The 143,881-nt window shown below is 44.8% G+C and overlaps 6 protein-coding genes and 2 non-coding genes across 14 annotated transcripts in view; 4 read left to right on the forward strand and 4 right to left on the reverse strand.

Annotated features, from left to right (window-relative positions):
- Window positions 1-29,923, reverse strand: part of LOC144610978 (tight junction protein 1-like) — an 86,847-nt gene extending 56,924 nt beyond the window's left edge. For 2 of the 4 annotated variants that reach the window (XM_078430033.1, XM_078430029.1), the window contains exon 1: window positions 29,579-29,923. In XM_078430033.1, the coding sequence (XP_078286159.1) occupies window positions 29,579-29,611 (33 nt within the window). In that variant the 5' untranslated portion in view covers window positions 29,612-29,923. Of the gene's footprint in view, window positions 1-29,064; window positions 29,182-29,578 lie in introns of those variants that run through there. The other 2 variants (XM_078430031.1, XM_078430032.1) reach the window with 2 other exon arrangements.
- A 21,151-nt stretch (window positions 29,924-51,074) lies between these two features.
- Window positions 51,075-67,611, forward strand: LOC144610802 (threonine--tRNA ligase 1, cytoplasmic-like). The gene is made up of 12 exons (XM_078429708.1): window positions 51,075-51,317; window positions 57,053-57,199; window positions 58,084-58,182; window positions 59,195-59,361; window positions 60,674-60,836; window positions 61,461-61,598; window positions 61,963-62,040; window positions 62,125-62,225; window positions 62,624-62,728; window positions 65,993-66,062; window positions 66,138-66,252; window positions 67,266-67,611. Exons 1-12 carry the CDS (start codon window positions 51,078-51,080, stop codon window positions 67,448-67,450), a joined length of 1,608 nt encoding a protein of 535 aa, XP_078285834.1. The 5' UTR covers window positions 51,075-51,077; the 3' UTR covers window positions 67,451-67,611.
- A 1,398-nt stretch (window positions 67,612-69,009) lies between these two features.
- Window positions 69,010-77,219, forward strand: tm2d3 (TM2 domain containing 3). Its single transcript, XM_078430007.1, has 6 exons — window positions 69,010-69,136; window positions 69,410-69,517; window positions 69,607-69,764; window positions 71,871-72,045; window positions 73,041-73,116; window positions 75,936-77,219. The coding sequence occupies exons 1-6, from the start codon at window positions 69,037-69,039 to the stop codon at window positions 76,099-76,101; spliced, it is 783 nt and encodes a 260-aa protein (XP_078286133.1). The 5' UTR covers window positions 69,010-69,036; the 3' UTR covers window positions 76,102-77,219.
- Window positions 77,220-78,637: 1,418 nt separating this feature from the next.
- Window positions 78,638-83,165, reverse strand: larp6a (La ribonucleoprotein 6, translational regulator a). Of its 2 annotated transcripts, none has more exons than XM_078430005.1 (3): window positions 82,759-83,165; window positions 82,446-82,641; window positions 78,638-80,109 (listed from the first exon to the last, which is right to left on the reverse strand). In XM_078430005.1, exons 1-3 carry the CDS (start codon window positions 83,130-83,132, stop codon window positions 79,021-79,023), a joined length of 1,659 nt encoding a protein of 552 aa, XP_078286131.1. In that variant the 5' UTR covers window positions 83,133-83,165; the 3' UTR covers window positions 78,638-79,020. The 2 variants fall into 2 exon arrangements, with proteins under 2 accessions (XP_078286131.1, XP_078286132.1); XM_078430006.1 differs by lacking the exon at window positions 82,759-83,165 and adding an exon at window positions 81,388-81,479 and having other exon boundaries at window positions 82,446-82,579.
- A 1,754-nt stretch (window positions 83,166-84,919) lies between these two features.
- lrrc49 (leucine rich repeat containing 49) lies at window positions 84,920-118,195 on the forward strand. Of its 2 annotated transcripts, XM_078430002.1 has the most exons (18): window positions 84,920-85,041; window positions 87,958-88,029; window positions 88,676-88,760; window positions 89,480-89,647; window positions 90,746-90,851; window positions 93,827-94,030; window positions 95,926-95,992; window positions 98,280-98,423; window positions 104,997-105,058; window positions 107,154-107,301; window positions 108,386-108,469; window positions 109,336-109,511; window positions 110,593-110,682; window positions 111,655-111,892; window positions 112,073-112,258; window positions 112,814-112,923; window positions 113,603-113,753; window positions 116,227-118,195. In XM_078430002.1, the coding sequence occupies exons 1-18, from the start codon at window positions 85,000-85,002 to the stop codon at window positions 116,419-116,421; spliced, it is 2,328 nt and encodes a 775-aa protein (XP_078286128.1). In that variant the 5' UTR covers window positions 84,920-84,999; the 3' UTR covers window positions 116,422-118,195. The 2 variants fall into 2 exon arrangements, with proteins under 2 accessions (XP_078286128.1, XP_078286129.1); XM_078430003.1 differs by lacking the exon at window positions 87,958-88,029 and having other exon boundaries at window positions 84,969-85,041.
- Window positions 118,196-121,411: 3,216 nt separating this feature from the next.
- LOC144611011 (small nucleolar RNA U3) lies at window positions 121,412-121,629 on the reverse strand. Its single transcript, XR_013549471.1, has one exon. It is a non-coding gene; the product is annotated as a small nucleolar RNA U3 (small nucleolar RNA).
- Window positions 121,630-125,024: 3,395 nt separating this feature from the next.
- On the reverse strand, window positions 125,025-125,096 carry trnah-gug (transfer RNA histidin (anticodon GUG)). The gene has a single exon. It is a non-coding gene; the product is annotated as a tRNA-His (tRNA).
- Window positions 125,097-133,009: 7,913 nt separating this feature from the next.
- adpgk (ADP-dependent glucokinase) overlaps window positions 133,010-143,881 on the forward strand; it is a 15,667-nt gene continuing 4,795 nt past the window's right edge. For both annotated transcript variants that reach the window (XM_078429877.1, XM_078429878.1), the window contains exons 1-5: window positions 133,010-133,269; window positions 135,598-135,823; window positions 140,145-140,207; window positions 140,564-140,684; window positions 142,839-143,035. In XM_078429877.1, the coding sequence (XP_078286003.1) occupies window positions 133,055-133,269; window positions 135,598-135,823; window positions 140,145-140,207; window positions 140,564-140,684; window positions 142,839-143,035 (822 nt within the window). In that variant the 5' untranslated portion in view covers window positions 133,010-133,054. The remainder of the gene's footprint in view (window positions 133,270-135,597; window positions 135,824-140,144; window positions 140,208-140,563; window positions 140,685-142,838; window positions 143,036-143,881) is intronic.

Below are 143,881 nucleotides of genomic sequence, written 5' to 3' on the forward strand. Positions count from 1 at the left end.
TTCCTTCCTACACGTGAGAATCTAACTAACTCTTCCTTAAAAAGGTTTGTTAATTCAATAGTTTCGATGTGTTCAATGGTTATTTAAATATAGAAAATAAGTGCAGGAGGCCATTTAGCCCTTCGAGCAGCACCGCCATTCAATGTGATCATGGCTGATCGTCCACAATCAGTAACCCGTGCCTGCCTTCTCCCCATGTCCCTTGATTCCGCTAGCCCCAAGAGCTCTATCTAACTCAATTTATATTTCACCAAATGACAAAGAACAATTTACTGAGATGGTTTTTGTAAATAAATCTGGTAATTACTGGAATCCAAGCACTCCCATTCTACAATAAGATTTTTCATCTTGCACAAGTTACATTACGCAAGCATTCGCTTGGTGTGGACAAGCATCTTGCAGAGAATTCATTTAGGTAATAGACAAAAAAATCAACATTTTCCTTTAATTGAAGATCGATTGTTTTCCACAACAACAAAAACATTTTTTGGCTGAAAACGCATGCACTCAATGACTTACAGCACGTGAAGCAGATTTTGTAATCACAAACACATTCCAATACAGCTGGTACAAAGAAAACACCTGGATACTTTTAACAATGAAATGAAATTTGTTTTGTTGGTCTCCTATACCCTAAAATCCCATTTACTGGCCCTCGTACAAATGCCAATTATACCAATCGAGATAATACTTATCTTGGTTAATTCAATACAGATTAGTTATTGTAACTTCACACATTCCAGCCACAGTCATGTGACTAAGATGAAACTCAATGGGTGCAGCAGGAATGGAGTAACTAGTTTCACTGCAAAGCAACTGTTCCCCAGGTCAGCTCCACCCTGTGACCAGGATGGAACCTTTGATATTTCACATCCACATTACTGCCTTTTAAGGTGAAAAGCAAAAAGAGTGGCAAAGGGAAAAGCAACTAGAAGCACTATCTGCATAATAGACTTCAAACTGAGATCTGCCGAGGGTAAATTATGACTGATTAACTTTTGTTTCATTTATATTGCACAAATGGAACAAGAATTCGATGGAATGCAAAGCCTCCACTGGGTGTGAACCATGGTATTCAATCTGTTAGCCTGTGGTGATTGATGCAGTCAGAATGGCATGCAAAGGAACACATCAGGAGGTTTATAAATCCCACTGGAGAGTAAAAAAAAAAGCATTATACTCCTTCCAACTTGAACAATACAAGTACTTGGTTTACATCTATTCAATTGCAATTTTATGAAAACTGAAGTCAATTTCCAGCTACCCCATTTTATTAGATAGTAAATTCAAGTCAACCGAACATTCTAACCTGCATGTTCCAATGCATAAATTTTACACATGTTAATATTGTAATATGGTTACTGATGTTTAATTTTAAAAATCCTTAACCTAAAATAAATTCTATTGTTACAACGGGTCTAGCCTTTTAATATGTTTAGAACCATTAATTGTAGTGAAATCCTCATTAGGTTAAAATCCCAGTTTACTGTTGCGAATTACAACTAATTACATGCGTTTCACAATTTTCATGCAAGCCTCAGCGCATCACATCTTTTTCCTCCCACAAGCATAACGGGTGATAGACCACAGCCATGATGCTTACCCTCTGCTGCACAGTCCTATGTTCTCCCAACAAATCTCAAGATTAGGAAAGAATTCAAAAAACAGGCGTCATACTTTAAAAATTAAAATAATTAAAATGATCAAAGTACGTGTGTTGGGAACATTTTCAAATAACCAAGGATCGAAAAAGCAGTCTGAACAACCTCAGTTGCCAATCTTCCCTGAACCCAATTTAACAAGACCAAAGGAGGATGACACAAAGGAACAGCAAGAGACAGGGCTTTGAGAGAGAGGGAGATTAATTACACTCCAATAAACTAGTGTCACTCAATACAGTGCTGATAGTTAAACATGAACAGTACACACTTGCAATACGAACCACAGTGGATGTTTCGAGGCAATGAAAGTGATGCAATTTACTTGGAGCTGCTAACTGCATGGGTATAAAATGTAACCTTACAAGGAACACAGTAGGTTTCAGCAACTTTTGGCAAATTGTGATAAACAATGATAAAGCACAGAAACAGGATGAAGTTTTTTTTTAAAGCCAATAACAAGAAAAATACAGAATACATTAACATGAGACATCAGTAAAATAATTGTATTTCCCTGGGGTATTAAGCTGCCAGGTATAAAGTTATCCTGTAACAATACAGATGAATGCTCACTGGGTCCATGCCAGCTCCCAGCAGAGCAATCCAATTGATCCCATTCCCCACACCACTTCAACCTATTCACTGCCAGACTCTGAACTCTCACCAAAGCCCTACATAATTCCATTAAGACCCCTTCACTCCTGTTCTGCTAACCTGGCATACCGTCTGCATGTAGATTCATGCCCCCATATTACCCATTACATGCATCTTTAATTTCCTGACATTGTGTAGCCTATAATAATTTTCCAAAGTTTTCTGCCCTATGCGTTCCACCCAAACTGATCCATGTTAGAGGCAATTTCCCCTCACCGTATTGATCTCATCCCTTGTTAACAATGCTAACCCATCTCCTTTCATTGCTCCTGAATGTCAAATGGCCCAAATCGTTCAGCTCCCACTTCTGGTGGTGTTTCTGGTCATGCCAATTAGATCACACCCATTTCCTTCTATTTCTACCACTCATTCCTGTACTTTGTAACAACTCCTTCCTGCATTTAGCTACAGTACCTTTAACTTGCCCTCAACAGTTTTACATACTTTAACCTTTTCTCCTGAATGCTTTGTTGCCTCTATTTATTTTGCTTAGCATGCTTCTAACTTCCACTTCCTACATCCTGTATAAATGACAAAGATACTAAGGGGTAAGGCATGAAAAAACACAAAAGTGTGAACAAGAATAAAGACATATTTAAGCAACATTTCACAATCAATGAAGTACTTGCAAAATGCAGACTATTTTTAACATGGGAAAATGCCATTGCCAATATGAATACAGCAACACCCCACATCAGAAGGAAGACTACAATCATTTTTAAGATTTTGGATGAGATATGCACAGAATCTTAGAACAAAATGGAAGTTTTCCTGTGTATGGCCTGATTCATAGTAATTAATAGTAATTTATTCAGGATCCTACATTACATGCATTAACAATGGAGTATAAAACACAAACATGTGAGATAGATCTGCCCCAGCAAAGCAAAGAGCAAATGAGACTCTCACCCTATTGCACTAAAACCTCGGTGCTGTGGACAAAGTGATTTCTTTTACACGGCTTTCTGCATGGGAAGTCCTCGTACGATTCCTGACTCTCACGGGGCCCCAGTCCTCGTATGACCTGACACTCGCATGGCCCCAGTCCACGCATGACCCCCGACGCTCACCGGGCCCCAGTCCTTGGCTGACCGCCGGTGCTCATTTGTGCATTTTGGAAAGTGTAACCAGGGCAGGATATACTGTGAATGGCAGCGCCCTCAAGAGTGCTGTTGAATGGAAAGGTCTTGGGGTACAAGGACATAGCTCCCTGAAAATAGCAACACAAGTAGACAGGGTGGTAAGGAAGCATGCCTGCCTTCACTGGCCAAGACGCTGAGTACTGTACACAAGTTTGGACATCATGTTACAGCTGTGTGAAGCATTGCTTAGGACATAGTGATTGCACAAGGCTCTGGTAACACAAACATTCTAGAAGGAAGCCAAGTGGTGGTATTATAAAGATGTATAAATAATAACAGGCATAAATAGGGAAGAGAGACAAAGTCACATAGTGGCACTATCTAGAACTAGGAGCCATTAGTTAGTTTAATCAGAGGGTAAACTTTTCACAAGGAGTAATTGGTTTCTGGAATAAGTTGTCAGAGGAGGTGGTGAAAGCAGTAACAGTAACAACATTTAAAAGGCATCTAGACAGGTACTTGAATGGGCAAGGCAAGAGGGATATGGACTCAATGTGGACAAAAGGGTTTGGATATATAGGCATGTTGGTCAGCACAGATGAGGTGTGGCTGAAGGGCCCATTTCAATGCTGAACAACCCAGGACTACTTGCACATCCAGGTGAAGCACATAAATGCCTTTTCATTGGACAAAAGGAGCTGCGTTAGATTTCAAATTCACATTAAATACACAGTGCTAACCAACATCTTTAATGTCAGGTTTTAGTCCTTGGGTAATGAATTAGGCCATACACAGGAACATCTGGAAGACCTAAAGCTGCTGTCCCCAGTCTTGGTGTAGAAAGGCGTGGGCTGGTATGGATACATGTTCCATGCCCCAGGGGTTTGAAAAGAGCTTCTTCAAAACGATAAATGAAAATAAATTACTGCATTAGCAGCAAATAAAAATTACTACTGAAATGAAAAATGTTGTAAGTCCACTAGGTCAAGTCACATTACTGGAGAAATAATCTTAATATTTGAGATCAATGACATTTAAGGTCACATGGTCATAAGTAAAAGGAGCTGAAGTAGGCCAATTGGCGTATCAAGTCTTCTCCGCCATTCAATCATGGCTGATCTATCTTCCTTCCTAACCCCGTTCTCCTGCCTTCTCCCCATAACCCCGGCATCAGTCATCTGAACAATAAGGGCAACGTCCTCATGGGAAAGCCACCAACTGAAAGTTCCTGCAAATCTCATACCATGCTGACTTTCAACAATATATCACCATTGATCCAAGATGGCACCCAACCCAGACGACTATTTGTGCGTTTGTCACAGAAGTGGATCTGCAGTCACACATTACAATTGCTCCACACTTTTAAATCTACTCCTACAGCAACATTTATTTCTTTAATAACTATGATATCTGTACATGTTGAATGGCACGATTGTAATCATGTATTTTTCCGCTGATTAGTTAGCACACAAAAGCTTTTCACTCTGTACCTCAGTATACAAGACAATAAACTAAACTCAAACTCAATACATTAAACTCTTCACTTGGTTAGAGGGCCCTTCAGTCCATATATAACAGCATTGGCAAGGCATCATGATACAGGAGCCCAGCAACTGCACAGACACCAAGAAACATGAACTTAAGGAATGTCTTAATGGAGGGGAGGTTCAGGAGGGAATTCCACAGCACAGCTGGCAATAATTGAGCAATGGATGACCAAGGATGGAATTGGAGTGGGAGGTGGAGATCTCAGAACTGGTCACAGAGATGTGCAGGGGTGCAGGGTTTGGACGAGGTGTCGGGTGGATGGCCACAGGGGTTAGAAGCAGGGATGACATTTTCCATAGCGTGGTTGGGGGGGGGGGGTGAATATTCTAAAACTAGAGCACAGGAAGTGGTTTAAATGGGAATTTCTTTTTTCATATAGGTGGTTGCAATCGAAGATACAAAGTGTGAAGTGGTGGAGGAAGATTTGATCACCACATTTAAGAGGCATCTAGACAGGCACTTGAATTGCCATGGCATAGAAAGTTGCAGACCAAAAGTGGGGAAATTAGGTTGAAGGTCGACATGGACCAAGAGGTCTATTTCTGTGCAGTGTGCCACAAAATGTGGCTGCTCAAATCATTTTTGAAGGTGGCCACAGCTGAACATTAAGCACCTAGCTGTACCATTGTCACCCTTATACAGACAAGTACTGAAATAAAACTACATGACCAAAACATCACACAATGCTCCAACTAATACAAAATGCACTAATTACAGAAAACAAACCGTTCATTTATTTGTCAGTATCATCAGCTTTGGCCAATGAACTGGCATTGGCTCCTGACTGGATGGTTTGCAGGGACTATTGGAGGGTAGCTGCTGGTCTGAGGTTTGAAAAACAAAAGATACGTATAGACTATTTCCTTTTCTGAAGTATTATCAGTAAACCAAGTGAATTTTGCAACAATTTGGTCATTTCGTTGTTATTATTACACATATCATTCTTTTAATATCAGATGTCAAATTCTTTAGCTCCTTTCGTAGAATTTAAGATTCTGATTTCAAGACCTCCAGTGACATTTATTCAGTAACCACAATGGCGTCATACATCTGTTATGCTTTCCAAAGATGAACTGTACAAATCTTCAGTTGGACAAGGCTACACAAATTTGATAGAAATACGAAGTTAGACACAAAAAGCTGGGGTAACTCAGTGAAACAGGCAGCATCTCTGGAGAGAAGGAATGGGTGATGTTTCTGGACGAGGCCCTTCTTCAGACCTGATAGGAATGCTTTGTATTGTAGATATCAAGAAAACTTAAAAGCAATAAATCTCAAAATAAACACACCACATTATGTCCACTGAACCGTTCCTGCTCAGCATTCTGATTTCAAACAGCCAATGGATCGGGATGTAGACTCCCAAAGCTGGGGTGGGCTTCCCTCCCAACAATTTGGCTAATTGCTCTCACGACTCTTGTTGGAATATACCCTGAAGGTGGAACCTACAAGCTTATGCTATTCAGGGATTCATCAATAGATCAATGAAAAATCTCACCTAAAATTATGTGAACAGGTACCTTTTATAAGCCCAGACATCCCAACTAATGTATGACATTCAGGAAAATATTTAAACTAGCTTGCTCCTTAGAAGGCTTAGGAAGTTTGGGATTTCCCCAACAAGTCTTACAAAATTCTACAGATGTGCCGTAGAAAACATTTTATCGGGATGCATCACAGCATGGCTTGGGAACAACTCCATCCAAGAGCGCAAGAAATCGCAGAGAATTTCAGACGCAGCCCAGACCATCGCACAAACCAACCGCTCTTCCATTGGCTCCATCTACACCTCACGCTGCCTCGACAAGGCCAGCAGTATAATCAAGGACGAGTCTCACCCTGGCCACTGCCTCTTCTCCCCTCTCCCATCAAGTAAAAGGTGCAGAAGTGTGCAAATGTATACCTCGAGAATCAGGGACAGTTTTTTTTCCGAGCTGTTATCGGGCAACTGAACCGTCCTCTCACCAACTAGAGAGTGGACCTGAACTACTATCTACCTCATTGGAGGTCTTCGGAATATGCACATATTTCATTATAGTGCTCACTACACCTTCTTAAAATTTATTTCACTTTCACCATTAATCTTATCAGATACCTTCTCAAAATGCTGATAAATTTACTGTCTAATCACTGCGTATGTTAAAAAAAAAGCTCGCTCTAACTCTCCACATGTACAGTTGCTACTTATAGCAATATTCCATCATGACAAATAGGGTTTTCCAATACTCAACATGCAACTCATGCGCCTACAGCCCTACCCAAGTTTAACATGGAATATTAATCAGAGATCACAGCTGATCTGATGGTAACCTCAACTCTGCAGTCTTGCTGTCCTCCTAGTAACCTTTCAACTCCCTGCTTATCAGGAACTTATCTACCTTTACCTTGAAACATTCAAAGGCTGACTGCCTCTCTTGAGCAAGTGCATTGCAAAGGCTCACAATTATAGTCAGTCGCATAGCACGAAAACAGTCTATTCAGCCCACCTCGTCCATTGGACCCATCTATACTGGCCCCATGTACCCACATTTTGTCCATAGCTTTCTACGCCATGGGAACTCAAGTGCTTCTTAATGCTGCAAGATTCTCAGAAAACAATTTGCCTCATTGCTCTTAAATGGGGCGCCTTTATTTGTAAACAGCGACCCCCGGTTTTAGGTTCTCACACAAGAGGAAACATCATCTCCACACCCACCTGTGAATATCCCTCAGGGTTATATGTTTCAAACAAGACATCTCCTTGCAGTGTCATTCACTTATCAATGTTAGTCTTTTTCCAGCACTTGCCTCAGCAACTGTTTTTTTATTATTTGTAAATGAGAATTAAAAAACAAGATTGAATTACACCAGATTTCTGGTAAGAAGGAAATGTAGAAAACTCCAAATCTGTCAGGTCTGCAGGCCGTAAATTCCTTTGTAAAGTCAAGGGTCTTGCACCACAGTGACCAATACAAACAACCAATGAGCTAAGTTATCTGCAGTCTGGAAGGAATGTCCTGATAACAATGTACTGTGTTTTGTGGTTCTACAGGGAGAGATTATGGATTGTCCAAACTAGCCCAATTTAAAATGTTTATGAGGAACATGGAAAGAATTAACCAGCCACTCCAAGTTTAGTTTTTAAACTTTGATGTTAGGAGCAATAAATAATTATAACAATAACAGATTTGCTTATCAGTGCTCTTTCATATCCCCCAAGCATTTCCTAATTTCTCCACAGGAAGCTACTTCACGTAGGAGGGCAACAACAGCCAAGAAACACACAATATTCAGCCATCTATTGTAACGTACAAATTTCTCACCAGTCCTGACAAGGAAGATGCAGGGATGAGCTATCCCGCAGCTTGGGTGTTTGGAACTTACTCCGGCATTTTGTGTCCATCTTCGGTTTAAACCAGCATCTGCAGTTCCTTCCTACACATGCAGTTTTACTTGGTCTGCTTTCAGGAGGGAAAGTGAAATCTCAACATTCTCTGCTCAGTAAGGCTGTAGAGCCTCAGTCATTGGAGACTGGTAGAGCTTGGGATACAAAGAGAATGGAGATATTGGGTTAATGCAGAAAAACTGTGCCAAGGGAAAATGTCAGCCATTATCTTACAGAATGGCAGAGGTCTACTCCTGCTCTGGTCTTCAATGATGCGGCTTTCTTGGTTTCCACACCATAAATTAATTTGCATATACAAACTCTCAGGAAATCGGCGACCTGCACGATGGCATGCCCACGCAGCAGTAGAGTTGCTGCCTCACAGTGCCAGAGACCCAGGTTCAATCTTGACTATGGGTGCTATCTGTACAGAGTTTATACGTTCTCCCTGTGACCGCGTGGGTTTTCTTCCAGATGCTCCGGTTTCCTCCCACACTCCAAAGACATACAGGTTTGTAGGTTAATTGGCTCAGGTTAAAAAAAATGTAGATTGTCCTATCAAAACATTGAAAACAGTTCCAAATGCCTTTGACAGCTCGGCCATCAATGCCTCCCAGGGATGGGAATGCAGAAGCGGGTTGCAGTGGTCTGCTTCTCGTATAGATCTAAGTTCCCATCCCGTCCTGATGTGGCTTCTTGACCCAAAGCATCCATTGTCCCTTTTCCTGCACAGATGCTGCCTGGCCTGCTGAGTTCCTCCGGCACATTCTTTGTTGCTCCAAATTCCAGCAACTACAGTGTGTTGTCTTGGAACATCGGGTGAAGGGACAAGCTCAGCCGATGGGCTACGGCTAAGCTATATAACTGCTTGATTCATTGCCTCAAAATTAGAGCCAGGCTTTTCAGATGTGGAGTAAACGCAAAGAGTTATAAAAGCTTGGAACTTGCTTCTGGAAACATTAGGTCAATTGATAATTTTAAATCAGAGTTTGGTGGTTTTTGGTAAAAAAGTTATTGACAAGTGTGCAACAAATGCACGAAACAGCTAGGTTAAAGGTCAGCCATGATCTCATTGAATGACTGAAAACTTAGCCTTCAATTTTATATCAGTTTGTGGATCTGTATCAAATTCTCTCTCTGACCTCAGTAATATTACATTACCAGTACATGTTATTCATACAGCAGACATTTTATCTAATTTGGAAGAAACAGATCCCTGCAGAACATTTACAGTTCTATTTAAACAGAAATGATCAAACAATGTTTCCACTGTGCTTCCAGAGCACTATCAGTAACAGGCAGATAGCATATTTTTTTCTCTGGGCAGAATTGCATTACTTTATCAAGAACGAGTTATGAAGAACCCGACAGGGTATTCTCCAGAGTTTCCTTTAATTTGGCTCTCACCCTGCCTATCGGTTTTCAAAAGCACTACTTCACAGGTTCAGTATTCTGTCCACTCTACCAGCGTTCTCAAAATATCCTGTTGGAATAAAATAAAAAGGTAACCAATAAGTATGGTTTTAAATTTTCATCATCCTGCTGATGAGCCAAGGAGCATTGGGAGAGACATCCTCAAGTTCAAATAAATTTATATTCAAATTGTGTTCCATGGGGCAATTTATAACAACATTTAAAAGACATTTGGACAGGTGCATGAATACGTGAATAGGAAAGGTTTAGAGGAATATATGGGCCAGGTGAGACTAGCATAGATGGGGCATCTTGGTTGGCACTGGCAAGTTGGGCCGATGGGCCCATTTCTGTGCGGTATGGCTGACTCTAAAACCAAAAATAGGTCAAATAGACCAACTACGAGACACAAATGGCAGCCTGTAAATGTCTACAGGACCGCGCAACAGGTCAGGGTGACATAGATTGTATGCAAGTTCATTATTTCCTTGATTCTGTTCTATACCTATAGATACTGAAATGTCAAGTATGTCATTCACAGATTTATCTGCTGCTCGTTTCCCTTATTCAATGATGGTTAACAAAAGCGGACAAAACTAATGGATTCATTAAATTTGTGTTTTATGTACAGCCCATGAAAATGGCGGAGAGAGGCGACATGTTAAGTGATGTTTCTCTTAAAACGGCTGATTACGACCATTTCTCCTTATCAAGCCATTCCAGCACTAAGTCATTAGTTTCAGTGCTGAGATTCCTGTCAATGATCACTATTTCAAAGGAACTCTCGGAACTCCCAATCTTTATTAGGCCCGATGCTGCCGGCTCTAGCTGTCAGTACTAACAAAGCAAGGAAGCCTGGCAGTCCAGGAAGGGGGGCAGCAGGTGTGGTTGAAACAAAGGGGATCCTGCCATCCTCCCCAACGCCTTCCAGACTTGAAAAGCTGAGAGCAAATGCTACTGTTCCCAAAGCAGCTCTGGACCTGACTCACCTCACCCTACACAACGCGAGTGTTTCTCCATTTACGATGCAGTGACCAAGCAAGCACGTCAGCATAGTTACTTTCTTTGGGGTCTGACAAGATTTGGCATGTCCGTGAGGTCACAGTTCGTAACCCAAACAGTTCATATGGGAAATGTGGCCTCCAACTGAACTCCCACACGTAGAAGATGCATGCAGCATCCCCGCGGCTGCCAGCAAATTCATCCCACCAGTGTCCCAGAAGCTCATTCATATGTACGGGCCTACATAAGTTGGGCGTTCGGAAGCTGGAGAGAATAAAGGAAATTGTATAAAGGGAATTTGAAAGGTGCCTTGTCTGCATCTTGTTGTTTGCCAAACTCTGAACATTTATCCAAGACTGGCAAAATAGGGAGACACCAGATACATTTTTATTTTTAAGCAAGGAATACTGAAGGCCCACGATCCAAAATATCCAAGACAAATAAGAATGTGTCAGTTTGGATCCAGATAAAATAGCAAAGTGGCAGCATTAAAATGCAATCAGATACCGCAAATTTTGCAGAGGTGCAGATAGAAGGCAGCAGATTGTAGTCATGGAATAAGCATTCTTCAAAGTCGGAGAGATAGCTACAGCACAGAAACAGGCCCATCAGCCCAAGTCCATCAAGCATCATTTACAGTAACTCCAATCTAATTGCATTTACTCTTTCCCCATATTTGTGTTGAACTTGCACGTTCTCTCGGTTACCAAATAACTTTCCGCTGGATGCTCTGGTTTCCTTCCATGTACCAGAGATTTGCTATTTGGTAGGTTAATTTCCCCCAGTGTGTAGATTAGTAAAGTCACTGGAGCTGTGAGGCAGCAGCTTCACCAAATGGACTGCACAAGTCTTTGCCAAGCTACTCATATGTTATATTTCTGCACCATTCACCTCAATGATAATTAAGCCAAGGTTAAGGAGCTATCGATGATCTAACTCATGGATAGCGGATGCCACAAATTATGCCCACTAGAATCTGTCAGAGACATTATACAGTTTGCATCACCCATTACAATAGTTCTTAAAGCAGGAGTAATAAGTATGCACCCTCACCTGAGTAAATGGATCCTGCTTGACATTGGTATCGTCAAACGAGAAAGAAGAAAACAGGCCAAAAAGCAGGATGTTTTTGGGAAGATTATTTGCTATTGTTACCTGGTTTGACCTGTGTACATGCCAGGCTCGTATTGATGTGGTGATGCCCTCTGTAATGGCCCAGCAAATGTCTCAGACGCAGGTAAATAAAAGGACTAAGTGGCAAAAAGTCAGTCTGCATTCCTGTTACTGGCACAAATACCAGACTCAACAGCAATGCCTTCTACACTTAACAGATTTATTAAGCTCCACTGACTGAATGAATTGCTATTGTTCAGTTAACAATGCCACCATTGCTTTGCAAAAAGCATCATTGCCAGGTGAGGAAGAGAAAGAGTTGAATACTAATTTCAAACTGAAGAGACATCAATCATTTGAAAATAGTTCTGGCAATAAACCTGAATACAGCCATCGCTGCCGATCAGAACAGTCCCACCACCCTGGCATCTATTTCGACCTTGCTTGCTGCCGTTATTGTTATTGGGTGCTCTGGCTTCCTCTGGCATCCCAAGAAGATGAGAGTTGGAAAGTTAATCAGCAGTTGTAAATTTCTCCAAGGGTAGATGGTTGGAAAGTTGACTGGCATGCAAGAGTCAATAGTTACTGGGGAATAAGGGAGGGAATACGATTGCTCCAAAGGTGATTATCGTATCGAAGAAGTCTTCTTGTATATTGTAAGGACATAAACAGTTTTTACTAATGTATCCCAGAGCAAGCTATTAAAAGTGCTTCACAGCCATCTTAAACTAAGAACATTAAACAGCACAACACTAAAAGAGGCCCTTCAGCCCACAATGTCACCAAGTTAAACTAATCTCCTCTGCTAGCAAATTATCCATATTCCTCCAGTTATTCAAAAGCCTAACGGCTGCGGCTCTCTGGCAGTCTGTTTGTCTTTTTTTTGTTTGTGTCGGTGTTGGGATGGTTTTTGTTTCTGTTTTTGGCTGTGTATGTGTGGGGGTGGGGGTGGGGGAAACCTTTCTTTTATTAGGTCTCTTCCCCGGGGCATAGCTCGGCCGCGGGACCTTCCATCGGCCGCGGGGCCTTACATCGCCCGGCGCGGCTCGGCCCGGCCGCTGGACTTAACATTGCCGGCGCGGCTCGGCCGCGGGGCCTTCCATCGCCCGGTACGGCCGCGGGACGGTTCAGCGCTCGGTGCGGCTCGGTCGCGGGGCCTTCCATCGCCCGGTGCGGCTCGGCCGCGGGACTTAACATCGCCGGCACGGCTCGGCCGCGGGACGTTTCAGTGCCCGGTGCGGCTCGGCCGCGACACGTTTCAGTGCCCGGTGCGGCTCGGCCGCGGGGCCTTCCATCGCCCGGCGCGGCTCGGCCGCTGGACTTAACATCGCCCGGTGCGGCCGCGGGACATTTCGGTGCCCGGGGCGGCTCGGCCGCGGGGCCTTCCATCCCCTTGCGGGGGCTGTGCGTGTCGTTTGCCTCGGTAGGGGGTCGAGCTGCCTGTCCGTTGGTGCGGGGGGAAGAGAGTGGAAGTTTTGTTGCCTTCCATCACAGTGGGGGGGTGTTTGGAGTCACTGTGATGGATGTTTGTGTTGGGGTCGTGTGTCCTGTGTTCTTTTCTTTTTTGCTGTGTCTTGTGACTGCTGAAATTTCGTTCGGTATTTATACCGAATGACAATAAAGTTCTGTTATGTTATAAAACGGCATTATTGTATCTGCCTCCACCACCACCCAAAACATCCACCACATCCAGACCTGCACATAAAACAGCTCAGCACAGGAACAGACCCTTCAGCCCACAATGTCTGTGCTGAACATGATGCCAAGACCAAGTCTTATCTGCCTCAACATAATCCATATCCCCCCCCCCCATTCCCTGCGTACCATGTGTCCATCCAAAAGTCTCTTAAATACAACTAACACACCGGCGTCCGTCACCAGCCCAGGCAATGCGTTCCAGGCATTCACCACCCTCTGTGTAAAAAAACTAACCCCGTACATCTGGTTTAAACTTTGCTCCTCTACCTTAAAGCTGTGCTCTCAAGTATTTGATATTTCCAACCTAGGTAAACAGGTTCTAACTGTCTACCTTATTTATGCTTCTCATCATTTTATATATATTTCCATCAGGTCTCCTCGCCAACCTCCCGTCCTAGGTAATCCAGGTAGCATTCTGGGAAACCTCTTCTACACCCTCTCCAAAGCCTCTATTTGCTTTCTATAATGGAGCAATCAGAAGGGCATACAATAGGCCAAATGTAGCCTGACTTCCTGACTCTTACACTCAATCACTCAATGCCCTGACCAATGAAGGCAAGCAAACCATATGCCTTAATTAACACTCTGCCCACTTGTGTTGCCACTCTCTATGGCCCACAAATCAATCTTCCTCACTTATGATTAAACTAGAGCCATTTTTTCATCCATTTCTGCAGCTGATCTATATCCCGTTGTAAACATGACTGTGCACAAGTTCACCAATTTTGGTATCGCCTGCAAGTTTACTAACCAACCTATCCACATTTACATCAATGTCATATATATACATCATAAACAAAGGTCCCAGTAAAATTACAATGACCACAGACCTCCAGTCAAAATTACAGCCTTCCATCACAACCCTTTGTCTTCTACAAGTAAACCAGCTTTGAATCCAAATGACCAAGTCACCATGGATCCCATGAATTTTAAGTTTCTGCAGCAGTCTACCATGAATGGCTACCTAAATTCCTGTAGACATCATCCGCCACCCTACTCCCATCAATCATCTTTGTCGTCACCTCGGAAAACTCGATCAAGTTTGTAAGACATGACCTGCTGTGCACAGAGTCATGCCAGCTGTACCTAATTAGCCCATTCTCTTCCAAATGAGAGTAGATCTTATCCTGAAGTAGTCTTTCCAATGGCCTCCCTACCTCTGACGCGGGGATCACCAACCTATCATTTGCAGGATTATCTCTACTTCCCTTCTTCAAGAAACAACGTTGGCTATTCTCTAGTCCTCTGGGATCTCACCTGTGGCTAGAGAAAATGCATGTCTTCTCCTTGATGCAAAGTACTCATTTAGTACCTCCCCCCCCCCCCATCCTATGCCAAGCATAAATTCCCTCCTTTATCCATCCTTCTCCCCATTATCCTCATTTTTAATGTTCATATAAAAAGCCTTGGAATGCTGTTTAATACGATTTATCAATTAAATCTCACGGCCCCTTTGTCTATCCTAATTGTCCACTTGAATTCTTTACTATTTGCTTTATATTCCTCAAAGGCCCTGACTGATTTCCTTTTTTTTTTAAACCTTACATACACTTCATTTCTCTTTTTGATCAACCTCATTGGTCATCCAAGGTTCCCTTATCTTGCATTCCATGTCCTTCTTACTGGAACATTGCAACTAGCTCTGATCAGCTGGATTTCAACCAACTCCCACATGTCAAATGTGGACCCCAATTTAGTAACATCCCCCTAGGACCAGACCTACCCTTATTCGTAACTATCTTAAAACATATGGAGTTGTGAGAGAAAGCATTCCTCAGACTGTTAATCAGACACCAATGAAATTGATTAATTAAACAAGCATTTCATTATGTAGGATGATCACTGACGAACAAGTGTAATTGGAATGCAAAACAGTTAAGACAGAGGATTAGATCAACAAAATAATCTAGGATCTGCTGACTATGCAATTTTCATAAAGTCCTCTTGCCAAAATGAACACCGTACAAAACCTATTTTTGTTGTATGTAAAGTGAGGTCACCCGTAAATAGTAACAATATTTCTCAGATTCAGCAACTCCCACCAGCTGCCAATGACTAAACTCCAAACTTGCATAATCAATACAGATATGTTGAAATGTTCAGCAGCCGCAGAATGGGGTTGGAGTAATTCGCATAAAGTCCCAAGAACAATCCTGTTGCTGGCACCATAGTCTCTGTGCATTGCTATTAAAAGTGGAAAGCTACAACAATGGAGGGAAACAACTTGCACGCAGCTGCTTTCCATGCCCCTGTTCTTTACTGCAATTCTCCATAATTCACAAACATTTTTTTTTAAATAGGACATCTACACTGAAACCTCAACTGTTTAGCAAATCAGGAAAGTATCATTCAATGAGGTAATATTTCCAAAGTCTGATACTCAGAGAAACAAACGAATAACGGCTCTGTTCTGTGACAGTGTGCTGCTACATCGATCGGTCGACAATCAAGATACAAAGAAAATTAAGATGGTGCACCTGAAGTTTCAGTAGTGGGAAGGAGAGCTTTATAGGAAGGACCTCTTGATCTGATATCAGAGGCAGCCAAGTATCATGTCACCTGGAAGATTACCGCCAAGATCATGTACAGCGTTTCCACCGCCAACCCCCAAGTTACATCAGTGATTAATACAAGAACCTTCACAGATGCAAGAAAACAGATTGAGATCTTTGACATATGGAAAGTTCAGAGGAATATACTTGACTGGAAACTACCACACGGTGATTTCATCACCAAAAAAAACTTATTTTAATAACAAAATAGCATTAATTTTTTTTAAAGGACTTAGGAACCAAAGGCTGCAGAGTACTAAAAATTGGTTAGATGAGGGATGAACCAACTTTTGCATTACTTGAAGATTTTTTGACATGAACGAAGACCATGTTGAACGTGAAAATTCAGCAATTCAGCATGATACTCTTTGCCTTGTTGTTAATGATGCACTTCATCCTAAAATTATAAATGTACAGAAGTTTACACTGATTAGCTAATTAATTTATTGCATCGTATGGAAGGCGCATTCCCAATCTCGTTGTACCCCTGTAAAATGACAATAAAGATATATTGTTTTGTATTGTAAGTTCCCAGAAAAAGATAAAAGTTCCCACTTAGATTAATCCTCAAGTGTAATTAGAGGTGGGTTGGAGGACACTCCCAAAATCACCTGGAGGCAGATAGCAAAGTGTAGACTGAACTAGCTTTCAAGATAATGTTAATTTAAGAGTATAACACTGCCTGCTGCATTACTGGCCACTTGTCAGTCACTAATGATAAACATTTGTTATAATTAAATCTAACATTGATTAGGGGGTGGAATTTGGATGACTCAATACTGCATGGCAGATTAGTGTCATTCTGTTCAGCCATATATTTTGCCCACTCTGCCACCCTTGTGTCAAATTAATTATCCGTGGTCAATTTGGCTCTATTTTATCAAACTGTTGTGAAACTATGAGGGGGGGGTCATCATCTATTCACTTGATTATAAAATCTTTGTGCTTCATTGGCTAACCTAATTCCAATTTTAAACATCAGCCAATGCAAAGAGAGGTCTTCCAGATTCTAATGAATAACCTTTTACACCAATTACCCACAAAGTAATAAGATGCACAAACTGTTCTGTACAAATCAGCAATGATTAGCCAATCTCAGGATCAGAATTAACTCAGCTTTTTACTTTTGTTACTGTTTGTCCAATCCAAATTAGTCCCAATGCCATCCCTGTCCATATCCTTCTAAACCTCTCGTAACCACTTACTTGTCCAAATGTTTTTTAAAGGTTGTTAATATACCTGCCTCAACTACTTCTTCTGGCAGCTCATTTTATACCCTCCACTCTCAGGTTCCTATTGCCTCTCGTCTGGAACATATGATTTCTCGTTCTCAATTCTCTTATCCTGGGAAATACTGATTCACTCTAATCCCCTCACAATTTAAAAAAACCCTCCATGATAACCCCTCAGCCTCCTGCAATTTGAGGTAATTAATCTTTGTAATACTCTAATCCATGGGGTTGTGAAAGCTAGATTATTCAAGACAATTTAAACGGACATAGATAAATTTTGGACGGGTCAGGGGATTGAGATTTGTGTAGAACTGGTACAGAAGTGATGAGGACTGTGGCAAATCAGCCTGTAGGGACCGAGTGGCCTACTCCTTTTCTATTTTTATGCTCTCTAGTCTGGTCAGGCTCACGTAATCAAATTTACACTCTAGTAAACCTATTCATTCACTGTATAGTAGACACAATCTCCAAAACAAACTAGTATTCAGTCAGTGTAATTATAGATAAACAGTTCAAATTGAAATGTATAAACCACAGCAATATTTCCAATTATAAGAAAGAATTTCAAATACTGAATGTGAAAAACATACCACCCAATGAACTGCATATCTTACAAAACAATGTGAATTTCACGATTAGATGACAGTCTGATTGCTTCTTGGTGCTTCTTGGTGCCGTCTACTCACCCACACCCCGATCCGTGACCATATCACCCCCGTCCTTTACAAACTCCACTGGCTCCCCATCCCCCAGAGAATCCAGTACAAAATCCTCCTCATGACCTACAAAGCCCTCCATAACCTGGCCCCATCCTACCTGACCGACCTCCTCCACAGGCACACTCCCACCTGCACCCTCCGCTCTGCTGCTGCCAATCTCCTATCCCCCCACATCCGGACCAAACTCAGATCCTGGGGGGACAGGGCTTTCTCCATCGCTGCTCCCACACTACCCCAAACCGTCAGAGACTCCTCCACACTCACCACATTCAAAACATCACTGAAGTCTCACCTGTTCAGTACTGCCTTCAACCACTGAAGGTCACCTCACCTTCTGTCTCCTTTCTCTGTTCGTTTACTTATTTATCTATTTATTCACTTCCCTATGTTCTCTAAATCCCTGTAAAGCGTCTTTGAGTATATGAAAAGCACTATATAAATGTAATGCATTATTATTATTATTATTATTATTATTGCATGTAGTCTTCAGTGACGTAGATTCCTTGAGGTTTTAGGTTTTTTTTAGCTTAACCATTGTTCTTCATAACAGAATAATGCAGGTATGGATGAGGAACAAACCCTCAGCCTGCAAGACCAGAACCATTTACAAAAGTCTAATCTTTCTTTGTTGTTCAATCATACATATTCAGGCATTTGAATTTTTGGTAGGGGGCGGAGAATATAGTCTACAATAAATGAGCAGAGTACAATACAGAGTAAGTGTAGTACCTACTGAAACTCACATTTTATGCAATTATGTCCAATAAACTAAAGTGGTTAAGAAGTCCAGCAATAAACCACATCCATGAATTGAAGAATTGGTAATCAGGAGTTTTGAACCAACAATATCTCGTTGACAAGCTAATATTCACCAAAGGAAAAAGACTAAAGCATATAAATTTCAGCATTCACGAGTTCTCATTTTTAACGAGATTGTTACACTTGTAACCAATGTATATTTGCTCACTAAAAACAAGTAGAATTATGGGATGCTTTGATCTAACACTCATCAATTTGATACGGGCAGGCAGGAACTATAAATATGCACTTTGATTTTTACATGCCATTAAAAAGCTGACAAGTATAACCGTACAGGGTTGTATTTTGAATCAGTTTTTAGGTCCCAATCCTGATTATTGGTTGCTTCGAGTAAGCCTTTGTCTAAGGTGGTAATTTAGTTGTACTTATTCACAAGCTGGTTCAGACCCAGTCTGTGTTTCCAAGTTACACCCAATTCATTTTCATTTGACATAAATACCACTGAACTCAAGTCTAATTCATTTCCCATCAAAATGGTGCTGAAAATGGATTTGAATTCCAGTGCAATTATAGAAGTCAGAAAACAAATTCTTTACAGGTGCCGACTGCTTTGTCCAGTACAAACTGGCAGTCTATACTGTTGATGGGCACCAATTCTGAGAAATAAACCACAATCCTTTGTTGGGTGACAATTACACAAATTGATGCTTTTTTTTCCGTACATATTAAAATTTATTAGAGGACTAAGTGGCAATTAGTTCAATCGCAGCCTTCTGGTCATTTTGATTAATGGTTAGACATCCAAACATTACAACCAGTCTTTCATCGTTTAAATGCCAACAAGCCCACTGAGCATTCTCAGCATTTTCTTTTGCACAACAGAATAAAATGTTTCCTTTGTTGGCTGCAGAGGTTCGAGAGATTGGGCAACTCACTTTAGCTCACACCAATGTGCAGCCCCGGCACCAAACTGCTATTAATTCAACACCAAGTGACAAGAAACTGGCAATTCCAGGTATAAACTGCCTATAGTCATCGTCCAGCAGTCATTGCAGCAGAGAAGAAAGCTACTGATCATTCTTACAGGATGGTTTGATGTTGTCTGTTTAATATCCAATTTCCCAGCATCAACAATGAGCAAAGTCACAGAAACAGTTCCCCGGCCATTGAGAGGAAAAAACATAGTACAAATTGCCCATATTTTGTAATATTATGTCCTGTCCTTTGTCTACATGCCTGTGATGCTGCCACTGTACCTGCAGCTCGCCGTACTTGTGCAAATGGCAAAGAGCTCAACTTGACAATGCCTCCCAGTGACTCTTTTACTCGCACTAAAACCGTTGCTTGATAAACTCCATTTTAATAATTCCTGCAAATGAAAATCCAAAAGGATGAATTGAAATAAGTCCAAAAAGGGATGCAATTGCCATCACAAAAAATACTGCTTCTGTCGCGAAATGCTGCAAATTGGCCATTTGGTCCATGCCTAATTCCCAAGCATGTCAGTCTCAACTACATTTTACCACAAGGCACCCACGGCACAGGCAGAGATGGCTAAGCAATTCCTTGTCAAATTGACCACATGCAGAACCAGAGAGAAACTCTTCAGCAACATTACCCTTTTAACATCAAGAAATTAAATTTAAATGTTAATAGAACTAACAGAAACAACACAACTGCACGCTCAATTTGCATTGATCACAAAGAGAAAGCTCATAAGCTTATGTTTTCATGTTTCAATGCATTGTTGGCTGTGCAGCTTCAAGCTTGTGTTGCCTTATTCCCATAAAGCAGGTGCTGCATTAATGTAGCTGCAAAAGAAAGTTAGAGTGCATCTTTCTCATGCAACTTAAACAATTAAAAACCGCAGGAAAAGGTATATGACACGAATATTTTGTTTGAAATTCTCAAATTGAACAGTTAATGGTGTTAAACCAAGATGACTGCCTTTAGCAATAGTCTAAACAGTCAAAGTCTAAAAAGATAAATGGATATTTCCCAGTGTACAAACCTACACAAACAAAATGCAGTAATATCTTTAACTAAATTTTTGACCGCTATTTATTAGATATTACGTTGTTAAAGTGGAAAAGTAGACTTTATACATCTGCACCAGATCCTCATGTTGGTTATATGCCAGAGTAAATAAACCAATATTATACAGGTTGAAAAGTAACAGCGTTCTCCCAAAGAGACATTTGGTTGCATTGTAAAATCAACCAACCAATTTTAAGAGCTAAATTTTTTCACTGGAGCACAGGAGACATCATGAGAGGGATAGAAAATTATTAGACATATAAACATAGCACAAAAAGTAAGGAAATTTGTGTTTGGTAGATTATTTCTTTGTTGTAACAATGCTTCTTGGCAATAAAACATGCATTTGTGGGATGAGCTGCAGAGCTGAGTATATGGGTTGCGCCCATGAAAAATTTGCCAAATCTTCTCTGCCAATGCCAAACAGCTTATTCTGCTTTTGCTATTGACTCTTGTTTTGAGCTTCTGGTACCACCAGGTGCTGACAATCAGGTGCCTGATTGGCACCTGATTGGCAGCATCTGTGAGCATGGGCCCTGCTACAGTGGTCAGTAGGTGTCTGCTCCAAGAATCGGCATGCCACGTTTGACTGATCTGGATAGGGCCCGTGCGATAGGGCAACTTCAAGCTGGTGTTCCGCAAAACCAAGTTGCGGCATTATTTGGAGTGAGCCCTAGTACCATCTCCAAAGTGAAGGCCAATTTCCATATAATGGGGGATGTCAGAGACAGGCCGCGAAGTGGGCGTCCCAAGAAGACGACACCCAAAGAAGACCGTTTCCTCACCCTGTCAGCACTTAGGAACCGTAGGCTGTCTTCTACAGATTTGCAGTCAAGGTTTGCAGGACGATATGGCCGACGGCTCTCTGCCCAGACAATTCGGAACAGACTGCACGCAGCCAATCTCCGGTCTCATAGGGCTGCCAGGAGGCCTGCCATGACTGCCCTTCACCGTCAGGCCCGTTTGCGCTGGTGTCGGCAACACGTGCACTGGAACCTGAACATGTGGAGGAACGTTATGTTCAGCGATGAGTCCAGATTCTGCCTACGGCAGTTGGATCATAGGGTCAAAGTGTGGAGAAGACGCGGAGATTGCTGCACCGATAGAGTAACATCTTTTGGTGGAGGCAGTGTGATGGTGTGGGGCGGCATCTCCCTCACTGGAAAAACGAGGCTTGTCATCATTGGAGGCAATCTGAATGCAGAGAGATATCGAGATGAGATTTTGTAACCAGTGGCAATCCCATATCTCCACAGTCTGGGACCGAACTCTATCCTCCAAGATGACAATGCTCGCCCCCACAGAGCAGGGTTTCTCAGAGACTACCTCCAGAATTTGGGAGTGGAGAGGATGGAATGGCCTGCCAGCAGTCCTGACCTCAACCCCATTGAACGCTTGTGGGATCAGCTTGGGCGTGCTGTTCGTGCCAGAGTGACCAACACAACCACGTTGGCTGACTTGCGACAAATGCTGGTTGAAGAATGGGATGCCATCCCACAACAATGTGTGACCAGGCTGGTGACCAGCATGAGGAGGAGGTGCCAGGCTGTTGTGGCTGTGTATGGTTCTTCCACACGCTACTGAGGCTCCTGTTTATTAAATGAATAAATTGTTAAATTACCAATATGTCTTGTTTCTTCAGACTTCAATCATCCAATCCACCAAACAACACCGAACAAGAGTCAATGGCAGAATAAGCTGTTTGGCATTGGCAGAGAAGATTTGGCTGATTTTTCATGGGCGCAACCTACATACTCAGCTCTGCTGCTCATCCCACAAATGCATGTTCCTGACAAATGTGGCACAATTTAAAAGGGAAATAAACAGGCTTTCCAACGGTATAAGATTTATTGCCAAGAAGCATTGTTACAACAAATAAATAATCTACCAAACACAAATTTCCTTACTTTTTGTGCTATGTTTAGATAGGCTAGTGAAAGCAGATAGCACTGTCCATTTCATAGAACATGGTGTCTAAAACTAAAAAGGCATAGGTTGAGGCGAGAGGGAGGGTTTAAAGGTGATATGAGGGGTATATTTTTTCACACAAAAATCTGAAATGAGCTGCCAGAGGTGGAAGAGGCAACAACAAGACATTGAAGATGCACCTGGATAGGTACTTGAATGAGCAAGGCACGCAGGATATGGAATTAATGCAGGATTGGGAAATTAGCATAGATAGGCAAGATGGTCGATATTTATGTGGTGGTCTGAAATGCTATTTCTGTTCTAACACTATCTATTTTATTCAGATTTTTATCAGCATTTCCGCTCGATTCATTCTTCAAAAGTCAATTTAAGTACTCAAGTTTATCTAGTGGCTAAACGCATGATTCAAACAGATCAGAATGTCCCAATTGGACCAGCTGGATTTTCTCTCACCTGCTAAGGCTGAGAGAACCATTTTGTCATGGCTTCTAGTGTCTGATCACCATCCAGTACCAATGATGTAGAGAGCATGCAAGGCAATGACCAGACCAGTGTACAATACTGCTCTGGATCAAACAACCTTCAAGTACTCAGCCTCGCATTCAAATACAGATAACCATTTCTGCTCAAAAGGACACAAAGTGCTGGAATAACTCAGGTCAAGCAGCATCTCTTCTTCAGACTGAAGGAACTCAGCCCGAAACATCTCTTGTTCATGGTATCCAGAGATGTGGCCTGACCAGTTACTCCAGCACTTTGCGTCTTTTTTTTAAACCAGCATCTGCAGCTCCTCGTGTCTTGATATACCAGACCATCTTTTAAGCAGGGAACCGAGGGATACAGATAATGTGCAAGCAGATAGGATTGGCATCAAGGTAGGAAATATAAATACAGAAACCGTTTCAGGAACATTAGTTTGGAGTGTTGTAGACACCATTCTAATAAACATCTAAAATGAATTCATAGTAGGTGATGCACATACAAAAATGCATCCACGCTGTGCCAGAGATACAACTGATCTAATTATTATTCTCCACATTCCAGACAGACCCACCAATAGTTCACTTTATAACTTGGCCCAATTTTCTGAACTACAACTTCAACATTTCCAGTTCTGGCACAAGCCACCAAGAGTAAAACTCAAAGTCCTCTTAAAGTTCAAGTGTCAAAAGTGTTTAATTGTCATAAGCACCAGGAATGGGACAATGAAGTCCTTGGAAATGGGGTAATCAAGTTTCTCAACTATTTTTTATTCCTCTTTGCATCAATGGTTGACCCAAAGGAACACGTTATTCTGAGGGGTGGTTTTGGCTGAGCTATAAACTCCAGAACCTTGGGAGAGAAATAACACTTAATGGTTCATGCAATTTCAGAATCAGAGTTAAATAAAGCTCTCACAAAAATAAAACACTGGAGGAACTCGATGGATCAAATAGCGACTGTGGAGGAAAAGGAATTGCACGAGTCCTGATGTCGGGTCCCGACTCAAAACGTCATCTAACCTTTTTCTTCAGAGATGTTGCATGACCAGAGATACTCAAGCACTTTGTGTCTACCTTTTGTATAAACCACCATCTGCAGTTCTTTGTTTCTACATTCTTTGCCTTAGCTGCCAATGCTATATTCAATGTATATTACGAGCAAAAGGGCAATGAGGGAAGAGAATAATTAATGCTCCAGTGTCATTAAATGTGTGTGGACCCAGAGATGGGAGAGTCTTCAGTTAATATTTCTTTTCTATAATTACATAAAGATCATGGAAGGTAGGGAATTCAGGAAAGAGTAGTGATGCCAGGATACTTTGGAACAAATGTTCAACGTAGCCAACAAAGACAGGAACATATGGGGCCATTAATATGCTATAATATATAGAACACATCACATGCTACATACACACAGATTGTCAACAGTTTCAGCATTGTAACTAAGATGAAACTCTCCCCCATTATCTCTCGCCTCCAAAGCTGTGATTATTTTGGAGAATGCACAGATCACTAAATATTGTACACAGACCGCAAAAATAACAGATGCACATGGTTTAAAAATACCTACAGGTTAAGATAATTTAGGATAAATAATTGGGATAATTGCCCCTCGTCAGAATGCACCCCAAAGCTGACTTGCATTTAAACGAGTGTCATATTCACAACCAAGGAACGCAATTTCAATTTCTTCAAACGTTACTACTGATTACATCACAAGTCCATCCAATTCATACCATGAACATTTCTTCCTCAGATCTGACAGAACATACAAATTTCATTTTATTATATGGTTGAAAAGATAAGAAGTTGAACATAAAATGCTTGCATATATCTGTAAAAGTTATTCTGGAACCAAATGTACATATTCAAGTTTAATTCTGAGAAAATGATGAGACAATAGACAATAGGTGCAGGAGGAGGCCATTCGGCCCTTCGAGCTAGCACCGCCATTCAATGTGATCATGGCTGATCATTCTCAATCAGTACCCCGTTCCTGCCTTCTCCCCATACCCCCTGACTCCGCTGTCCTTAAGAGCTCTATCTAGCTCTCTCTTTAATGCATTCAGAGAATTGGCCTCCACTGCCTTCTGAGGCAGAGAATTCCACAGATTCACAACTCTCTGACTGAAAAAGTTTTTCCTCATCTCAGTTCTAAATGGCATACCCCATACTCTTAAACTGCGGCCCCTTGTTCTGGACTCCCCCAGACGCAAGAAATTAAATTTTGAAATGGAACCCTGATGAACAAATAAACTGAGACACTTTAGGTTGCAAACTTAATACATTTGCAAGATTTAATACACAAGAATATCATTGTCCACAAATGCTTTTTGTCCTTGAGATCCGTTGAACACGAATGGCAGCAATAAATCCAATCTGGAAATTGGTATCTTTCACAGTTTAGTACTGAAGTAGAATTTAATTTCAGCACCCAAACATCCTCTTTCGGGGAATAATTTGCCACCAAGCTTACTCTACAAATAATTTATCCTAAATGGACATTCCCCCTCCCCCCCCCCCCCCCACATCAAAAATCTTCTAACCCACCTATCTAACTCCAGGTCCCTCAGGTCGGCCGACTTGGGGCTACTCACTATCCCGCGGTCTAGGCTTAAGCTCAGGGGTGACCGCGCTTTTGCGGTTGCAGCTCCTAGACTGTGGAACAACATCCATCTCCCCATCAGAACTGCCCCCTCCATCGACTCCTTTAAGTCCAGGCTCAAAACCTATTTCTACTCCCTAGCGTTTGAGGCTCATTGAGGAGGCGCTGTGAACTGTTTTGTATGTGCTGTTATGTTTGCGTGCTGTCATTTTTTTCCTTAGTACCTAATCAGATGTACAGCACTTTGGTCAACGTGGGTTGTTTTTAAATGTGCTATACAAATAAAATTGACTTGACTTGACTTAAAATTGAATAACTGCCGTAATGTGAAGTCAGCAAATGCACAACATACTGTTTAGATTTCTGACAGATCACCTGCCACAATTCTGGACATGCACACCCGTCAAAATTTAACAATCATGTTCTACAACTGCAGATGGTTCAAGCAAAATATAACCGTACTAGAGTCGATGAACAACAAAGGGTCATCTTCAGTGATTATAACTGCAGCAGAACTTCAGCTTTAAATTTCCCAATTAAAGGTTCCCTAATTCCAATGATAAACGGCTTTTTACATCAAAATATTGCTGATAAGGACGAAACCAAAGTCAGCAGTGAGCTTGTTACCAATTTCACTCATGGCAGTGAAGGACAAGGCACCTAGGTCATCCTAGATTCTACCGTTGGAGATCAACACCATCCAACATCCAAGGACGTACACGCCATTGGAGATAAATGGGTCTACTGTGGATAGGGTGAGCAGTTTTAAATACTTGGGAGTCCACATCACAGAGGATCTGACATGGGCAACGCACATTGCCGCACTGGTGGGTAAGGCAAAGCAGCGCCTTTACCACCTTAGGCAGCTGAGGAAATTCAGTGTCTCTGAGGATCCTTCATTGCTTCTACTTTGGGGGTGTAGAGAGCATCCTGTCCGGCAACATCACAGTCTGGTTTGGGAACAGCTCTGCCCAGGACAAGATGGCCCTGCAGAGAGTAGTGCGTTCGGTAGAACGCACCATGGAAACTACACTCGCCCCCCTGCAGGACCTATACATCAGGAGGTGCAGATCCAGAGCAAGCAAGATTATGAGGGACCCCTGCCACCCCAGCAACGGTCTGTTCCAGATGCTACGGTCAGGCAAACGCCTCCGCTGTCACGCTGTGAAAACGGAGAGGATGAGACGAAGTTTCTTCCCACAGGCCATCAGGACTGTTAACTTTTATAACTCCAGGGACTAAATTTTGTCTGCTCTATATTAACTTTATTTATATGCTGTAACTGTAATTCTTTTTTGTGCACAATCCGCAGGCTTTGCCACTTTCATTTCACTGCACATCGTGTATGTGTGTGACAAATAAACTTGACTTGATCCCGAGTTTGCAAACGATAAAATTCCTGCCCCTCCATTTAAATTGTTGTTTTTCCTTCTCCAATCTCCTCCATAAGCAAACAATCCACTCCTCTCACTCTGACCTTTTGTGAACCCCACCCTCCAGGCCTTGTACTCTATTCCTTAGTCAGCATTATGCAAGATGGTCATTTTATTTACACATCCAATCTTGTTTAGATACAGGATTTTTTTTTACATAAATGGCAGCATGTAAATTTTCACTCAAGTGCAATGTATTGTTAACAATTCCAGGAAACTACCCCAAGAGTTGCAACAATTCTAACTGGGCTGTGACTGCACAGTATTCAAATGTTTGCACAAAGGAATTTCCAACCCACACAGCTTTACAGAATTTAGTCACATTCACACTAACTGAAAGCTCTCAGTCCTGCCATAAACAGTATTCCAAGTACAATCAGGCAAGCACTAAAAGCTTCAACAAAATCTTGGCAATCGAGAATAGTTTCCCAGAAACCCAGTGTACAAGTCACTGCATTGAATCAAGACATTCACCTCCACATACAGGAATCTAAAAATCATTAAAACAAGGTTCACTCCCCAATCACACCGCCACTAAAAACAAACTACTTTGTTGATTCTGGCTCACACACTTCAGATTGACATCAGCACAGGAACAAAACAGTACATTACTGAGCTGTATTATTGCATTGCAATGTCAACACTAATTCTGTATCAACTCGTCATCCAGTTTATCACTAAGAGAATGATTCATTAATGCATTGGTTCGTAAAATAAGGTCTGTTCAAGACCCTGGTTGTTTAAAACAAAGTAACTAATCTAAAAATAAGCGCAGTAAAAAACACACATTCCTATAAGCAAGATAGGGCAAATCTGCCTCACACAAACAACTTCTCATTTAACTGCTGAAACACCCAGGTACATCCCTACTCTCCCCACCATAATTTCGAGGTTGGGACTGGCTCCACTCAAAATTACTCCTAAATCCCCACAGACAATAGCTCTCAAATCAGCAGAATCATATTCATGCTCATGTTACATACTCAGAAGTACAAAGAAATTATCAGTGATCTGACCTTCAATTCGTTCCTACTTATTTATAGTTCATATTTTAGTTCAAATATTTCTAAGATGCAATTGCACTTGGGTCAATATTTTAGGGTGTATTTTGATTATCCTTTTGGAGTCCATCGTTCTTCATTACTGATTCTGCCTCAAACTAGATAAAGATTTTTAAAAATCCAATAAGAAACCAAGCAACCAGATTTCAAATCTCCAATACTTCACTCCTGGATCATGACATTTGAATCAGAAAGTTTTGCGACTGTTTGGAAGCTAGTTGTCGAAAAAAGACCAATGATTAAAAATGTTAATCTTTACCGAAATCTAAAATAGTCATATGTCTTCCTTGTTCAACGAAATATTGACTAGTGTTCTCCCTCGTGGTCTTGGTAAAAATAGTAAACCAACATAGGTTGTAAATGACCAGACATCCTCTTTCACCTCGGGAGACCCTTGTTTAAAACCAAGCCCTCACACCACTTTCGGGTAAATGAGCGCCCGCTGTTGCTCAAGGTACCCACCATCTTCAACCAGTAGTACAACCAACAAACATAGTAAAACACCTCTTCCGTGCAACATCTGAGGATTTACTTGCTCCATTAAATAAGACAAATTCAATTCTGTCACTTACCACAACAATTCAAGAGACTCAAAGAATACAGGGCCGGCGATTAAACACCGCCATGAAACCATATAACTCACTTCTACTCCACTTTATCTGCGTCACTTCGCAAGTGTTTTTATCAATCTGATTTTTAGTTTCATGGTGATGAGATACTTACGCAACAGAATTATTCATCGCACCCTTTCTCTGGTTTCGAAGGCATACCATAAAGATACATCATCGCACTGAAATTACTTCCAATCTCACTCGTGTGCGGCAACGCCGCCTCTTTCAAATACCGAGCACAAAAAAAAACACCAGGAAGATCCAATAAAGTGATGTGGGCTGCGAAGTTAAACTTTGTAACTACAATGTTATCGTAACCGCAGCCAGCGGGGTACTGCCCATTCGACCGGACGCCTCACACACACTCCCGGGTTCATCCAACACACACACTCCCGGGTTCATCCAACACACACACTCCCGGGTTCATCCAACACACACACTCCCGGGTTCACTCCTATACCCCGCGCTCACCCCAAACTTGCCAGACCCACAGATGGTTGGCGCTGTGTCTGCCACCTCGTTCTCCAATCCCCAACCCAGGACCTTGCTCGCCCCAGGCCCCGACCTTGCCCGCTGGTCCCCGCTCCCCGCCCCAGGCCCCGCTGCTCCCCGCCCCAGGCCCCGACCTTGCCCGCTGCTCCGGCCGCTCGGGCGGACATCTTGTTTTGTTAGTTGGGGCTGAAGTTGAAGCAGAAACCCCGGCCTGGTTCCGCCGCTCCTCACAGGCTCCGGCCGAGCATCCCAGACGGGCGAGGGACTGTCGGCGCCGGTTACGCGTCCGCTGCGGCTCCCCGGTCACTGCGAGCCCGCTGCCCCGGCCCCAGCGGCGGCTCCCCGGTCACTGCGAGCCCGCTGCCCCGGCCCCAGCGGCGGCTCCCCGGTCACTGTGAACCCGCTGCCCCGGCCCCAGCGGCGGCTCCCCGGTCACTGCGAGCCCGGTCCCGGCGGCGACTCCCAGGTCACGGCGGCGCACAACAACAGGGCCCCGGACCAGCCCGGCTCCTAGCGACCACGGTGAGTGACAGGACAACAGGCCAACCCGGTGCCGCCGGCGCCCAGGCTGGTCGACAGGCGCCCTCCACCATCCAATCTGCAACCTCCTCTGGCGCCAAGGTGCCGCCCTCCCCGCCTGCCTCCACCTATCATGCTGCGGTCCGCAGGTCAGCCCGCCCCCCCAGCGCTATATCTACCCCTGCCTGATCTCCACACTCAGTCCATGCAGGGACCTGCACACACTTATTGTCCACTCACACAGAGGCAAGAGTCAACCCTCTCACTCACTCTCTCACTCACTCTCTCACTCACTCTCTCACTCACTCTCTCACTCACTCTCTCACTCACTCTCTCACTCACTCTCTCACTCACTCTCTCACTCACTCTCTCACTCACTCTCTCACTCACTCACTCTCTCACTCACTCTCTCACTCACTCTCTCACTCACTCTCTCACTCACTCTCTCACTCACTCTCTCACTCACTCTCTCACTCACTCTCTCACTCACTCTCTCACACACTCTCTCACACACTCACACACTCATTCTCACACACACACACACTGAGCCAGTGCCCTCCTATCCCTCCCTCACACACGCTGAGCCAGTGCCCTCCTCCCCCCTCCCTCACACACGCACAGTGAGCCAGTGCTCGCCTACCTCCTCCCACACAGTGAACCAGTATCCACCTTCACGGACGGTGGCTGAGTACCTCCAGTGGTTTATTTATTTGTGGATCTAAGTTAGGTTGAGTGACTCTCCCTGGAAAAGAGCTTCCTGTCAACGCATAATCTAAATCTTCCACTCCTCCGGATTCAGGAACAGTTTCTTCGCAGCTGTTATCAGACAACTGAATCATTCTATCACAACCGGAGAGCAGTGCTGAACTACTATCTACCTCTTTGGTGACCCTCAGACTATCCTTGATTGGACTTTGCTGGCTTTACCGTGCACAAAACATTATTCACTCTCGACCCGAAATGTCACCCATTCCTTCTCTCCAGAGATGCTGCCTGACCCGCTGAGTTACTCCAGTGATACCATTATTCCCTTATCATGTATCTATACACGGTAAACGGTACGATTGTTATCGTGTATTGTCTTGCCGTTGACTGCATAGCACTCAATAAAAGCTCTTCACTGTACCTCGATACACGTGACAAGAAACTAAACTGTAAACTGCTAATCTCAATTTCATGAGTTTTATGGGACATTGACCACTTCATTTTGGTGACAGTCTAACTGCAGGATTGACAAAGGTATATGCTGCTGTCTACTTCGCTCAGCAGTTGCAATAGTGGACTGAGCTCGGATGTTGTTCCTGCTGTAGCCTTAAACAAAAACGCTTGCCCCCATGACAGAAACAGGAAACAATATTAGTCGTACCTAAGAGTTGTTGGGATAGTATTTCCCCTGACTGGGATTTCTAGAACTGACTCAAGATATAGTACTAATCATTGTAACAGAGCTAGGAAGAAATGTCTTCACCCAGATAGTCTTCACTGTTGGGACTTCGGCATCCAAGGTTCAATCACTAAATATATTTAAAATATTGATTCACAGATTTTTGGATATTATGAAAACAACTATAGGTGTATGTGTGAAAGTGGTACTGTTGAAAGATAACCCATGATCACATGGAATGCTGGTGTGGGCACAGTTCCTGTTCTTTGTTATTGTTACACAGTATCTCAAGATTGAGAATAACTTGTTTCTGTAATGGGTTCTGAGATAGCTAATGAAGCCAATATAAGACCCATAGTTCTTCGTCAAATGGGGCCGAAGATGGTTGAGTCCACTGTTTATTTTTGTCAGATATGAAGCTGACGGATAGGCTGACAGTTTGTGAGGTGGAGTGCTCCTGTTGTTGAAGCAGGATTTCTGTGCACTCCTAATGCATGGCTATAAGTTTCTCAAAACCATACTCCACTTTGAGCAATTGTAGACATTCCTGGAGTTAGTTGTGATGTTTTTGTTTTTTTCCCCAGAGATCACTTCCTTGAATTTGTTCTTCTGTTCAACAAATAAAAGTCTCTTACAAGGGTGCTGGGAATATTGGGTCTGTCTTGGTACCTGATGTTAAACATACAAACAACATGGCCTGTCTAACATTCCCAACTGGGAGTGACTAGAACCTCAATGCTGCAGAGGTTGAAGTAGGAGAGAAAGCTGATGTTTGTTCACAAATCCTCCCAGTGAACTTGGAGGCAGCATTGGTAGTATTTTCCAGTGCCTTGCTATAAGTAATCCAATCACCGAAGAATAACAAAGATCAGGGATCACAGCTTTCTCCAAAACATACATGTTTTGCAAGATAAGAAGCCTTGATTTACAAATACTCTTCCTCAATGGACCAACGTGAGTTGCTATAATGCTGCAGTTTCTGCTGCAGCAGTGCTTCTGCAGCCAGAGCACCACCCTGCCCCTCCTCCTGCACCACTGCCCATGGCTTGGCTATGACAACATTGTCCCTGAACTGCCTCTGCAGCAATGTTGTTCCCCCTGCAGTGCATCTGCTGCGATGGTGCTGCCAATAATGTGCTATATGACCACTACTCCTGCTGCAGTGCTGCCTCTGCTGTTTAGCCGGCTCCTGCAATGCTGCCTTTTATCTGCAGTACACTGCTAAATGCTACCAGCTGAGGAGATTAATTAAAATCCAGCAAGACAGAAGAAAAATAAAAGAACAAATTACACAATGGTAAGACCAAGAGCCTCACACTAGACGCCCAATATCGGTTACAGTAGGAAATTTGGCCGGAAATTCTGTAACCACAAGTGTTTCAGATACAACTTCCTGTGGTTTCCTGCTTTCCACTCTCAGAGATCCATAAGCCAAACCTCATTTGTAACTGATGTTTTGCATAAAATTAAACAATCAGTATTCATTTTTCCTGCAAGAAGTTAAACTTCTAAATAGATGTTGATTTGTGGAACTAGTTGCAAAAAATTGCAGTGGAGGAATTGGATTAACTTCTGAAAATTAAGGAGAGAAAATTATTTTGAGTGAAGTCAGGGAACTGTAGGAAGCAGAAACAAATGGTGGGATTTGTACATAGACCCCAAACAGTAATGGTAACTTGGGAAAGTAGAAGAACACATAAGGAGAGTAAGAACAATCAAGAAAACTGGACAAACTAAATGAGCAGTTATAGTGAGGAGGACAAATGTGGGGAATGTGAAGCCACCCACTTTGGTAGGAAACATGCAAGGTTAAAATATTTTGTACTGGCTAGAGATTGATAGATGTTAATGTTCAGAAAGACCTGGCTGTCTTTGTATATAATTCACTGAAATTTAATGTGCAGGTACAATAGGTAATTAGGAAGGCAAGCAATAGGTTGACCTTTGTTGAAGAGAATTTAATTTAATTTAGAGATGTGTTACTTTATTTATACAGAACTCTGGAGAAACCATTTGTCGGCTTTTTATACAGGAGAGCTCTCCACAACTAAAAATATATATATTTAGATAGGGAGAGGACCACAGAGGTTTGCCAGATTGATTACTGGGATACAGATTAGTTGTATGAGGAGAGCGTAGGCAGACGGGCCTCCACTCTATGGAGTTTTGAAGAATAAGAAATTATCTCACTGAAGCATAGAAAACTCTTCAGGTGCTTACAGAGAAATGTGGTGTTAAAATTTCCCCTTGCTGGGGTACCTAGATCTAGGGGTAACAGCTTTAAGAGGTCAGACATTCAGAACAGGGATAAGAATTTTTTTTTCCCCCAAAGGATAATGAATGTTTGAAATTCTCTGCTCCAAACTCTTGTGGAGCATTTTCAAGACAGAGATTGAAAAATTTTAAGATGTTAAGGGAATCAGGAGATATGAGCTTTGTGCAGGAAAATGACTCTGGGTAAAAGAACAAGGTTGAGTTACTGAATGTTGGAGCAGGAACAAGAGACTTAATGGTCTTCTCAAGCTCTTAGTTCTTATGGTCTCTAAAAGGAACCACTCTTACTTCCAAACTGTCTTTTCCTTCATTAGTTTATAGAATATTTCAAGATTTTACCTAAAAATGTTTTAATGCATTCTCTTTGCCCTGCTTGTTCTTCTTAATTTTCCTATGCACTCTGTAAACTCTTCGAAACTTTCTGCAAAGCTGAGCTTTTGGTATCTTCACAAACCTTCCACGTTTGCTTGATTCTGTTTTTTTATGTTGTTCAACGTCCATGAGAATCTAGAATTGAAAACCGCGTGGCAAAGGGACTTCCACAATGGAGTGGGAGAACTGAGGGGAAGGAGGGAGGTGGGGGAGGGGGAGGAGAGGGTGCTGCACCAATGCAGGAGAGGTTTAGTCTAGTATTTTCTATTTCTGGCATATTGAGTTCAATTTCCAATTCATCTTCGCTGGATTCAGTAAAGCTCTGGGTCTCTCAGTACATCAGACAAAATTACAGTTCCACTTGTACAGCAGCCGTTTCACCGACCAGGAAACTCTTCAATTGTCCTCTATCAGGAAGCATGAATAAGCTCCATTGTTACAACCTTCCTGTGACACTGACAGAAGGATTTTCAGAGAAACAACAGAGAAAGCCTGTAGTAGATCAGTTGTGGTTGAGTTTCCATGGGGTGGGGAATTGCTGACACCATGGTAACTATTAATAACTCTGCATATCACTGCAACTATCTTTATGATAAACACAAACACAAACACTTTTGCTAAAGAATCGCAGATGAATTATTGACATGATAAATGATTTCATAATCATGTTACACTGCAAATTTGTTTCATATACGTGGAGGAGTTTGTATGAAATTGTACTGAGCCCATAAAATGATAGAAAGTTCTGTACCGGTATCTTTGGTTTAAGCCAGCATCTGCAATTCCTTCCTACATCCACTCTCATCTCATGTGTACGTCAGTCTGCCTGGATATACACGGTTTTGTGTGTGTGCCCGTCTGAGTGTATCAATACATATTCATATGTGTATGTGTGCACCTCTGCACATGTGTATGCGTTTGCATGTGTGTGGGTGAGGAGAGCAGTCATGACTGTGGAGTGTCTGTTTTATGCAGCCTTGCATCCCAGGGGCTGGGAGATATAGTTCACACATTGCTGAAATTACTGCTACATTCCTGCCTAATCTGCAAAATACTGTGTGCACTGCTCAGCACATCAATCAACTCAAAGAACAGGGACTGGAAGGCCAAGGACACACTTCCCGATCTCATTAAATTTTCAACAATCGGAAAATCCCAAGAGGAATCCAAAATTAGCCTGCTGTAGTGCGCCCCAGATTTTTGATCATTAGGAAGCAGAGGTTCAGGATGTATAAATAAAGGAGCAGGTCAGATACAGATAGCTTTGTCATTCGTTCCCACATGGCAACCATGCGTCAGCTGAAGGTCAGAGCTAAATTCAACTCAACTTTTGAATTTTCCATTCCAAGTCACAAAGTGACTGTCAACTTGTAAGCAGAATGTTCAATTGAGGAAGCAAAATAAAAATCAGGAGATCATGTTGTGATGCCAGACAGCTCTTTAAAGCCAGCAGGATTTTAGGTAATAGCAAAACTAAGGAAGGTGGAATGTCAAGCAAATGAGTGAATTTATCTGAGTTGATACAAAAGTATTCAGAAGGTTGAAGGTGAAGAAGATACCGAAAAAAGTTCACAGCACCTTGAACAATCATGATTTTGGTGAAAGGGAGAAATGAGATATTTGACAAGAGAGATGTTGGAGGCTTATAATGATGGCACTGGCAATGGGGGTGATGGGTTATGTACAACATATAAGAAGCGATTCTTTTCATCATATGGGAACAGATGAGTGTAGAGGGTCGAAGACTGAAGTCCTTATCCATTGCATCCTCCTACACCCTGTCCTCTCCAATTCTATCACTTACCCATATACTCGGACCAATTTACAATGGTTAATTAATCATACAATTACCCCCAAACTTGTTACCATGTCGTAATTTCTTGGGCTGGGAGAGCTGTGCAGTCAAACAAGAGAGTGGGAAACAGCAGCTTCACATCCAGCAGTTCACACCATTAGGTTGTAAACTACTGACACAGAATATGAGGCGCGGTTCCTCCAGTTTGCGCGTGGCAGCACTCCAGCAATAGAGGAGGCCCAGGACGGAAAGGGGATGGGAATTGGAAGGGGAGTTAAAATAGTTAGCAAACTATGCCCCTAGTTCTGGGCTTGCCAGTAGAGGAAGCATCCGCTCAGCATCCATCATATAAACTCCCCTCAGAATTGTGCACGTTTCAACAATATCACCTTTCCTTCAGAGATTCACCCTGCACAACCTTTCTTCATATGTTAATTACATCACCCCAGGAATTGACACAGTTAAGTACCAACAGAAGCTCATCGTTAAATACAGAGAACAAAATTGAAAGCAGTGCTCTCCACCTGCTGTAAAATTGCAACAAACTCCCCTATTTTCATGTGTAGGAAGGAGCTGCAGATGCTGATTTACACCAAAGATAGACACAAAATGCTGGAATAACTCAGTGGGACAGGCAGCATCTCTGGAGAGAAGGAATGGGTGACGTTTTGGGTTGAGACCTTTCTCAAGTCTGAAGAATGGTCTCGACCTGTAATGCCACTCATTCCTTCCCTTCAGAGATGCTGCCTGGCCCATTGAGGTTACTCCAGCATTTTGTGCCTACCTTCCCTACATTTATGTCCCATACCGCTTACAATGAAGACTGACGTTCCATTAGCCCTCTCCATTACTTGCTGTACTGTTTGCATTTTATGTCCTTGGATCCCCCAGATCGTTTTACACCACAACACTTTGCCATCTCTCTCCTTCTATGTAATAAACTGCTTTTTCATTCCTTCGTTCTTTCCAGAGAACCTACATTTTCCCACATTGTTTAACATGGGCCAACCTCTTGCCCGTATACTTAACCTATCTGTATAGCTTTGCACAACTTATATCTTGCTAATCCACCTGTTTTTGGTATCATTAACAAACATAGCAGTCATACATTTGACTTTGTTTTGTCACCCTACTCTGAACAGTATCCAAAGCATTAACATTTTTTCTTAAATAAGGAAACCATTAATTTGCACAGGTGTGGTCTGACCAAGGCCATATGACATATGAAGCAGAGCCAAACTACTTTTGTATTCTCTGCCTTAGCAACAAATGATAACATTCTGTTTGCTTTCTGAATGATTTGCTGTACCTGCATACTAGACTTTTTTGAATTCTGCACCAAACCATCCAGATTAGGTTTATCTCAGAGCTGTCCTGGGTTTCACATATTAATAAAATGTTTATTTTTAATTACTTTTTTAAATGGGTTTTGAATATTTTGAATGTTTTTGAATGATATTCACAGTCAAACCGTGGCAGGTGTGGCAGCTGGTTTACCATGGGGATCTGCTTTAACCAGCTGTCAAGGCCTTTGTGTGTGCTGGGTTTCTTCAGGCATGGCCTCCTGGTGCCGATTAGAACTGTGGGGACCAGCACTTCACAGGCTTGCCAAGCAGGTCAGAGCAAACTCCCTGGGTGAAGTTGCCACCAAGATCTGCTCCAGTCATGCATGGGTTTTGTGGGTAAGGAATTGAGCCGCTTACTTTTTCCAAGGAGGTCAAGAGCATTCATTTATGTTGCTGCTTATACCTGTTTGTGAACATCTCACTCTGGTCTCTTTCCTCTTCCAATCAACAGACTTCAATTATCAAATGATTATATGATCTCTACATTTCTCCTCGCAAAATACACCAACTTACACCAGGAAATGTGTTCATGGAATGTGTATATTGTTGTTAGATTCAACATATAATGTCCATTTCTAATTGCCCCTTGTTAAGCAGATTGGTGGATTTTGAGTCCCATTTCGGCAAAAGTGGGTAAAGATGGCACATGTTCTTCACTGGAGGACATGGACCCAATGAGTTTGTGTCGTGTAACTTCATTAACATCAGTGTTTTATTCCAATTTAATTTCATTAAATGCATTTAATTATTTTTCAATTCTCCATCTTGCATTCGTGCCCCTATTAAGCTGATAGAGAAGGAAAGTTCAGGTTAATCAGTGCACTTCTTCATGCAAACACAGGTTTAAAATTAGATCCAAAACTGAAGGGTTGCAATGATAGAAATTTTAAGGGCAGATAATGGAAAGAAGGGGTTTGCCACAGAGTTGAGGTTGTGGAATGTGCAGCCAGAATTATTGACTAAAGCACAGAGCCAAGCAAAGCTAGCAAAGACCATTACATACAGGCCAGATGGTGATAAACAAAAGGAGGATTAAGCATGGAACAAGGTGAGGAAATAGGATTAAGACCCTACTCATGTGACACTAAAGTAAGTGGTATCATAGACCATGAGGATGGTTATCTTCAGGAAGATGGGTCCTGACCTGAAACGTCACTTATCCATGTTCTCCAGAGATGCTGCCTGACCCGCTGAGTTACTCGTTGTGTATTTTTTAATATATAATTAGGGACTCAGTTGTAGAGGTGTTGGCCTAGGGGAGAATGCTGATGTTGGTACGCTAATCCTGGCAGTGGGCTTGGATGATTTTGAAAAGTAGCAGCGATACTTTTCCAGTGAGGCCCATTGTAAAGAATTAAGCAAACTTGCGGGTCTACAACATTTCATTCCCCAGTGCTGCACTGCCACCTGCTGGCTTTCTTTTCATCTTCTCTGACTGCCCTATGGGGCAAGAAGGATGTGCTTCCATAATGGTTCTATAGGTTGTGAGGAGATTCATGCAGGATCAACAACTTCTCCTGCAGGTAGGACAGGTGGAACTTGACTGAGAGTGGCTGCTTGCAGCTGGCCTCCATTTTATGAGAGGAGCAGAAATTGAGCTCCAAAAGTGTGTTAACACTTGCAGATAGATGGACAATAAAAAGACTGTGCAAAATAATCAAGAATCCTTGCCTTGATCAATAGAGAAAAGATGAAGGGAGTTATTTAACACCTGTATAAAGCTCAACTGGCCTCAGCTGAAGAACCATTTGGGAGAACCACACTTTGGGTGCCAACATCTTCATGAGGACATGAAGGAGATATAACACAATGAATCTAGGAGCAGGATAATATTTACATGGAGAGACTGACAATAGACAATAGATGCAGGAGTAGGCCATTCGGCCCTTCGAACCAGCACCGCCATTCAATGTGATCATGGCGCAGCGGTAGAGTTGCTGCTTTACAGCGAATGCAGCGCCGGAGACTCAGGTTCGATCCTGACTACGGGTGCTGCACTGTAAGGAGTTTGTACGTTCTCCCCGTGACCAGCGTGGGTTTTCTCCGAGATCTTTGGTTTCCTCCCACACTCCAAAGACGTACAGGTATGTAGGTTAATTGGCTGGGTAAATGTAAAAATTGTCCCTAGTGGGTGTAGGATAGTGTTAATGTGCGGGGATCGCAGGGCGGCACGGACTTGGTGGGCCGAAAAGGCCTGTTTCCGGCTGTATATATATATGATATGATATGAGTACCCTGTTCCTGCCCTCTCCCCAAAACCCCTGACTCCGCTATCATTAAGAGCTCTATCTAACTGGAGAAGGTAAGAATGTTTCCTTGTAGCAGAAAAGAGGTGGAAATTTGATAAAGGTGTTCAAAATTAAATAGCATTTTGATGGAGTAAATAAAGGATTGGCAACTAGAGGGCACAGAATTACTATCAAAAGGAACAGTAAGAATCCTTTTCACATTGCTAGAGAGTCTAGAGCCAAGAGTGTTTTATTGTCAGATGTCTCGAAATGGAGCAATGAAATTCTTACTTGCAGCAGCACAACAGATATGTAAACATAGTATATAAAACACATAATAAACAGCAAAAAAAGTTCAAAAGAATACTTTTAAAAAAACCCACAAACAGACAAATAGACAATAGTGCAAAGTCAAAAATAATGCCTCCATGTCTATTTTGTTCGGAGCCTAATTGGAGGTTGTACTGTTCAATAGCCTGATGGTTGTCGAGAAGAAGCCTTTCCTGAACCTGAACATTACAGTTTTCAGGTTCCTTTGCCTGCTTCCCGATGGCAAGAGTGAAATGAGAGTGTGGCTATAGTGTAGGTCTCTAATGATGCTGGCTGCCTTTTTGAGGCAGTGACTCTTGTAGATTGCTTTGATGGTGGGGTGATCAGTACCCGTGATGGACTGGGCAGTATTCACCACTTTTTGAAATTTTCTTCGTTCCTGAGCTAATCATTGAGATCTGGAATGTGCTGCCCAAAAGGGTGATGGAAGCAGATTTAATGGCTCGGATTTGATGGCCCGTCTAATGAAGGTTCTCAACCAGAAATGTCACCTATCCAATTTTCCAAAGACGCTGCCTGACCCGCTGAGTTACTCTAGCACTCTGTGATCTATTGCCTCTCTGACTAATTGGTTCCAGGATACCACCTTTGTGGACATACGAGTTCCCAGACATCTAAACACTGAGGCATCTGCCTTCTGGATATGTGCTCCCTGCATACTAATTACCTGCACACTTGCTTCCCTCGACACCAATTGTCATAGACACCCAATTCTTTGGGTCCCGAGCCAAAACATCACCCATCCTTTTCCTCCAGAGATAAGGCCTGACCCGCTGAGTTAGTCCAGCACTTTGAGTCTATCTTTGCACACCAGCCTTCTTGGATACCTCATAGTAAAGCAATTTTAAACCCCATGACAAGCTATTTGTATTCTGAGCTGGTCATTGTTTTGAACTGAGATAACTTAAATTAGAATAAAACAAAACACTCACACAGAATGGCAATTTCCCATGACCATGACTTTTGCAACGTTGACTTTGAGTCTTGACACATTTCAATGATAGTTTTGGTTTCCTTTGATTGCAAGTGTCCAGTGCACCTGGTGACGGAGAACAGTCTGGAACCAACCTGTTGAGAAACAAAGCTGAACTCATTATTGCAGTAGACCGTGTACAGGGGGCTGAGATCGCACAATAACTCTACACAATAACTGGTTAGTGGCTTGCGTTGCGGAGGGAGATGGGGTGTGAGTGAGTTGATGCAAAATATTACTTGGTTCTCACATCCCCCTGTGATCAGTTCCTCAAGGTACTGATGATCCCTCAAGGTGCAGGTCAAGGTGCAGGTCAAATTGTCTATATGAGATTAGAATAAGATTAGTTTTATTAAATTCTTAATAACCAACACCATATTATGACAGAGGAAAATTCTTATTTTTTAAAATTATCATGATATAGAAGGGAGAATAAGTTGCGTGAGAATTATCAGCATCAATTGGTGCAAATTAGACCTGCATATTGCATAGGTCAACAGAGGTTATATTAAAATGTTGATTTAGTGAGAAGTTCACGTTTAACTTGTACAAAACATCCCTTTTATCACAAACTAAAGACGGAAGTGATTTAGATACGATAATTTAGACTGCAAGAGAGGGTTTGGATTGACAGTAACTAAAAGGCCAAGAAATAAAAATGAAAGAGAGTTCACTATTTTAAATACTGACAAGCAAGCAATGGCAATAGAAGTGTGGTGGATAAATCTTTGTAGATTATATCCAGTCTTTCATCTCAGAATACTGAACACCCCAGTTCCTCCAAATCAGAATAAAACTGTTAATAATATTAACATCAGAGGGCTAGAGATTGCTGTACAACATGGTGATGACTGGGATACTCACCACAGGGCCCTTCTGTGAGGCAGCACTGTGCTCCTGTTTGACGGAGTTATTCCCAGAGAGAGCTGCAACACGCTCAGATATTTCTGATACTTCATTCCTTCGATATTTCAAATGTAGCTGCGGTAAAGTTGCGCCAAATCCAATGAACAGAAGGACAAGGCGATGTTCTCAGCTCTGTGCAGCTGCCATTGTACGAGTTGATTTTGGTCTTTGCAGAACCATTCCTCAATAAGAAAGTGACACAGAAATTCTCAGAGGAATTGTGAAGCTGAGAGAGAGGTAATGGGCAGCAATACGCTGTCCCGAGCTATCAGCAGTCAGTCCCAGAGCAGTGCCTACTCTGCCTGAAGCATTTGTCGTCAACATCTCCTCAGACTAAAAACCCAGAATGCTTCTGCACCATATTTCTGAAAAACAAAGTGGGAATCACTGACTATGAAGGAAATCACAATTCATGGCTGTAACTATAAATAAAATTACTGCCAAACAACCCTGGAGTCCTATGAATATTTAATAACATGGAAAAGAATATTGTTGCTTACATATTCAGGAGTTAACTGACATGTAAATTGCTTTACAATTTCCCCTGACACTCCTGCCCCTTCTAAATCCATGTTCAGCCAAATGTTTACAGCTGCCAGGGGCTCTGGGGTCTGGCTGAATGTTTTGCTGCTATTCTAACTGCAAAACTAAAGCTGTGGACTGTCAATATCTCAAAGGACATATCAATATGGTAGGGGCGGGGTGATTGCATTGCACCATTCGGCATGTTGGATCATTGGATAAATTGGGAATACTGTCAGTCGACCATTATTTGCCTTTCCATTGTAACCCTTTTCAGTCATAGGCTCTGAGTTTAAGTGAGCTAACACTTGACTTACAATGCTCCATGAAGGTAAATGGAGAACTTCCCTGCAGCTGGCCGACACCACCCCCAGGCTGGATCTGCCTCTCACTGCTTCCATTCCTGTTTCTCTTCCATTATCTTCACATTTGCTAAAGATTGGATCAAAGAAAATAAAATTGTAAAAACAGATTTGACATGAGATAGTGATTGGAGTAAATTGTAAAAGCTAAGAATCTTAACACTCACATTTCAACCTAGCCTTGCGTTCTTAGCATCCTCATTAGATTCTTTCATACAATAAGGCCTTATTGAAACCTTTCCTTACCTGGAACCTTTACTTAGCACAAGCCCAGGGACCACAGATAGTTAGCCTTACATCAGTCGTGGCAAAGTTAATGAAAGGGTTTCTGAGGGGCCGGATATATTTTAATTAGTAAAGACAAGGACTGTTTAGCGATAGTCACTATGACTTTGTTTGTGGGAGATAATGTCTCACAAATTTGATTGATGGAGATGAAGAGGAATGGCAAAGGTAGGGCTTTACCTAAATGGACTTTGGAAAGGTCTCTGACAAGGTCCTGCAAGGTAGGCAGGTCCAGAGATTTGAATAAATGGGATCCAAGAAGAGATAGCAAATTGGATACAAAATTGGCTGGTGGTACGAGGCAGAAGCTAATAGTAGAGGGTTGCTTTTCAGACTGGAGACCTGTAACCAGTGGTGGGTCCCTTCTTTTACATCATATATATCAATGATTGGGATGAGAATGTAGGTAGCATGATGAGCAAGTTTGCACATCACACCAAAGTTGGTGGCACAATAGATAGACTAGTCCTCAGGCTTCAGGTTTAAGACAGAGTGAAGAAGGGTCTCGACCCGAAACATCACCTATCCATGTTTTCCTGAAATGCTGTCTGATCTGCTGAGTTACGACCACTCTGTGTCCTTTTGTTAGAAGGTACATTGATAGGAAAGGCAAAGGATATTAGCGTGGATAGGCATCTCGGTTGGCATGGATGAGATCGGCCAAATGGCCTATTTCTGTAATGTATATCTCTGTCAATAAGCTAATCCTTGGGAGTTGCCTTGTCTTTTCCCATTAACCAAAGAACTGATTAAAAAGGTCCTCCACTCCAAATATTACGTCCCTCTTTCTGACCTGCGCAATCTTTCCAGAATGTCTGTTTTCATTTTACATTTACTGTTTTACTCTTTATCCATAACTGCTCGTACATCTCAAACTCATGCCTTGATTATACACTGACATTGGAATGAGCTTCCATTCTCCCTCAATTCGGGGGAAATTGAAGAAAGGTTTGATTGGACTCTGTCACTGCTATCAGTGCAGTATGGAAATCCTGATTGGCTTTTCCTGAAATTAGCTAAAATTGATGAGGTACAAGAAAGGCTGGTAATGCTTTGGGTGAATCTGGTTCAGATGCGATGCTTGCTGTGTTATTGAATGAATGTTACTGGAAATGCTGGATATAATCTTTCAATCCCAGTTACAAGTGACATGCCAGCGGATGAGAAACTTTCAAATGTTCTTTCAGTCGAAGGACATGCCCTTTGATCAGACTAGTCCCTTTGGAGAAGTTTTGGAAACACTAATAGGCACTTGCAGTGTCTGTGTGTTTCCATCAATGTTGCTGCAAGAATAAGCACAACTGTAGACACAGTGGCTGATCTATAAACAGAATATTTGTTCTTCTATGCAGTAATTCTCAAATGTACAGCAGTGTATATATAGACATACACTAGTGTTTGAAGATGTTTAGTTCAGTGGAAGAGAGTCAGCAGAGAATCAGAGTTAACTTTATAGGTCAATGATTCTTTATCAACCGCACTTTGCTTTGGATGAATTTTGTCTCTCACTCACCATGGATGTTACCTGACCTGCTGAGTAATTCCAGCACTTCTATTTCATGTTAGGCCATTCAGAACAGGCAACAAATGGTGTCTTTGCCAGTGAGGTCTGTATCCTAAAAATAAATTTAAAAATTCAGGAGTGATATTTACAAAACAACATAAGTAAAAATGTTAAAATATATATATTGCCAGCACAGAGTTAATAGTGGAAAAATAATTTCAGTTTCCAGGTAGATCATTGGAGGAGTTTTCTCAGTTTTTATTGTTTAAAACTAAAATATTCAAGATGTAATTAAGGATTTAATTTGGCATCGGCTACACTCTCTGCATATACCAGTAATGATCAGGAACATAATTTCCTGCACTCTCCAGGTCCATACTGAGTTCCCTGGGCTTGGGAGTAATTAATTGCATTATAAAGATTGAATCTGGCGTCTTCTGGTCAGTGCACAGAACATGCACTGCAGATCTACATTGAGACATCATGCAAATTAAACGCATGGACAGTTCATCACCTGATTAACACTTAATGAAACGCGATGTAATGAGGCCATCCACTGGTAAACACTGACGTCACATCACCGGCATCGTAATCAGATGCTGCCACTTCCACATTCTCCTAGGTTTTGCTCTTTGGGGACATTAACAGAGCATCACCTTGCTTAAAACATTCTCCCAGCAGGATAATAGAAGAAATCTCCAGTCTTGAGACGGTTTTTCCAGTTGGTGCCTTAATAAGCACACAGTTTATGTTATCCCAATGTGATATCACCAGCAGACAGATCTTCCCTTTCAGTCTCCCAAAACAATAATTATTTCCATGATGTGTAAGAAAGAACTGCAGATGCTGGTTTAAATCGAAGGTAGACACAAAAAGCTGGAGTAACTCAGCGGGACAGGCAGCATCTCTGGAGAGAAGGAATGGGTGACGTTTTGAAATGTCACCCATTCCTTCTCTCCAGAGATGCTGCCTGTCCCAGTGAGTTACTCCAGCTTTTTGTGTCTTCTATTATTTCCACGATGATCTAATTCACTCTTCTGTCTCCACCATCCTCTCCAACTGATGATACTTTCCTGTGCAACAAAAGAACAATATCTGCCCTTTTTATACACTGTGATACCCACATATGAATTGGGAGCATCTATCTGTAGGCCATTTGGCTTTCAATTTTGTTCCACCATTTAATAAGCTCATGGCTCACGTGACAATCACTTCAACTCTGGCTACGGGCCCACCCTTTATCTGTCATTTCCTTGTTTGTCAAGAATCCATCTATGCGTAAAAATATTCAAAACATTTGCTTCCACTACCTATTGAACAACAAAATTCCTAAGATTCACTAGCTTCTGAAAGAAAACATATGCCTAATTGGTCTGTTAAAAGGATCACCCCATATTTTTAAACGGTATCCCTGCCTCTTCCCTTTATAGAATCTCTCGTAAGAGGAAACATCCTCTCCACATCCACCCTATCCAATCCCCTTAGAACCTGATATGTCAGTTGAGTCAATGTTTAATCTTCTATGCATAACCATAGCCTATCCAGCCTTGCCTCATAAAACAATGTACCATTCCAGCTGTCAATCCAGTAGACTTTCTCTGAACTGCTTCCAGAACAGTAACATCCTTTCTGAAATAAGGAAACCAATATTATACATTCCACCTTAGATGTGGCTTTACCAAGGTGCCACTCTTTTTCCTGTGAGCCAGGCAATCTTCTGTACACACCAAATATTACCTCTTGCACCATCAGATTTTATCTTTCACAATTAACTTTTGATGTTGTACACATCAAGACATCTGTAAAATGGAAGCACAGCACATCCATTGGCTCCGCTTTATCCACAGTACCATGTTATTTCTGCAAAGGACTCCAGTAAATTTGTCAAACATGGTTTTCCTTTCACAGAATCATTCTTTGCCTGATTAATTAGATTTTTGTCTAAGTGCCTTGCTATTTTGTGATTTTTATTTCTGTAATACATAATCAGCTAACAGGCCTGTAGTTTCTTGCTTTTGTTCACCCTCCCTTTTAGAGAGAGATAGAGAGTACACAGAAAGTAATGAGGCCGTAGAAGGCACTGCCAGGGGTGGTGGTGGGAGCAGATACGATAATGGCTTTTAAGAGGCTTTTGGATAGGCACATGGAAGTGCAGGGAATAGAGAGATATGGATCATGTACAGGCCGATGAGATCAGTGTAACTTGGCATCATGTTCAGCACAAACATTGTGGCCGAAGTATTAGTTCCTGTGCTGTACTGATGTTCAGATATTCTTAAAATAATTACATTGGCTATTTTGTCATCCAACAAAACTTTTCCAGAATTGAGATAATTTTGGAAAATTAAAACCAATGCATCAACTCTTCCATGACCTACATCTTTGAATCAGAGCCACTTCTCTGAAGAAGGGTCCTGACCCAAAACATCATCTGCCATATTTTCCAGACATGCTGCCTTACCTGCTGAGTTACTCCAGTACTTTGTATCTTTTTGTAAACTAGCATCTACATTTCCTTGTTTCTTTACACTTTTAAGACCCTGGGATGAAGTCAATCAGGTCCAAAGAATCGTCAGCCGACAACTCAGACAATTTAGTCAGTGCCATTTCCCTTGTGATTTTTACTTTCTTGAACACCTTCCCTTAATATTTCCCATTGTAGCTATTTTTGGGATGTTATTTGTAAGTCACAAGTTCATTGTAAGTTCTGTAGTGAAGACTGATGAAAAATACCTGTTTGATCCATCTGCTTTCTCTTTCGTTTCCATTATTTATACATCTGACTTTGTTTCAATGAGATTAGTACTCACTTTGTGAATTCATCTTCTATAAATATTATCAGAAAGTCTTACTGCCTGTTTTTATGGCTAGCTTTATCTTGAACTTTTTCAGTAATCTCAAGGTCATTCGTTTTCAATTTTGTCCACTCTGCCATTAATATACTTTACGGGTAAAGTAAATATATTTGTCACATGAAAGAAATGTTGGAAATGGGTTGCAGGCCAGGAAGTAACTATGGAAAGGGATCAGAGTTCACGTTTTGGATTGAAACCATCAGACTGAAAGAAATGATCACTCTTTTCGACAAAATAGTTATGTTCTACACAACAGTCACCCAATCACTTCCTGATGTAGGGATTTTGACCTGAAACATTAACTCTGTGTCTCTTACCATAAATGTTGTCTAATCTGCTGATTGCTTGCAGATTTTCTTATTTTATTTCTGATTTCAGACATCAGCAGTTTTTTGATGAATGATATACGTGCATTTATTCCAATAAAATATACCACATACCATTTGTAATGCAGTCTCCTCTATATTGATAAAACCAAGCACTGATTTGCGGCAAACCTCCATTCAATTCATCAAGAGCAAAGATACTAGAGGAGCAAGATGAAACACTCTGTCGAAATCACCTATACTGAAGTGTAGTACGCAAAGAAGCGTAATGTCCGCCATTTTAGTAGACAAAACCCGCCGTTCGCTATGCCTATCGTTGTGTAATCAGTGTTTTGGGGGAACAGTATGTGTCATGATACCATAAAAACGCAGCATATATCTCATCTATCAATTCACAGATTTTTGTTATTTTTCTTTTCAAATGTTTCTGCAAGTTTCTGCCTACTAAAATGGCACCTTGACATGTTACGGTTTTTAAGGTCGAGTGGTCTATCTTGTTCCGCTCTATTATCTTTGATTAGGAGCTACTCATACCCACTGAATGCAACAATTAATTTATTATTCAGTGAAGATCTTATAAAGTAATGAAGAACAAAGAACTAATGGACTACATGTTTCTCTCACTGCGGTGTTTCTGGGCCAACAAGTGTGTGCACCATGACAGGATTATGTTCTGCAATGAGCTTTCTCTGTGCTCACTGGCTAAAAGGATTACAGCAAGTTAGGGATTTGCATCGTCATCTACCATTAAGCTGTTGGCTAATTGTCAGACTCAAACCACCAATTATTATGTGCAAACTGATCACTCTGATCTACTTGGCATAGAGTTATAAAGTCATAGTCATACAGCATGGAAACAAGTCCATCACCTAACTTGCTGGAGTAACTCAGCAGGTCAGGCAGCATCTCGGGAGAGAAGGAATGGGTGACGTTTCGGGTCGAGACCCTTCTTCAGACTGATGTCAGGGGGGCGGGACAAAGGAAGGATATAGGTGGAGACAGGAAGATAGAGGGAGATCTGGGAAGGGGGAGGGGAAGGGAGGGACAGAGGGGCTATCTAAAGTTGGAGAAGTCGACGTTCATACCACTGGGCTGCAAACTGCCCAGGCGAAATATGGGGTGCTGTTCCTCCAATTTCCGGTGGGCCTCACTATGGCACTGGAGGAGGCCCATGACAGAAAGGTCAGACTGGGAATGGGAGGGGGAGTTGAAGTGCCCGGCTACCGGGAGATCAGTTTTGTTAATGCGGACCGAGCGCAGGTGTTCAGCGAAGCGATCGCCGAGCCTGCGCTTGGTTTCGCCGATGTAAATGAGTTGACATCTAGAGCAGCGGATGCAATAGATGAGGTTGGAGGAGGTGCAGGTGAACCTTTGTCTCACCTGGAAAGACTGTTTGGGTCCTTGGATGGAGTTGAGGGGGGAGGTAAAGGGACAGGTGTTGCATCTCGTGCGGTTGCAGGGGAAAGTGCCCGGGGTTAGGGTGGTTTGGGTAGGAAGGGACGAGTGGACCAGGGAGTTACGGAGGGAACGGTCTCTGCGGAACGCAGAGAGGGGAGGGGATGGGAAGATATGGCCAGTGGTGGGGTCCCGTTGTAGGTGACGGAAATGTTGGTGGATGATATGTTGGATCCGCTGGCTGGTGGGGTGGAAGGTGAGAACGAGGGGGATTCTGTCCTTGTTGCGAGTGGGGGGAGGGGGAGCAAGAGTGGAGCTGCGGGATGTAGAAGAGACCCTAGTGAGAGCCTCATCTATAATGGAGGAGGGGAAGCCCCGTTTCCTGAAGAACGAGGACATCTCGGAAGCCCTAGTGTGAAACACCTCATCCCGGGCGCAGATGCGGCGTAGACGGAGGAATTGGGAGTAGGGGATAGACTTTTTGCAGGGGACCGGGTGGGAAGAAGTGTAGTCCAGATAGCTGTGCGAGTCAGTGGGTTTATAGTAAATGTCCGTCACTAGTCTGTCTCTTGTGATGGAGATGGTGAGGTCCAGAAACGGGAGGGAGATGTCGGAGATAGTCCAGGTATATAAAGGTTCACCTGCACCTCCTCCAACCTCATCTATTGCATCCGCTGCTCTAGATGTCAACTCATTTACATCGGCGAAACCAAGCGCAGGCTCGGCGATCTCTTCGCTGAACACCTGCGCTCGGTCCGCATTAGCAAAACTGATCTCCCGATGGCCGAGCACTTCAACTCCCCCTCCCATTTCCAGTCTGACCTTTCTGTCATGGGCCTCCTCCAGTGCCATAGTGAGGCCCACCGGAAATTGGAGGAACAGCACCTCATATTTCGCCTGGGCAGTTTGCAGCCCAGTGGTATGAACGTCGACTTCTCCAACTTTAGATAGTCCCTCTGTCCCTCCCTTCCCCTCCCCTTCCCAGATCTCCCTCTATCTTCCTGTCTCCACCTATATCCTTCCTTTGTCCTGCCCCCCTGACATCAGTCTGAAGAAGGGTCTCGACCTGAAACGTCACCCATTCCTTCTCTCCCGAGATGCTGCCTGACCTGCTGAGTTACTCCAGCATTTTGTGAATAAATCGATTTGTACCAGCATCTGCAGTTATTTTCTTATACTACCATCACCTAACTTGCCCACACCGACCAATATGCCTCATCTACACCTCATATTTAACTGTATTAAACTCATTCACCATCCCTCGCCCACCCGCTCAACTGATCAAGATCCTGCTGCAATTTTTGACAACCATCTTCGCTATCCACAAGGCCACCCACTTTACTGCCATCTGCAAACTTACTAATCATGCCTTATATGTTCTCATCCAAACCATTGATGCAGATGATAAACAACAATGGGCCCCCGAGGCATTGACCCCCGAGGCACACCATTAATTACAGGCCTCCATCAGAAAAACAATCTTCCACCATCACTGTAATATTGATATATAGAGTGACTTAGAATGACGGGATAGGTTTGATGGTCCAAGTGGCCTACTCATATTCCTATATTCTTGAGATCTAATGTATGAACACCACAGAAGCTGACTTCACTGGGGTACCAGTCCCATAGACATCGATTCTCATCAGTGTAAGATTATTCTCACTGGGGTAGGGTTTCACAAATACACTGATTTGACACAGTACCAAGGGCACCGATTCTCACTGGAGCTCATCTTCTGGTGGTGAAATGAAATTGATGACAGGGAAGACATACACGAAATGCTGGAGTAACTCAGCGGGACGGGCAGCATCTCTGGAGAGAAGGAATAGAGGATGTTTCGGGTCGAGACCCTTCTTCAGACAGGGGGGCGAATGTGTGGGCTGGCGTAGACAGAGAAAGCAGTGAGACCAGCGGAAATCTGGAATATTCCACACTCTATTTAGATGATAGAAGTGTGACTTCAAATTAGTGCTTCAAAACTGGGAGATATCTGACTAAACACCCACCATAAACTTGCTGTTCCTCAGGAGACGTCGAATGGGCTTCATCGTCTCACACAGTCCCTATGGCAACGGGATCGGTGCCGGCGGTCCGTCAGTGCGCCTGCGCGGATGACGTCAGTCCGTAGGTGCGCATGCGTAAATACAGGCAATCCCCGTCTGTGCGCCTGCGTGGGCGCCGGCGGTCGCTTGGTGCGGGTGCCGGCGTCTTTCAGTGCGCCTGCGCGGATGCCGGCGGTCGTGGGGTGGGCGGGATGATGGCGGCGGCGGCGATAGCGCAGCTCTTGGCCGGCCAGGAGGTTGAGGTCCGCCGGCTCAGTCAAGTGATCGAGCGGCTTCAAAGTGAAGACGAGGAGTTGCCAGTCGGCTCGGACTTGCAGAGCCTCAGAGAGGAGAACGAGAAGTTGAAGTACCGGCGGCTGCACCTGCAGCGGAGTCTGCGGGCAGAGATGGCGAGGGGCCCGGCCCCACACAGCGCCGCTCCTGGGCGCCAGGTAGGGCGGCAATTATCTGGGACAGCTTGGTGTGAGGGACACCAGCTCTACTGGGCACCGTTGCCTGAACCTAAACACTGCCCATTGACCTGACTAATTGACAAATACTAGTCTGCTTGGTGTATATTCACAAAATGCTGGATTAACTCAGCAGGTCAGGCAACATCTCAGGAGAGAAGACCCGAAACGTCACCCATTCCCCCCTTCTCTCCTGAGATGCTGCCTGACCTGCTGAGTTACTCCAGCATTTTGTGAATAAATACCTTCGATTTGTACCACCATCTGCAGTTATTTTCTTACACAGTCTGCTTGGTGTAAGTTCGTAAGGCAACTCCCCCCCCCCCCCCCCCACACTATTCCAAGTATTAATGTCTTAAACATTCTCTGACTGCTTCCAACACATTAACGTCTTTCCTTAAATAAGGAGACCAATAGTATCCATAGTGTAATGACGATCAGAAAGCTATTGTATTATCCTAAAACCCCATCCAGTTTGCCACTACCCTTTAGGGTAGGACATCTGTCATCCTTACCCACTCTGCCTGGCCTAAATGAGATTCCTAATCTATTGATTCACCACCTAAAATGGTCGGGCTGTACCATAACTGTGACATTTTCTCAAACTCAATTGCGACAAATCTGAAATCATCATCATTGGACCAAAAACCCTCACCAAATCCACCGACAACTTCACCCTCAATATTGATGGTTTCCCAGTATCCACCTCCCCTCACATCCGGAATCTTGGAATCATCCTTGATCAAACCCTCTCCTTCGACAAACACATCAAACACATCACCAAGACAGCCTTCTTCCACCTCAAAAACATCGCCCGTCTCTGTCCATCCCTCTCCTCCACAGCTGCTGAAACCCTCATCCACGCCTTCATCACCTCCCGTCTGCACTACTGCAACAGCCTCCTCTATGGTTCACCCTCAAAAATCATCAACAAACTCCAACACATCCAGAACTCCGCTGCCCGTCTACTCACCCACTCCCCGATCCGTGACCATATCACCCCCATCCTTTACAAGCTCCACTGGCTCCCCATCCCCCAGAGAATCCAGTAAACAATCCTCCTCATGACATACAAAGCCCTCCATAACCTGGCCCCATCCTACCTGACTGACCTCCTCCACAGACACACTCCCACCCGTACCCTCCGCTCTGCTGCTGCTAACCTCCTGTCCCCCCCCCCATCCGGACCAAACTCAGATCCTGGGGGGACAGGGCTTTCTCCATCGCTGCTCCCACCCTCTGGAACTCACTACCCCAAACCGTCAGAGACTCCTCCTCACTCACCACATTCAAAACATCACTGAAGTCTCATCTGTTCAGCACTGCCTTCAATCACTGACCGTTTATGTTTTAGTAAACCTTGTAAAGCGTCTTTGAGTGTTAGAAAAGCGCTATATAAATGTAATGCATTATTATTATTATTATTATTATTATTATTAAAACAGAAGAAAAATAAAACCAGGTACCTCTTTTGGGATCAACCAAAACATTAAATTTGTACCCAGAGCGGAGGGTACGAAGATGACCATGACTTCACTTTCAGTCTTACTATTTCGACCGCTGATTGGGATCCCCGCCAGCCGTGGTATGCTGGCCGAGGTTGAAGTCATGACTTGCGCTTGACTTGGATTTAAGTGAGGGGGAGTTGCACAGATCGTCGGCATCACTCTCTCGTCCTGGCCTATCGGGTCCCAGCAACAAGACATAGTCGGGACTGCTGGGGACAGGTCAGGATGCAGTGGATGGTCAGAAGTGTCCTATGTATCTCACTCTGCCCTGTTTGTGCTCCACAACGCTTTGCTGGGATCGTCTTTCTGCCCGTTGTACCCTCTGGTGGTTTCCTCCGCGCAATCCGCCGAACCCAGGCTTCACATGCTAGGTAGACAAGCCCTAAGCCGCTGGAACCAACGACTTGCCGACTGCACTTGTGGCATGCACACAAGACAGTGGAGACATCGTGGGGCGGGGGTAGTCCTGCGGCTGATCCCACGGCTTGGGGGGATGGTCGAGACCGGGGCGGTTCTCTCCGGGCGGTAGTCCGTAGCCCCACGGGCGGGGAGCGCCGGCTGCTGCTGCTCCTCAGGGCCCCGGGTATGGGCCCCAGGCTGCCGGCTGGAGTCTCCCCAGGGCACCGGCAAGGCTTCTGTCGCGGCCTGGGAGACCCGGCCTCCATTCGCCTCCAACCCGGCCGTCCTGCCCCTGGGAGGCAGGGTCGTCCTGGCCCTGCCCGCCCGCGTTGTATGAGGGATGGCGGCCATGGCAACGCAGCGGGGCGAAGGGGGCGGCCGCCGGAGGCCCGCGGTAAGATGGCGGCGCCCACTCCATGTCCGACTCTGCCGCCGCCCGCTAACCGGACCGGACGCTAACTGACAGTACAATAACGCTTAAAATGTCCTTTTCACAAACACCTGGGTGGCTGGTGTATAAGGTGGGAGTGCTGTGTTACACTGTAGTTGAACAACAGCTTTAAATAGTTACACTCAGAATTATGCCTTGAAAGCAGCGTTCCAAACTCCTTCGTAAACCCCAACTTCGAAGAGAAATACAGACTGGCCAACCGAGAGTTGTACCAGGCAATCCTCGCAATGAGGCTTGGACCTGTCAATACTGTAACACATTGTCCACAAACTGCAAGAACAGCATGTAATGGAAGGAACTAAACAATCCCACATGAACTGATCCGATTGAAGTTCTGCAATGCTGTTGTTTGCGGTTCTGAGTTGTGCTGGAAAATTGAGCAGCTGATGAAAGTTGGTGGTTCATAGTCATCTGTCCCCAACAATCACTGAGGCCAGCATGTAAGTGCTGAAACAGTTGCAGCCATGTTCAAGCAGAAGGGCCGTCGATGATCTATCTCGGCTTCCTCCCGAATTTCCCACAACACCAAAGCCACCTGTGCTTTCTCGTCCAGGCTTTCACTACTGACGTTTGGGTAAATGAATACTCCTCAGTATCATGTACTTGCTGACCTTAGTCAATCCTAAGGTTTGGCGGATCACTTGTCGCTTTGAACACTGATCTTAAATAAATTTCAAAAAGAGCAGTTCTTCATAAACTGGCGATCTTGTGCGGAATTCGTTACAACCCTGTTCGTTACATTTAAAACCAGCCCAATCCTGGTGTGGGATGTATTTGCGATTGAAGGTAGTCACAAAATGCTGGAGTAAGTCAGCGGGTCAGGCAGCATCTCTGGAGAAAATGAATAGGTGACGTTTCACAGAGTGTTGGAGTAACTCAGCGGTCAGGCAGCATCTCTGGAGAACATGGATAGGTGACATTTCACAGAGTGCTGGAGTAACTCAGCAGGACAGGCAGCATCTCTGGAGAAAAAGGAATAGGTGACGTTTTACAGAGTGCTGGAGTAACTCAGCGGGTCAGGCAGCATCTCTGGAGAACATGGATAGGTGACGTTTCACAGAGTGCTGGAGTAACTCAGCATGCAGGCAGCATCTCTGGAGAAAAAGGAATAGGTGACGTTTTGGGTCGAGACCCTTCAGGCTGAGAGTAAGGGGAGAAGGGAAGGTCTATCTTTCGGTGAAAACTAGCATCTACAGTTCCTTCCTACACATTTGTGATTGATGTTATTCAAGTTTACAAACAATTCTCTCTGCTCATCCCAGCCAAACTCATTGTTGCCCTTCATCTCATTAGAGGAGAAAAGGCTTGATTCAGAAACAATCTGCAGGTTCTAAATGAATGAATTTTGTGATTGTCAGTAGTTAGCTTTAGACATGAGAGCAGTGCAGTGAACTTACTAGGCCAGCACTCAGAGGCCTGGTCTATTGATCTGTACACATGAGTTTGAATCCCATTGCAACAGCTATGTGGTACATTAAGACCATAAAACTAATTGAGAAAGGTGGTCTGGGTACTGATCATCATGAACCTGCTGACTTGTAAAAACCCATCTTTGTAGTTCCTCAAACAAGGAAACATGGCACTCTGTGATCCCAGACCCACAACCATGTGGTTGCCTCTTAACTTCCCTCTGAACTGAACAAATTAACCTTGTGTAGTTGAAGGGCAATTGCAGCTGGGCAATAAATGCTTTCTTTGTAGGGAGAGCCACAAGCCATTAACAAACAAATTTCATTTTTCTGAATGTAAATGAAAATCTTTGGTGATTTCAATCCATAGCATCCAGATTACCAACATGGCAGACTGGAGTGGTGATTGATTCTGGTAAAACCTGATGATCGAAACTGATTCTCAGCGGCTACCCTGACACTCCAGAGAAAACAATCTAAGTTCCCTGGTCACATGCTCCTTGGAACATGTTTCCAAGTGAGATTGGGGACCACAAGGGAGTAACAGGAGCAAACACCATTAAAACATGCGCTTCAGGGTACGGTGACAAAAAAAAACAACCATGCACATGGCAGCTTCACAAGATGGATTGAAATTAGACCCATACAAAACACTGCTCTGACTTTGTTATAAAACAAGATACACAGTAAATCCTTGCTTTACGGACCACTTTATAATGGATTTCAGCTATACGACCTTCACTGCCAGGCTGGGCAGCTGATCCCATGCTGGCCTGTGCCACCTCTCTGGCCGCCTTCCCGGCTGCTCCTGCCACCGCACCCACCACGGCCACTCCCACCACCGTCACCCTGATCGCTGCCAGGCCGCCGCCAACACCATCACCACCACTGCCACAGGTGTCACCCCCACCACCGCTGCTGCTATTACCACCACCATCCCCGCCACCACCATCAATATCACCACCACTGCCACAGGTGTCACCCCCACCACCGCCGCTGCTATTACCACCACCATCCCCGCCACCACCACCATCAATATCACCACCACTGCCACAGGTGTCACCCCCACCATCGCCGCTGCTATTACCACCACCATCCCCGCCACCACCACCGCTGCCACCACCACCATCAATATCACCGCCACTGCCGCCGACCCTCACCTGCACTCCGGCTGGCCGCAACCAACGACTCCGATGACCCTCGCCTCTCCCCCGGCCGGCAATAGGCCGGGGCCATTAATTTACTTGGGTTCCAGGTCCAGAGGCTGAAGAAGGGTCTGGTCTTTCTTCTTTGATCCAAAACATCACCTATCCATGTTTTTCAGAGCTGCTGACCAGCTGTGTTACTCAAACACTTTGTGTTGTTTTGTGCATCAATCAGCAACTCTAGTTGTGTGTTTCTACTATTTATACAATAATACTCCTTTCCCGGGTTATAGTGAACAATCGTCAATAACAGACACCACCTACCCATTAAGGTTCTTTATAACGAGGGTTGACTGTGTATATATTTTTTTAGGATGATACCAGAATTATGCTTATACTCAGTCTGAGGCTTTCTTCTAGAGGGGTGACAATGAATTTTCAGTTTTCATTGGTGGGTTGGCAATGGAGAGCATTAGCAGCTTTAGCTTCCTGGATGTTAATATCTCAGATGACCTGTTCCAGGCCCAGCACGTAGACGTAATCATGAAGAAGGCATGCCTGCACCTTTACTTTCTTAGAAATGTAAAGGCATTTGGCATGACAACTAATATTTTCTATTGATGGACTGTTGAAAGTATCTTGACTAATTGCATTGTGACTAAATTAAAGCTTTCAGAATTTTTAAGGTGAGAAAACTTATGCTCTCCACTCTTCGACCAGGGAGGATGTTTCAATGACTTTCATCTCAATCGTATAATATTGTTTTAAAAGTTGAAATGATTATTTTTTATATACAAATTTGAAGAGCTCCTCGATTTATTGGGAAGGCAAGTCCAACATGGAGACATTGGAAAGAATTTCTGGAAACGCTTTCCCTGACAGCAATATGCAGAAAGAATGGGATCAAGAGCAAGAAGAAACCAGAAACTCCAATCACAGAAACATTGGACGGGTATGGGAACATTTCTGTGGTTAGAAACATAAAAAACATAGAAAAATAGGTGTAGGAGTAGGCCATTCGGCCCTTCGAGCCAGCACCACCGTTCAACATGATCATGGCTGATCATCTAAAATCAGTACCCCGTTCCTGCTTTTTATATGTTGCTGTGAAAACTCCTCTCATCCTTTTAAATTCAAGTCTGATATTCAAGCTTAAAAATGATTTGCAAATCGCAAAAGAAAACCACTGCATGGGCAGAAAAAGAGTTTGGACAATGCAAAAGCCACTGAGGAGAAGAGAGTTTCTGTGTCTCTTTCCAATTAATTTGTTCCAGACACATACTGGACCTCGCGTTGCATGAGTCATAGAGCTACACGGAACAGAAACAGGTCCTTATGCCGAACGTAATCATGCTGACCAAGTTGCCTAACCGAGCGAGTCCCACGTGCCTGTGCCTGGCCCATACCCCTCCATTTCTTTCCTCGCCACACATTTATGCAAGTGCCTTAAATATCAGAATTATAGCCACCTCTACTACTTCCAATGGTGGCTTGTTCCATGTACCCACACCCTCTGAAAAAATTACCCCTCGGTTCCCTTTTAAATCTTCTCTCACCTTAAGCCTCTATTTTTAAACTCCCCTACATTCTGGGGAAATAGCTAGTCACTTTTGTGAAACAGCTGCCTGTAGTCCTCTCTGCTTCCTGTGCCCTGTATTGAAGAGTTGTCTCCTTTGGAACAGTGAAGGTTGTGGAAAGACTTATTCAAGGTGTGCAAATTGTGGTCATGGGTGGAGTAAATAGAAAAGGTCCATTTCCTTTGGCAGTGGGATTAAAATAAACAGGGTTTGTGATGTACATTGATTCTCATTGATTTAACTTCTATTTGCTTTCCAGGAACAGGAATTGTTTTTCTTCCATGAGCTCAGCCCGGGGAGCTGTTTCTTCCTCCCAAGAGGAGCTTTCATTTACAACACGCTGATGTCATTTATACAGGTAGGGGAGCCATTTTCTGATTTATTCATCAAAATACTAGAGTGGTGGACTCATGAACAATGAGAGACCTCATAATCTCTCAGTTACCTCAGTGATTGCTGTCTTGCTTCTGGATCAAGGTGGTCCCAGGTTCCACTATTTAGTTGCTCACATCCCCTTGACTGAGGGGAGGAGAGAAGTCAGGCAGATTGCTGTTTCCATGTGTTCTCAACAGGTTTCTGTGGGAACAAGAAGGGGCTGTGATAGTGGAGTAGACTGCAGACTCTCATTTCCTGGGCTCAAGTAAGAAGCAGCATCTGCTTGTTTTTGCAGCATCTGCTGGGGGTTTGATGGAAAATGATAACCAATTCCTCTCAAGTATTGGTGCTGTGCTGGTGAGAGCTAGTATTTATGCTTCAATGCTACTGTCACTGGCTCCAAATGCTGTGGATTCATGTTCCACTCCAGAAATCTGAGCATTCAATGCACCACCAAGCAAGTGTGGTATGATCAAACATATGTCCTTCAGAAGTTACGCTGATTATTTGGTGGCATCGGGACTCGTGGTATTAGTTGAAGGAAAAATTGAGAGGTTACACCTATGTTCCTGGACCACAGCCACCAACAAGACCAGCTGGTCATTCAGTATCGCTGTGTTTGGGAGCTCACTTTTTGTAAACTGCCAGCCCCATTCCTTGTTTGAGCAGCAGATGTTACTATTAAGAAATGAAAAGAAAAAAATTATGGAAACATTCAGCAGGTCCAGCAGGTCAGGTCGTTTCTGAAAAAAGATAAACGCAGTTAACACCTCAGGTCAAACACCCCCCATATGACAAAGAATTTCGACTTGAAATGTTAACTCTGCTTTCCTTTCTACAGATGCTGCTTGGCCTGTTGAATGTCAGCATTTTCTGTTCTATCACTGTTCTTCAGAAGGAGCTTCATCGGTTGTGAAGTACCTGGTGAAATCCTTTGTTTCTTGGAAGACAAGAGATGCAAATCAGGTTTGACTGTTTGTCTGTCCCTGTTGCAGTTGGAGAACCGAAAGCGTGGGTTCACTGAAGTGGTCTCTCCAAATATCTACAGCAGACGTCTGTGGGAGGTGTCCGGCCATTGGCAGCACTCCAGCCACAACATGTTCAGCTTTGATGTGGAGAAGGAGATGTTTGCACTGAAGCCCATGAACTGTCCTGGCCACTGGTACATATGAACCACAAAAGCAGTTATTGGAAAATTGGTTATTTTAAATGTCTAGGCTGATATTCAGATGATTTATCGGGGTCAACTGGAGTGAGGATCTATTCTTTCGTGGGTGAGGAATAATCACAGATTACACAGCACGGACCTTCATTTACCTGCAGGAATCCAGGGTCCTCCCTCAAAGCCCAGTGGATCTTTGTAACAATGCAGCAATGTGCAAGAAGCCCTAGAGTCCTGACATGTTGCTGAAAATGCTACCGCCCAATGAATGAAATGCAAGATGTTAAAAATGACAAATATGGTCAAAATGTGGAATAATGTTAAAATGGCAAAAATAGTTATTTATCTAAATGCTTGAAGCATTTGTAACAAGGCAGTGAGTTAATGGCACATGTTGAAGTGAATGGGTGTGATGTAATTGTCCTCATGGAATCATGACTGCACGATGAGCAAGACTGGGATTCATCCTTTCGATGCCCAAGTGATTTTGCACGTTTGAACAAGGTTTTCTCCCATTCTCCTCAACTGTGGAGAATGCAGACCTAGTCTGTTCATTTAACAAACATGCCATGGCAGGAACCAGTCTGGGGAATGTTTGCTGTAGTCACTCTGATAAGGTGAGGAAACCAAACCTGTATATAATTTACATGTGCAGTCTCATCAAAGCTCTCCTCCTGTGGTCAAATCTTCTCAAAAATAAAGGCCAACATTCCATTGACCTTCTAGTTGTTTGCTGCACCAGTGTGCCTGCTCTCGGTGAATTGTGCTGATGCAAAGGTCCCGGTTCCGCTTGGGGAACCAACCTTAGCTGTAGCGCTGACATTGCAGTTACTGTGGGCTGGAGCCCTTGGCGAAGAAACTCTGCCAAATTCCTTTGTCACAGTTGTTCATTGTTATGGGATAGTTGCATTCACCTGGTCCCTTTGCTCAGGTGTGGGTCATGGTTGTGTGAAATCAGGTGTGTGAAGGTGGTGGCAGAGGTTGGCTCAGTTTGTGTATTCCTTCGGGTGAGGTTAGAAATGCTGACAAAGCCATTCATGATTGACCCTGAATTGAGTTGTTTGTGAGGCCCTTTCTGCGGGCTATTTGCAGTGATCCATATTATGCCGTGTCTGGACCCTTTCAGTTTGGCCAAATTCGATTAGGATGACAGATTTCCTTTCATGGAGAACTTGAGCAAAGCAGATAGGGTTTTCCCACAATCAGGAGGGTCTTAGCTTTTTAATTCTAGATTTCTGTGGCATTAATTTATCTCATTCTGTTGCATGTTTAGTAAAGAATGTTGAATAATCGTCTGCTGTAACTCTTTCAGTTTGATGTTTGGCCATCGCCCACGTTCCTGGCGAGAGTTGCCTCTTCGGTTTGCCGACTTTGGCGTTCTTCACCGCAGTGAGCCTTTAGAGACGTTGAACGGGCTGACCAGAGTGCGGCGATTTGAACAGGATGATGGCCACATTTTCTGCACGATGGAGCAGGTGGGTGATGAGGTGCTTCCTGGTCTCCTTGCTCAGCCTCTTCTCCATGGTAGCACCTTAAACGTGAACAGAAATTGGACCAGTTATTTGCACTGGTTGTGATTTATATACTGAAGGTGTGACTCTACCTAGGGTACAGTCCCTGAAGGTGTAACTCTACCTAGGATACAGTCCCTGAAGGTGTAACTCTACCTATGGTACAGTCCCTGAAGGTGTGAGTCTACCTGGGGTACAGTCCCTGAAGGTGTGACCCTCCCTGGGGTACAGGCCCTGAAGGTGTGAGTCTACCTGGGGTACAGTCCCTGAAGGTGTGACCCTCCCTGGGGTACAGTCCCTGAAGGTGTGACTCTACCTGGGGTACAGTCCCTGAAGGTGTGACTCTACCTGGGGTACAGTCCCTGAAGGTGCTGGCTCTACCTGGGGTACAGTCCCTGAAGGTGCTGACTCTGGGACACTGATGTTGAATGGAGTTGGTGTGCTCACTGTTGTTTTGGGAGAGCTTCATGGAACCGGGCTCTGCTTGCAAAGCTATGGGCCTTTATTCTATGGAATCATGAGTAAGAGACATGTGTAATTGGTGGGTGTTAATACTCACATGTCTTAAAAGATTTGCTCTTCTTCCAGATTGAGGAGGAGATCATGGGCTGCCTCGACTTCTTGCGCTCGGTGTATGAAGTCTTTGGTTTCACTTACCAGCTGAAACTCTCCACAAGGCCACAGATGTTTTTAGGAGACGTGAACACATGGAATCAAGCAGAAGAGGCAAGTGATATCTGGGCTAAGAGGCTAAGGTTCTTGGATGTTTCAGGAGACTTGCTGGAAAACAAGTGGCTCATAATCCATCATTTCAGGCATCCAATATTTGAAATTCTCCATTTAGGAGCTGTCAAATCTCATGATACAAAGGAAAGTTCCAGAAAGAAAGAGCTTTCTTTAGAGACTGACTATGCTGTGTCACCTGAGAGGGTTGATCACAGACAGTGGTGCTGGAAAGGGTAAACATTGGTTTCCAGTGAATGGCATCTGGACCTGAATGAGCATGAAGGTTATTCCAGTTTAAAGTTGTAAAAACGAAGCAATCATCATCAGTTGGAGCTGAACCTTGGATTTCTTTGCTGTATTTTAGCATTTGAAGTGCAGTTTGGATGCGTTTGGTGAGCCCTGGAGACTGAGTGCAGGAGATGGAGCTTTCTACGGACCGAAGGTTAGTGAGGGGAGCACTTGGGGTTTGTGAGACTTTGTCAATCTTAATCTCCCAGACACTTTTACCTTCTCCAATTGACTGCAGATTGACGTTGACTTGAAGGATGCCCTGGACATATACCATCAGTGTGCCACTATCCAGTTGGACTTCCAGCTTCCTATTCGGTTTAATTTGACCTACGTTAGGTGAGAGTGCTTTCAGGTTGTTACTGAAACTTCTTGGAATCCTGTGTTTAAATATTAAATCTGGGAAATAATCTTATGTGCTCCCTTCCTACCTGTCCTTGCATGTGGGTGGTGGAGAGGAACATGCAAAGATGAGTCTGTGGGTAAACGCAGCACCGGGCAAACTGATGCCAGTGTGTACGGTCATAGTGTTTTATCTGAGTGAGCTTGAGGAGCTGGATCATGGAGAATGGAAATATTCTGCCCTGGATCACAGTGCATGTTGCGTTGGCCAGGCTTGAGTTGAATAGTTAGCTTGGGTTGTGCTATGACAGCTCCCACTCACCACTAACACCAGAGATGGGATGGGAGGGTTGGTGTTGTGTGCATATGTTGCTGATTCAACTTTCTGTTTGTAGCAAGGATGGAGCAGATGAGAACCGCCCGGTTATCATCCATCGCGCTGTGCTAGGATCGCTGGAACGCATGGTGGCTATCCTTGCTGAGAACTATGCTGGGAAATGGTAATACTTCAATGCCAAACAGCACAGGGCGAGTGAGTATCCCCACTGAGTCTCGGGCCACCCCGGCACTGCGTTATTGGCTCTGTGGGGAATCCTGTCCAAGGTTATGAGCGTGGTGTAGCATTGAGTGCTTTGTTGGATTTGTCACTTAGCGGACGGTGCAAGTGAGGTGACGTAGGAAATAGAGTGGCTGGAATTCATTATTATATTCAACCAGAAAAGCCGAACAGATGATCCATCTCAGCTTCATGCAGAGGTGCACCTGCTGCCCATGTGTGTCACAGAGACCAGTCACCTGCCAATACAATGTATTCCATATGATGTCAGGTTGAGAGCACAGATACAGCACAGGTTGCTGGACTAGACAAGATCCCATCTCCAGTACTGAAACCCTATACACCAGTCTAGACGTGCCTCCCGCCAAGCTGTTCCAATGTTACAACACTGCCATCTGACCCACCATGGGGAAACTTACCCAGGTGTGCCCTGTTCACAAGGAGCATGATGTATCCAATAGGGTGATTACCATCCAACTAATCAAAACTCAGGCAATAATAAAGTCATGGGCCCTGCCATCAACACCGGCTCATGTGATAGGAGCAGAATTAGGCCATTCGGCATGACATCCGGAGGCTGCAGCGCATCGATCAGCCGAGAAGGTTGTTGGCTGCAACCTTCCCCCCATTGACGAACTGTACACTGCAAGGGCCAGGAAGTGAGAGGGTAAGATTATCTTGAATAGAAAGGTGCTGGTCCAGCATGTGAACTGCTTGTTATTCTGTAACTAGGATGATCTCATTATCAGCATTTAGATCTGAAGACTCCATTTATCTAGTGGTAGATTTTCTGTGCCTGTGCTATCTGATCCTGTTGTTCATTTGGGATTATTTAGACTGTCTCAGCTTGCCACTTTTGTTAAGTTCAGCAAACGCATTTTCTTGACCTTTGGCAAAAGAAACTCAGTCACCCAGTTTTCCGAAGCCCCTGTGCTGGGTGTACTTTGATCTTGGGATTGGGTTGGAGTGTCTGGTGTATGAGGCTTTATCAGTCTTGGAGAAGTTTCACAGTTGGATTGGGCTCTGTTACCTGTATTAGATGTGAGCACAGCAGGGTGTTGAATGAAAGAAAACAGATGCTGAAAAGCGTTGATAAAGAACTTATCAATGTCAGAGCAGATATCACAGGGTTTGTTAACTTGCAACAGCCGGGCAGTCGAGATTAAACGGGAACTTATCCTCACACCGTCTGTCTCACAGCTTTCCTTGGGCGATTGGTCTGTGATTATTCCACTGAACCTCTGTTGACCTTTGTCTTAATTGTTTGTCCATGTTCCGCCTGCCCTCCTGGCTAAGGTAGGGCTGGTTTGTTGCTGCCTCTGCATGAGTGACTGATTGTGATGGGAGATTTCAATGGAAGCAGAATGAACATTACCTGTGGGGAATCAGGACAGTGCTCCCTTGGTTGGGATGTCTGATCCGTTCACTGCCATGCCCAGCTCCTGCACACCATCTGTAAACTGCTGGTGGGGAGGGAGGGAGGGGGGCTGCTGCTACCACCTCTCTGTCCAGCACACCTAGGCTTTCTCGCCGGCCTGTTCCCAAAACTTGGCGAAAAATACAGGAGGTCCCTGTGGGAGCATGCGTACGAAATAGTAATGGAATGCAGAAACAGGCTTTTCCACCCAACTTGTCCAAGATGCCTTTGAGCTACTCCCATTTGCCTGCGCAATGCCCATACCCCTTTTGGTAGCTTTTCTATTCATGTTCGTGTCCAAGTGTCTTTTATACATTGTAATTAAAACCGCATCTGCCACTTCTTTTGACAGCTCGTTCCACATATCCACCACCCTATGCGAGAAAAACGTTGTCCCTCAGGTTCCTATTAAAGATTTCCCCTCTTATCTTAAAACGATGCAATTTTTTAAATGGTCCCCTACCCTGTGAAAAGACTCGCCTTATCTATGCCCCTCATGATTTTATTAATCTCTGTAAGATCACGCTCAGCCTATCCAACTATTAAATATTCCAGACCCTCAAATCTCTTTTATATCTTTTCTACTTGAATGACATCTTTCCTATAGCAGGGCGTGCAAACCTGTACACTGCACTTCAAATGTTACTTACCAACGTCTTGTAACATGACATCCCAACTCTTGTACGCCATACTCTGACCAAAGAAGACAAACATGTCAAATGCTGCCTTCTCCACTCTGACTACCTTTGATGCCACTTTCACTTAACCATGTACCTACATCCCTAGGGCTCTGTGTAGGAGGAACTGCAGATGCTGGTTTACACTGAAGATAGACACAAAATGCTGGAGTAACTCAGTGGGACAGGCAGCATCTCTGGATAGAAGGAATGAGTGACATTTCAGGTCGAAACCTTTCTTCAGACTGACGTTTCAGGTCGAGACTCTTCTACAAAATGAAGGGTCTCAGATCTCAGTCTGGAGAAGGGTCTGAACCCGAAACGTCACCCATTCGATCCAGAGATACTGCCTGTCCCGCTGAGTTACTCCAGCATTTTGTGTCTATCCCTAGGCTTCTGTGTTCTACAACACTCCCCAGGGCCCTACCATTTATTGTGTAGATCATGTGTGGTTCCAACACCTTGCATTTATCTGAATTAAACTCAATCTGGTCACAGTTGATAAAGATCCCATCGTAATCTTAAATAACCACCTTCACTGTCCACTATACCACACATTGTCGTGTCAATCTTCGTGGTTACGTCTTAAAAAATCTCAATCACATCATGAGACATGATTTCCCACGCACAAAGATAGGGGGAGTGCAGGGCTAGCATGTTCCGGTAGAGTGAAAGGCAAGGATGGCAGGATTAGGAAACATGGAAGACAAGAGATATTGAGGTTATGATCAAGAAAAAGTAAGGAGGCGTACGTCAGCTTTAGGTGTCTGAAGACTGGTGTGAGTGCAAGGAAAAGCCTGAGCATTACAGATCAGTGAGCCTAACATCAGTGGTGGATAAGGTGTTGGAAGAGTTTCTGCACAACAGGCTAGAGGCACACCTCTACCTATCTCATGTTTGAAAGCCTTTCACTTGCCTGTAAACAGCCTCCCCCAATTACCTACTGAAATTTCCTGTCTAATACCATTAAAATCGTGTTTATCCCAATTTAGGACTTTAACTGGTTGGGCCAGTCCTATCCTTTTCTGTAACTTTTTTAAATAGAATGAAAAACAGTTAATTACTGAATGATTTGCGTGATATTTTTAAACATTTTCTACTTGTTTAAATCTAGGCCTTTCTGGCTGTCGCCGCGGCAGGTCCTGGTGGCCGCTGGACCAGGCTGTGAGGAATACGGCAGGAGGGTGAGCACAAGCTGTAACTTCCTTGGGTGACGTGTGCCACCTGTGCCAACAGCTCCTGACTCTTGTTTCTTGTAGGTTTGTCAGGAACTGACTGGGGCTGGTTTCATGGCAGATGTGGACCTGGACACTGGCTCAGTGCTTTATAAGAAAATTCAGAATTCTCAGCGCGCTCAGTACAACTTTATCCTCGGTAGGCAAAACCACTCTGCTCTGAGATCTCATTTTGACAGCCCGCCCTCCCCTCGCCCCCCCTTGCCCTTATCAGGCATGTGAGTGAGGTTTAATAAAAAAAAGAGGAAAAGATCCGAGCGTACAACGGGGGGTCAAAAATGTACACGCAAAATTACCAGTTTCAAGCCTCTTTTAGTGCATTTCAAAGTAGAAACAGACATTACAAAATAATGTGTATATGTCACTGTACTCTAATAACATTTTGAAGTAAATTCGCACATTCATTTTAAATCAACCCAAAAAGGTCGTAATTGGCTTTTCTGCTGTGTTTTATATTTTAACCCTGTCTTAATTAATTTAGTTATATAATCGAGCACTTAAATGTAATATTTACTCATTACAGTTCTGCCACTGGTTTTCTGGTACTCTTGGTTCCAGAGCTTTGCTGGTTTATGCAGCAGGCCAAGGATTTCGACTGTGGGGATAGATTTGCTGGCTCCAACTCGGCTGGAATTCCAGAACCACGGCCAGCAGGTTGCAAATTCAACCCGCCGATTGGCCGTGGAAGTCCCGATGAGGTCGAGATTGGCTGCCTAGGTGCCACATTTCCGTGGAGATTTCCAGGGCGCGCGGGGGGGGATTTCCCGCGGAACCCCTAGCGGAACCTAGTGTTCATTACATGTCGTTTATTTATTTCTTTTTTTTCGATCCGATTTCTCCATTTATTTGGCAAAGTGAAAAACGCGGAAACCATGCACAAAGCACGGAAAATGGATTTTAAAAACGCGGAAATTCGCGGAAAATTCACATGCCTGCCTTATTCAGGCAGGTGCAGCTATTGGGGTAGACCTGGGTACAGCCTCAAGAAGATGCGGAAAGATCATCCTCCTCATCCACACCAACAGGAGTGGGCATTGATGACCCTGTGTGTCTCTTATGTTTATACTGCGGCAGTTTGCTGAAGTTTTGTTCCACTGTTGGTGAGTTGTACTGAAGATGGGTCCATTTTTATGGCACTTCTTTTGCTTGCAGAGGTCGGAGAGAAGGAGAAGGTGAATCACACAGTGAATGTCCATATGAGAGATAACAAAGAGCATGTCGAGCAGTCGCTGGCAGCAACGCTGGAACAGCTGAGGCGACTGCAGCAGCCACGAGCCCCGAGGGCCCAGGAGGAGTTCCAGCTTCCAGTCTGTGGTCGGGCAGATCCAAAACTGTGACGTACTGACAATTATAGCACCAGGAAAGCATTCAGAAACATTAAAATAAATGACTCATTAATTGGAATTGCAACCTTGATGTTCTGAGCTGGAATGTATTCGTTGAATTGATGTGAAATTCAACGAGGAAGTAACACTACAATAAAAAGAAACCAAAATTAGATTGTTGATTTATTCGAAAATATTGTTGATTCGCAGCTGACCAGTCGTGCGAATCTGTTCTGCTAATATTCAGTAGATTTATAGCAGCAGTTGAGTGCAAGGACAGGCCCCTTAATCCATCATGTCCGTGTCTACCATGATGCCAATCTAACTAATCGCACATGCTTGGACATGGTCCATATTCTTATTCCTTGTCTGTTTATGTGTCTGTCTAAATGCCTCTTAGACATATATGCTTCTACCACCCTCATGAGCAGTGCGTTTCAGGTGCTTACTACTCTCTGGTTAAAAAGAAACTTAGCTTGCAAATCGCCTTTAAACTTTCCCCACCTCATCTTAAATCTATGTCCTTTAGTATTTGACAGTTCTGCCCTGGGGAAAAGTCTTTGTGTACCCCATCTATGCATTTCATAATTATCCTTCAGTTGGTCTCCAGTCAGACACTCCTGAGAAAAGTCCAAACTCTTTATAACTCTTACAGTACCTTCCAATCCAGGCACATCCTGCTGAACATCTTCTCCACCCTTTAAAAAGGCTCTACTTCATTCCTATTAGCGATGACCAGAAGTGCACATAATACTCGAAATATGGCCTAACCAAGGCAACGCGTGTGGAGGGGAACGGGCATCTGTAGGTTTCAGTGGGCCGGGCAGTGTATGGAGGGGATAGACACAAAATGCTGGGAGTGACTGCTGGAGACTCCTCTTCAGTCTTGACCTGAAACATCACCCATTCCTTCTCTCTAGAGATCCTGCCTGTCCCATTTTGAGTCTATCTTTGGCTTAAACAGGCATCTGCAGTTCCCTCCTACACACAGCGTGTGGAGGGGAATGTGGCCGGGCAGCGTGTGGAGGGGGTGAGACCCCGTGCACATGTGGGTGTGGAGGGGGTGAGACCCCGTGCACATGTGGGTGTGGAGGGGGTGAGACCCCGTGCACATGTGGGTGTGGAGGGGGTGAGACCCCGTGCACATGTGGGTGTGAGACCCCGTGCACATGTGGGTGTGGAGGGGGGGTGAGACCCCGTGCACATGTGGGTGTGAGACCCCGTGCACATGTGGGTGTGGAGGGGGGGTGAGACCCCGTGCACATGTGGGTGTGGAGGGGGTGAGACCCCGTGCACATGTGGGTGTGGAGGGGGGGTGAGACCCCGTGCACATGTGGGTGTGGAGGGGGGGTGAGACCCCGTGCACATGTGGGTGTGAGACCCCGTGCACATGTGGGTGTGGAGGGGGGTGAGACCCCGTGCACATGTGGGTGTGGCAGCTTGGGCTGAGCTGCCAGTCTCCAAGCTGTCTCTCTCTCCCTCCCTCTGTGTGTGGGCGGTGACCCACGTGCTTCACCGTCCGCCGCCTGATTGGTGGCTTCCGCGCGGGCTGTGATTGGCCGGTGTGGGCCGCCCCTTCATTGGGCGGAGCAGCAACAATGGCGGCGAGGTGGAAGCTTCTAGAGCGGCGGCGGCTGCTGCTGCCAGGGCTGCTGGTACTGGCACTGGCGGCGGCACTGGGAGCGGCAGCGGGCAGCGGTGAGTGCTGGGCGCGGGCAGCCGTGAGTGCGGGGCCGGTGATGAGCGGGGAGCCCCAGGGTTGATGGCGGCGGCGCTCGGTCCAGGCAGGACTGGGAGCGGGCTGTGAGTGGGGCCGGGGCTGATGGCGGTGTGAGCGGGAGCGGGAGCGGGAGGTGAGTGCGGGCCGCGGATCCAGGCCCTGCCCGCTGTAGGGAGCCCGGCCCCGGCCTCGGGTACACGGCCTGAGCGATACGTTGGGCCTGACCCCCTGGCTTTGTTTCTTGTCCACAGACTCTCCGAGCACGAGCACCCCCGATGGCCTGCTCCAGTCCCGGGGCACCGGCATGCCCGCCGCCGGCGGCCTGGACAGCACCCGCGCCCAGCCCGAAGGCGATGCCGGTAAGTAAGCGCGGTCCCCGCCGGCCGGGAGCTCCACGTTCGCCGTGCCGCCGGTCTCCCTACAATCACCATCTCTCTTCCCGCCCCAGCGCCAACCACGCTGCCGCCCTACCTGGCGAGGTGCCCGAGCGCCGGGCCGTGCAACAGACTGCCGCCCGACTGTGTCGACTGCTCGCTGCATCCTAACTGTGTCTACGGAAAGGAGGTTTCGTTCAACTGCACAGTCAAGCCGGGCGTACAATGCACGGTAAGCAACCGATGAAGCGAAAGGGGAATCTGGTAGATAGATCAGAGGAACAGGCCCTTCGGCCCACCATGCCCGTGCAATCCCACCTGCCAGCAGATTGTGTGTATGTCCAACCAGGCTTAAGGGCTTTCATGGCTTACTATTTATGTTCCTGTCTAGGTCAGGTAGTGCCAGAATTGGCCTAAAATGTCGACTCGTTCCTTACACAATACCTGATGTTTTGTGGCATTTTGTTTTTCTAATTATAAGGAACTCAAAATCCTTAACAGCGACCTCGATCTGTTCAGCTTCTCGAGTTTCCCATGTGCAAATGGTTATTGGTTTTGTCTTTTTCCGCTCTCTTCTACGTTTGTGGTGTTTGCCTATATGGGAAGGCAGCCTCCAGGTCTTGCCAGTATTCTTTCTTCGGCTGCATGTCAGTGCTATAGGACTGAACCTGTCATTTATTTTGAGAGATAGTGCGGTCCCTTTGAGGATCTGTCAGAACCGAACTAGTTCTATCTGGATGTGTGACTAATATTGTGGCTACAAGAGTAGGTTAATCAAGTCAAGTTTAATTGTCACATACACATACACGATGTGCAGTGAAATGAAAGTGGCAATGCCTGTGGATTGTGCACAAAAAAGAATTACAATTACAGCATATAAATAAAGTTAATAAGTTACTATAGTGTAGACAAAAAATTAGTCTCTAGAGTTATAAAAGTTGACAGTCCTGATGGCCTGTGGGAAGAAACTCAGTCTCATCCTCTCCGTTTTCACAGCGTGACAGCGGAGGCATTTGCCTGATCGTAGCATCTGGAACAGTCCGTTACTGGGGTGGCAGGGGTCCCTCATGATCTTGCTTGCTCTGGATCTGCACCTCCTGATGTATAGGTCCTGCAGGGGGATGAGTGTAGTTCCCATGGTGCGTTCTGCCGAACGCACTACTCTCTGCAGGGCCATCCTGTCCTGGCAGAGCTGTTCTCAAACCAGACTGTAATGTTGCCGGACAGGATGCTCTCTACAGCCCCAGAGTAGAAGCAATGAAGGATCCTCGGATCCTCAGAGACACTCTGAATTTCCTCGGGTGTCTAAGGTGGTCAAGGCGCTGCTTTGCCTTACCCACCAGTGCGGCAATGTGCGTTGCCCATGTCAGATCCTCTGTGATGCGGACTCCCAAGTATTTAAAACTGCTCACCCTATCCACAGTAGACCCATTTATCTCCAGTGGCGTGTACGTCCTTGGATGTTTAGCCCTTCTGAAGTCCACGATCAGCGCCTTCGTTTTAGTGACATTCAAGAGGAGGCTCTTGTCCTGACACCAGAGTGCCAGATCAGCCACCTCCTCCCGGTGGCCTTCTCATCGTTGTTGGAGATCTGGCCCACCACCACAGTGTCATCAGCAACTTGATGATGGAGTTTGAGCTGAACCTGGCCCCACAGTCGTGTGTACAGGGAGTATACTGGATAACCCGCTGGTGTCCCAATGGCTTTCCACCATCTACAAGTCAGGAGTGTGATTACTCGCCAAGGCTATCCTGGCAGCAGTCTTCAAATCTGCAAGAAGAATAAGGGCAGCAAATGCACAGGATTGCGACTACCCACAAGTTTCCTTCAATTGTGCATCATCCTGACAACCCCACTGCTATTGCTGTGTCTAAATCCTTGAACCCCCGCCCCACTGCGGCTGTTCAAGTTAGTCGTAAAGGTAATTAATATTGGACTTTATTATAGACTTTGCCTGAAATGCCCAGATCTGAAAACATAAATTTAAAAAAAAATGTTTCTCAGCCTTTAGCTTCAGCACAGTCATCTTTGGAGGAACATGGTTCGGGCATCTGGCAATGCTGCCCCTCTGCACCCACCCCCAGCTTTGTAGTTGAGACACTTGAATATTGAAACCATTCACAACCTTGGAGGGAAAAAGGGTTAGGATTGCAGTGGTTTATCAGAGGTGATAACTGGAGCCCTACAAGGAGCATGGGAAAAAAACATTAATGGCTACCATGGTGGAGATAAGCTGACTTTGCATGTAAAGTAATGGATTCTGGCTCATCAGTGACTTTGATTGTTATCAATTGTTTATTATTGTTCACTTGTGTTTTTATTCTGTTTGCTACTCAGGATGAGAATAAGATAGAACAAAAAACATTTCGGATATCAATGGTCTGTCAGTTCTGTTGGCAGTTGCCCCCCACTCTGTACCAGTGCAAGGAAAGCACGAAATGCAAGACGGTGCGGTGCCCACGTGAATACTTTATTTCCAACTGCACAGCTCTGGAACATGTGCATTGTCTTGGTAGGTAGCCATCGAAGGGGCAAACATTGGTGCTGTGTGATTTGTGTCAGTGCAATGACTTTATTCAAAATATGGATAGTTCTGCTATCATTCAATAGTTGCATTCCTAAGAAACTGTTCATTATAGAAAATCCCTAACCCAGACCGAATATGTGGTATTCCCAAATTCATCAATGATTTATCCAGTTAGCTGTATGGAAATGTGTGAACCAATGGTTTAATAGATTTGGTGAAGTCCAAGTAGTTTAATCATTTAAATGTCCAGGACAGGTGGAAAAAATAACAATGTTGATTCTTATTTGGTAAGCTATAATACAAAGGATTAAAATGATGCCATAACTAATCAAAAGTCGGGTTAAGTTGGATAGTTGTAAACAGTGATCCAGGAAGAGTACATTGGGCTTTGAGGAAAAGCAGTGTTGATGTACTAGAGCTGATAACTGAATTCAGGCACGCATTGCCAGGGTCTTGTTCCCTGCCATATTAATGACTGGATCAAAGTTACAAGTGAGGGAATACTGCTGTGACATAACAGAATAAACTATTTTGATTTTGGAAAGCTTAAGAATAGGGGATGCAGGTGAAGAATTGAGACCACAATGGTTTTCAGGAATAACCTTAAACACTATTGTGAACTTGTGGACCTTTTTTTACAAACTGCAATTTATTGTGTCATTTGTTAAAACCTGTCCGATTGCACAGGCCGCTGAGATGTACCAACCCTTTTGCGTGGCTTTGTGCTCTGACAATCTGGTAAATATTGTCAATCAAAGCTGGGCTGCACTTGACTGAGTGCTGCTGTGATGTCATGCAGTATTCCTCAGACCTCCTGGCGTCTGTCTGTACCAGGTCTACGTCCATCACTTACTCATTGGGTTGGCACCAAGACTACTTTCCCTGTAGTGATTTGTTGACCACTCTGACGCAGACAATACACATATAGAACACATCAAATGTAAATGTCTCAAAGTCTGAGATTTTGTTTTCTTTGTTAGGTAATCGCACCTTTCAGAAGAAGATGTATTGCAATTGGACAGGGGGTTACAAATGGTCAACTGCTTTGGCTCTGAGGTGAGGAAATATTTTGATTCTTGAGTGAGGATGTTTTGTTTTTAATCCTCTCTGTATGCTAGTTAATAACCCCGTGGGTAGAAAGGTCGTTAATAAGGATTTTGCCCGTTTCTTGCATGATATGCTTCTCCCAAGGCATTGAAGGGTCTCGACCCGAAACGTCAGCCATTCCCTCTCTCCAGAGATTTAGCCTGACCCGCTGAGTTACTCCAGCACTGTGAAACGTCACCTATCCATGTTCTCCAGAGATGTTGCTTGACCTGCTGAGTTACTCCAGCACTCTGTGAAATGTCACCTATCCATGTTCTCCAGAGATGCTGCCTGACCTGCTGAGTTACTCCAGCACTCTGAAACGTCACCCATTCCTTCTCTCTAGAGATGCAGCCTGACCCACTGAGTTACTCCAGCTTTTTGTGTCTACCCCCAAGGCATTTATTTTTTCTTATAAATATCTGATTCCTCCTGCCTCCACTCAGTCCCCACCTATCATCACCCCTTACCTTGGTAGTTATGGCCACAATGACTGATGTTGAATGTAAAAAACTTTCAAATTGGCCTTTTGATAGTTATTTCTGGAGCACTGATTGCACGTAATGTCAGTGGTAAAGCCAGCATTTATTGCATTACATTAATTGTGGCATGAATTTAATGACTTGCCAGACTATTTCAGAGGACAACGATGCATGGCTGGAAAAATTGGTCAGTTAGAGATAATGTCTTGAGTCAATTACTTTAGGCCAGAATAGTGGCCTCATTGGCCTGGAGTGCGTGGATTAGGTGAAGGCGGCAGCCTTGCTTCTCTGGTGAACATTGCCATGGCATTTTGCCCAAATCTGACAATTCCATAATTACAAATGGCAGCATTTAATTTCAGTGATTAATCTGATTGTAATACTCTTAATATGTGAGCAGCAAGGGTTTGGAGTATTTAAATCTTTCTGAGGGTGGTGCGGTACTTGCAATAGACATTAGACAATAGGTGCAGGAGTAGGCCATTCAGCCCTTCGAGCCAGCACCGCCATTCAATGCGATCATGGCTGATCACTCTCAATCAGTACCCCGTTCCTGCCTTCTCCCCATACCCCCTCACTCCGCTATCCTTAAGAGCTCTATCCAGCTCTCTCTTGAAAGCATCCAACGAACTGGCCTCCACTGCCTTCTGAGGCAGAGAATTCCACACCTTCACCACTCTCTGACTGACAAAGTTCTTCCTCATCTCCGTTCTAAATGGCCTACCCCTTATTCTTAAACTGTGGCCCCTTGTTCTGGACTCCCCCAACATTGGGAACATGTTATCTGCCTCTAATGTGTCCAATCCCCTAATTATCTTATATGTTTCAATAAGATCCCCCCTCATCCTTCTAAATTCCAGTGTATACAAGCCCAATCGCTCCAGCCTTTCAACATACGACAATCCCGACATTCCGGGAATTAACCTAGTGAACCTACGCTGCACGCCCTCCATAGCAAGAATATCCTTCCTCAAATTTGGAGACCAAAACTGCACACAATACTCCAGGTGCGGTCTCACCAGGGCCCGGTACAACTGTATAAGGACCTCTTTGCTCCTATACTCAACTCCTCTTGTTACGAAGGCCAACATTCCATTGGCTTTCTTCACTGCCTGCTGTACCTGCATGCTTCCTTTCATTGACTGATGCACTAGGACACCCAGATCTCGTTGAACTCCCCCTCCTCCTAACTTGACACCATTCAGATAATAATCTGCCTTTCTATTCTTACTTCCAAAGTGAATAACCTCACACTTATCTACTTTAAACTGCATCTGCCATGTATCCGCCCACTCACACAACCTGTCCAAGTCACCCTGCAGCCTTATTGCATCTTCCTCACAATTCACACTACCCCCCAACTTAGTATCATCTGCAAATTTGCTAATGGTACTTTTAATCCCTTCGCCTAAGTCATTAATGTATATCGTAAATAGCTGGGGTCCCAGCACCGAACCTTGCGGTACCCCACTGGTCACTGCCTGCCATTCCGAAAGGGACCCATTTATCCCCACTCTTTGCTTTCTGTCTGTCAACCAATTTTCTATCCATGTCAGTACCCTACCCCCAATACCGTGTGCCCTAATTTTGCCCACTAATCTCCTATGTGGGACCTTGTCGAAGGCTTACAAAAGGTTTCATCCGAGCAAATGAGGGACAGTGATAATATGGATTTGAAATTATTTGGATACAGTTCCATGGTCAGCAGCTCTGTGAATCTAATCAAAGGCTGGCCTGATTAGTTTCAATTGACCAGAATTTTTTGGGGGGGGGGGGGAAAGAGTGTTAATCTCTGGTGATGGAACACATTTTGACGTTTTCATTTTGGATTGAGCAAAACAAAATTGTTTCATTGAAGCTGTGTGGTCTTTCTGGCTGGCAGTGTTTGGATTCCCAGTAACAAACCGTTCTCAATCTTTGCAGTAAGTCCTAGGTTGTGTCATATGGTTGTTTTTTCCCCACTTAAGCAGAGAACCTACATGAACACAGGCATTCTGTGGCTCTCTCGACTCATTCCCAGCAGTGATTCATTATGTAGAACATTTGAAAATGTTCATCTGTGCAGCAAACCTGACTGTTCATATATCTGCGGGGAGTGGGTGGGGGGAGGGGGGGAAGACACTGGATAATGATCAGCAGCAGGCCTCGGGTTAATCGGTATACTTCCTATTACCAGGACATGGGCTTGACTATTATCTAAGAGCAAGTGTTCACCCACACTTCTGATCAGTTTGCTATCGTATAGACATGTTCATTTTCATGCATATACTTCCACTTTGCTTAACTGAAATTTTGATTTGATTTCAGCATCACTTTGGGAGGGTTTGGAGCTGACCGATTCTATTTGGGCCAATGGAAGGAGGGTCTTGGTAAACTCTTTAGCTTTGGCGGCCTTGGAATATGGACCTTGATAGATGTGCTGCTAATTGGGATTGGCTATGTTGGGCCTGCTGATGGCTCGTTGTACATCTGAGCTGCACAAGGACCTGTCCTGTGATACCACGTGGAGTTACGGAACATAGTTCAGATGTTTTGGAGAATGCTCCATCTGTGCAGGAATCACACTTTCTTTGCCTTTATCAAGCTGAGGACTTGTGCCAGGTTGGCACAATTGATTGTAATACTTGCATCATTGCTTCCTGGTGCTTTTAGGTTTGTTGGTCAACCTTGGTGATTCTTAAAACTATCAATGAAGGCATCCTTGGAACCTTTTTAATTCTGTGATTCTTTTAATGGAGTTATTTCACATGGATACTTGCTGATAGGTCAGAGACCTAAAGACTGCCTGCAATTCTGACTATTTTGATAGGGTGAGTTGTGGAAACATGGAGTCACATGGATAGCATGAGAGCTGAAAAAGATTTTTAAGATATTGACATCAAGCAAATTTGCACTGTTTGAACCTTGCTTTCTCAATGGGGAACGAAGGAAGATGGGAAATGCAAGCAAATGGTTTTGGGCTGGCCAGACAAGTGCATAAGTAAGGCTATGAATCACCTGTGTTTGTGGAGTTTCATGGCACTGTAAATTTGCTGGTATTTCCAGTGACATGCTGAAAGCACAACTTCTGCTTGTACTCCATGGTAAAGGCAGTTCGTATCAAGGGTTGGAATTAATCAAAAGGTGACCTGCCAGTTTCATGTGCTGGCGACTCTGCTCAGTCCAGTCTGGGCCAGCTCTTTAGTTCTGGTGTGGTCCCATGGAGTTTTATTAGAAGACTCCAGTCACCTAATGTTGGTCAGCTCTGACGTTGCATTACTTAACATCGGGGATCTGAGCAATTCTGGGTGTGGAATGTAGTTTGAGGAGTGCAGGGAAGGGGAAACTGGAAGGTAAGTGGCCACACAGCTTTATCACTCCACACTTCTATCATGTTAGTCTACTGAGCTCAAATGACATTTAATGTTACAGCTGGGGCTGTTAAGGTGTGCAAGAAAGGCTCGATAAAGCACCATTAGGTGCCTGCTGGAGTTATCTGGCAGTGGTTTCAGTCACCTTGAACATGTTTAACCAGCCTGCTGGATTCAGTGCTTTAAATATCTGTACTGTGCATTGTTACAAAATTGTGAAAATAAACATCAATATCAATAATTTGAATCTTGTAACTTGTATGAAACTTTGTGGCATGTTGGTCACATCTCTTGCTATTCTTTATTATATATTCCGGAAATAAGTGCATTCAAATGTTTCCAATATAATTAAAACATTGGTGGGAAAGCACAGCAATTGTGGAGCCAGGCCAGGTTTCAGATTGTCTACATTTACTCAATGTTTACCTGCAGTAAGCTAACAGCAGAAAAGTGGTTGATAGGGATGAAAAATCATGGCATGGTGACAGCCAATATTACTAGATTTCATTGTTGCATCACACAACTTGATTAACCAAGTTACTTGAGTCAGATCTAACCCAATAACAGTAGAGATTGCTCCCTGTGCAACCTCTTGGTTCACCCATCCCAATCCACCCAGGCACTTTCCCCTGCAACCACACAAGATGCAAGACCTGTCCCTATATCTCCCTCACCTCCAGGGACCCCTGCAGCCCTTCCAGGTTAGACAGAGGTTCACATGCAATTCCTCTAACCTCACCTGCTGTTCCCAATGTGACGACCTGTATATTGGCGAGCATAAACCTGGCGACCAAATGCTTGCACTGGGTTTGCCAAGGTCTGAATCTCCCAGCTGCTAACCATTTGAACTCTTCCCATTCCCACACTGACCTTTCTGCCCTGGGCCTCCATTGCCACAGTGAGGTACACACAAACCAGAGGAACAACATTTAATTCCACTTTGGTCGCTTACAACCCAACAGTATGAATGTTGAAATCTCAATGTCATTCCAGCATTTTTCTAAAATAAACCAACAGCAGTAATTGCTTGCCTAAATGGGACACGGAGTGAGTTTCACTATATTGTACTAACTGTTGGGGGTATAATATCACTATGGTAACAGTATAAATGAGAAAATCACCAGTTTGCCATATCCAACTAAGCTGTTTAACCTGGTGCCTGTAGTGGGACACGAGGGGGTCAGGAGACTATCTTGGGGGGAAAAAAATCAACATGTAATGTTGCTAAAAATCATTTGCAGGTCGTGTAGTGCTAGATATACAGGATAGGAATGAACTATTTCATTTGCAAACCAAATAAAAATCAATAAACAATCTGAGTGCAGGTGCTGCAGAATAATTCAAGCATTGAAAGCAGATCAGTATTCCAGTGACAGGCATTTGATCAACAGCAACTCACCAGCCACCCAGCATTTGTTTACAAAAGCAGCACCTTCTGGCTCAGAGGTTAGGGGGAGAAGGCAGGAGAATGGGGTTGGGAGGGAGAGATAGATCAGCCATGAATGAATGGCAGAGTAGACTTGTTGGCCAAATGGCCTAATTCTACTCTAATCACTTAGGACCTTCTGGGAAGGAGATCGTGGGAATGCTTATGAATATGGCATAAGCATTTTGGTAGGAAGGACAATTGTTCAAGTACAATCGACACAGGAATAGAAGGATGTTTAATCTGCATTTATTTACATCACAACAATATACACCATCTCTACAATGTCCCTTTCTGTACCGTACTCAACCTAATAACTCCAAGTCTCCCCACATCCCCCAGTTACCAGCTGCACTTTCATAGCATTGTCAGGTTAACAAAGATATTAGCCTTGGGTTAGGATACAGCCTACTTGTAAACAATAGTTTAAAATAAAAAGGTAGGATATTTCACCCAAAAACATGGAAATTAAAAAATGCAGTTTATTCCTGCAGTTACATGAAATACCAACTCAACATTTAAATCACATTACATTTGGTTTAACTGAAATAATTTCAATGTAGCAAATATAAATCCAGCATTACTCGGAGGGTAGCTAGGGTAGGTTACAAAAGATTCAGATTACAAGCGGCTTGCTCCTCTCTACAGGTGTTTGGAATCCTTTAGTGCCGTCTGGTCCTCTGGGCATGCGTACTACTCCTGCAGGCAGCCCGCCTGCACTGTGCATCTTTCTAGAAAGCATGGGGCTGCCAACTGGAGTATTCTCATGGGATACCCCCTGCGCTTGCTTCCGTCTCTGTACCCAGGGGCTGCCGGACGGTGTGTTGCTGCTGTCCGATGAATAGTCAGTCCACTTACTTCCAACCTCAGCATTTGCAGGAGCTCCAAGCTTAGCATCTGCAGTGAGCAGAGATTTGTGCACAGCCGTATCTTTCCGTTGCATCGATGGGCTGGAACGTGGACTGTTCCACGGACTAGCTCGCGGAGAAGTGTTAGGACTCAGGTGATTGTTTTTATAGGTGTTGGGGCTCAGCTGATTAATGGGGTTGGGTTTGCGGCCAAGCATAGGAGATGCAGGGTTGCTCTCTGGTTCAGAAGAGCTGCATGCTGAGGAATCTTCACATATATACTGCAACTCCTCCACTCGCTTATTGCTAGATTTGCTTTTCATTTCATTCTTGCCAACATCTTCAGCCTCTTTGTTCTTCTCTCTGATAACTTTCTTCTTTGGTGGTTTCATCTCTATTAGCACCACTTTCATTCCCCTTTCATCAGTTTTTCCAAGTGATTCATGTGCCTTGATTGCAGATTCAACATTTTCGTACTCTACAATTACACAGTCCTTTGTTCCCAACTGTGAATAGCGATTGCTCAGTCTTTTTACATCTGCAGGGAGCTCCTTTCCTAGCTTTAGAACACGAACAGAGATGACTGGACCAAACACAGCAAATGCCTTCAGTACGTACTCCATTATCTTTTCATGCAAGCCAGCATTTTCACATTCTAGATTATCATTTAAAACCTGGAATTCTGGACACAGAAGCATATCATATACCAGCAGGATCTGACTTGGAAGATGTTCATTGGGGAAAACTGGAACGGCTGTCTTCCGTCTCACTTTTTTCCTTTCGTCATTAAGCTCCAAAAGGTCAGAGTACTTCAGAGCAAAGGCGGTTGTTTGCCAGTCACGAGTGAGGTGTTTTACCTAGAACAAAAGATTCCGTTTTATCCTTGCCTATACAACAGGAATGAATACCTGAACGATTCACTTAATTATAGTAATGAAATATCAAAGCAGTTAAACCATTGCAGAGGGAATGAACAGACAATGCTTCGGGCTGGAACCCTTCTTTAGACTGAAGGAGTAGGGGTGAGAATGCGAGTAAAGAGAGATGGGGTGGGGTGAGGCATGGCAAGTGATAGGTGGATACAGATGAGAGGTTCGATGGGCAGATGAAATTACAAAGGCTGGAGGTGAAGAGGACACTGTCAGATAAGAAATGTAAAGCTGGGAGGGATGCAGTGCACAGAGACAGGGGCGGAAGCCTAATGCAAAGCCTCTTTCCATGCTGTATCTGTAAACTAATGTAGGCGATCTAGACTATTGAGCCGGTCCTGCCATTATCAAGATCGAGGCTGATCGCCTACCTCAGCTTCACTTTCCAATCCATATTCCTCAGTCCCCTATTATCCAGAAATAAATCATTGTCATTAGAATATAGCATGAGGGTAGAGAATATAGCATGAGGGTAGAGAATTCCACTGATTCACTATCCTTTAAGGTGCCCTTTGTTGAGCAACTGTGCTCCCCGATCTCAGACTCCTAAGCCATCTAACATCAAACCCTTTAGAACTGCTCTCATTATTGTAAATTTGTGATTATAATCTACTCATCCTCTTCTTCGGCAAACATCCCATTTTTGGAATAGTCTAGTGAACCTTCACTAGACTTCCACTATGGCAACTATATTCATTCTTGGGCGAGACAAAAACTAGTAAATATCGAGTCACCGAGAACCTGTAGAACTGAACTGATTTTTTTCTGTATTCAAATCCTCCAAACACTACTACATTCCTTTTGAATGACTCTCTGCACTGGCTCGATGTTCAGTTACTTGTGCAAGAGCAAACTTCAGTCTCTTTGAAAATAACTGCAGATGCTGGTACAAATCAAAGGTATTTATTTCACAAAATGCTGGAGTAACTCAGCAGGTCAGGCAGCATCTCAGGAGAGAAGGAATGGGTGACGTTTCGGGTCAAGACCCTTCTTCAGACAGAAGGGTCTCGACCCGAAACGTCACCCATTCCTTCTCTCCCGAGATGCTGCCTGACCTGCTGATTTACTCCAGCATTTTGTGAAATCAGTCTCTTTGAACATCCACACTACCCTGTTTCTTACAATTTGAAACTTTCTCCAGTCTGTTTGAGCATTAAAATGGCGACCGCACATTATATTCCATCTGCCATGTTCTTGCCCACTCACCCAGATTGTTTGTGTCATCTTGACCCTCTGTCTTCATTGCTCGATCTCACCTTGTTTAGTGTTGGATGTGGTCAAGCTAGGTGCCTATGTGGCTGTTGGGTGAAATGACTGGTTTTATTCTGTTTGAATACACGGTAATGATAACATAAAATGGTTTGCTGGGCCATTGTTGCAATAGAATACAATAGTTAGTTTATGGGGCTAGTTCAGGGCAAGGAAAATACAATTCCTTCCCAAGGACATTCATGAACCAGATGGGATTTTACATTTATCAGAGTGGTCATCAGGCCAAGAACAGTGGCAAATTCTTCCTTAAATGCCAGTGGCATTATTCATTCATCGAATACATACTAGCAAAACACAGTGTTGGATTAACTCAGCAGGTCGGGCAGTACCTGGTGAGGGAATGGACAGGTGACATTTCTGGACAGACCCTTCTTCAGACTGATGGTGTAGGGGGAGAAAGCCCGACAAGTAACAGGTGAATACACGTGAGTATTGGCAGATGGGTGGATTAATAGTTTTGAAATGCAAGTACTACACCACCACAATAATCAACTATAGGTGAAAGTAGACAATTGGGTCTTCAATGTTCTTTATCTATGTAATAATTCCTCACCATCTGACTTTGAACCCAGCAAGTAGAATAAGTCAGCGAGGGATCCATTCTACTACCTTGTTGGTGTTGGTCTAAAGCTTCAAATTAGCCATCGCCACAATACAAGCTACAACACAAGACACAAAGAACTGCAAGTGTTGGTTTACAACAAAAAGATAACGTGTTGGAATAATTCAGCGAGACAGGCAGCATCTCTGGTGAACATGGATGGGTGGCATTTCGGCTCGGGACCATGTTTCAGATTGATTGGGGAGAGCTGGAGGAGAGGAGGGCAGGGCAAAAGCGAGGCAATATTAAGAATAGTCTCGACCCGAAACGTCACCCATTCCTTCCCTCCAGAGATGCTGCCTGTCCCGCCGAGTTACTCCAGCATTTTGTGTCTATCTTCAGTTTAAACCAACATCTGTAGTTCTTTCTTGCGCAATAATATTAATGTTACCTTTTTGAAAGAAGTCAGCAGTTTAACACTGACATAGCCCATCTTATTTCTTCTCACGTGTTTTAGTAGAAATGCATCGTTTTCCAGGTAATCGTCAGACAGATAATATTCAATCTGGGCAACAAGTTTCTGCACCAGGTCACGGTCCGGAGGCGCCCACTCCTCCTCCGCCGCCGCCAGCTCATCCTCTGTACCGCTGGAACACACACACACACACACAGAGAGAGAGAGAGAGAGAGCGGATTAACGGAGCTCACACCCTCGCCCCCCCCTCTCGCCCACCCTCCCTCCGCTTGCCCCGCGGTCCTGGTACCTGTTTATCCCGGGCCCGGGGGCCGCCTCTTCGTCCGTGCCGCTGCCCACGCTGCCGCCCTCCGGCCGCGCCGTCGGCTCCTCCTCGGCCGCCGCCACTTGGATGCGGACGAGCGGCGCGGCCTCCCCGACCGGCGGCATCGACACCCCGGTGTCGCCGAGCGCTCCCCCCTCCATGGTCAGCGGCGAGCACGGGCCCCCGCCCTGATGCCGGGCCTGGGCCGGAGGAGGAGCGCAGGGCGGGGCCGGGGGTAGGCCGGGCCTACGACCCGGCGGGAGGAGCCTGTGGTCCCGGGCGGGCGCCAGGGACTCCCGGAGCGCCGGCGGCGCCAGGAAGGCGGCCCAGCGCAGCAGCGCGTCCTGCAGGTTGTACATGGGAGGCAGTGGGGCCTGGTCGCCACCCCCGACCACTTATCAACACCCTGCCTCCCAGTCCGGCCAGGCCCAACCCAACCCAATCCAACCCAATCCAATCAATCCAACCCAGCCCCATCCAACCCAACCCAATCCAGCCCAACCCAACCCAATCAATCCAACCCAGCCCAGCCCCCAACCCCATCCAGCCCAGCCCCATCCAATCCAACCCAATCCAGCCCAATCCAACCCAATCAATTCAGCCCAGCCCAGCCCAATCCAGCCCCATTCAACCCAGCTCAACCCAACCTAGCCCCAGCCCCATCCAACCCAGCCCAGCCCATCCAACCCAGCCCCATCCAACCCAGCCCCAGCCCCATCCAACCCAGTCCCAGCCCCATCCAACCCAGCCCCAGCCCCATCCAACCCAGTCCCAGCCCCATCCAACCCAACCCAGCCCCATCCAACCCAGTCCCAGCCCCATCCAACCCAGTCCCAGCCCCATCCAACCCAGCCCCAGCCCCATCCAACCCAGCCCAGCCCCATGCAACCCAGTCCCATCCAACCAAATCTAGTCCAACCCTGGCCCAGCCCAATCCAACCCATCTAGTTTGTTTAATTTCATACTCTATTTTCCTGCCTTAGTTATTAGTTTTAATGTTTTTTATATAATGCCAAATCTTCTGATGTACTTGGCTTTGCACATGTGAGTTTATCTTAGGCTTGCTGCTATATTTCTCATTGGAATGCGCAGGTAACATGTGCTTCCATAACACAGATTGGACGTAACACGATAGGTGGATGGATTAGGGGACACTATTTGTCTTGCAGGCCTATTTTGTCATAACACGATCTCGATTGGGAATTAGAAATACACCAAAAGTTACTTTGGAAATTAGAAAGCAGAAACAAAAACTGCCTTGGAAAATAAATGTTTCCATGTAACCTCCCGGCAATAATCAGACACCCCTGTTACTTAAGATCACAACTGTTCCAAAGGCGAGAGGGGGGGGGTGTTGACATTGACAAGCAATCGCTTCTAATGACACTGCGATATTGCTCTATGAAAGAATGTGGTATCCACCCATCCCTTGCCAGGCTTTGTCCCTCCATCAGTCTGAAGAAGGATCCCGACACGAAACCTCGCCTGCCATGTGGGGAGGACCACAGTCTAGGGTCCTTCGGCTGCTGAACATGGGGGGGGGGGGGGGCAGAGTGTGGTGGAGACGCCCCTCCAAATAAGGGATTCTGTGTAAATTTGGAAATGAATATCTGCATTGAATGTGTAACCTCCGGAAATGTCGGATGGAGTTGTTGAAAAGAAGATGTTTTGTAAATATTTATTACTTGAATAAAGTATTTTTTGATATATATTAAAAAATGTTCTCCACAGATGCTGCCCGACCCGCTGAGTTCCTCCGGCAATTCGTGTTTAGCACACAACCTTTAGTATGCTTTATTTTGCAGTAACAAAAATAAACTTATAGCTACGGGACAAAAATGAGAATACAGTGAAAAGCTGTAATTGAAAGCCTGGTTCCCCATCTATAATTGTTTATATAAGGCGAGGTTTCTGGGCAGCGCAAGGATGGCGTTAGAGCAGAACTACCTGCCTCCTTTGTGCTTTCTGAAAGCTCCCCTTCACAATGCACACTGCACCCGGAGTGACCGGTTCCCCACATGGCTGGAAACCCGCCCTGTTTACACCCGGGCGCCGCGGCCGCCGCCGCCTGTGACTGTGACTGTGACTGTCCGCGAGCGGACCGGTAGTCGCGGCCTGCGGGGCGCTGGGGAACATGAAGCGCGGACACGGCGAGCAGCGGAAGTAACGGTTGCTAGGGAGCCGGGGAGCCGGCGGGGGTGAGCACGGGAGCGGGACGGGAGAGAGATGCTGCCCGGCAAGTACCGGGCGAGGCTGCTCGGAAACCCGGTAGGTGCCGTGGGTATCCATGGAAGACGAGCTCTTGCTTTGTGTGCGGTTCCGAGCCGCGAGTGTCAGGTCTCGGGTACCGGGCCACCGGGGACACGGGGCCACACTGTCTGGGGACACGGGGCCACACTGTCGGGGACACGGGGCCACACTGTCTGGGGACACGGGGCCACACTGTCTGGGGACACGGGGCCACACTGTCTGGGGCACGGGGCCACACTGTCTGGGGACACGGGGCCACACTGTCTGGGGGATGGAGCCGCACTGTCTGGGGACACGGGGCCACACTGTCCGGGGACACGGGGCCACACTGTCTGGGGACACGGGGCCACACTGTCTGGGGGATGGAGCCGCACTGTCTGGGGACACGGGGCCACACTGTCCGGGGCACGGGGCCACACTGTCTGGGGCACGGGGCCACACTGTCTGGGGACACGGGGCCACACTGTCTGGGGACACGGGGCCACCGCCCGAGGCACGGGGCCACACTGTCCGGGGCACGGGGCCACAGTGTCCGGGGACACGGGGCCACACTGTCCTGGGCACGGGGCCACACTGTCTGGGGCACGGGGCCACACTGTCCTGGGCACGGGGCCACACTGTCTGGGGACACGGGGCCACACTGTCTGGGGCACGGGGCCACACTGTCCTGGGCACGGGGCCACACTGTCTGGGGACACGGGGCCACACTGTCTGGGGCACGGGGCCACACTGCCCGGGGACACGGGGCCACACTGTCTGGGGCACGGGGCCACACTGTCCTGGGCACGGGGCCACACTGTCTGGGGCACGGGGCCACACTGTCTGGGGCACGGGGCCACACTGCCCGGGGACACGGGGCCACACTGTCTGGGGCACGGGTACACACTGCCCGGGGACACGGGGCCACACTGTCTGGGGCACGGGGCCACACTGTCCTGGGCACGGGGCCACACTGTCTGGGGCACGGGGCCACACTGTCTGGGGCACGGGGCCACACTGCCCGGGGACACGGGGCCACACTGTCTGGGGCACGGGGCCACACTGTCCTGGGCACGGGGCCACACTGTCTGGGGCACGGGGCCACCGCCCGAGGCACGGGGCCACACTGTCCGGGGCACGGGGCCTCACTGTCCGGGGCACGGGGCCGCATTGTCCGGGGACACGGGGCCGCACTGTCCGGGGCACGGGGCCGCACTGTCTGGGGGATGGAGCCGCACTGTCTGGGGCACGGGGCCACTGTCCGGGGGACGGAGCCGCACTGTCTGGGGCACGGGGCCGCACTGTCCGGGGGCGGAGCCACACTGTCCGGGGCACGGGGCCGCACTGTCCGGGGGATGGAGCCACACTGTCCGGGGCACGGGGCCGCACTGTCCGGGGCACGGGGCCGCACTGTCCGGGGCACGGGGCCGCACTGTCCGGGGCACGGGGCCGCACTGTCCGGGGCACGGGGCCGCACTGTCCGGGGCACGGGGCCGCACTGTCCGGGGCATGGGGCCGCACTGTCTGGGGCACGGGGCCGCACTGTCCGGGGCACGGGGCCGCACTGTCTGGGGCACGGGGCCACACTGTCCAGGGGATGGAGCCACACTGTTCGGGGTACGGGGCCACACTGTCCGGGGCACGGGGCCACTGTCCGGGGCAACCTTTGGCGCTCCAGAGAAAATAATGCACATTTGTGCAACCTCTCCTAGCCAACATCCTCTAATCCAGTCATCATCATATTTCCTGTCAATTTCTGTGCTGCTCTAATTTTCATCTGAATCTATCCTCAAATCTCCTTCCTTCCTCCTTCCCTCCATCCATTCATCCATCCATCTCAGGGCAGTGGATAACAAGCCCACAGCTACCTTGACCAGACCTCCTTCAATTCTGTTTCCTACAACAATTCAATGTCATTCTCTCAGTTTCTTCAGCTACAAAGGAAGAGTTTGGATGAGGCCATCTGCCACATTGGGGCTTTACTTAACCTAATTAAACATAAGGAACCTCTCCTCATCTTTTGACAACGAGATTACTGTCTTCTGCACCTAATGTTGAATTCATCATTTAAAACACTCATAATACCTTGCCATTGTAATATTTCCACAATTCAGTTTTCTGTTCTGATAATTTGGGGTTTTATTTGTTTTTACACCTCTATCAGCGCTATCGAACTGTTATTCATTAATAACTGCCTTCGGACACGCAGAAAATTGCGTAGGATTTACATGGAGGGTAGAAAAAAAGGTTGCAAACACCTGTTAGTTTTACAAAGAAAAGTGGATGGCATATCAATTCCTAGTTATTAACCTGTGACTTGGAGTCATAGAACTATACAGTATGGAAAATGGTCATTCGGCTCACTTTGTCCATGCCAACAAGTTGGCATACTGGGCTAGTCCCATTTATCTGCATTAAGGGTCTGAACCCAAAAAGTCACCCATTCCTTCTCTCCCGAGATGCTGCCTGACCCGCTGAGTTACTCCAGCATTTTGTGTCTGCCTTGAAACCCATCCTGTCCTTCTATCTGATATCTGTTGGAAAGCGATTCTCTAAATGTTGCCTTTGCACCCTAACATTGGCACCCAGTTATCGTTCTGGTAAATTTACATTGCAGTCCCACTAAGGTCTGTACATTCTTTCTAAAGTGCAGTTGTTAGGATTGCTCAGAGTACTTCAGGTGTGACCTCTGCTTTTGTTGTTGGAGTAGTCTTAGTGAGGAGAGCAAAGGATTGAGACCATTTTTCCATATTGTGATGAAACGGTGTTTTCTTTGAGACATGACATTTTTTTATTTAAACAAAACAAAAAGAGTTGGCAATGTTATGAGTCTGCCCTCTAATGTTTTAGTGTTGACAATGTTGTATTGAAAATTAGGCTTCTAATCACCTAGTATTTTATTATTACAAGGTACAGTTTATTACAGGTATTGTAACTTAATTATTTTGTTTGCAGATTAATACTTGCAGTCTTCAGTTAACTGTGCAGGCTTCAGCTGTCGGAGATCGTTTATCTCAGAAGCAGCAGGTAAAAAATGTCAATGATTGATAGGCTGTAGGAATTACACTGAAAAAATACTGGTCTCACTTGCGAGAAAAAATGTTGTTTTCTTCTTTTCTAATTAATGATAATTGTGCCAAGAATTGACTTTAGAATCAAAATGTGTTTTGAATGACATTGAAACAAATATGCGAAAGACTTTTTAATCACATTTTTTCTCTATCTTCAACCCCGCTCATTCTTTATTCTCCCCTGTCCCAACAGGTAGAAGATTAATAAGATTGAAAACATGTACCACCAGATTCAAGAACAGCTTCTTTCTTGCTGTCATCAGACTCAAAAACGGATCTGTCAAATGCCCAATCTTCCAATCTACCTTGTTGCACCCTTGCGCTTGTTTTATCTGCACTTTCATTGTAGCTGTAACACTATATATTCCGCATTTTTTAAAATTTTCCTCTCTTGCATGATATACTCATGCATGGTATGATTGGCCTGGATAGCACACAAAACAAATGTTTTTCCACTGCCCCTTGGTACAGATGAAATAATGGCAAAATTCTATTCTACGTTATAGATGTTTGTAGTTTTATTTAGTTAATCATGAAATTCTGAATTCAAGAAAGTTTTGTTTGAAAACACTTCACTTAAATCTGTGTTTTTTATTTTGCAGCTTGATTACAGAGCAAATAAGGAGCTCCTTCCTTCACATAAACTTTTGAATGTAGATGGAGACAAGAATTTCCATGGAAAACCAGGTACGGTGCATCTGCAAGTATCACTTATGTGACTACTAACATTTATCTATCTCAGATTCAAACATACTTAAAAACTGGACGCAATACTCTAAATGTGGCCTCACCAATATCTTATAACTGCAGCATGACCTCCCAACTACTACACTGAATACTCTGACTGATGAAGGCCACTGTGCTAAAAGCTTTTTTTGACCACCCCACAATTCAGTTCTTCTTCCACAATGCTCTAAACTCTCACATGATCTTTTGTCTCTGGTTCTACTTCAGAATGCAACTTATTTTGTTTCTGTCCATGTAACAAAGACTTTATGAGCTTTTGAAACTAATTTTCTGTAAAATAACTCAAAGATGAGCAAATTACGACAATCTCTTAATGGGAAGGTGTTAATATGGCTGAACTTCATAATAGTGCAAGGGAATGGGACTAATATTGCCTGTCTCAGAATCACTGAGCTATCCTCCAAAAAATATATTTGTGAGAAAAGTTTGGTATGTATCCCAAAGATTAACTCTGTAATAAAGGTGCATTCTGTACTCGTGGGCAATTTTATATGTTTTCTATTGCTGTAATTGATATTCTGTATATTTTTATAGTATTTAATTGCTGACTATTTGAATGCAAATTATTGAAACTCCAGTGCAAGCAGCATGCCAGTAAGATAAGTTATCTTACCAGGTTATACTTGTGTAGACTCTACATTGAATTTTGTTGTTCACAGAAATAACGTGCCATGATGATCCACTCTGCCACTACTCAGAGCTGTCATTGAGGGAAACAGCCAGGGACATGCCATCACAAAGTCCCAGTTTACTAAAATCTCGACAGGGCTCTCAAAGTGCTGTGCCTTTCCATTCTCATGGTCAAGGAACCTTGCCGTATTTACCAGGTATTTCCTGTTTCCTGTTCATAACTTATTCTGTTTCTGTTGTTAAAGGTCTAACGAAACAACGGTCCTCATGTCACGTGGGCTGAATTAGAACTGTATAAAACTATGAATAATGCCTTGTCACTCTCTGTCCAGATATGGTGAAATAGTTTATGACACCACATGCCGATCAGCACCAACACTTCTTAATCTCCGCACATAAAAAGCACACCACCTTTTTATTTTCTCCATTTATCTTGTATTTTTCTGCATTATATTGCGTCTATGTCCTTGCCCATTTACTCACCCTGTCCATATCCTCCCGAAGCTTCTTTGCATCTTCTCAAAGGGCAGACTGACTTTCAGCTTTGTGTCATTGGCAAATTGCAATAAACTATAAATATTAGATATTGATTGTGAGCAGCTGGGCATCAGCACTGATCTGTGTGACACTTCACAAGTTCTAACCTGAAAATGACCCTCTGTATTTTGTTTGTTCATTTATCCTTAATCCATGCTCAGCTATTACCCCAACCCACCTACCACAGATCCTGATTTAATTTGAAAATCTTTTAACAAAGGTCTTTTGCAAGTTCAAATACACCACATCACACGATTCACCTTTAAACAGTCTGCTTCTATGTTTTGTCTGATGTTCTTAGATTCTTTTGTTCATGCATGATGGAAATCCTGAACACTGTCCAAGATATTGTTGAGGTTGGGGTGGCGGGGGTGATGGTTGGTAAATGGAGAACTTTCAATTGGGGTTGTACATACACTTCTTAGGCAGAGCTACTCAAAGCCGTGAAACCAAGATGGGTTGATGAAGACAATGTACATCAACCATTGATTCCATAGAATGATTCCATAGAATGGTAGAAGCAGATTGCAGGGGCTGGTGATTTTTTAAGGAATTTTGTTATTAACTCAAAAGTCATCTTCCAAATAGTGCTGAATTGCTGACTTGTAGAAGTGGCTCATTTCTGGCTCCGTTGTTATTTATTTAGTTGGAACACCGTTTGTTTGTATGTTAGTGAGGCTTCAAATGTTCTAGTACAATGACCTTCTCTGTATGCTGAGAAATTCTGTATAATGACCAAACCCTTTGTAATCTCCCAGGTGACAATGTCATTTTCTCTGAGCTTCCTTCAACACCTGGAATACCGGTTGTATACCGCACACCCGAACAGCGGGCAGAGTATGCAGACAGACTAAATCTGGACAGGTAAGTATCATTTTAAAAGATTGAAAGTTTAGATGGGCTTGTTGAGAAATGAACATAGAACAGTATAGCTCAGAAACGGGCCCTTTGGCCCACAATGTTTGTGCCGAACATGATACCAAGTTAAACTGATCTCATCTGCCTGAACATGATCCATTTCCCTCTATTCCCTGCACTTCCATCTGCCAATCTAAAAGCTTCTTAAGCGTCACTATTGTATCTGCCTCCACCACCACCCATGGCAATGCTTACCAGGCTCCCACCAGTTTCTGTGAGATAGAACTTGACTGCACATCTCCATTAAACTTTCCCCCTCTCGCCTTGTAGCTTTGTCATCTACTGTTGGACATTTCCACCCTGGGAAAAAGGTTCTGACTGTCTCGGCCTCTCATCATTTAATATTCTTCTATCGTCTCCCCTCAACTTCTGACGAACCAGAGATACCTATCTAAATCTTTCCCTGTAACTGAAACCCTCTAATCCAGGCAGCATTCGGGTAAACCTCATCTGCACCCTCTTCAAAGATTATTAAGGGGTTGGACATGTTAGAGGCAGGAAACATGTTCCCAATGTTGGGGTAGTCCAGAACCAGGGGCCACAGTTTAAGAATAAGGGGTAGGCCATTTAGAACAGAGATGAGGAAAAACTTTTTCAGTCAGAGAGTTGTGAATCTGTGGAATTCTCTGCCTCAGAGGGCAGTGGAGGTCAATTCTCTGAATACATTCAAGAGAGAGCTAGATAGAGCTCTTAAGGATAGCGGAGTCAGGGGGTATGGGGAGAAAGCAGGAACGGGGTACTGATTGAGAATGATCAGCCATGATCACATTAAATGGCGGTGCTGGCTCGAAGGGCCGAATGGCCTACTCCTGCACCTATTGTCTATTGTCTATTGTCCTCATCTTTCCTGTATTGGGATGACCAGAATTGCAAGCAATAGCCCAAATGCTGCCTAATCCAAAGTCACAGAATCAATCATACACCAGGGAAGCAGACACCTTGATCGAACTCATTCATGCCAACTGAGATGCCCGGTCTAAACTAATCCTATTTGCCTCTATTTCATCCATTCTCCTCAAAACCTTTCCCATTCACATACCTGGTCAATGATAAGCGGTCCCAACAATGCAATTAATTTCATGAATATAAAAGAAAGTTAAAACGATACGATTATAAATTGAGAGCATTTTGCTGAGATTTTTGGTTAAAAAATCAACTTATCTAATAAACTTAAATAAGGCAGCCATGAAACTGTAATGAAACATTGCCTAAATGAAGTCAAGTCAAGTCAAGTCAATTTTATTTGTATAGCACATTTAAAAACAACCCACGTTGACCAAAGTGCTGTACATCAGTTCAGGTACTAAGAACGAACATACAATGGCACACAAACATAACAGCACATACATAAACAATTCACAGTGCCCCCTCAGAGGTCCTCAAACGCTAGGGAGTAGAAATAGGTTTTGAGCCTGGACTTAAAGGAGTCGATGGAGGGGGCAGTTCTGATGGGGAGAGGGATGCTGTTCCACAGTCTAGGAGCTGCAACCGCAAAAGCGCGGTCACCCCTGAGAAGCCTAGACCGCGGGATAGTCAGTAGCCCCAAGTCGGCCGACCTAAGGGACCTGGAGATAGAGTGGTGGGTTAGAAGATTTTTGATATGGGGGGGGGGGAGCAAGCCCATTTAGGGCTTTGTATGTGAATAGGAGGAGCTTGAAGTTGATTCTGTACTGTACTGGGAGCCAATGGAGAGAGGGTAGAATCGGTACGGGTACCCGTCAGGAGTCTCGCTGTGGCGTTTTGGACCAATTGCAGGCGGGATAGGGATGATTGGGTGATCCCAGTGTGTAGGGAGTTGCAGTAGTCTAGGCAGGAGGAAATGAATGCGTGGATGATTTTTTCAATGTCGGCAAATTGGAGGAATGGTTTGATTTTAGCTATGGTACGAAGCTGGAAGAAGCTGGCCTTTACCACAGCATTGACTTGTTTGTCAAACTTTAATGCAGAGTCAAATATCACGCCAAAGTTTTTGACATGCGGTTTGACAAGGGAGGATAGGCTTCCAAGGCTGCCTGTTATCGTTTTGATGGAGTCGGGGGGGGGGGGGGGGGGGGGTGAATAGGATGACCTCAGACTTGCTCTCGTTTAGTTGAAGGAAGTTCTGTGCCATCCAACATTTTATGTCCTCAAGGCAGTGCATGAGGCTGATTAAATTTGACTGGTTGTTGGGTTTCAGGGGGAGATAAAGCTGTGTGTCATCCGCATAGCAGTCAAAAGAAATGCCGTGTCTTTGAATGATTTGGCCGAGGGGGAGCATGTACAGAGAGAAGAGAATGGGGCCTAGGATGGAGCCTTATGGAACCCCGCAGGAGAGGCGAAATGAAGAAAAGTGAATTAGTAGACAATTCAAAAACAGCATTTGTATTGAGAGGAGTGGAATAAATCTTCCCTGAGCTGCATCAGAATAATGACTGAATCCCAAGTCTGACAGGTTTTCGGTGAGGTGTCCACATTACAATGGAACTACAATGAATTAAGAAATTACACCATTGTTCCCTTGGAACTACAGTGGGTAAACACAATAAATGTATTTTACATGGGTTACAAACTAACTGTTTTCAACTCTCCCAATATGCACTGTTTTTGAATAAACCATCACAAAATCTAAGCTCTGAACCCTTAGCTCCCATATCATTGACAACATGTAAATTAATCCTTTCACCCAAGCCTTAAATGCAAACAGTTTATGCCCTGGAAAATGCTCCGTGGTATTTGTGTTGTGGATTACACTTGTGATCGGGCATGTTCTGCAGCAAATACCTCAGCTATCTTACAGATTTAAATTTGAAGTTTTAAAATTTGTTTTTAATACCCAGCTTTTGTTGAAATGGAGTTTATTCTACTATGCAAAACTTTACTTGCTGAATATCTAAGACTCATTACTTTCCATCAACAATGTTATATTTTTAATTATTAATCAGGCGAAATCTAACGGTCTGTCCAATACTGGAGGGTGAGCATCAACTTCGCTTGTTGAATTTCCAGCACAACCTCATCACTCAGATCCAGCACATTTCCAACCTGCGGCGCCTTATCTTCTTGGACTTGTACAACAATCAGATCGAGGAAATCTCGGGTCTTTCTTCTCTGAAGTCACTCCGTGTGCTTATGTTGGGCAAGAACAGGTACAAAATCCTTGTTCGTGTATTCAGGCAGTAGATTGCTTTCTCATTTGATGAAATAATTGATTCAGCAACTTTTCCCAAATTTGTTTGATCTCTCTATGACTCCAGCCAATTGAAAATTTCTTCCAATGCCTATTGAGTTCACTATTACTTCAGATTCTTAATGCCACATTTGGTGATATGATTCTTGATGTAAGGACCAGTTATTCTCATTGTTTGGATCAAGATTGGAATGAGGTGTCTTTTGTTGCGTTTTAGAGACACAAGAAACTGCAGATGCAAAGCAGGAAACAAAGTGCTGAGGGACTCAGCGGGTCAGGCAGCATTTGTGGACCGACAGTATTTTGAGTCGGGACACTTCTTCAGACTGATGGAGTAGGGGGGAGAAAGGTGGAAATGAGAGGTGAAGTAAAGCCTGGCAAGTGATAGATGGATACTAGTGGGGGGCTGATTGACAGATGTGTGGGGTAAATCACAAAGGGTAGAGGTGAAAAGGAAGCAAAAAGACTTTTGTTGTAATAATCATCAATCTTCAGTCCATTTGAACACACTTCCCCCAATACCAGGAACTTTCACGCAATAGTCTTTTTTTTTAGTTTACGTTAGTTTAGAGATACAGCGTGGAAACAGGTCCTTCGGCCCACCAAGTCCGCGCCGGCCAGCGATCCCCGCGCACTAATACTATCCTACACACACTAGGGACAATTTACAATTATACCAATCCAATTAACCCACATACTTGTACGTCTTTGGAGTGTGGGAGGAAACCGAAGATCTCGGAGAAAACCCACGCGGTCACGGGGAAAACGTACAAACTCCATAAAGACAGCACCCGTAGTCGGGATCGAACCCGAGTCTCCGGCGCTGTAAGTGCTGTAAGGCAGCAACTCTACTGTGCCACCTCTAATGGGCTCTTTGTCAGACGTCTCCTAGGAATCCAAGTACACCACATTTGCAGGTTCCCTTCTATCAACTCTGTTACATTCTCAAATTACTCAAGTTAAATATGATTTACTTTTTAAAATACTTTGTTGACTTTAGCCCTATTAGCTTTTCCATTACCTTGTCCCTCATGATAGTGAGTGTTATGAGTTCTTCCCTTTAGTAACAAACCAGGTTAGCGTGAAGGCAGTCAGATATCTTTGCAATAGTTTGGGGAGTCCTGTGCCATGAAGCCTGATACAAAGTATTCTCGTTTCCATCAGGCAAGAGGTACAAATGCCTGAAGTCTCACAGCAGCAGCTTCAGCAACTGCCAATTCCCTGCAACTATTGAATTCTTCAACTGATCTGCACAACTCTAATCCTATCTCAGTTACGGAACATTTCTGACTATCTCTAGAACTGCAATAGACTCGATTTCTAATCACGTTCTGCACTGATGTCTTGATTTTTTACATAATCTTTCTCTTTTCACTACCTTGTGGGGTTAGTGTGATTTATGTATAATTTATGATGACGTCTCTGTGCCTGTGATGCTGCAGCAAGATCTTGCATTGTACCTGTACCTCACCCTACTTGTGCAAATGACAATAAACTCAATTTGATTTGATTTAACATCTGCCATTTCTTTCTTTCCTGTTATTAATCCCACGTTTTGACATCTGGATATCCTGCACTTACCCTTGTTACCTTCTGGCCTGGAATGTTTTGCCTCGACTGGAGGTTACTTTGTCTCCACTGTTAACTCTGGTAAATCCTCTTGGGGCTCCAACATAATCAGCCAATGATCCATCAGTCTGTTCACATTCTGTCTCCAGACACAAATGCCTATTTAGACTTGGGAATGACCAAAGGGTGGACCGGAGCAAGAAAAGTCAAATACGATGGGCTTCCTAAAGAAGGAGGTGTTCTTTACCAGAGCAGGTGGTAAATGCATGTTTTGTTACTTCGCAGGATCAAGAATATCTCCAACCTGGAGAATCTGACTGATCTCGATGTGCTGGATCTTCATGCAAACCAGGTTTGATAACGTTACAACTAACACACCAGGCACAGAATTTGTCATAATTCAAATATTCAACCGATTTGATCAGTTTTATACTAAAAACAAATCATTTGTCAGGTTGATTGTGTGATATTACTAGTTTTTAGTGTTTGGAATAATTGTTAAAGGTTTCTGTGTTGTGCCAGCAACCGACAGTTGTGTTCTGACACTTTAATGTCACTGATCATCTGTTTTCTGGAAACTCTTCAGATAACCCTGTCAAATAAACGGCTTGTAATGTTTGCTGCCCAAGGTACCTGGTAAAGTGAGCACATTTTTCCCAAATTGAGCATCTAAAAAAATGTCAGTATGTCCCTATTTTAATGTTAATTTGCTCCAGGATATCAGTACTCCTGAACCACTAGCTTCCACGTCCTTCTCCACAGTAAATACAGCTGAGAAGTATTCATTCCTTTTCTGTGGTTCCCGACACACATTACTATACTGATCCTTATGGAGACTTACTTCCAGCCCAGCTACCCCTTTGTTTTTAATATACTTACAGGTTTTGTTTTGGGATTCTCCTTTATATTGTCTGCCAAGAACATCTCATTCCCCTTTATCACCTTCCTAATTCCTTCATCTTAGGCGGTTGTGCATGCAAATGGAGGAGTCCCAGACCTGGTGGAAACTTACACAGGGGAATGCTAACATCACCATCAATAGGGCAGAGGAGGTAGAATGGAGTTGTAAAGGAATTTTGAAAAGAGAAATAAGAAAAATCCACATTTGTTCATCAGTTTATGCAGGGGGACATATTTGTAAAATCACAATGGAACAAATGAAAGGTGAGAGTTCTATTACACACAATAATTGGGACTTGAACATCTAATCAGGAGTAATGGGAGGGAGAGAAGTCAAATTCACAACAGGTACTACAAATAATCGATATTTGGCAGAGGTCAGGGCACATAGAATTAACATGACAGCAACAACTTGAAGTAACACAAGGAAGACCTATTTTTTAAAAAGCAAGTTGCTATCACGTATAATAATACACTGCTGTGACAGTAGAGTGGGGGTGAGGTTGTGGTATTCAGAAGGAAGCTGATGAGATGTTATGAGGAAAGGATTTGGAGGGAGTTGTGAGGAGAGGGCAGGATAGTGGGACCAGCTGGATTTTTAAATCAAGCCAGTACTGTCTCAGTGGCCTGAATGGTCTGCTTAATGTTGTAACTGTTCTGTGTTATTGTTATAACCTTAAGGGGTAAAATGCCTTTGTTTGTATTCTGCTTCTATTGCCGTCTGTTTCATCTCACTGTGGATATCTTGGCACATTGTTGTGAAGTGGAAACATAAGCTGTGAAAAAGAGTGAAGCAAAGTTCATTGGGCCACTGCCCAGATGCTTGCACTTTCTGAGCAATGTCTCCCTGTACTTTTCCAATTGACTGCTTCTCAGTGTTGTAGCTGTCACCTGAACAGGTAGAGGATAATGACTGTCACTGACTGAAGCTATCGTTACCCATTCAAGTCTGATCTACTGATCAGAAAACCTGGCCTGCAGGATGAGGCTTTCATTCATCCATTGCACATCACATGAATTACTTGTACTGGACAGGGCGTCTGCTGATTTGTATGTTACAAATCAACCTCTTCCCACCCCTCCATTACCTGATTACTGGAACCTGCTATTTGGTGTTTTCATTGGATACATCTGCAGTTCTCACAAGTTTCCTACTCTCCCAAAAAGTTCCCTTTCCAAAACTGATATATAAATGAATAGGTCAAACCTGGAATTTGAGAAAACCAAGCTACAATATGTCAGGCGCCTCCAGGCTTGTCAATCTATAATGACTTGAGATGTAGCAAGACAGATTACAAGCTTATTGTATTATATAATGTGAATGTATGTAAACAGTCGGCAAAGATTTGTCTCTACCATTGTCTCTGCCCTCATTAGCACATCCAGTTTTGCCTTCAATTAATACTTTGAACACTTGTTAATAATTAGTGGAAGGGAAGTTGTATGTCCTGTTGCTGAGAATCAGAGGCCACCAGCCAGTTAGAACAATCCCAGAGTAATAATCAGAGAGAGAGCGATGTGTCTGAATAAAGACTCTGGGCAGTCCATCTGTGCGCACTATTTCAGTACGGTCAACTCATTTGCATAACTTTTCCATAAGACTCTGAGTTCTACTTTAGGTTTGGAGAAGAGCAATAATTATTTAAGAAATAATGTTTTCCTTATGCTGATGTCTTTACTTGTTAATGTTTTCATTATTATTTGCCAACTGTGAGTATTCAAACTATATTTATTGATAGATTTCGAGGATAGAAAACATTAACCATCTGACCGAACTCCGAGTGCTAAATCTCGCAGGGAACCTCATTGTTCATGCTGAAAATATGAACGGTCTTGACTCACTAACAGAACTCAATCTCCGACGTAACCACATAGAATCTGTGGTAAGTGTTATACATGGCCCATTCACTGAGCTGATTGATGATACTTGTTCATTGTGTTTAATGACCTCGCTGTAAAAGATCGTGTTTTGTGATTTTCTTTCATTGATGTTTTTTTCCATGAAGATAAGGTTTCAGTTCCAGCATATTTAGTTTATCCATTGGTAAACCTAGCCCCCTCCTGCTGCTTCCCTGCTGCTAAGTGTTCATGTTGTTGGAATATTATCTTTATCACGTCAGAGACACCAATTATGTTGCTATCCACCTTCGCTGTGATTAGTTTCATGGATGGGTTCCTGCCGTCGGCTTATTCGACATGCCTCACCTGTTATCGTTCGCAATCTTTGTCCTCCCTATTAAACAAGTTGATTTTTTCAACCAGTCACGTGCCTGACCATCCGACCATATCTGCTTTGCCACTGAAACCAGAGCAGCTGTACCAGTGTGCACTCCTCAGAAGGTGTCAGGAGCCTGGGTCTCTGGCGTGGAAGTGGAAGTGTAATGGGGATTGATGTGAGGGGTGAGATGAGTAAGGAATTGAAAGTATTGTATATGAATGCGCGAAGTATAAGAAGTAAAGTAGATGAGCTTGAGGCTCAGTTAGAGGTTGGTAGATATAACATTGTGGGGATTACAGATACGTGGCTGCAGGAGGATCGGGCCTGGGAACTTAATATTCAGGGTTATACATCCGGACAGGCAGGTAGGCAGAGGCGGTGGGGTAGCTCTGCTGGTGATAGATGAAATTCAGTCCCTTGCGAGGGAAGACATAGGGACTGATGAGGTAGAGTCACTGTGGATTGAGTTGAGGAATTGTAAAGGCAAGAAGACACTGATTGGTGTTATCTACAGACCCCCAAATAGTAGCCCAGATGTAGGGTGTAAGATGCAGCAGGAGTTAAAACTGGCATGTAAGAAAGGTGATGCCACTATGGTGATGGGGGATTTCAATATGCAGGTAGACTGGGAAAATTAGGTTGGTTCTGGACCCCAAGAAAGAGAGTTTGTAGAGTGCCTCCGAGATGGATTCTTGGAGCAGCTTGTAATGGAGCCTACCAGAGAAAAGGCAATTCTGGATTTAGTGTTGTCCAATGAACCAGATTTGATGAGAACTCGAGGTAAAGGAACCGCTTGAAGGTAGCGATCATAATATGATTAGTTTTAAACTGCAATTTGAGAAGGAGAAGATTAAATCGGAAGTGTCAGTGTTGCAGTTGAACAAAGGGGACTATGAAGGCATGAGAGAGGAGCTGGCCAAGGTAGACTGGAAAGGGATCCTAGCAGGAATGACGGTGGAACAGCAACGGCAGGAATTTCGGGGCATAATCCGGAAGACACAGGATCATTTCATTCCAAAAAGGAAGAAAGATTCTAAGGGGAGTAGGAGGCAACCGTGGCTGACAAGGAAAGTTAGGGATGGAATAAAACTAAAAGAAAAGATGTATAACACAGCAAAGAGTAGCTGGAAGCCAGAGGATTGGGAAACATTCATAGGACAACAGAAGGTAACAAAACGGGCAATACGGGCTGAAAAGATGAAGTATGAGGGGAAGCTGGCCAAGAATATAAAGAAGGACAGTAAAAGCTTCTTTAGATATGTTAAGAGAAAAAGAGTAGCAGAGTCAAATGTGGGTCCCTTGAAGGTAGACATGGGTGAAATTATTATGGGTAACAAGGAAATGGCGGAAAAGTTGAACAGGTACTTCGGATCTGTCTTCACTAAGGAAGACACAAACAATCTCCCAGATGTACTGGAGGACAGAGGATCTAGGGGGGGTAGAGGAACTGAAAGAAATTTTCATTAGGCGAGAAATAGTATTGGGTAGACTAACGGGACTGAAGGATGATAAATCCCCTGGGCCTGATGGTCTGCATCCCAGGGTCCTCAGGGAGGTGGCTCTAGAAATAGTGGACGCATTGGTGATCATTTTCCAATGTTCAATAGATTCAGGATCAGTTCCTGTGGATTGGAGGATAGCTAATGTCATCCCACTTTTCAAGAAAGGAGCGAGAGAGAAAACAGGGAATTACAGACCAGTTAGCCTGACTTCGGTGGTGGGAAAGATACTGGAGTCAATTATTAAAGAGGTAATAACGGTGCATTTGGATAGCAGTAAAAGGATGTCCAAGTCAGCATGGATTTATGAAAGGAAAATCATGCTTGACTAATCTTCTGGAATTTTTTGAGGATGTGACAAGTAAAATGGATGAAGGGAAGACAGTAGGTGTAGTGTATCTAGAGTTTTAGAAAGCCTTTGATAAGGTCCCTTACGGGAGATTGGTGACTAAAATTAGAGCACATGGTATTGGGAGTAGGGTGTTGACATGGATAGAGAATTGGTTGGCAGACAGGAAGCAAAGAGTAGGAGTAAACGGGTCCTTTTCAGAATGGCAGGCAGTGGCGAGTGGAGTGCCGCAAGGCTCGGTGTTGGGGCCGCAACTGTTTACCATATATATTAATGATTTGGAAGAGGGAATTAGAAGCAACACTAGCAAGTTTGCGGATGACACAAAGCTGGGTGGCAGTGTGAACTGCGAAGAGGATGTTAGGAGGTTGCAGGGTGACCTGGACAGGTTGAGTGAGTGGGCAGATGCGTGGCAGATGCAGTATAATATAGATAAATGTGAGGTTATCCACTTTGGCGACAAAAACAAGGAGGCAGATTATTTTCTCAATGGAGTTAGGTTAGGTAAGGGGGAGGTGCAGTGAGACCTGGGTGTCCTCGTACACCAGTCACTGAAAGTTGGCGTGCAGGTACAGCAGGCAGTGAAGAAAGCTAATGGAATGTTGGCCTTCATAACAAGAGGATTTCAGTATAGGAGTAAAGAGGTTCTTCTGCAGTTGTATAGGGCCCTGGTAAGACCACATCTGGAGTATTGTTTACAGTTTTTAGTCTCATTATTTGAGGAAGGACATCCTTGTAATTGAGGCAGTGCAGCGTAGGTTCACGAGATTGATCCCTGGGATGGCGGGACTGTCATATGAGGAAAGATTGAAAAGACTAGGCTTGTATTCACTGGAGTTTAGAAGGATGAGAGGGAATCTTATAGAAACATATAAAATTATAAAAGGACTGGACACGCAGGACGCAGGAATTTTTTTCCCAATGTTGGGCGAGTCCAGAATCAGAGGACACAGTCTTAGAATAAAGGGGAGGCCATTTAAAACTGAGGTGAGAAAAAACTTTTTCACCCAGAGAGTTGTGAATTTGTGGAATTCTCTGCCACAGAGGGCAGTGGAAGCCAAATCACTGGATGGATTTAAGAGAGTGTTAGATAGAGCTCTAGGGGCTAGTGGAATCGAGGGATATGGGGAGAAGGCAGGCACAGGTTATTGATTGGGGACGATCAGCCATGATGACAATGAATGGCGGTGCTGGCTTGAAGGGCCGAATGGCCTCCTGCACCTATTTTCTATGTCTATGTTTTTGTTTTTACATCGTAGGAAAAACGGTAGTTAGTTGCTGGTGTTGGTTACATTGAACAATATTCATGAGCTCTCTCTCCAACCCATTAATGAGCACCACGGTTTGCTTTGGACATCGCTGTGGCACAGCTGGTGGTCGTAGCTCCAGTCCTGCTTCTCTCTGACCATGGGGGTTTTCTCTGGGTGCACCAGGTTTCTCCCACACCCCATCGGCATAATTACTCCGATAAACTGGCAGTTTTCTTGTGTGAGCACGTCCAGAATTACAGGTAATGGTCGCCAAGTTCCTGTCACTGGTACTCTGCTTCCCTGCTGAGTGTGTTCCTTCAGTCTTTATAAGGGCAATCAACAAAGAATCAGTCATTCCTAAAGTTCAAATTTTATAAATTATTCTCTCTGTAAAAACCACGGAAAATGTTAAGTCTCATGAATGAACCAGCACGCTTGTAGGGTGTGGAGAATAAACCTAACATTCACCTGGTGCTTAATGAGCCTGGAGACATGGAACTGCAGGTGCTTGTTTACAAAAGAAGACAGAGTTCTGGAGTAACTCAGCGGGTCAGGCAGCATCTCTGGAGAACATGGATAGGTGACGTTTCACAGAGTGCTGGTGTAATAGTGGGTCAGGCAGCATCTCAGGAGAACATGGATAGACCTCCTTATCTGCCTGTACACCTGCAAATTATGCTCTCATTTGGCCACCAAACCTCCTTTGATTCTGTTGCCACTTAACTGCATGGAGAGGTGATTTACAGAAGCTCATAAACCTCCAATGCATTTAGGATATGGGAGGATGAAACATGGGGTGAATACAAACTTCCCACAGAGTAATGTGTAATGAATGCAAGGTACATATTTAAAGCAAACTGAAACCCCTCATTTATTCATTGGCTGAAGCATTAATCATGACTGCTGAATAAAGATTTGCTCACGCTTCATAATTCAGACTGCTGATCTTGAAAAGGAAGCCTTATGAATGTTAGCAGTTCACAAAATAAATGTTAGAATAGTGGAAGGATGAACAGTATGCAGCGGATACATACTGTGCAAACAAATTATCCAGGCATCAGTAAGGAATCTCTAATATTATGCCCTTCCTTTTCCCAGACTTCAGTCTCCCTGCCCCAGCTTTGCTGACATGGTGACACGTGATCATACAAGAAACTGCCGGTGCTGGAATCTTGAGCAGAAAACAAAATGCTGGAGGAACTCAGTGGGTCAGGCAGCATTTGGGATTATGACTCTTCAGCGTGAAGAAGAGTCCTGACCTGAAATGTTGCCTGTCCATCCCCTCCACAGATGCTGCCTGAACTGCTGAGTTCATCCACCACTTTGTTTTTAGTGGTGGACATGAGATAGGAGAAATGGTTTACACAAACTTGAAATAGCAGTGATATTTGCCTGGGAAGTGATCCAAACATGAGTTTATCCAGATTAGCCTTGGGATGAAAGATTAACCAAAATTCTTTCTTTAAAGGAAATCACTGTCTTTGCAGCTGCAGCATAAGTGCAGCTTCCGTACGCTATGCTCCTCACTCAAGACTTGACTGAAAGTATGAATGACTGGGTGATATCACAGACACCACCTTTCATCAAAAAATCACTAGATAATGCAGATAATATTAAATGAAAATATTAAACAACTGCAGATATTGCAAATCTGAAACAAACCAGAACACACTACGAAACTTGGCATGTCAGGCAGCGTTTGTGGAAAGAGAAATAGTCCATGTTTCAGGTCTACAACTCTTCATCAGAACATAGAACCGTACCACACAGGAAAGGACCCTTGGCCCACAATGTCCGGTCAACCATGATGCCAACAACAACTCTTATCTACCTGCACATGATCCACATGTCTCCATTACCTGCATGCCCATATGCCTGTCTGAAATGCCACTATGTTATCTGCCTACATCACCATGCTTGGCAGTGTGTTCCCCGCACCCACCGCTCTGTGTAGAAACAAAACTTGCCCCACGCATCTGCTTTAAAGTTTGTCCCTCTTACCTTAAAGCCATGCCCTCTAGTCCTTGACATTTCCATCTCCCCTCAAGCACTGACGTTCCCGAGAAAACAATCCAAGTTTGTCTGATCTCGCCTTATTGTTAATAACCCCTAATCCAGGCAGCATTTTGCCAAACCTCATGCACCCTCTTCAAAGCCTCCACATCCTTTCTGTAATGGAGCGACCAGAACTGCAAACAATACTCCAAATGCGGTTTAACCAAGTCCCATAAAACTGCAATATAAAGGAACTGCAGATGCTGGTTTATACCAAAGATAAACACAAAATACTGGAGTAACTGAGCGGGTCAGGCAGCTTCTCTGAAGAAAATGGATAGGTGACGGATGGTGGGTGGAGACTGCTAATGGAAGGTGATAATCAGGAAGGCAAAGGCTGCCACTGCTGGATTTGGGTCAGTAAGGAAGATGACAATGGGAACTATGAGGGGAGAGATGAGCCACCATATCCACGGTTGCCTCCATTTGCAGCTTTTCCAAGTGTTGGGCCAGTTCTGCCTCGTGCTGTCTCGCATCACACGGTGAACCCAAAGCATCAGGGTTACACTCGCAGAAATCTCCATTTTGTTCTCTTCTTCACAGAGTTTATTCGGTGAGGCTTTGAGTACGTACAGTAGTTCTTACTTTCTCTGTTTACTGTTAGATGACCGGTATATTTTAGCCCATTTGGTGGCAGGTCCAGAATATTTGCATATCACAAGTGAAAAATCGTGACTGAACAGCTCCACGAATGTGACCGATTAATAAAAGGATAAAAAATAACTTGTTTTAGTAGTCGTTTGGGGAACAGCCAAACTCTAAGGACATGCTGAGCAGAGTGAGAGTGGCAGGTTGGAGAGCCAGTCAGTGATGCTGTGCAGTGACTGGGCAGGCTCCTGCAACACTCACTGAGGCAGCAGCTTGGCCCTGCCAGTGGCTGCAGCAGCAGCAGCATCTGAATGACAAATTCACCTGTTTATCTGTCTGCTCTCCTGCAATGTTTGCCCATAACCAGGGGCTCAGCAGCTGTGAGCAAAACCTTTTGACGAGGCTGCAGAAAATGGAGCTGCAAGAATGCTTGTGAAGGCCGCTGCGATGTTGTGCACTGTATTGCTGACAACTCCCTCTCTATCTTTCCTTCACAGAGAGATGCAGACACTTTACCTCATCTCCAAAGATTTTTCCTCAGCTTCAACAACATATCCAGGTACGAGCTGCAACCTTTTATTATTAACAAGAAATGCTGGCAGTTCCTGAATGCCTGGATGCTCACTGTGTTAAAGGCCAGAGCCTACGCTTACTCGTAGTTGCAGAATAATTACAGAGGCATTTAATGTATTCACCTTTGTGTTTGCTGCATTTTAGGTAATTAGTTTTTATGTTAACCTGAGACAAATTGAATAAAGCCAGTGATTTTATTTTCTGGCTTGGTTTTATTTCAGCACATTACTGACTCATGTATTAGGCTGCATTTTTAAGTCTGAGCCTGATTGCTGCAGCCATTTAACAGTGATTCAGTGAAGGGCATCCACAGCCAGCAAGCTCTGCACGTTCTGTCACAAGTTTAATTATATACTACCTAATTTTCAACATTATTTTGTCTCGATAGTAAATAGTGATACAGCTTTTGCACTGTTTAAAAAAATATGTAAATGTTTATTAATTGGAATGTGTGCAAATCAGATGGAGTTTATTATTCTGCAGAATATATTCAAAATCACTGTTGTAAGGTATAGATATTCTTGATAAATCAACAAATTAGCATGAGCTGAAAAAAACTATTTTTTTCTGAATGTTTTGCAAAAACAAATGAAATTGTGAGTGCATGCACTGATATTAATACAGTAAAATGGCATCATAATGTTAAGGTTCCTTGCACCCAAAACAACCAGAAAAAAAACCAAGAAAAAAATTAAGAGACTTTGGTTCCCAGTCACTGCCATCTCATATTTTATAATTTTACTTCACAGACAGTCTGTCTGTGATCAATACAATTACTAAATCCATTACCTGTTTGTGAAGAAACCTCAGGGAAGGCTCTGGACAAAGTTTACAAAGTCAGCAAAACTGAGGCGAGAAATTGATTCACATCAAGAAATTTCAATTTACTAACACTTATGTTAGTATTGAACAAAAACAGTTTAAACGTCAAAGCTGAGGGAAAATGTACAAAAATATATATATTATGACTGTGTTAGAAAAAATAGCTGCTCTGCCTTTATCAGTGTCATCTCTTAAAAAGGCAGTCGAACTAGTAGATATGATTTCCACACTAAAAGCCTCGCTGACTATTCCTAATCAGGCCCTGTCTTTCCAAATGTATGTCAATCCTGTCCCTTAAATCTGTGGTTCCAAATTACTTTTCTGCCAAGGGAACAGGTTCATTTGTGTTCGCTCTGACTAGGCCTCAGCTCCTATCGAACCTCCTCTCAGTTCCATCCCTTCCTTTAGCAGTTTCTCTTCACAATTATAAGGTTTCAACATTGGCAGCATCCTTGTACACCTCCGCTGCACCCTTCTTGCGATGTTTTGTCTGCAGTCCTTGACAGTTGTCTAACTATGACTTAAATAATGTGTAGGAAGGAACTGCAGATATTGGTTTAAACCAAAGATAGACACAAAATGCTGGAGTAACTCAGTGGGACAGGTAGCATCTCTGGATAGAAGGAATGGGTGATGTTTCGGGTCGAGACCCTTCTTCAGGCCTGTCCCGCTGAGTAACTCCAGCATTTTATGACTTAAATAATGTTTGTGTGATTCAATTATCACCTCCCTGCACTTGTGTTCAACATCGGGCGGTCCCATACGTCTGCTTAGCTTCTTATCCAACTTTACATTGCCCTACTTGGAACTGCAGAGAGCAATTTCACCAGATGGAATCACATCTTCTCGAGCTCAGTTAAAATTGGGCAGTGAATGCAGTGACATTCATATCTTGAGAATTAATATGCAAACATTTGATCTTTGCACATTTTCATATACCTGTGGGCAGCAGCACTACCTGTTGTTTTAATGGACACTGTATCTGGTCCCACTGCAGGATACTGATACTATTTCGGAAGTGAAAGATACTAGTTGTGAGAAGTGATTAGATTAAATTAATGCAACAGAGATCGTTACCATAAAACGTCAGGATGAGAGTCTGTGATATAGTTAGCAAAACAGAGAATCCATCTTCGGTCATTTATGTTTAAGATCTGCAGAGATGGTTGTATCCATTAGTTATTTCTTCTTTTGTAATTTTATTCAATACAGTAGTCCTTTCATTAACCTCTTTAATGAAATGTTTTCATAAAACGCAGGTTTGAGAACATCGCTTGTCTGGCAGACTCTTCATCGCTCTCAGAGGTCACCCTGGATGGCAATCCCATAGCTCAGGAGTCATGGTACAAGCAAACACTTCTACGACACATGGTGCAGCTTCGACAGTTGGACATGAAGAAAATCACAGTGAGTCTCCAGGGCTGCCCGTGCTGGTGGGATGTGTGTCGTAACGTCCAGCTCTGCCACTGCCCACCAGCCCAGCTACAGCGATAGAATGCTCTCTAGTACTGATCCACTGGTTCACCTCGTTGAGTAATATTTTTGAGACTGGGATTTACTGGTTGAACTGGGGATTAGAAAGATGATTGAAATGGAATTCGAAAACCAGCTGTGACATTGATAGAAATACAGAATAGCAACCAGTGGTACATGACAGACTCCAGGACTGTGGTGCATTGGAGTTTAATTTGATTAGGGAGGTTTAGATTTCCAGATGACTGGGAATATTTCTAGGGATGTTGGGGGAGTTAGGGGAGTCCAGAACCAGGGGCCACAGTTTAAGAATAAGGGGTAGGCCATTTAGAACAGAGATGAGGAAAAACTTTTTTAGTCAGAGAATTGTGAATCTGTGGAATTCTCTGCATCAGAGGGCAGTGGAGGCCAATTCTCTGAATACATTCAAGAGAGAGCTAGATAGAGCTCTTAAGGATAGCGGAGTCAGGGGGTATGGGGAGAAAGCAGGAACGGGGTACTGATTGAGAATGATCAGCCATGATCACATTGAATGGCGGTGCTGGCTCGAAGGGCCGAATGGCCTACTCCTGCACCTATTGTCTATTGTCTATTGTCTATTGACCTGTGTAAGCTGAACCAGAAAGAGACAACATCCTCACAGGGAGGTTTGCTGGTACTGTTGGGAACAAGTCTGCATGTAATTTGGCAGTGAATGGGACATAGACCAGATATACAGTCTGGGGGAGGTACAGTCAAATATAGGACAGCAAATCAGCCCAGTAAAAGCACAGGCATGGGTACGATCAGCCACTTGGGAATGTGAGACTAAATGGAAGTTATTTTAAAGAAAGAATCTGTCGGTTAACTCATGGGAAGGTGATACTGTTGCTGTTACCAAGGAGAACATTGCACGGAACAGAATCATCGGGCGTGATGGGAGGGTTGGGGAGTAATGGTGGGATGTAAAAAATGGTATTTTAAGGAATCTATTAAGTGTTCAATAGAGAGGCAATTCACACGTTTGATTTCTTCGCAGGAAGAGGAGAGGCGAATGGCATCGGTCATGGCCAGGAAAGAGGACGACAAGAAACGTGAAATCCACAAGCAGGCAATCTTGAAGGTGACGGCTCACAGCTAGAGCATTGGTTTCATATTCATTGCAAAAAGAATCCAATAGTTAATAATTGAAAACCAAATGTGAAATAAAACAGAACATAGAGACATAGGAACATAAAAAATAGGGCCAGCACCGCCATTCATTGTGATCATGGCTGATCATCCCTAATCAATACCCTGTGCCTGCCTTCTCCCCAAATCCCTTGATTCCACTAGCCCCCAGAGCTCTATCTAACTCTCTTTTAAATTCATCCAGTGAATTGGCCTCCACTGCCTTCTGTGGCAGAGAATTCCACAAATTCACAACTCTCTGGGTGAAAAAGGTTCTTCTCAAAGTTTTATATGGCCTCCCCTTTATTCTTAGACTCTATCCCCATGTTCACATTCAGTGGCATTAATGGAAAGAGAAACAATGTAGGTTGCAGTCAGCCAGGAAGTTTCAGTCTGAGCTATTACACAGCCACAAAGTCACTAAATATAATCAAATTGAATTATTGTGCAGTATATTTAAAACATTTTTGGGTTCACAGCCGCAACCTAAGGAGTAAAAAGTTAGTAAAAAATATATCTTTTAAAACAACACAAATGGATAATTTATCGAAGTCAATCTCAAATTTTATTTAATGTGGTTTTACTGAAAGAAATAATGCTCGGTCCTGGTCTGCCACCACCTTCCTATCTCCTTACAACCTGCCTGAAGGACCACTGTAACCTTCCCTTTCCTTATCTCACCAACCACTCCCCACCCCACCGCTCCACTCAGATGGGTTTTCATCTCGTGCAATGCTTTCAGATTTTGCTTTAGTGCTTTGTCATTCATTAATTATCTGGCTTAAACTGGAAGCCCTAACAGTCTGCTCCCGGTCACAGGAGAAGCGCCGCTTGGCTATCAGTAATGCTGCCAGACAGTGGGAGATGCAGCAAACCTTCACCACAGACAAGGAGGCACAGCAAGCTTACTCTGTGTGCACGGCCAGTAACAGCAGTATTCACAAGCCCTGCCACCTCACCCAGACTGGGCAGGAACTGTGGCCCCGAGAATCAAGGTACTTGTAATGAGAATATTTGACCGCGTCACCTGGAGGGGAAGGATCTTAATTGTGGAAATCACGAAATGGAATCAGTTTGGATGGAGCTAAGAAATAGTAAGTTGGGAGTTGGCCTCAGAAATGGTCGTACAGGCACAGCATCAATCAGCAAACCAGCGATCCAACAGGCAATGAATAGTGAAAGTTAATGTGGACCCGTTAGAATCTGATTCAGATGCAATTATACTGTGAATTGGGGAAATTCTGAGAAATTAAAAAAATAGTTTGTGTCTTTCCATTGAAGGAGACCCAGATACATTTATAGAAAGACTGGAGAACTCTAGGTCCAGCGAGAATGAAGAGCTCAAAGAAATTAGCGTCAGTAGCAAGACTGTTGGGGGTTTAATGAGGGTGAAAGGAAGAAAGAAATGAGTAAGAGCTGAGGACCTATGTTGTGGAGATTGTGGATGCAGTGCTTGTCTTCCAGCATTTCATGGAGTTGGGAAGGATTGGCAGTCCACGGACACTGACTGCTCCACCATTAGTGGACGGGCTGGTCTGTGTGATGGACTGGCTGCATTCACAACTTTGCAATTACTTGGCAGAGCAGCTGCCAAACCAAACCGCCTTGCATCTGGTAAGATGCTTTCTATGGTGCATCTGTAGAAGTTGGTAAGATCATGGCTGAATTTCCTTGGCTTTCTAATTAAGGGTTGAGGTTCAATGAGGGAATGTGGAGAGAGGTTGAACCTGAACCAAGGGCAGTTCTGCTCTTTCTCCATCCCACATGTAACATTTGCTCAGTTTTCTCTCTCCAGTTGCACAGGTTGACCTGCTTGTGCACACCCCACAGTGCAGCTTTTATGTGCCGTTGTTAGTATTCTCTCTCTCACTCACTCTCTCTGCAACTTCAATCAAACTTCTTGTATTTCTTTCCCAGTTTCGCTGAAAGGTCTTTGAAATGAAGTATTCTCTCGGCTTCCCTTTCCACAGATGCTGCCTGGCCTGCTGACTAGAATTTCAAAATGTAATTATATATTTACCTTTATTAATATATATATGTGTTTAATGTGCTGGATTGTATGTTGTCTCTCAACAGCCAACAGAGTCCTAAAGGCAGCAGTAGGAAGGAAAGAGCAGAGAGCAACAAGCACGAACTCACCAAACCCGAAAAACCCCAATACATCAGGTAATATCTATTTGAGAATGAAAATTACCATCTTCTGATTGTGTGCTGGATAAAGTAGTGTTACGTCACTCACCTCCCTCTGCAAAGGCATTGTTAGTGCTGTCCGATAACTCTTCATTTATGATGCCCATTGACCAGAATGCAACACTTGATTACATTCTGTCTTGATGTCCAAGGCAGTCACTTTCACCTCACCTCTTTTGTCCCTGTTTGGACATGTCTGTGATGAGACCCATGTGTGTGATGGAAGGAATGCTCTGCCTCAGTCTGTCCACCTGCCTGCCTCATCAGGCAACTGTGCCCAGTCTATGTGAGAGTCTGCAGGCCCCGTATTGACCTCATCAGCCACCCCAGAACCAACAGAACCAGAGTGGAAGCAGGGTACCCTTGATCCTGAGGCACTGCTTTAGTAATCAGTGCTTGCCAACGCTGTCAGCACTGTGCTCTTGTTTGACAGTAGATTGGTTGGGCAGTAGTTAACCAGGTTGCATTTGTACTGTGTGAGGATCCAAAATTAGGTGGATTAATAATTTACGAGGAGGACAGAGAGAGCCAGTGGAAGGATAGGGAAGGATGTGACCGGAGAAGGAGTTGGCTGAGGCACCAGAATGTGGGGCCCCCGCACCTGTTTCTTTATGAACAGTAAATGTCAGGGCAGTTTTGCAGGACATTGGGCAAATGCCAGTGTTGTAACTCCACTGAAGCTGCACCCATCTTCTGTCTTCCATTGGCATGCTGTCTGGTCCCATAGTCATTAACGTATTGAGTGCTCTGCGCTGATTCCTGATGTCAAACGCAGTGAGGCGGATTGGCTGCAGACTGGCAGACGTTACTTAATAAGCATCAGTGATGATGCAGAAACCTTAGATGCTAAAGTCTGTGATCTTATAAAAGTAGCACTTCCACAGTTTAGAGATAAAGTCGTGTGATAAAAGTCAAGGTGACCATGGGTGTTTTGTGTGTGTTGTGCAGGTCACCTGATGGGATGCTGGCCTCTGGATTGCAGGGACTGTCCATTGCAGAGTCCCACCTGGCTGAGCTGGAGAGAGATACGCTGCACTTGTACGGCCTGGGTGCCCTGGAGTCCCTGGAGCGCAGCGGGGGTGTGCAGTCCGCAGCCGCCGTCACCACTGTCTCCTTCATGTTTATCGACTTCGATGAGATTATTCCCATGTTGCCACGTTTAAGGATTAAATTCCCAAATATTGTGGTAAGATTTTTTGGGAGACAGAGATGTGAGGATAGGATAACTAAGAGGGTGACTGAGATTTGGTTGCAGAAATTTTCATTTTAACACTGACTCTGCATTGTTGACGCTTGTCAGTGATCTTGATGAGAAACTGGGTCTGGAGATTTGACTCGGAACACCTCTCGTGTCATTTGTTTGCAGCACTTCAAGTTCCAGGACACGAACCTACACAAACTGCAGCAGTTCAACGCGCTGGCACAGGGCCGCCGGCTGGACCAGCTCACTGTCAGTCCTCAGGGCAACCCTGTGGTGAGCTTCAGTCTCTGGAAGTACTACGTCCTCTTCAGGCTCAGTCACTTTGGTCTCCAGAAAATAAATGGGGCAGAGGTAAGCATGTCAGACAATATAGGACCCCAACATCATGGCCCCCCAACCCTATCGGCCCCAATATTGTAAGCTGACCTCTTGTATCACACCTTCCTGATAGAAAATATCTCCTCGACAAATTCACCAGTTCCCTTATGCATATCTCAGTTGCATTTACATTAGGTAGTAGAAACAAGGAATTGCAGATGCTGGTGTACAAAAAAAAGACACAAAATGTTGGAGTAAGTCAGCGGGTCAGACATTATCCCTGGAGAACATGGATCGGTGATGTTCTGGAACTGAAGCAAGTTCCCAACCCGAAACATCACCTATCCATGTTCTGCAGAGATGCTGCCTGACCCGCTGAGCTTTTCCAGACTTTGTATCTTTTTTTTTCATTTACATTAATCCCATCACAGATCATTAGACATCAGTCTTGGCTTTTACTGCTTTCATATTTTCCTCTTGTGACTGGATATATCTTCAGTGATATCTTGTTCCATTTTGAAAGTGTTTGTTGACCTAGACTTTAAATCCTCAGGTTAAAGCACATTGTTTGTTTTGTAATTGTCACAGGTAACTCCCATGGATGTAGTGATGGGTGAGCGACTCTTTGGGATTTTAGCTCGTGTGGCTGCTTCACATCTCCCCCAACCTCGCCTACTTTCATTACTCGGCGAAATCAAGTACGAATTCATTTTACTGATAGTTCAGTTAAACACCAGGTTTTTGTGCCATAAAGGTGGTTATTGCTATTTGTAAAGGTGTTCAGAAATATGCTGCAAGTAATCTATGTTTACTTCCCCCCAAGTGTTTAATGAAGCATTGTAGAAGGAGCTATTCTGTAAGAATTAGCCAAGGTTTTGTGGAAAGCGTGGAAACAGGTCTTTCGGCCCTCCGAGTCCACACCAACCATTGATCATCTGATCCATCCTCCGGTTCCCATATACAATAGCATCGAGAGTAATCCAGAGTTTCAGCAGGAGGGACACTTGTTTTTATTTTAGGGGAGATTTCCAGCATCTGCTCATGTATCAGTGACTTGCTGCTTTCATTGCTGAGTTTAAAGGCTGACAGTATTTCAACCACATGTTTCATGCTTAGACATCAGTGATGCTATTGAGTGCTTTTTGATTATGTGCATTAATGTGAAACGTGGTAACTTGCTAACATCGCAAATTACAAAAGGCCCATCTTCCCCCCCCCCGCACTTCAGAGAGTGCAGCCACGTGCTTTCTACTTCACCTGCCAGAACGTCTGTGGCCTCTCCAGACAAGGTGCTGTGAGACAAATTCTGCAGAGACAGGTCTACGGTGCAAAACCCAAGGAAAGGAAGTCCTCCAATTGTACCATTTATCTTGTCAGAAAGAAGCAACTGATTTTCATACTGGAGGGGAAGGGGAAGAAAGCTGGGATGACAATGGACGAGTGCAAAGACATAAAGCTTGGGGGCGAGAGTATTGGCCGTGCCATCCTGAACTACTCCAACAGAGACGCCACCTCCGAACAATTCAAGGTAAATGCTGACAGGCCAGAGCGGTTCTGTTGCCTTTTGCTGGAGCTCGCCAAGTGTGTTACTTAGTTATTGTGCTGCAGGGAGAATCGTAGTGAAACCAACATACAGACGTTTGGTCTTGATCTCATCCCTCAAGTCCCTACTTCCCCAGTAATTAATCTGTAACAACCCAGAGCCAACCAGCTCTGATAGTTCACCACCAGGCACAGGTTGAAGTGGTGCTGACAGAGTAATGGACAGGATCTCTGATAGTTCACCACCAGGCACAGGTTGAAGTGGTGCTGACAGAGTAATGGACAGGGTATAATCCTGAACTATGCTGTGCAGTGATTAGTGAAAACCTTTGTACTTCTGCGCATCAACAGCTTTCAATTTCTCAACCTTGAGAAAGTACAGTAGCTTAATTTTTAATCCAAATAGACAACTCCATTCTCTTCCAGATTATATTCCTCCGTGCATCCCTCTTGACTGTTTCCTCAGCCTTCTATTCCTCCAGAGTCATTTGCATTCCTTCTAATAGTTCACTGCCTCCCTGCTTTGTTTCATCAGAAACCTAGATTTTCAGAAAGCCTTTGATAAAGTGCCACATGGGTGGCTGCTACGGAAGATGAGAGCCCATGGTATTAAATGGCAGATACTAGCATGGATGGCAGGTTGGCTGGAAGGCAGAAGGCAAAGAGTGGCATTAAAGGGGGCTTTTTCTGGTTGGCTGCCAGTGACTAACGGAGTTCTTCAGGGGTCGGTGCCGGGGCCACTACTCTTCACATTGTATATTAGTGACTTGGACAAGTTTGCGGATGATACGAAAATAGGTGGAGAGGCAGGTAGTGTAGAGAAAGCAGGGACCCTGCAGAAGGACTTGGATAGGTTGGGAGAGTGGGCAGAGAAGTGGCAGATCTAATATAGTGTAGCAAAGTGTGGAGTCATGCATTTAGGTAGTAGGAATAACGGCGTAGATTATTTTCTAAATGAGGAGAGAATCCAGAAATCGGAGGTGCAAAGGGATTTGGGAGTGCTGGTGCAGGATTCCCAAATAGTGAATCTACAAGTTGAATCGGTAGTAAAGAAAGCAAATGCAATGCTAGCATTTATTTTGAGAGGGCTTGTATACAAAAACAGGGATGTGATGCTGGGGCTCTATAAGGTGCTGGTCACAGGGGTGTGTGTAATGCTGAGGCTCTATAAGGCGCTGGTCACAGGGGTGTGTGTAATGCTGAGGCTCTATAAGACGCTGGTCACAGGGGTGTGTGTAATGCTGAGGCTCTATAAGACGCTGGTCACAGGGGTGTGTGTAATGCTGAGGCTCTATAAGACGCTGGTCACAGGGGTGTGTGTAATGCTGTGGCTCTATAAGGCGCTGGTCAGGCCGAATTTGGAATATTGTGAGCAATTTTGGGCACCATATGTGAGGAAGGATGTGCTGGCTCTGGAGAGGGTCCAGAGGATGTGCTGGCTCTGGAGAGGGTCCAGAGGATGTGCTGGTTCTGGAGAGGGTCCAGAGGTGGTTTACAAGAATGATCCCAGGAATGAGTAGGTTATCATATGATGAGCGTTTGACGGCACTGGGCCTATATTCGGTATTCGAAACGTACAGAATAGTGAAAGGCTTGGATAGAGTGGATGTGGAGAGGATGTTTTCACTAGTGGGAGAGTCTAGTACTAGAGGTCATAGCCTCAGAATTAAAGAATGTTCTTTTAGGAAGATGAGAAGGAATTTCTTTAGTCAAAGGGTGGTGAATCTGTGGAATTCTTTGCCACAGAAGGCTATGGAGGCAAAGTAAGTAAATATATTTAAGGCAAAAATAGATTCTTGATTAGTAAGACTGTCAGATGTTATGGGGGAGAAGGCAGGAGAATGGGGTTAGGAGGGAGAGATAGATCAGCCATGATTCAATAGCGAGTAGACATGATGGGCCAAATGGCCTAATTCTACTATCACTTATGATCAACAAACTTGGACATATTGCACTTGACTCTCATCTACATTGTTGATATAGATTGTGGAAATTGCTTCACATGATTCTGTTGTGTCCCATCAGATTAATGTGGGACATCGCTAGTCACCATCTCCCATTCCAACAATGACCCATTTCATCCCATGGTTTGCTTTCTGTTCCTGAACCAATCTGCAATCCATGCCTTTTGAAAGCTTTCTGAAAGATCGAATACATCACATCAATTAGATCAATGACCATAAATCATTTGTGTAAATTTACAGCATTTTATTGTGATTTTCAAATACTGAACTCCAAACCTGATTAGAATCTGGTGGTAAAGATGCAATCGTTCTATCAGTGATAAAGACAGACAATGATGATAATATTTAGCAAGTTATGGTACTTTCCTGGAGAGAGACACAGACGATGTTTCAGATCAAGAACATAAAACTTGGATTGTCCAGTTGAAAGGACAATATTTAGCTGCACAAGTTTCATTTAATAAACCTTTACCTATTTTCTTTATTTACCATTAGGAAACTAAGACATTTTGCCAAATGTATGTCCAGAGACTGGTTAAAGATGCAGCTCTTATTGATGTTAAAAATGAATCCCTGCACAAGCTCTGGCCACAGATCTTCATTGAACTTGTGCGAGACTGTGTCATGCAGATGAGCAATAAGAACTCCCACATGAAACTGTGCCTGAGGAACATCATGCAACGGAAATGAGGAGCAAGCACATTCACGTTCAGCATTGGCCATCCTCTATCCTGGGAGAGCTCACAGCACCTCAATCACATCGCCATTTACAAACCCACAGGAGCTTTCCTTCAGCATTTGGACTTCATTGCATCAAGTATTGCCAAATACCTGAAGAAACCTGCAGTGGGAAACTGAAATCACACTGGGGAAGGAAGTCAAAGCCATTGTTATACCAGTCTTCCCGTTTGAATGCAGGTAGCAGAACAGTCCGTCTTGTTAGGCCTCTACTGGGAAGGGCACTGCTTCGGTTACCTGCTGATTCTATCTCTGCTGAGTTTAGACCAAAACGTGTATTAACTGAATGTTTTCCCCGCTCATAACATTAGGATGATGTAACTTGTGAGCAGAGTTACAACTTGTGAAGTCCAGCTCATTGTTTACTCATTTTATTAACAATCCAGAAATGTGACTGCATAGGACCTGCTGGTTTCATGTAAGGTATTACATCACAGCAGTTCAATAGTAAATTTTAGTATCAGTAGGAGCATTTCTTGTCTGAATTTGAACTGGGCGATGCTTGAAAATGGAACTAAAAATGGCCTGTCAGCAGCGTGTTGTTGAATGATGGACCAGGCCTTTCTCAGGGTCACTGTGGAACGCTGATGGTAGTCGGCCCATTTCAGGTTTGCACACCTGTGTGTGTGCACGGTGGGCCCGCGGCTTCACTTGGCCACCAATTTCACCACTCGTGGCACCCGGATTTCAGCAGCAATTGTGTTCCATAATCTTTGTGCCATCTGGCAGGTGTCAATATTATTATTTCTTGACTGAAGATTTTACAGTGTAATTTAATGGATGCAGTTTTTGAGTTTATCTTGCCACTGCAGGGATAGGAGCAAATATTATGCACAGCTTTGATGATATTTGATGTTTTAAAAGCTGATATCAACTTTCATTGTGGACACACAGGCTGTAGGTATTCAACTCTGGTCAGTTTGGCTGCTCTGTACCTCAACACCATCTATCTGCCTTTGCTCCGTCATCTATATCATTTTTCAACAAAAATCTAACAGTCTCGGCAGAATTGTGCCTGAGAACAGACTGTTAATTAAAATATTATCCAATGATGTGTTCACTAAAATAGTCAGCTCACTATGTCAAGTGTTCAATGCCAAGAATGTGCCATTGTTTACTGCATTAAATCTCCCATCATGAACCTGATTTGAGGCAGTTCACCAACGGGGTTGGAGCCAAGGCAGCAGGTACAATGATGATAGATGATGAATGTGGATTCATTGTGAAGTTGTGTGCCAAGTGTGTGCTACATCAGGTGTGCATTGGATCTGCTCACCCAGTAGGCATTTGATCACGCTGCATGCTTGTGGACAAGATTCACATTTACTTGTTGGATTTTCTGTCTTCTCCATAAAATGACAAATTTGAGTAAAACCCTGTGAGATTTAAAAAAGATTATTATTAATTTCTCGCTTGAAAAGTTAACGTACTTTGCTTGGAGTTGTTCAGTTCTGTTGGGGATCTGCACTAGGGTTTCCCACTTCAATGGTGCATGAGATGGGAACCCACCTCTGGTTTATTGACTACATTTCATCATTTCAGTAATTAATCATTTTCAATTTAAATTTAATCATTTATCAGGCTGATGTCAATAATTAATTATTGAGTTTAACTACTCTAATTTATGTGATGATTAATTGCTGCAATACAATGATTTTCAGTTCACTTGATGGGTGGTACACTGCTTATTCCTCAATGAGTTGATTTTTACTCATTGCTGGTTGTATATGAAAAAAATCATTAAAGTTTGTTTCAAATTCATTAACTACTGTTTGATTTTTCCCACCTACATGCAGGCATAACATCTGAAATGGCCATTCTACATAAACGGCTGTTGTGTGTGGTGTGGCTTGTATGAACAGTCAACCCCCTCTCACTCCCGATATTACGGAAACTTAACCCCACACAGAGCAATCCTGTCTCTCATGAATCTTCCCTGAAACCTACTCAACACATCATGAACTAGAGCACCCAAAGTAAACGCACATGGTCACAGGGAGAACATGCAAACTCAACACAGACAGCATCCGAGTCAGGTTCAAACCTGAATCACTGCTGTGTGGAGCAGCATCTCTAGTAGCTGTGCCACTGTGCAATAAAGTAGGAATTGATGGATCTGAATAACAATAAAAAGAACAATCTAGACTAACTATATGGTACAATATTAGAATTATAGGAAGAACAAAGAGTGGTGGAGCTGTAAGGAGAGATGAGTATTAAAAAGGCATGCGGCACTTTCTGTTAATAACGACGGACTGAATTCATGCCAGTAGTGGAAAGGGATTATAAATCACTGATAAGATCTTAGCAGGAATATAGTTAATTCTTGGCAGCAGTGTTTTAAAAAGGCCAAGAGACTGTTGAGGACAAGGGACTACGTGCAGGTAGGTGGATAAAAATCAGATTTTTTTTAAACTTAGAGGAATGAAGATGATCACATTGAAGCACGAGACTCCGAGGAAGAATGTGATGTAGATAACGAGATGTTTCCATTATTTGGACAGTCTTGACAGAGGGGACATAGTTTCAAGACAGCAGTTGATCATTTAAAACTGATTTTCACAGAGGGTGTAGATGCTCTGGGATTTCATTATCCTAGAGGGTTGTCAGTCAGTAAAGGTCGGGAGAGCAGGAACAAGGGCGACCGTTCCTGTAAAGGTATGTAAAGAGGAAAAAAATAGTCAAGGCAAATGTGGGACCCTTGAAGACAGAAGCTGGGGAATTTATTATGGGGAACAAGGAAATGGCAGACGAGTTGAACCGGTACTTTGGATCTGTCTTCACTAAGGAAGATACAAACAATCTCCCAGATGTTCTAGTGGCCAGAGATCCTAGGGTGACGGAGGAACTGAAGGAAATTCACATTAGGCAGGAAATGGTGTTGGGTAGACTGATGGGATTGAAGGCTGATAAATCCCCAGGGCCTGATGGTCTGCATCCTAGGGTACTTACGGAAGTGGCTCTAGAAATTGTGGACGCATTGGTGATCATTTTCCAATGTTCTATAGATTCAGGATCAGAGGGTAGCTAATGTTATCCCACTTTTAAAGAAAGGAGGGAGAGAGAAAACTGGAAATGATAGACCAGTTAGTCTGACATCAGTGGTGGGGAAGATGCTGGAGTCAATTATAAAATACGAAATTGCGGAGCATTTGGATAGCAGTAACAGGATCGTTCCGAGTCAGCATGGATTTACGAAGGGGAAATCATGCTTGATTAATCTTCTGGAATTTTTTGAGGATGTAACTAGGAAAATTGACAGGGGAGAGCCAGTGGATGTGGTGTACCTCGACTTTCAGAAAGCATTCGACAAGGTCCCACATAGGAGATTATTGGGCAAAATTAGAGCACATGGTATTGGGGGTAGGGTACTGACATGGATAGAAAATTGGTTGGCAGACAGAAAGCAAGGAGTGGGGATAAATGGGTCCCTTTCAGAATGGCAGGCAGTGACTAGTGGGGTACCGCAAGGCTCGGTGCTGGGACCGCAGCTATTTACAATATACATTAATGACTTTAGAAAATTTGCAGATGATACAAACTGGGTGGCAGTGAGAACTGAGGAAGATGCTATGACGTTGCAGGATGACTTGGACAGGTTGTGTGAGTGGGCGATGCAGTTTAATGTGGATAAGTGTGAGGCAAAATGCACAAAAAGGTTATCCACTTTGGTGGTAAGAATAGGAAGGCAGATTATTATCTGAAAAGTTAGGAAAAGGAGATGTACAACGAGATCTGGGTGTCCTAGTGCATCAGTCACTGAAAGGAAGCATGCAGGTACAGCAGGCAGTGAAGAAAGCCAATGGAATGTTGGCCTTCATAACAAGAGGAGTTGAGTAGAGGAGCAAAGAGGTCCTTCTGCAGTTGTACAAGGCCCTAGTGAGACTGCACCTGGAGTACTGTGTGCAGTTTTGGTCTCCAAATTAGAGGAAGGATATTCTTGCTATTGAGGGCGTGCAGCGTAGGTTTACTAGGTTAATTCCCGGAATGGCGGTACTGTCGTATGTTGAAAGACTGGAGCGACGCTTGTATACACTGGAATTTAGAAGGATGAAAGGGGATCTTTTCGAAACATATAAGATTATTAAGGGGTTGGACACGTTAGAGGCAGGAAACATGTTCCCAATGTTGGGGGAGTCCAGAACCAGGGGCCACAGTTTAAGAATAAGGGGTAGGCCATTTAGAACGGAGATGAGGAAAAACTTTTTCAGTCAGAGAGTTGTAAATCTGGAATTTTCTGCCTCAGAAGGCAGTGGCCAATTCTCTGAATGCTTTCAAGAGAGAGCTAGATAGAGCTCTTAAGGATAGTGGAGTCAGGGGGTATGGGGAGAAAGCAGGAACGGGGTACTGATTGAGAGTGATCAGCCATTAATTTAACAGAGGAGTAGGTACGTTTTGAAAGGACGGGGAAACTGAAGGCCATGGGGAAGTGTCGCAGAGGAGATCAGCATCGCCATATTAAATGGCAGGGCCGACCTGAGGAGCCCTGTTTCAACGTTCATTATGTTCTCAGTGACCAGTGTGAAAATGTCTTTTGAGGTCCCCCCCCCCCCCCCCCCCCAATTAATCCTTCTCCAGCTAGTTTTACTCCCTTCTCAGCAAGCGAGACAAAATGTCTTCAAATACCTCCTGCGGTTCATGACCGTTTACCCAATGAGTCACGCAATCCAGAAATAAAGTACAGAACTAGTTTAAGAAACTAGTAGTATAAGAAAATAACTGCAGATGCTGGTACAAATCGATTTATTCACAAAATGCTGGAGTAACTCAGCGGGTCAGGCAGCATCTCAGGAGAGAAGGAATGGGTGACGTTTCGGGTCGAGACCCTTCTTCAGTCTGAGTTACTGACCTGCTGAGTTACTCCAGCATTTTGTGAATAAATAGTTTAAGAAACTAAACTACCAATGGACAAATCGTCTGTTTTTATTTAGTGAAAGAACCAACCACTCAGACTGCGTTTCCTCCCTCCACAGTCCCCAAAATGGGGACAGGGAACGGTCATCAATGCCCACCAGCACTTGTATAAAACAAAGCCGGCAGACCGCTTCGCGCTCAGGAGGGAACGCTGCAGCTCCTCATCGTGGTTGGTGAGACCTTACTCTTTAGTACACGATTTCTCTAGTCACAGACTATAGAAATGATCCTTAAAAGTATAGCCTTAACTTCGTACTGTCTCTGCACCTCTCGCCATTCACAACAACACACTTTTCAGCCACGCCGAGAAATAACCTTTCCCTCGATTATTCACTAAACCCACCGGGAACATTGTGAACAATGTCCAGCGGTCCCGTCCCGACCACCCAAAACTTCCATTAAACCACCAGCGGCCTTGTTACTGCCAATACCCAGCACGCATGGGGTCTGCATAAATTAGCAACCAGGCTCCAGCCATTGGCCCGCCGTTTGATCCGCAACTCTTGTGGTAAATACCCGACACAATCTCTGCAACAGCCCGAGAAGCAGAACCTGCGCCTCCCTGAACCTCCCCCAACCCTCCCTGCACCTCCCCCAACCCTCCCTGCACCTCCCCCAACCCTCCCTGCACCTCCCCCAACCCTCCCTGCACCTCCCCAACCCTCCCTGCACCTCCCCCAACCCTCCCTGCACCTCCCCCAACCCTCCCTGCACCTCCCCACCCCTCCCTGCACCTCCCCCACCCCTCCCTGCACCTCCCCCACCCCTCCCTGAACCTCCCCCACCCCTCCCTGCACCTCCCCCACCCCTCCCTGCACCTCACCCACTCCTCCCTGCACCTCCCCCACCCCTCCCTGCACCTCCCCCACCCCTCCCTGCACCTCCCCCACCCCTCCAGCCGCAGCAGCAGCGTCTGCCCCGTGGGCAGCGAAGGCTCATGTTGGCTGCAGCTGGTATTGCACCCGCGCGACAGCGACACCTGGCGGTGGCCCACACTGGTCAGTAGGAGAGGTGTTGTGACCAGCCAGGGATTACAGCAGGTGTACACACTGAGGGTTCGGTGAAGCTCGGTGCCAAGGCTCTGTGGGGGAGGTCTGCAGTCTTAGGCCCTGTACCTCTTGCCTGATGGGAAAGGGAAGAAGTAGGAGTGACCGGGGTGAGACTGGTCCTTGATTATGCTGGTGGCCTTGCCGAGGCAGCTTGGTGTAGATGGAGTCAATGGAAGGAAGGTTGGTTTGCATGGTGGTCTGGGTTACGTCCACATTCTTTGCAATTCCTTGCAGTCTTGCATGGAGTTGTTCCCAAACCATGCCGTGATGCATCCCAATAAAATGCTTTCTATGGCGCATCTGTAGAAGTTGGTGAAGGTTGTTGAGGACATGCCAAACCTCCTAAGCCTTCAAAGGAAGTAGAGATGTTGGTGTGCCTTCTTGGCCATTGCTTTGACGAGGCTGCTTCAGGACAAATTGTTGGTGATAGAGGAACCTGAATCTCTTCTTTGGTGCCCTCAATATATACCGGATATGTGTAGCAATTTGCTTCCTTACCATCTCCTTTTGTCTTGCTGACATTGAGGGAGAGGTTGTTGACATTATTTGATATCTGGCCCACTGCAATGGTGTCATCCCATATTTGTAAATTGTGTTGGATTGGTATTTGGCTGCACAGTCATGGGTGTATAAGGAGAATAGAAGAGGGCTGAGAATGCACCCTTGCAGGGCATCCTTGTTGAGGATTATCCCGGAGGATGATTTGTCACCTATCCTCGATAGATTTAATGTATTTCATTACCAGCCTCTCAAACATACCTAAGAACGTAGTGGGGAGAGATTAAAGATGTCTGTGCCCATGGAAAAAAAGTTACGAAGTGCTGCAATGCCTTCAGCAACCCTGCAGATGGAGCACCTTGCCAATAAATCTGATCTAAACCAGACTGGTCAGTGTAGTCCAGAATTATGACTCCAAAATACGCTCTGTTCCACAGAATCACACCCATCAGGTTCTCTGCCCATGGAAAGCAGTTGTGCTCAATGCCATGATAGATGGGAATAGCCGCATAACAGACCCAGAGGCAGTGAGGGGAAGATTGTTGTGGTGACAGCTCCGGTCCCATCCTGACAATGATTTCAGCGTGGAGCGGCTCAGCCCGTCCCAGATAGACTTCCTCTCCGTGTCGAAGCCCATCTCAGTCAGTTCACCAGCACCACGCCGGTGTTCTTCTCTGACCACTGCATCTTCTAGCCCGCCTGTCACCTACCAGAGGACCAGGTCGGGCATGGGATACAGAAAGCTGAACGTCGGGCATGGGATACAGAAAGTTAGGAAAAGGGGACGTACAACGAGATCTGGGTGTCCTAGTGCATCAGTCACTGAAAGGAATCATGCGGGTACAGCAGGCAGTGAAGAAAGCCAATGGAATGTTGGCCTTCATAACAAGAGGAGTTGAGTATAGGAGCAAAGAGGTCCTTCTGCAGTTGTACAGGGCCCTAGTGAGACCGCACCTGGAGTACTGTGTGCAGTTTTGGTCTCCAAATTTGAGGAAGGATATTCTTGCTATTGAGGGCGTGCAGCGTAGGTTTACTAGGTTAATTCCCGGAATGGCGGGACTGTCATATGTTGAAAGACTGGAACGACTAGGCTTGTATACACTGGAATTTAGAAGGATGAAAGGAGATCTTATCGAAACGTATAAGATTATTAAGGGGTTGGACACGTTAGAGGCAGGAAACATGTTCCCAATGTTGGGGGAGTCCAGAACCAGGGGCCACAGTTTAAGAATAAGGGATAGGCCATTTAGAACTGAGATGAGGAAAAACTTTTTCAGTCAGAGAGTTGTGAATCTGTGGAATTCTCTGCCTCAGAAGGCAGTGGAGGCCAATTCTCTGAATGCATTCAAGAGAGAGCTAGATAGAGCTCTTAAGGATAGCGGAGTCAGGGGGTATGGGGAGAAGGCAGGAACGGGGTACTGATTGAGAATGATCAGCCATGATCACATTGAATGGCGGTGCTGGCTCGAAGGGCCGAATGGCCTACTCCTGCACCTATTGTCTATTGTCAGCTCAGAAAGCTGAGATGATCTTATAAGGAGTAAGGAGATGTCCATCAGGAAATGCTAGCACATTCCTGGCTGCAGAAGTACATACTGAGGTACAAACTGAAGCAGATATAGTTTAAACAACTGCATTAGACCGATCCCCCCCCCCCCCCCTCCCCTGAAATATATAAAAAAAACATGAGCAACAAACAAAGTTCTGGAAAAACTCTGCAGGTCAGTCAGTCAGTCAGCATCTGTGGAGGAATGGACTGTGACATTTCACACTGATCAAGAATCCATCATCCAGTCTTTAATGTCTCTATAGAACAGTTTTGTCAGGGAGAGGCTGTTGAGAAATCTCTAAATTGGGTTCTCTATTTGAAAACACAGTTACCTGTTTAAGACAGGTATGATATTACAAAGACAGAGCAGAGTCGAGGGGCCGAGTAGCCTCTGCTCTGAAAGACATAATATAAACACATCACCGGCATTTCTTCTCAAATCCCTATTTTCATTTAAAATGTAAATTGAAATTGTCCCTTTGATTTAATTTAAATTTAATTTAAAAAAATAAGCTCCCAATGCCGTGACCATTGCTTCACCGCAATGCCGTGACTCGGATTCGAACCGAGGTTGCTGCGGCCACAACGCAGAGTACTAACCACTATACGATCACGGCGAGCTACTCGGAAGCTGGCGGCCCCCGCCGAGTGACGCCTCAAGATGCTCAACAACGACTGACGTTGCATCCGATGCCCTAGTGATTCTGCGCAGTAAATAGACTACAACTCCCGGCATGCACTCAAGAGGCGCATGCGCATTGTAAAATAATTGGCAACTTCCAGGGTTTTCTCTTCCCATCACCTATTAATCCTTGTTGCACTACTTATTCCCCTGTTTTCAACGTTCCGAAGGTGCTGCTTCCTTTCAGAACTCCAAAAGTTGCTCTTCTGTCTCCTCTTTCACAGCTCTGAGTGCAAATTCTGCTCTGGACGGGGCATTGAGAATAAGAGGCAGGAATCACGTTGCAGCTTTGTAGAACTATGGTTCGGACACTTTTGCAGTATTGTGGGCAGTTCTGGTCGCCCCATTACAGGAAGGATGAGGAGGGTCTGGGTTTATCAGAATTATGCCTGAATTAGAGAGTATTCGCTATAAGGAGAAATTGGACAGGTTTGGGTAGTTCCCTCTGGAATACCAGAGGTTGGAGGGAGATCTGAAAGAAGGATATAAAATTCTGAGAGACATATAGAGGTTAGAGAATCTTTTTACCTGGTGGAAATATCAAAGACGAGCGGGCAAAGCTTTAAGATGAGAAGGACAATGTATAAAGGAGATGTGTGGGGCAAGTATTTCACTAAGCACATGGATATGCAGGGAATGCAGGGATATGGATCATGTGCAGGCGTAAGAGGCTAGTTTATCTGGGCATCATGTTCAGTGCAGACATTATGGGCAGAAGAGCCTTTTCCTGTGCTATGTTCTGACCCTGCCCATTGTGCAGGACTCTACTTTTGGGTTTAGTTTAGTTATAGAAACATAGAAAATAGGTGCAGGAGTAGGCCGTTTGGCCCCTCAAGCAAGCACCGCCATTCAATATGATTATGGCTGATCATCCAAAATCAGTACCCCGTTCTGTTTTTTTTTCCCATATCACTTGATTCTCTTAGCCCCAAGAGTTTAAAGATACAGTGCGGAAACAGGCCGTTCGGCTCACCGAGTCCGCGTCAATCTTTAAACAAAAAACCCTTGTCATTCATGTCCCCTGGGGTGATACTACATCCCTTGTTTGAGGGATGTCCACATCGGACTCTATCCCCCAATGTCCCACCGTGGAAGGACCCTACACTGTGGTCCTCCCCCACAGAGCCTTGGCATTGGCTGCATGTACTCCTGTAGTCTGGAATGGGCCAGTGGGCAACATTGCCTGACGGACATCTCGCTCTGCTGGGAGGTCAACAAAGTTTTGGGCAGACCAACGAGTGTCTTTCACTAAGTTGATGATCTTCCAGCAGCACTTTATGTCTGTCTCTGACTGTGTCCCTGGGAACAGCCCGTAAATCAGAGAGTCCTGTTAGAGAGCTCTTCAGGATGAACCAGGACAGGGACCTTGTATCATTCTCCAAACCCTCATCGTGAATTCACACTCAGTGGGTCATTCAGCATCTGTGGAGGAATGCACAGCTGACATTTCAGGCTGATCAAGAATCCAGCATCCAGTCTTTTATATCTCTACAGAAATATTTTGTCAGGGTGGATATGGAGAGGCTTTACATTTTGCAACCGTCTCCTCGCCTTAACAGACATCGCAAGGGCAGCGGTAGTCAGACTCTGACGGCACAGGAAGGATCTTACGAGAAGGACCCCTCTCACCACCTGCAAAGTGAGGTCTTGGTGTTTGTTGGTGAGGTGTGGTGGAGGCATTTCACTGGGCAGTCTGCTCAGTGAACCACGTCACAGGATCCATCAAGTCCTTGTCCCTCAGGATGCTCCATGCTGATCCCTGCCTGAACAACTTGTGGCAAAGGTCTGAAAGAACTTTTCCAATTTAATGTATTGAATTAGATGCTTATGATGTCATCTCCTCTGTATTGGAGAAACCAAGGGTACATTGGATGATTGATTTGCAGGACACCACTGTTCAAGGGTGACCCAGAGCTAAACATTGCTTTAATGTCAATTTAATGTCCGTCCCACTCCCTAAGACTTCTGTCTTTAGCTCCTACATTGTTTTAATGTATGCTCGAGGAACACCATCTTGTCTGCCATCCAAGCACAGAACTCCCACAGGACCTATCAGATCACCAGATTTAACGAGTAGGAAGGAACTGCAAAGAAGGAACTCCTTTGCTACCTGACCCATTGAGTCACTCCAGATTTTTGTGTAGATCACCAGATTTTCCAGTTTATGTCAGATATGGCCTATTATATATAAGGTCATCCAGTTATAATGTTAATTCTCCTCCACAGATGCTACCTGATTTGCTGTGTCTTTTCAGATTAATTTCAAATTTCCAAAACCCACTGTGTGTGCATCTCCCAGTTCCAGGTAACAACTCCCAGTGCTGAGAACTCTCTGCCCATTTCCTTGCTGGGTTCTTTTGCCAAGAATCTGTTGTCTTTGGCTCTGATCTCCATCTGTCAAAAACTATTTCTGTTCACCTGAAAAGCAAAATTAATTATTTACAAACTCAGCAGCTTCCTTGGAATAGTTTTGAACAGCGAGTTTTATCGAAAGCACGAATTTGATCATTTTGGAGAGAATACCCAGCAACTGCATTGAGGCTGTCATAATAATAATAATATATTCCTTTATTCGTCCCACACCGGGGAAATTTACAGTGTTACAGCAGCAAAGTGTATAGCAAGAGAGCAAGAGATCATTCATTATAAATAAAAGATACATCAATTGTCATCAGTTTTCTGTGTGTTCTTAGCTGTTATTGTTGACTCGTCTGCTGGGAGCAGGGTTGGTTGTGCAGTCTCACAGTAGCGGGAAGGAAGGACCTCCTATATCTCTCCTTCACGCACTTGGGAGCCTGTCACTGAAGGAGCTACTCAGTGCAGTGACAGTGTCCTGCATTGGGTGGGAGTCATTGTCCAGCAGCGATGTTAGCTTTGCCATCATCCTCCTCTCTCCCACCACCTGCACTGAGCCGAGGGGGCAACCCAGGACAGAGCTGGCCTTCCTGACAAGCTTGTCGAGTCTCTTCCCTTCCGCCGCTGAGATGCTGCTGCTCCAGCAGACCACTCCATAGAAGATGGCCGATGCCACCACCGTGTTGTAGAAGGTCCTTAGGAGTGCCCCCTGCACTCCAAAGGACCTGAGTCTCCTTAGCAGATAAAGTCTGCTCTGGCCCTTTCAGTATAGCGCATCGGTGTTTTCAGTCCAGTCGAGTTTATTGTTGAGGTAGACACCCAGGTACTTATAAGAATCCACCCTCTCGATGTCCATTCCCTGGATGTTCACCGGTGTCAGGGGGACCTGGCTGCGCCTGCGGAAATCTACCACCATCTCCCTGGTTTTCCCCGCGTTGATCCGGAGGCAGTTCCGCGGGCACCAGTCTACAAACTCCTTGATCAGTTCTCTGTACGCCCTGTCCTCGTCGCCTGCGATGAGGCCGACGATGGCAGAGTCGTCAGAGAACTTCTGTAGATAGGAGTCTGCAGAGCTGTGCCTGAAGTCTGCAGTGTACAGGGTGAACAAGAATGGCGCTAGCACTGTTCTCTGCGGAACCCCTGTGTTGCAGACCACCCTGTCCGAGACCAGGTCCTTTGACCTCACGTACTGTGGTCGGTTGGTGAGGTAGTCCAGAATCCAGGATGTGATGTGGTGATCCACTCCTGTGTGCTCCAGCTTTCCCCCTTGAAGTCCCGGCTGGATGGTGTTGAATGCACTGGAGAAATCAAAGAACATGATTCGCACAGTGCTATCCGGCCTCTCCAGGTGTGAGAGCTCTGTTCCACAGGTAGATGTTGGTGTCCTCCACCCGATGCGGGTCTGGTAGGGGAACTGCAGCAGATCCATTGATGGTCTCACCAGGGGGTGGAGATGGGCGAGGACCAGACGCTCCAGTGTCTTCATCAGGTGTGATGTCAGTGCCACCAGCCTGTAGCTGTTGAGTTCCTTTGGGTGCGGTGTCTTTGGTACAGGTATCACGCAGGATGTTTTCCACAGCTGTGGAACTCTCCCCAATTTCAGGCTCAGATTGAAGACGTGCTTCACTATTCCGCACACCTGGTCTGCACAGGACTTGAGGAGCCTCGAGCTGATGCCATCCGGACCAGCCGCCTTCCTCGCATTGATCTTCCTGAGCTCATTTCTCACCTGGTCTGTGGAGAAAGACAGATTGGAGCACAGTGGCTGGGTGCTCACGGGTGTGAGAGGAGGAGGAGGGGGTGTGGGGGGGAGATGGTGTGGGGGTGGTGGGGTTGGGGCAGGAGAAGCAGAAGCAGTGGGTGCTGACTGTGACCCAAGTGCTGTGGGAGGGGAGGTGGGGCAGTGTACTGGACGGCAGACAAGGGGGGCTGCAGCAGAGGTGACTGGACCGGGGGAGGGGTAGGTGACTGATCAAACCTGTTGAAGAAAAGGTTCAGATCGTTCACCCACTTCTGGTCCCCCACGGCCCAGAGTTGGTTTTGAGGCCTCTCCAGACTCCACTGATGTTGTTCCTTTGCAGCTGGTCCTCCATCTTCTTCCTGTAGCTGTTCTTCCCCTCTCTGATCTTCCTCCTCAGCTCTTTTTGCACAGCCTTCAGTTCCTCCTTATTTCCCGACTTAAAGGCCCTCTTTTTCTCCTTAAGGAGATCCTTTATGTCAGGGTTGACATCCAAACCAAGTGCGTGAAGGAGAGATATAGGAAGTCCTTCCTTCCCGCTGCTGTGAGACTGCACAACCAGCACTGCTCCCAGCAGACGAGTCAACAGTAACAGTTAAGGAATACAATTTATCCTTGTCTTTACTTTTATTTATAATGAATGATCTCTTGCTATCCATTTTGCTGCTGTAACATTGTAAATTTCCCCGGTGTAGGACGAATAAAGGAATATATTATATTATTAAACCTTCTTCCATTTCATCCGGAAATTCACACTGTATAGTATCCCTAAGGATGTGATATACAGGTTTCAAAAGAAAGTGAAGAAAAAATATCCAGATGGCTGGCACTGTATGTGGTTGCATCAAGCTGTGCTCAGAGCCTGTAAAAGCCCAGACTTAATCTGCCCTCATACAACAAAACCCTCATCCCAGCAATCAATCTGGTAAATATTTGTTGCACTCCCTCTATTGCAGGTACATTCTTCCTTACATAGGGGGATCAGACCAATACAGAATATTGCAATCACTCTACTTCCCTCTCCCCTTCTCAAACAGGTTTCTCATGTAACTGTAGGAGTTTCAACACTGTTCCTTCCCACCCATCAGGTCCTTCCAGTGAAGCAGTGATTCACTTTACTTTCTACAATCTACATGTGCATTTTGTGTTCACAATCTATTTTCTCAACAACTAAAACCGAATATAGATTGGGTGACCATTTTGAAGGGCACGTTGTTTAGTCTGCAGCGGTGACAGTAAGTTTCCAATTGCCTGTTGCTTTAATTCTCCATCCCACTTCCGCTCTGACCTGTGGTCCTTCACTGTTGCAGTGAGACCAATCTCACATTGTAGTTCCCAACACTCAATTCTGAAATCAGCAATTTCAGGTTGTTGGCTCTGTCTGTGTCAGATCTGGCCAAGCCTGCTGCAGATGATCTACTGCAATATTACCTCAGGTTTCCCTCTGCACAGGCAATGCCTGATGGCTGACCATTTCCAACGTTCACCTTTTGGTTTCAGTCTCCACAACAGCTAAGAACACATTTCACAGATTTCACATCTCATTGTTCTCTCTCTAACTGCTCTCATTAATCCATCAACCTGATGCCTTTGTAAACAGCATGTCACCATGGCAACTCTGGCCTCACCCTTAAAGGGATGTTTTTGTCCGTTCCACTCCCTCTCTCATTTTTTCTACAACTTGAAACTAAATTGTTTTCTTGCTTTTCAAGTTCTGATGAAGAGCCTTTGACTCTTTCGATAGACGCTACCTGGTTGTTTCCAGCATTTTTATTATACTATTGCTGGTAGAATCAATAACTAGCTCCCTTTTGCTGACATTGAGGGAGAGGTTATTGTCCTGGCACCATGTTACTACTTCCAGTGGTGCCGTCTGCAAACTTGTAGATGGAGGTAGAATCAAATTTAGCCATACAGTCGTTAGTGTAGAGAGAGTATTGTAGGAGACTGATAATCATTGCAGGGCACCAGTGTTGAGTTATTGGGTGGGAGGTATTGTTGCCTTTCCTCACTGAATGAGGTCGGTGGGTAAGAAAGTCGAGGATCCAGTGGTGGGGAGGTGCACCTTGTAATTGTAGCATGTGTCTCTCCTCACATCCTGTTGCATTAAGGGCAAACATACTATTTGCATCGAAGATAGAGACAAAATGCTGGAGTAACTCAGCGGGACAGGCAGCATCTCTGGAGAGAAGGAATGGGTGATGTTTTGGGTCGAGACACTTCTTCAGACTGATGCATGAGTTCCACCAGCACTTTGTGTTTTACTCAAGCATCTGCAGTTTCTTATGCCAATACTATGGATATTATTGTGTCTCCAAAACACAAATTGGGTAATCTGCCTCACCAGATTAATTAGTGTTAAGTGAACATAGAAATTGACATGTCTTAATTGTATTTACTGTTTATATTATGAATAAATTATATTTGGGGGAAAAAAAGATTAATCACAATCTCCCAATCTGAAAATGACCAATGTATTCATATCGAAATGTCACCTATCCATGTTCTCCAGAAATGCATCCTGACCCGTTGAGTTACTCCAGCACTTTGTATTTTTTCTGACCAATAGTCTGCACCCCCATCACTCTCCACCACTTCCCTCCCCTCCCTGTCCCCTTCCTCCATCACTCCCCACCTTGTCCAGTCTTGGTCAGTATATTATTCCCAATATATATGCTAATTTTGTTAAATCATTTTTTTGTATGGCATCTTATCAAAAGCCTTCTAAAATTCCAAATACACATTGGCTGCGTTGTCTTTATCTATTCTGCTAGTTACTATTGCTCAAATATTTTTTCTAAGATTTGTGTAAATATGTTTTCACTTCAATAAATCTGTTTTAAAGTTTGTTCAATCCTTAACAAAAGAAGTTCCCTACTGTTGATCTGTTGATTCCCTACTGGAATGTTCCCTACTGTTGATCTGAGGCAAACTGGTCTCTGTTTCCTCTTACCTCCTGTTCTTTAATAGTGGGGCCACACTTGCTACCTGAAACTCGTGGGAACCATGCAGAATCTATGTTTTCAAAGACATCCGTCCATCCAAAACCAACTTCTTCGAAACCTTGGCTGCAGATCACCAGCATCTGGGCATTTATTGTGCTCCTGCTCCATTCATTTCTCTGTTATTACTAATTCCTCCAAGGTCCTCTTTCATGCTGGACCTTTAGTTCTTCGTTATCTGGAAGGTTTTCGCGGTCTTAACAAAAATGTAACCAGGAATGCAATGGGTATAAACATTGTGCAGATCTTTGTATGAATTGATTACAAATTGTCAATGAAAAAGGCATGTAATGTTGCAGAATTCCATTCTGATCAGTGCTGATGTTAAATCTCAGATTATTGGAATACTGTAATGTATCAGGTGTGTTTTGGGTTTCGGTACCACCTGTACAAGTGGAGGAATGTTGACTTTACCCATTGAACACATATTCAGTGAATTATTCATTACAACGGCTTGAATTCAGGCTCTCCTCGGACTGGCAGCTTTGCTGAAGCCCCTGCAGTTCCTTGTTACTGCTGCCTGACCCACTGAGTGATTCTAGCATTCTGTGTATTTGTAGCTGAAACATCTGTTGGGCCGCAGGTCTGTGTAATCCACAAGGAAGTGTGCGGTCACGGTTTGGGTTGGGTGCTGGGCTCCGGGCACATTAGTGTGGGGATGGGCCCGGCGCTGAGGCGGCGGCCGCTGGCCTAGGCCCCGTTGCCATGGGGACGGGCGGCAGCGACGCGCCTGCGCGGGCACGGTGTGACGGCCCCGCTTCCGCATCCGCACCCGCTCGGCCGCCGCCGGTCTGCAGGATGTGGCGCGTCGCTGCCGGCGTGGTGCTGCTGGCCGTCGGCCTGTACTTCATGCACCCTTCATGCAGCCTGGAAGGCCTGCAGGCGTTCAAACACTTCTTCACACAAAGCCCGGACGGCAACTCCGCCGAACAGCCGCTGGAGCAGCTCCTGGCCGAGGCCTGGGACTCCATGATCATACCGCCCAATGTGGGCTGGACCAAGGTGGCCGTGGGGTGAGTGCCGGGCCGGCGAGGGATAGAGGAAGGGGGGTGGAGAGTGATGGGGGGGGGGGGGGTGGAGAGTGATGGGGGGTGGAGAGTGATGGGGGGTGGAGAGTGATGGGGGGGGGGTGGAGAGTGATGGGGGGGGTGGAGAGTGATGGGGGGGGGGGTGGAGAGTGATGGGGGGTGGAGAGTGATGGGGGGGTGGAGAGTGATGGGGGGGGGGTGGAGAGTGATGGGGGGGTGGAGAGTGATGGGGGGGGGGTGGAGAGTGATGGGGGGTGGAGAGTGATGGGGGGGTGGAGAGTGATGGGGGGGTGGAGAGTGATGGGGGGGGTGGAGAGTGATGGGGGGGGTGGAGAGTGATGGGGTGGAGAGTGATGGGGGGGTGGAGAGTGATGGGGGGGTGGAGAGTGATGGGGGGGTGGAGAGTGATGGGGGGGGTGGAGAGTGATGGGTGGAGAGTGATGGGGGTGGAGAGTGATGGGGGGTGGAGAGTGATGGAGGGTGGAGAGTGATGGGGGGGGTGGAGAGTGATGGGGTGGAGAGTGATGGGGGGGTGGAGAGTGATGGGGGGTGGAGAGTGATGGGGGGGGGTGGAGAGTGATGGGTGGAGAGTGATGGGGGTGGAGAGTGATGGGGGGTGGAGAGTGATGGAGGGTGGAGAGTGATGGGGGGGGTGGAGAGTGATGGGGGGGGTGGAGAGTGATATGGGGGTGGAGAGTGATGGGGGGTGGAGAGTGATGGGGGGTGGAGAGTGATGGGGGGTGGAGAGTGATGGGGTGGGTGGGAGGGAGGGGATGGAGGAAGGGGACAGGGAGAGAAGGGGGTGGAGAGTGATGGGGGTGGGTGGGAGGGGATGGAGGGACGGTGAAGAATGGGTGAGGAGAGATGGGAAGGGTCGAGGGAGGGGGCAGAGTGGGGAGGGATGGAGGAAGGGGGCGGGATGGGGAGGGATAGAGAGAGGAGATGGTGACGGATGAAGGATGGGGTGGGGATGGAGGAGGGGGGGAGGTGGGAAGGGTAGAGGGAGAGGACGGAGTGGGGAGGGATGGAGGAGGGGAGAGGTGGGAAGGGTAGAGGGAGGGGACGGGGTGGGGAGGGATAGAGGAAGAGGGCGGGGTGAGAAGAGGGGTTCAGAGAGGATTCGGGAATGAGAGAAAGGGTGGTGTGGAGGGGTAAAGGAAAATGGGTTAATGAAGAGAGGGGGTAATGGGGACAGAGGGATAATGCAGAGGTAGGTGTTGGAGGGACAGAGATTGGGGTAGGAGGGATGTATTGGAGAGGAGAGTTGGAGGGTGATAGCTGGAACACAGACTCAGTGAGGGTGGAGTGTTGCCCCTGCACTATTACCAAGCTTGGATTCTTATCACCAGGTAAAGTCTTTAACATTTTGTGGCTGCTATTGTTAGCATGTTACTGATAAAAGGATTGATGCTGGATGTTATCAATAGGCAATAGTTGCAGGAGTAGGCCATTTGGCCCTTCGAGCCAGCACCACCATTCAATGTGATCATGGCTGGTCATTCTCAATCAGTACCCCGTTCCTGCCTTCTCCCCATACCCCCTGACTCCGCTATCCTTAAGAGCTCTATCTAGCTCTCTCTTGAATGCATTCAGAGAATTGGCCTCGTGAATTCCACAGATTTACAACTCTCTGACTGAAAAAGTTTTTCCTCATCTCCATTCTAAATGGCCTACCCCTTATCCTTAAACTGTGGCCCCTGGTTCTGGACTCCCCCACCTTTGGGAACATGTTTCCTGCCTCTAACGAGTCCAACCCCTTAATAATCTTATATGTTTTGATAAGATCCCCTCTCATCCTTCTAAATTCCGGTGTTTATCACCAGGGTTTAGACACGCGGTACTTAGCCTGCAGGCTGCAGGGGTTTCAAAGAGAATTATAAACTCACTCGCCAATGAGTCAAATAGATTTCCTTGAACAGTTGACATGCTTCCATTTGGTTCATTTAAAATATGCTGCGTAGACATTTAAGGGATTATGAGATACTATGCTAATGTCAGAATGACTGCAACACGGTACAACAAATGCTTAAAAGGCATGTGGACAGGTACTTTGATAGGAAAAAAATAGCGGGATGAGGACTTAATATGGGCAAATGGGAAAGGCATCACAGTTGGCATGGACGAGGTGGGCTTTAAGGGCTTATTTCTGTGTTATTCTTATCTGTGATTCTATAAAAACTTTTAAAACTGAAAATATGGAAGTTGCATGAGTGTGACCCGCATTAGACAGTAAGGGTGCAAGGGTGACTCAGGCCACTCGTTGTGAGTTGGGGTGCTGTTGAGTGTTGCTGACTGCTTCTTCCTCTCGGACAGGGTAAATGCGTGTGTGGATGTGGTGGTGTGCGGCGTTGGACTTTTACAAGCTCTGGGCTTGATCCCTGGGAAACAAGTGGATCATGACACACTGCAGTCGGAAGCAGATCTGAGGGAAACTTTCTCCTATTTCATGCAGAAAGGAGTTGCAGCTGAACGATTCTTCGCTGACAAGAAACTCTTTCAGAAAATTGCTGTGGCTGCATCGCACTACCCAGGAGCTAAGGTGCAGCTTTTGTTTATTGAGCAACCAATGGGTGAAGGGACAATGTTAAATACAAGGGCAACACCCAGAGTGGAGGAAACAGTGGGGGGAAAGGTGAGATGAACGAGAGGTTTGTGAAACTGCACCAATTTTGTAGTTTATAGGAAGAAAGAAACATTTTGAAGGTGCGAGTTTCTTCAGGTCCAGGGATAGGATGTGTTTGATGAGGAGGCAGTGTGAGGGCAGCTGTTGAACTGACATAAGAGTTTGCTTTCATAACATCTCCATGGCATGAGAACATGTTGACGTGCCTAACATCAATTAATTAGTCATCAGTACAGGGAAGTATTGGCTGATGTTATTGCCTTCTGTCTAATGGGGAAGCAGAGATGTCATTACTTTTGCTGAGGTAAATTATTGGCCAAGACATCAAGAGAGTTCCCTGCTCGTCATTGCACTCAAAGCTCTGTGTATAAATTGTGCACGTTCATTTTGACACGGTGCTTTTCACCCATCAGACCAAATGATTAAAAGTTTCCTTTGACCGATGTTGCATCTGGAGCTGCCTCAGCACCAATTATGCTGCATTCAAGTGGGTGTTGCCGTTCCGACTTTGCATGAAGCTTTACCTCTGAAACCTTTCAGTCTGAAAGGAGTGTGATGCTTCGAAGAGCCAAGTTGCCATATATACGGTTGTTAATTTGATAGTAAGGCAGACTTTCTGTGCAGCTGCACTGGTGGTTTGGGTAGGAAGATGCAGAATGGAAGGTAGGGTTTGCTGCAACTGATTGCCCAGTCAGTGATGTGGAAAGCATTAGACAAAATCAAAGGTTATGGGGAGAAGGCAGGAAAATGGGGTTGAGAGGGACAGATAGATCAGCAAGAATTGAATGGCGGAGTAAACTCGATGGGCCGAATGGCCTAATTCTGCTCCTACGACTTCTGAATCTATAAACTTATGAATTGAACAAAAAATTGGCAAATGGAATTTAATCTCGATTGGGGTGTTGCATATGGGGAGATAAAATGAGGGAAGGCACTGTGCAGTAAATGGGAGAGCAGTGAGCGGTGTGGAGGAACAGGAGATTCAGTGTATATACCCCTTAAGGCAGCCGGACGGATCATGAAGGTGATGAAAAGGCTTCTTGAATGCTTTCCTTGTTAGCTGTAGCATAGAAGATCACAGCATTGGGGTTTAGCTGGAACTGTAAACAACACTAGTTAGACCAGGACGTGCATTGCACATCATTTCAAGAAAAGTGTGGAAAGGTTGAAGATATTTACAAGGGTTTTGCGAGGAGTGTAAGGTTATAGCTATCAGGAAAGATTGGATTAACTATGATTGCTTTCTTTAGAATAGTGACGGCTGAGGAAAGTCTTAATTGGTGTGTAACACTGAGTAAATATTGAATAGCTAGAGTAAATCGGAAGGACTTATTTCTCAGCAGAGTGGTTAAAAACCAGGGGGCAAAGTAACTGGTGGAAGACATAGAAGTGGTGATAGGAACTTGGAACATTCTGCAGGAACAGTTGTAGACGGGGAAGCTGTCTGCACGGTTTAATAGTATGTGAGGAGCACTCGAAGAGCCCAGGTGTGTACAGGATTGTGGACCAGTGCTGCAAGGTGTCAGTGATTTTTTTGAACAGAACAGACATGGTGGACTAAATGGCCTCCTAGGCCATAAACGTTCTGGCAGTGAATTAAGGCATTGTTTGGTTGTAAGGTTTTGAAATCATTGTGGCATAAGTGATTCATGTGCAAACTTGTACTGTTTAAATACTTCAATAAATTGCAAAAAAAGCATATGCCAGAGGAATGGGTTACTGATTGTTGAGATTGTATTGCATCTCAGATTAGATAAGCAGGTTACCTTTCACAGCCAGTGTTCTGCAACCCTGGGTCCAGACATGAACAAGGCTGTGGTACGAACTACACAGTCCACCAGTGTAGTGCAAACCACGGTTGATCAGTCTCCAGGGAAATGGTGTGTGATTTAAAATGAGGTGCATTGTACTTTGCAAATCGGCAGCCAGCCATAGTGTATAGAAAGCTGACTGGGCAAGCTGCCAAAAGCCACGTCGTAAAATGCCTTCAGTAACAGAGCCAGCTCTCACAAAGAAGGCTTTTGCAAATGTTTCAGGACCCTGTCAATATGTGGTCACAATCCAGCATTTGTATGTATGACCCACCAAAATCTGGACACATTTTTCATTTTTAGCATAATCCTATTTTATTTGCACATTTTCCACCTTTTCCAATTTCCTCGGGGGGACAATTAGAATGAAGGAAAATAGACCAGAATGGTGCACAGTGCTCAGACTGTAGTCTGGTACTTGTGTCGTAACTGAATGCAGTTATTCTAATCTCCCTTATTGTACATTCCAAAGGTGCTGCCTGGGTTTGGTCCCTTGAAGCTTTTAAACAAACCTGATAACATTGGGCTTGTTAAATGTGCTCTGGCCACACTCTGTGTGGGATCTCGTGTGAATTTCAGACTGGAGACTGGATCTCAACCCATGCTGTGAGGCACCCTAAAGTAGAGTCAGGCCTGCTGAGATAAACGTGGAAGTTGATTTGCAGGGAGACAAAGAACTGCAGATGCTGGTAAATTTTTTAAAAAACAACAAAGTGCTGGAGTAACTTAGCGGGTCAGGCAGCATCACTGGAGGACATGGGCATGTGATGTTTCAGATCGGAACCTTCTTCAGACATTCTCAAGAAAGGTCCGAGATGTATCTTGATTTGAAACGAGTGGCTCAGCTTCAGAGCAGCCTTGTAAACCTTTCATCGTCATTTTGTTTTCAATATGGAAACGTCTCCTTTCACATTTATGCTGCTTGTGGAGCAAGCACTTCATATAACACTTCACCTAACAATAAAGTTAATGTCCTGCAGTTAAGTCATTGTCATTGGAGGCAATTTGAGAGGCCCCCTCCTCTTCATCCTCTACCTGTTCCCCCTTGGTCAATTAATCCGCCGTCATGGTCTCAACTTCCACTGCTTCGCCGCTGATATCCAGCTCCTCATCTCCACCAAGTCAATCTCCCCCACCACACACTCTACACTGACAAACTGCATCACTGAAATAAAATCTTGGCTTCAATCAAATTTCCTCAAACTCAACTGCAACAAATCTGAAATCATCATCATTGGTCCAAAAACGCTCACCAAATCGACCCAAAACTTCATCCTCAATATTGATGGTCTCCCAGTATCCACCTCCCCTCACATCCGGAATCTTGGAATCATCTTTGATCAAACCCTCTCCTTCGACAAACACATCAAACACATCACAAAGACAGCCTTCTTCCACCTCAAAAACATTGCCCGTCTCCGTCCATGCCTCTCCTCCACAGCTGCAGAAACCCTCATCCACGCCTTCATCACCTCCCGTCTGGACTACTGCAACAGCCTCCTCTATGGCGCACCCTCAAAAATCATCAGTAAACTTCAATACATTCAAAACTCCGCTGCCCGTCTACTCACCCACACCCCGATCCGTGACCATATCACCCCCGTCCTTTACAAACTCCACTGGCTCCCCATCCCCCAGAGAATCCAGTACAAAATCCTCCTCATGACCTACAAAGCCCTCCATAACCTGGCCCCATCCTACCTGACCGACCTCCTCCACAGGCACACTCCCACCTGCACCCTCCGCTCTACTGCTGCCAATCTCCTATCCCCCCACATCCGGACCAAACTCAGATCCTGGGGGGACAGGGCTTTCTCCATCGCTGCTCCCACCCTATGGAACTCACTACCTCAAACCGTCAGAGACTCCTCCACACTCACCACATTCAAAACATCACTGAAGTCTCACCTGTTCAGTACTGCCTTCAACCACTGAAGGTCACCCCACCTTCTGTCTCCTTTCTCTGTTCGTTTACTTATTTATCTATTTATTCACTTCCCTATGTTCTCTAAATCCCTGTAAAGCGTCTTTGAGTATATGAAAAGCGCTATATAAATGTAATGTATTATTATTATTATTATTAAAACAGTTGATCACTCTATATTAAAGTTTTATCTAATTATTCCTTTTTATTATTGGGATGAACGCATTAAACTACGCTTGAATGGGTAGGGTATGGAATACACGTAGGAAGGAACTGCAGATGCTGGTTTACATCAAAGATAGACGCAAAATGCTGGCGTATCTCAGCTGGATAGGTAGCATCTCTGGACAGAAGAAGGGTCTCGACTCGAAACGTCACCATTCCTTCTATCCAGAGATTTGTCCCGTTGAGTTACTCCAGCATTTTGTGCCTATCTCGGGTATGGGATATGATCTGCTGATTTGAGGCCATTCCTAACTCGATTCTTCTTTTGTTCTTGCAGCACTTTGTTGGTGGAAATGCTGCTCTCATTGGCCAGAAGCTGGGCTCATCTGGGAATCTGTCGGTAAGTCCACTATTTCTACATTCTATCGCCGGAGAACCACGCTCACAGTTTACACGTTCCCATGAGATTTAGTGCCTGTGCATGGTGTGGGTCAGGCCTGGGGTGGTTTGTAAATGCTTGCCACAGCTCTTTGTGGGTTTAAGTCGCACCGCTGGCATCAGCAGGGCTGCTAAGATCTCCTGCTTCATTAGTCTAGTAACTCCTAAAGGCTGTGACTAACAGTCCAGCAACAGGAGACCAAATACCAGTGTGGGCCTCCAATGATCTCTCCCACATTGCTTGGGTGTGCTGCAGCAGCAGCCATGCCTTGTCTGTTCTGCTTTTGGAAGGAATAATTTGGCATGTTTTGTCTGCAGGTGCTACTGTGTGGGCCTGTGGGTCCCAAGCTTCATGAACTCTTGGACGATCAGATTATTGTTCCACCGGAATCTCTGCAGAAAATGGATGAGTTCCATCTCATTCTGGAATACCATGCTGGTGAGGAATCTTTCTTGTTGTGTTGCTGTTTACATCACCCTGATTGCAACAGGTAGTGTAAGAAAATAACTGCAGATGCTGGTACAAATCGCAGGTATTTATTCACAAAATGCTGGAGTAACTCAGCAGGTCAGGCAGCATCTCAGGAGAGAAGGAATGGGTGACATTTCGGGTCGAGACCCTTCTTCAGACTGATTGCAACTGTTGCTTCAATTAGTCCATGAATCCTGGTGTGAGGAATGTGATAGGATTCGCCATCCAGGGGCCTTGCCAGAATAGACGTTGATGTTGGTTGAGGGTATGATTGGATGGGTTGCGATGCCTTCCACAGTTGCATTGCTAGTTCTTGCAGAACGTACCAAAGCAATTTTGAAGCAATTAAATATCTTTGAAGTGTGGTCACAGGAAGCACAGCAAAGAGTTTATGCAATTGCAAAGTCACAACATCGTATATATGTCTGTTTGCTGATGGACAGCAAAATTGGACTAGTTGCAGACAGTGAGGAAGGCTGTCAGAAGATACAGCAGGATATAGATCAGCTGCAGAAAGGGGCAGAGAAATGGCAGACGTAGTTTAACCAGAGTAAGTGTTGCACTTAGGGAAGTTGAATGCCAGGAGAGAGCATACAGTTAATAGCAAGACCCTTAACAGTATTGATGTGCAGATGGATCTTGGAGTACAAGTTCATAGCTCGCTAAAAGTTTCAATACAAGTAGTAAGAGTGCTAAAGAAGGCAGACACAAAATGCTGGAATAACTCAGCGGGTCAGACAACATCTCTGGAGAAAAGGAATAGATGACGTTTCAGGTCGACACATCTTCAGATAAAGAAGGCATATGGTATACTTGCCTTCATTGCTAGGGGCATTGAATGTAGGAGTCAGGAAGTCACAATGCAGCTCTTTTGGACATTTGGAGTATTGCATTCTGTTTTGGTCACCCCATTACAGGAAAGACGTGGAAGCTTTGGAGAGGATGCAGCGGAGGTTTACCAGAATGCTGCCTGAATTAGAGGATTTCAGTGACAGGGAGAGATTGGACAGACGTGGATTGTATTCTCTCAGCATCCAAGGTTGAGGGGAGCCTGAATAGAAGTGTATAAAATGATGAGAGGCACAGATAGGGTAGATGGTCAGAATCTTTTTCCCCCAGGGTGGAAATGTCCAACTCTAGAGGGCATAGCTATGAGGTGAGAGGGGGAATGTTTAATGGACATGTGCAGGGCAGGTTTAAAAAAAAATTTGGCCTGGAATGCTTGCTAGGGGTGGTGGAGGCACAATAGTGGCATTTAAGACACTTTTAGTTAGGCACATGGAAGTGCAGGGAATAGAGAGATATGGATCTTGTGAAGGCAGATAAGATCAGTTCAGCTAGGCATTATTTTCGGCACAAACATTGTGGACCGAATGGCCCATATACTGTTCCATGTTCAATGAAACAGTGATGTGAATGGTGGTCAGGAAATGCTCAAAGCTAAGCTGTTACTTGTATATTATTTTTGTTGCAGTGGAATTTCATGTGGGATGTATGTATCATTTATTTTTGTGGTATTTATTTACAAAGTGCTGGAGTAACTCAACAGGTCTGGCAGCATCTCAGGAGAGAAGGAATGGGTGACGTTTCGGGTCGAGACCCTTCTTCAGACTTCCGAGGCCTGCCTGAGGCTACAAAAAAACTCCCCCTCTGTGATTTGTTTTTGTGGGTTAGTCTGTGTCTATGTGCCTGTGATGCTTCTGCAAGCAACACTTTGATTGTACCTGTACCTCACCGTGCTTGTGTGTAGAACAATAAACTCGACATAGCATGTTGGACATGTAATGGCACATTGTGGAGAGAACAGGAAGCACCCAGTTGTCCTGGATACCACTTCTCCCTCAATGGAACTTTGCTGGCAATGTTACATTAGGTTACAATACAAACACTCCAAATGTAAAGTGTTTGTAACGATTTTAATCTGTTTTAATGATATAGATAATTTACTGTGTGTGAGCTAGTGTTTTTTCTCCCTTTCTTCACTGCTTGTTTAAAGGCTTGTAGTCAGTGATAGCTACATGGTGAAAATTAATGGCAAATCCACTGTAGCAATGGACTATTACATTTTGCCAGAGTCTGTTTTTCGAGCAGAATGAAGCTAAATGCTGTCTGTTTATGCAGGAGAAAGCTGGGGGGAAATCAACGCACCCAGCGCCAATCGCTTCATCTTCTCCCACGATACATCAAATGCAGAGATGAAAATGCTGGAGACCCTTGTATCAAATCTGAAGGAGTTTGAACCCGAGCTAATTGTTCTGTCGGGTTTACACATGATGGAGGGACAGGAAACAGAAGAACGAGATAGGAGGCTCCAAGAGGTAAGACAAGTACCTGTGCTAACTGGGCACAGATGAATACTGTCCTCAAAAGCCTCAAAGCCACCTGTGCTCTGGCATTGTGTGCTCTTTTGTATGGAATGACCTCCCTTAGTCTTTCAGACCTTTAAAGGTCTTCACACCCTTTCTAACCATTTAATTCAGCAAGGGAGGCAGCTTTGGGAATTGCACAATGATTGTCTGCCTTCTGCAGAATTTCTATGAGAAGAAATTGGATAGATTAGGCATGTATTGTCTGGAGTTTGACACTAAAAAATGAGAGGATTTTTTTGCTGAAATTTACAAAGTGCTGGCAGGGCTTGACAGAGGATATTTCCCCTGGCTCGGGAGTCCAGAACCAGAGATCACAAGAATAAGTAGGATGCCCTTTAATGAGGGTGTCGCTTCAATCAGAGGATGGGGCATCTTTGGAATTCTGTAGCCTGGAGCTCTAGCGGCTTGGTCTTTGAAGTTATTGAATACAGAGAGCGATGGGTTTAAGGGAATCGTGCAATGGGTTTAAGGGAATCGTGCAGGGAAATGGCTGAGGTAGATGTTCAGCCACGATGGTGATGAATGGCAGAGTCGCTGTAAAGCACTGATCTCCTCCAGCTCCTGTTTATTCTAACTCTTTTACCAATAATTAAAGTGCACTCCCACCACGAAGATCAGCAAGCCAGCTTCACTATGTAAATATCTGTTGTTTTCTTCTCGGGGTCAAAGGTATTAGATGCCTTCAATTCCACTTTATTAATAACTTGTACGTCTTTTTCTTACACGTGGGGTATAGTAAACACACACTGTGTCAAAATTAACAGAGATTATAATCCACCATGTAAATCCATGTAA

This window comes from Rhinoraja longicauda, chromosome 38 (genome assembly GCF_053455715.1).
Source record: "Rhinoraja longicauda isolate Sanriku21f chromosome 38, sRhiLon1.1, whole genome shotgun sequence".
Lineage (NCBI taxonomy): Eukaryota > Metazoa > Chordata > Chondrichthyes > Rajiformes > Arhynchobatidae > Rhinoraja > Rhinoraja longicauda.

Bases quoted from the DNA above. Each gene is read 5' to 3' on its own strand.
- lrrc49 (XM_078430002.1), top strand. From the start codon at position 85,000: ATGCTGCCCGGCAAGTACCGGGCGAGGCTGCTCGGAAACCCG. The intron at 88,030-88,675 runs GTAAAAAATGTC...TTTATTTTGCAG, and splicing joins GTTTATCTCAGAAGCAGCAG to CTTGATTACAGAGCAAATAA. The intron at 112,259-112,813 runs GTAAGCATGTCA...TAATTGTCACAG, and splicing joins AGAAAATAAATGGGGCAGAG to GTAACTCCCATGGATGTAGT.
- LOC144610802 (XM_078429708.1), top strand. From the start codon at position 51,078: ATGATGGCGGCGGCGGCGATAGCGCAGCTCTTGGCCGGCCAGGAGGTT. The intron at 57,200-58,083 runs GTATGGGAACAT...TTTGCTTTCCAG, and splicing joins ATCACAGAAACATTGGACGG to GAACAGGAATTGTTTTTCTT. The intron at 58,183-59,194 runs GTAGGGGAGCCA...TCCCTGTTGCAG, and splicing joins CGCTGATGTCATTTATACAG to TTGGAGAACCGAAAGCGTGG.
- larp6a (XM_078430005.1), bottom strand. From the start codon at position 83,132: ATGTACAACCTGCAGGACGCGCTGCTGCGCTGGGCCGCCTTCCTGGCG. The intron at 82,642-82,758 runs GTACCAGGACCG...TGTGTGTTCCAG, and splicing joins CCCGGGCCCGGGATAAACAG to CGGTACAGAGGATGAGCTGG. The intron at 80,110-82,445 runs GTAACATTAATA...CTTTTGTTCTAG, and splicing joins TGCTGACTTCTTTCAAAAAG to GTAAAACACCTCACTCGTGA.
- tm2d3 (XM_078430007.1), top strand. From the start codon at position 69,037: ATGGCGGCGAGGTGGAAGCTTCTAGAGCGGCGGCGGCTGCTGCTGCCA. The intron at 69,518-69,606 runs GTAAGTAAGCGC...TTCCCGCCCCAG, and splicing joins CCAGCCCGAAGGCGATGCCG to CGCCAACCACGCTGCCGCCC. The intron at 72,046-73,040 runs GTAGGTAGCCAT...TTTCTTTGTTAG, and splicing joins GGAACATGTGCATTGTCTTG to GTAATCGCACCTTTCAGAAG.